Source organism: Lathyrus oleraceus, chromosome 2 (assembly GCF_024323335.1).
Source record: "Lathyrus oleraceus cultivar Zhongwan6 chromosome 2, CAAS_Psat_ZW6_1.0, whole genome shotgun sequence".
NCBI classification, from domain to species: domain Eukaryota; kingdom Viridiplantae; phylum Streptophyta; class Magnoliopsida; order Fabales; family Fabaceae; genus Lathyrus; species Lathyrus oleraceus.
The window spans coordinates 79,487,788-79,631,966 of NC_066580.1; the positions used below are offsets into that span (position 1 = coordinate 79,487,788).

The window sequence follows — 144,179 nt, forward strand, 5'->3', positions numbered from 1 at the left end:
TCTCAAGACTTGGCTATACGCCTTTCTTCCAATTCTGATAGGATGAATTTCAAACATTCGTATCCACCAATCCACTTTTCTTCGACCCTGATGTCTTGTGAACCATCACCAAAATGTTGCAAGTCCATTTCAACATCTCTCGAAGATGCCAAATTTCTCGAGGACTAACCTATTACTTATTTTTATATGATATAGATACCATTTGAAAAGCTTTATCAACAAACCGGTAGTTGGGAAAAGGTCTTTGAATTTCTTAACCCCGATGGAAATACAATTTAAATGATAATCATTTTGCTCAGTTGACGTCAAACTCATTAGCACAACGACACACCTAAAATGAAGGAGCATGAATCGTAATCAAACAAGAAAGCCAAGAAACATATTATGGCTCCGTAGAAGCCCTATCGGTCAAGTCCCTGACCCTAGAGTTAGGAATTTAAACAAAAATAAGAGGAAATCCCACAAAAGAATTCAAATCGTGGCATAACAATCTACAAGAAGCCATCACGATGCCGAGATAATCTTACATTAAAATTAATTCTCATAAGTTATTGGCTATCAGCCAGAAGTTATAAATTACTTACTAATTTTCATTTTAGTCAATAGAATCTTAACCTTAAAAATTGATGCAAATATTTTTCTTCTCATTTTATTTTTATTTTTATCATTGTGCTTTACGGTGCTGTAACTCACATGCCAAGGTGTTGGTCTTAAGTTGCTTCAACGTCCTTAAGTCTCTCAGTGTCCCATATTGTATTAATCGTCCTACACTCAATAAAAAAAATATGATGCCTGCTTAATTTCATTATCATTTTATTCCTATGAATAGACTTTGTATTAAAACATAGATATAGCTTAATGAAAATATGTATCCCACTAAAATGGACTCATATTTATACATAGAATAGATATAGCTTAATGAAAAGAAACTTTCTTATAATAAAAGAACACTCAGCATACACACTAAAGAGAAGAAAACAAGACACTCACAACCAACATTATTGTAATAGCTGAGTCCATACATGTCTCAACTACACACAATTATTATTTATATTATTTCGATAGAAGTAAACATCATCAGGTTCAAATTAGCCGGTGATCTGAATGGGCTTAGCTTCGGGCTTCTTAATCTCCTCTTTAGGAACAGTAACAGTAAGAACACCGTTTTCCATAGCAGCCTTCACCTGATCAACTTTAGCATTTTCCGGCAACCTGAAACGGCGGAGGAAACTCCCCTGACTACGTTCAACACGATGCCAGGTGTCGTTCTTGTCTTCCTTTTCAGTTTTCCTCTCTCCGCTTATCTTGAGCACACGATCTTCTTCTATTTCAACTTTCACTTCTTCCTTCTTCACTCCAGGAAGATCGGCCTTGAACACGTGAGCCTCCGGTGTTTCCTTCCAGTCAATGTGAGCGTTGGCAAAAGCTGCCGTCTCGTTGGTGGTTCCGGTGGCGGATCTTGCTAGTTGGAAGTTCTGAAATGGGTCCCATAAGTCTAGAGAAAATGGATCGAATACGTTAGTTCTTCTTCCTGTACCGAACACACTTGGAATTATCGACATACTGAAATTTCAGAAAATAGTAATGAAAAGAGTGAGAGTGTTTTTGCTTGTTGGTTGATTATTTTTCTTTCGGTGATGACAAGTATGGAATGTGTGTGAATATATATAAATGTGGAGGATGTTCGTGACGTTTCGTGAAAGATCAAGCAAGTGCCATATTTTGAAGAAAAGAATAGAAAGTTTTAGAGTGTTCTGCAGACTGTTAATCAAAGTGACATGCCAGCGAGATTGGAATTATGAAGACTTTTCTCGAACATTGGAAATTTTGGTTTTTTTTTCTTCACTTTTTTATTACTTGATTATACTAGTTGATTTTATTTAATTGTTTTCTATTTTAAAAAAATATTATAACTTTTAAAATATTTTTAATAATTATTATAAATAATTCAAAATATTCATTGTAATTTAATTTATTTTATAATTGTTTTTTAAATATAATATTTTATATGTTATTAGAATAAAAATTAAATATAAACTATGTGGAATTTATCTTTTGTTATTTTTTTTTGTTAAGTTAGTGATTGTACTCCATATTATTAAAGATGATCAAGTGAGATGTGCGTGAGGTTGAACCCGCACCTCTGTATTCGATATTCATATATAGTTATTAACTGAGTTGTCTTAGCGTGACTTCGTCATGACACATCATTAATATGGTTGTCAGTCACGTCATAAAAACAACACTCAAATGAGATAAAAGACTAAAATTCGTAAATAAATCTAAAATAATTTAATCAAAATTCTAGTTTTAAAAATAGGGAATCATAATAGACATGACGAGAGGAGGCAATGTTTATCCATCAACCATCAGATTCATCAATCATGTTGATTTTAGTTATCAGAGCAATAAATTGATTCTTGGTCTGGTTAATCCGTGCATTATAGGTCATGAATCGAGAAAATTTTCTAATCAGATGTAGCGATTGTGAAAATAAAATTGAACGAGGCTTTGGTGAGGATTGAAAGTCTGAGAGGGTTTGGTGAGGATTGAAAGTCTGAGAGGGTTTCACGAGGCTTTTCAAATTCATCTCCCTATTATAATATTAACATGTTCCAACAATACACATAATTATTATTTATATCTTTTTGTTAGAAGCAAACATCATCAGATCCAAATTAGCATGTAACCCGAATGGCTTGATGTAACAATCCTGATTTTCGTAATTTTGTTTTTAATTGAGTTAAAATTAATTTTATTTAATCATTGGTGTGCTTGGATATTTTGTGGGATTTATGGAGAGTGGTAAAAATTATATAGAATTTTAGTAAATTTTAAATGATTAAAATAATAAGAAAATAGAGAATTCGTGAGATTTGAGTGAAAACTAGGAATAATCAAAATATGGGGTAGATTGGTGAGAAATAAAGATAAGTTAAGGTCAAAGTCAAATAATTAAAAATATGGAATGAGGTACTAATACGAAAGACTAGTGGAGCCTTTGAACTATCACTACGTGAAATGGGAGGAAATTAGGAGAAAGAGTAAATTGCGAGAAGAGATAAAACAAGGATTTTAAAGAGAGGGAGAAACCATAACTAAAGATTTCTCTTGCTAGAAGTTAAGTTATGGAGGATTACTTGAATATAGGTGTCAATTGCTTGAAGGATAGAGAGGGATCTTCACCTTTCTCTAGGTTTTTAATCCCTTTTCACCTTTGATGATGTTTGTGAATTTTGCTGAAAATGTATGATTGTTATATGATAATTGTTGCAATCAATGTGTAATTTTGTGCCATGTGTATTGTTGGAAATTATGCATATTGTATTGATATGAAATTTGAATGCTATTGTTGTCATTGATATGCTTTGGTCTCATGAACATAACCTTAGATTCATGACTAATTGATAATTTTGGATGTTAATCAGTGAATATATGATGTATTAATAAGGGTATGATGTGTATATGATATTTTCTGTTCGATTCGAGTGATTGAAGGATCATAATCGGAGCTTTGATGGGGCTCCAATGGTGACATTCACGTTTCTGATTTTTGTTGTTATGGGTGTAACACCACGATTTTTAAAGTATATTATATTTAATTATTGGAGTATTTATTTGTGTTATTTTGATGTTTTGGGAAGATTTAAGGGTATTTTAGTAATTTGATAGTTACTGGAAATATTTGATTTGAGAACGGAGAAATAAAATAGGATTTATTTAAATTATTAGAGATAATTAAATAATTTTGATTTTTTAGCAATAAATGAATAAAATAGAATTATTAGAAATGATTCATATTTTTTATGATTTTTATTAAATATTTATTTAATTGAAAATTTTATTTAAATAAAATAAAGTGTGATATTTTAGGAAAATTTGAGATTCTTTAAGTTATTTTTTTATAACATGCTGGTCCTTTAAGTTTTTTTTTTGTAACAACTTGGTCCTTTAGTGTGATTTCTACATCATTTTTTTTTCACATTTTGAACATTTAAAAATGTGTGATTGTTGTATTTTGGATTGTACTTCATCATTTTTATACCACTCAAAATAATTGCATCCACAATTAACACATCCACTCTGTATAAAAAGGTAACCATGCACATGTTTGATAACTTAAACCATCAAATTGTTACAATAAAAAAATTTAAGGGACCAACCTGTTACAAAAAAATAACTTTTGCTAATAGAATTTTTGAAATAAAATATGAGCATCTCATATATTTAGGGGTGTGAGTGTGAAGGTGTAAGCTACATTGAGATTTGCAATAAAATTATGCTATTATATATTACAAAAGAGGGAGACAAACTAGGTGTTACGTAAAAAGAAAATTAAAAAGTTGGGAGCGGCTGACCTAGAAATTGAGATTTGAACAAGTATTTGGGAACCGATCCTAGTAAAAGAAAAAGCTTCAATTTCAGGGTAAGGGGGATTTCTTTACTGATGGATGATAATAAACAACCATGGTAGTGAGGGATCTTTAACCTCACATCAATGCCAGGGTTTATGCTCTGTTTTCTTTGTGTAATGTATTTGGCCAAATAAGGTTTAGGTAAAACCTTATTGGCATTGATCGATAAATAGTTTAGTTTCCTTGTGTTACTGTAGGTGACCAATTAGGACTTAGGATAAATCCCTTATGGTCACCGTACATGGTTTTGTTGATGCACAAACATATTTGTTTGATATGGATATAATTTTTGTTGAATCTGTGATGTAATAGAATTTTGCTGATGTCTGTGTATTTTTTTTAGCAACCCTATTTGGTGTAGTTTCCCAAATTCCAAATAACTCCGCAAAAAATAATGATAATTATATAAAATTTACCCAACTCCAAATAACCCCACCAAAAATAAAAAGAATATTCCAACAAATCATTCAAGCAAATAAGACTCAATAAAGGCATTAATGATGGAAATGAAAATAAAGATTATGATCTCATTGGTCATGATGAGGACCAAGGTATTATGATGTCTGCTATAAATGATAGACAATTCCTTCTAAGGATCAGTTGTACTAAATTGTAATGGATAAACCAAATGTTGAAGGAGTACAATGTGGGACAAAATGTTATGACATTATTCTATGTCTACGAGTATTTCAAAGCACATGTTCATTAGTCATCACTTTATTAGGAAATATGTGAATAACAAGATTGTCACTGACAAACAGTTGGGAAACATATTAACCAAAAGTTAGGATGCAATTAAATTAGAAAAGTCAAGGGGTAATATTGGTATATGCATCTATGAGTCCTATTAGCAATCAATGCTTGGGAGTCATGCCGAAATAGAAAATGTGCTTCTCTTCTCTAAGACCACTTTGGGACATAAAATAGGGTAACTTCTTCTCCTATCAAAGGTGCGTTATGACTGGGTTGTCATTACAAGCGAGAAAAACCTTCATTTTACTTCATCATGCTCTCAGATAATGGATCCCTCTCTGATCTTTCAAGATAATCCTCATTTCTGCAAAATGAATCAAAATTATATAGATTCATATAAGAAATCAAGTGGAAATTTCGTAGTCAAAGAAATCAATGTACCTAAGGATGTTGGAAAACTTCTTGAGGCTTTGGAAAATAAGACCAAGGAAGTTGGTTCCGCTTCGTCTGGAAATGTCAAGAGTAACATTATCATGGTTGAACTTTCTGGGGGACATCTGTCACTAAGAAGATAATGATCACCAATTTGAATCACAAGAGAATAAGAAAGATAGAAGCTGATGTTGCAGAAATAATAGAATCAAGCGACTCAAGTAATTCTGAGTCAGATGTGGACTACTTGGATTAAAGCAAAAGTTTGGAGCCTTCTACATGAAGATTGAAGATTGGTGATTTTAAGTGTTTTTGCTTCATTTTGGCCCTTGTATTTAGGCATGTTGTTGTGATTCCGTTGCAGGGATTTTGTTGACACAATTCTGGTGCATAGTGTCGTATCGATTTGGATTCGAGCTCGTTCAGATTTGGTCTCGTGTTTTGGGAATGTCGTGGACATGCAGATTTGATGAATGTTAAAATGATCATGTTACTGCTACGACTTGATTCTATTGCAACTATTGCTTTGGTTACGTAAACATCCATAACATCAACTCATTATCTGTCGGCCATTGTGAGTGTATTTCAATGGCACAACTCACAACAACAACATTTCACCGTTACCATCAAAACAACCTTACTTCACCGGAATCGTCAAACTTTTTCACGCCGTCACTTATGTTCATGCACTCCTTGGTCCACCATGAACCATTGCTCAAACTTCCGTTTTACACCCTTTTTGAAACCGCGTTCCCGCCTACACACCAATACCTTGCAAACCTCACTCGCGGACAGTTCTGGCAACTGTAGTTTCTTCATGCAGCCACTCCCAACCAGTCCCTCATTTCAACATAAACGTGGATCTGACCATGGTTTTAAATTGGGGTTGCGGATGTACAACTGCGGGTGTTGCAATTGCGATAATTGCACTTATTGCAATGCACATTACGACCATTGCGTTGTGAAATAAAATATTGGAAAACACTTAATGTTAAGTTTTTTGATTACATATGAAGTAAATTGAGTTTTACTATTCTAATATTTCAATTTTTGATGAAAATATTTGAAAAGTCATGATTGAAACTGTTTGACATGGTTTGTAATATAGTCGGAGGTGTAATTTTAAAATCACATCGCAATTGCGGAGGCAACCGCATCCGCAATATTGCGGGTGCAATTGCGGTTGCGGACCGCAATTTAAAACCATGGATCTGACCATCACCTATTATGATAACATGATACCACCTGTGTATTGGGAATCTATTCACTATTATCGCGTGAGAAACAATAGTAATTCCTGGGAAGATAAAATTTGAAATTAGTGGCATTACATCTCAGGTTCAAATTGATAGCCATTTGCGTTTTTGGTAAGAGTTTCAGTTTCAAGCTTGCTTTGTTGTATTGAATACACTAGGTTGTGGTTGTATTTGTTGTTGGGTAAAATGCGGCTACGATTCGATAGTCTTTGAGCATATTCTATTTCATTGTGTAATGTTGTCGGGATTTCGAACTTAGTTTCACTCTTCTATACGTTTTAAGCGCATACATCATCTAGTCGCGATTCATTTGAGTTTTTTTACCGACTGTGCTTGTTTGTAATGCTTGTTTGTATCATGTTCAATTCGTTTCGGTGAAGTTTTGTAACAATAAAATATATGTGTGTTGTTGTTGGACATTTGAAGTTGCATTGCATTTTTGAGAAGGAGATAAACAGTGCCTTCGGTTCATGATTGGGACACGTTTTTTTCCCTCTTGCTAAAGGTTGACTTACATTTGGGGTTCTCATGCGTGCATTCTTCCTTAAGAAAAAACCTTCTATTACTTTGCCTTTTTTACTGGTCTTATTATTCTCCATTTCAGCTAATAAACTTTCGTTATTATTGCTAGGTGAATTTTATTTATTTCTTGGGCTAAAAATCATGACATCTGAATTAGGCCCGTTTGGTCCTTGTTATTGACACCCCTCGACATTTTCCCCCTTATGATGAGAGTGATATGTGTTAGTGGTTTTTATTTCGATTATGATAAATCTTAATGATCATGTAATATTGCCACAAAATCATAGAAGTAAATGATGAATTGTTGATCTTAAATTTCATTGTTTTTTGAATCGGACTTTGGATTTTTAATACGTGGATTCAACAATTTCATGTCGCTATACTACTAAAATTTCAATACATCAATAGAACATTTTCACCGCGTTGTGATCTTGCATATGACATACCCGTGTTGTCATTACGTACAAACCGATTTTTAAGCACATTGTGACTTACTTACTTCAACCATTTTTAATTAAATTAATTAATTAATCGAGATTTATTTAAATTACTTAATTTTCATAACTAATTTTAATTATCTTGAATATTTGAATTAAATAAAATAATTTTGATAATTATGTTTGATTGTATTAAATAAGTGATTTAATCGAATTTTAATTAATGAATTTTGTTAATTAGAAATTAATCGATTTATTTCTGATTTATTTCGTCATTGTCTCGATAATCATTTTCAAACCAACCATCTCCACTATCACAATTTCATAATCATCTTCACATCATTTCCAAACTAAACTCTTTAAATCCCATTCATAAATAAAAACTCTGGTTCAAAGCCAAGTGTTATTTTCCTACTCGGTTAATTCTATAGACGTAAATTCAAATCATTTTCCAAATAATATAACTTCTAAAACCTTTCTTTTATAATTTAAACTCAGATGTAAAAGAGAATGGGAGACGTTCGCTTCACTATCTTTAGAATATTTGAATGATTGACGCTCACCATATTGCTCAACTTTTCGTCTTCTGATTAAAACACTTAAAATAAACTTGCATAAATGAATAGGTGTTGCACACCTCATTATTCCTTGAATAAGCAAATGGGAGACGCTTGTCTCACTACCGCGCATATTCGATTTCCGTAAACAACTTTCAATAATAATTTGAACGAAAAAGGAATAGGAGGCTTTCACCTTATTATTCCTCGATTAATTGAACGATTGGTGGGTGTCATATTGTTCAATTTTTTATCATTTCTACAAAGTACCAAATACACTAAACTTAATTTCTCGCCCCGTGTGGCCAACAACCTAACTTTTTTTTAGAAAGAACATTATTCAATCCTTTCTAACGCGCATAACAAACTAGTGTTTAAGCCTCCGTCGAGAGTAAACAAGTCAATGTTTAGCCTTTAGCATGCGATCTAAATAGTTGTTCATTAAAAGACATCAACAAATCGTAATTCCCCGAACTACGAATGCTCTGATTTCCTTATTGCACTATAAGGATACATAGGCACGAGATTGCGAGATCTTGACGAAAACACTAATAAAAAACTCCATTTTCCCCCTTTAAGGTTCGTATTTCATTTCTCTTCTCAATATTATATTCACTCGAAGAAAACAAATAACATTAATTGACATTCAAATCACAAGTTTAACTAAAAGGTTCTCGTTGAGTACAACGGACGTGAGGGGTGTTAATACCTTCCTCTTGCGTAATTGACTCCCGAACCCGAATATGATTGCGACGATCATCATTCTATTTTTAAAGGTTTTATCGATATTTTCCTATTCCTTCATCGGAATAAATAAAGTTCGGTGGCAACTCTGTTCGAACATTGCTAACAAGGGTTTAGTAAGGTCCACTTGAATACAAAGACGCACATACTTCCCCCTTTCTATAGATAAGGTATTCTTGTCCACTTTAATAGCCTTTTCGATTCTATTGCCAATAAAAATTAACATCCTTGGTCGTAGTACTCTATAGGAAGACCCAATATTCACACCCACACTACAAGCTGGTTAACAGAGTCTTTGGAGGACTAAAAATTTGGGCTCGACTCACGCACCGTGAGATAATAGTCATAAATCAGTCAAGATCCTCCAAGAAGTGCGAGATCGGTGTTCATAACCCCCTGTTTGGCCCACATGACTTGCAAACGATTTTCAATCGTCTTATATCCAATGCTTCTGTCGAGCATCTTTATAATGACACTTTGCTCCCAAGGCTTGGCTATGCGCCTTTCTTCCAATTCCGATAGGATGAACTTCGGACATTCGTATCCACCAATCCACTTTTTTCTACCCTAATGTCTTGCATGTCCATTTAAGCATCTCTCGAAGGTCCCAAATTTCTTAAGGACTCACCTATCACTATATTTTTATAGGATATAAATGCCATTTGAGGAGCTTTATCAACAAAAGCTTTTTTTTCACCAATAGTTGCGAAAAGGTCTTTGAATTCCTTAACCTTGATAGAAATACAATTTAAATGATCATCGTCTTGCTCAATTTTATTTGTGATAACAAATAAAGATGATGTCAAGCTCATCTGCACAATAACACACCTAAGATGAAGGAGCATAAATCAAGAAGGCTAAGAAACATGTCGTCGTAGGAGGCCTATCGATCAGCATATCTACCCTGAACCCTAACAAAAGAACAAAATTCTAAATTGAAGAAAGCGTCAAAATAATCCTTATATTATTTTATATTTATTATCAAATATTAAAATTAATTTATCAACTAACATTCCTAACTAGTTTTACTAAATAGAATCTTAACCTTTAAAATTAATGCAAATTTCATTATCATTCTATTCCTATGAATAGACTTTGTATTAAAACATAGATATAGCTTAATGAAAATATGTATCCCACTAAAATGGAATCATATTTATACATAGATATAGCTTAATGAAAAGAAACTTTCTTAGAATAAAAGAACACTCAGCATGCAGACTAAAGAGAAGAAAACAAGACACTCACAACCAACATTATTGTAATAGCTGAGTCCATACACGTCTCAACTACACACAATTAAGTAAACATCATCAGGTTCAAATTAGCCTGTAATCTGAATGGGCTTGACATCAGGCTTCTTAACTTCCTCCTTAGGAACAGTGACAGTAAGAACACCGTTCTCCATAGCAGCTTTCACATCATTAACCTTTGCATTTTCTGGTAACCTGAAACGGCGGAGGAAACTCCCCTGACTACGTTCAACACGATGCTGTTAGAAATTTCGGAAAGATTAGAGGGATCCAGGCTTGAATCGTGAACGCAACACTTTCCTTATAGTATTTCAAGCACTCTCGATTGTCTTAGAGTTCTGATGCAGAAATACCTAGGATAATTCAGCCTTATCGAGTTTGCGCAAGACCGGCGAAAACCCGAATGCAACGAAGAGTGTCTGGAATTATTTAGAGGATTTTCGGATTTTGTGTGTTATATTCTGAATCTGGATTTATGCTTTTATAGGCCATGTTGATATTGTTTCACAAGGTAGCGACCCTTGGTGAAGCAATGTCCTTTTCCAATAATCATAATGGTTGGCCTGCAGCATGTTTCACCAACAGTTGCATGGTTTCGTCTTTGCAACATCTCGTGAAGAGTTACAATCTCCGAATTCAAAATTCAAATCGTAGGCACTGACCAAAAGGGAACAACGATAATAGCCCGGCCTTCGGCCGGCCGGCCGCCGGAGCGGGCCGCCTCATTAACGCCGCGAATAGCCTAAGTTCTCAAGTGTCGTCTACAAGCCGCCACTAACGCCCTACGCCCACGGACCCGGTCCCGGTCCCGGAGTCAGATCCGGAGCCGGTGTCTCCGGTGGCGACACCGGCGAGTGGTTGTAAGGTTGGGACAAGTGGCATAATGCTTGGGACCACCATATGTGTTCATGTGGCACTTTATCCTCTTTTGTCCTTTTGTTGAGTTAATGATATTAACTCTTTATAAGGACTTACAAAGTGAGTAAATCTTCTAATGTGGGACTTTATCTCATGCATTTATTAGCATTAACTCACTTCCACCATTTGTCATTTTGGAACACAATTGTATTTAATAAATTACAACAATCCCCCACTTGTTCTAATAATGACAAATCCAATTCCAGAATATAGAAAGCAAAAAGTGTTAATATAGTTAGGTATCTTTCGATTTGAACTTAACCTTAGTAAAGACAACGCAAAGCCTAATCGGAACGTTAGGTAGCTATGCTTTGAACAATTATCCCATGTGATCAGACCGGCGTTGCTATACACACACTTTTATAGGTTCTTCGCCTACATATCTCGCCTAGCACTATTTATGGCCATGTGCTTTTCCTGTTTTCATGAATTTTTTATGAGAGAAACTCCAACTCTCACCTTAAGACGGCACCATCTTGAAGTTCATATAGGTGAAGTTCAATTCGTATCTATTTCTTGAGATACATATCCTCCTTGATATAGAACTTCATTAAGAGTTTCTTTGAAAACTCAACCCTCAGTTTGTAATCGTCAACATTATCGTGGAATGATGCATAACCTCCCGAATCAACGACTTGTTGTTACCCATTGAATCTTAGGTTAAGATGTGTTAACTTCAGATTGGGTTGCTATCATTGACGGAACCCTTATTCAAGGAGTTTTAATCCCATACCTTTTGAGGTAGTCTTTACTAAATCTCTAGCCAATGGTTTAGTAAATGGATCAGCCAAATTATAGCTTGTTTGTATATATGTTAGTGAAATGATCCCATCCTTTATCATTTTTCTCACGAGAGAGTGTCTAAGACCTATGTGTCTAGACTTTCCATTGTACATTTCACTGAACGTTCTAGCCAGGGTGGCTTGACTATCACAATGTATCAATACTTTTGAAACATTGTCTTTAGCTAACGGAACCTCCAATAAGAGGTCCCTCAACCACTCTGCTTCTTGTCCAGCAGACGCAAGAGCCACAAACTCTGATTCCATGGTTGAGGGAGTAATGCATGTTTGTTTCTTGCTTTTCCAAGAAATCGCACCTCCAGCTAATGTGAATATCCACCCAGTTGTAGATTTATAATCTCCAACACTTGATATCCAACTTGCGTCGGTATATCCTTTTAGTACGGCAGAAAACTTACCATAATGAAGGCCAAGATTTTTGGTCTTTAACAAATATCCGAAAATCCTAGTTATGGCCTTCCAATGTTCATCATTTGGATTGCTAGTAAATCTACTCATCTTACTAACTGCAAAAGCTATGTCAGGTCTGGTGCATTGCATTAAGTACATTAGACATCCAATTGCACTTGCATATTCCAGTTATGCCACGGTTCCCCCATTGTTCTTTTGAAGTTTGACACTAGGATCGAATGGAGTGTTTACTTCCTTAAAGTTTAGGTGTTTGAACTTTTCCAACATTTTCTCAATATAATGTGTTTGATTAAGTTCATAACCCCCACTATTTCGATTTACTTTGATCCCTAGTATAGTGTCAACTAGTCCAAGATCTTTCATCTTGAATGTGGAAGTCAAAAATCTCTTTGTTTCTAATATTCCATTCATTTAATTGATGATAATCAACATGTCATCAACATATAGACATAGAAATATCACAACACTTCCGCGCACCTTTGTGTACAAGCATTTGTCACAAGAGTTTAGAACAAACCCATTTGAAATTATGGCAGTGTCAAATTTTTGATGCCATTGTTTTGGTGCCTGTTTTAAAGCATATAAAGACTTAACAAGTTTGCATACCTTTTGTTCATTTCCAGGAAGCATGAAGCCTTCTGGTTGTTCCATGTAGATCTCCTCATCGAGATCTCCGTTTAGGAATGCTATTTTAACATCCATTTGATGAACAATAAGGTTATTCAAGGAAGCTAGTGCAAACATGATTCTAATTGTCGTAGCTTTTGCTACCGGTGCATATGTGTCAAAATAATCGACACCTTCCTTTTGTCTAAATCCTTTTGCTACTAGTCTAGCCTTGTAGGTGTTTAATGTACCGTTACTATGATACTTTTTTCTAAACACTCACTTGCATCCAATGGGTCTTGATCCCTTTGGAAGATCAACTAGTTCCCAAGTATGATTTGACATAATTGAATCCATTTCATCTTGGATAGCATCTTTCCAAAAAGAAGCATCCCTAGAAACCACTGCTTCCTTATATGTTTTAGGATCATCTTCTACTTGAAGAATAATAGGAATTTTATGAACATCATTCTTTCTATTTCCTTCAACTAAATAAAGAGAAATGAGTTGGGAATTGATTTCATCTGGTCCTAGATCCTTAGTTTTTCGTGCCCTTTTGCTTCTCCTTGGTTCTGATTATGTTTCAATAATTCGTGTCGAATCTTTGTCACGAGATTCTTCAATTGTGGGATTTTCAGGTCCCTTATCCTTTGTGATGAGATTTTCAAAGAATTCCACATCTCTGGATTCAACAATTACATTAGACTCTAGATTTAGAAGTCTGTATGCTTTGTTATTTGGTGCATATCCTATGAAGGCACATCTGATTCCTCGAGGACCCAATTTTGTCCTTTTGGGATCCATGTTCTTGTAATAAGCTACACACCCCTACACTCTGAAATAACCAATACTTAGTGGTCTTCCTTTCCATTTCTCATGTGGAGAAATACCAGTTGTTTTAAAGGAATCCTGTTCATTATGTGACATGCAAACAATAGTGCTTCACCCCATAAGTTAAATGGTAATTCTGAATGCATTAACATAGCATTTATCATCTCTTGATATATTCTATTTTTTCTTTCGGCCATGCCATTTTGTTGTGGTGTGCGGGGCGCAGAACATTCGTGTATGATGCCATATTCTTCACAATATGCATCAAAGGCATTAAAAGCATCATCTTTATGCTTTAAGAGATATACATGTGTGAACCTAGAGCAATCATCGATAAACGTTATAAAATAACGGTTCCCCCCACGGGTCAACGTACCATTAAATTCACACAAATCAGAGTGCACAAGATCTAGCACGTTTGTTTTTCTTTCAACACTTTTGAAAGGTTTCTTTATCATTTTTGATTTAACACATATTTCACATTTTCCGAAATCATGAATGTTGCATACCGGATTTAATTAGTCTATTCATAGTACTAATACCAATATGTGCCAATCTAGAGTGCCATAAGGAAATAGATTCAAGCATATAAGCAGAATTAGAAATTTTATTAATAATATTGTCGGTAGTACAAAGTTTGATCATTCCTTCAGCGGAATATCCTTTTCCTACAAATATACCATTGCGGGTCAATATTAATTTGCCCGATTCATATACAGATTTAATACCCGGTTTTCCCAATAAGTCCCCACTAACAAGGTTTCTATTCATATCAGGAACATGAAGCACATTAACAAGAGTGACTTTCTTTCTGGAAGTGAAGTTGAGTTAGACGGATCCTGTTCCAACGACTTTAGATCGCACTTCATTTCCCATTTGCACTTCTTGTCCATCATTGACTTCGGTATAGGTTTTGAATGTTGTTTTATCATAAGATACATGCACAGTTGCACATGTGTCATACCACCATCCTTGCACTTTGCCTTTGATTGCCATAATTTCGCTTACCGTAGTGATTATGTCGTCATCGGCATGAACAACATTGACCTCATTTTTGGACTTATTGTGCATGCAATCTCGAGCATAATGTCCGGGTTTGCCACATACATAACAACCATTTTTAGTACCTTTTGGTCCGCCAGAATTTTTGAACTTGTTGTGTTCTTTCCTTGGGCCGAGATGGTTTTTCATGGCATCATATTTTTTCTTTCCTTTAGCGGCAACAACATTTGCTTTAGCAAATCCAGTAGACTCAGTTTTTTCTCGATCCTTCGTTTCCTCCTCGATACGAAGGTGTTTCTGAAGTTTCTCCAAAGAAAAGTCCTCAGAACTATGCAGCAATTTCTTTCTGTATCCTTTCCACGAAGGTGGTAATTTTGCTATTATTGCACCGACTTGGAATGCTTTAGGAATGTCAATTTTCACGACTTTTATTTTAGTCACGAGAACCTGTAACTCGTGTACTTGTGCAAGAATCGGCTTGGAATCCAACATCTTAAAATCAAAGTATTTAGATATTAAAAACTTTTTCGTACCTTCTTCTTCAGCCTTGAATTTGAATTTGAGTGCGTTCCAGATTTCCTTTGCGGATGCAGTATTGGTGTAGAGATCATAGAGACGATCAGATAATGTGTTTAAGATATGTCCACGACAAAGCACTTCATCTTCTTTTCGGAAAGATTAAAGGGATCCGGGCATGAATCGTGAATGCAACACTTTCCTTATAGTATTTCAAGCACTCTCGATTGTCTTAGAGTTCTGATGCAGGAATACCCAGGATAATTCAGCCTTATCGAGTTTGCGCAAGACCGGCGAAAACCCGAATGCAGCGAAGAGTGTCTGGAATTATTTAGAGGATTTTTGGATTTTGTGTGTTATATTCTGAATCTGGATTTATGCTTTTATAGGCCATGTTGATATTGTTTCACAAGGTAGCGACCCTTGGTGAAGTAATGTCCTTTTCCAATAATCATAATGGTTGGCCTGCAGCATGTTTCACCAACAGTTGCATGGTTTCGCCTTTGCAACATCTCATGAAGAGTTACAATCTCCGAATTCAAAATTCAAATCGTAGGCACTAACCAAAAAGGAACAACGATAATAGCCCGGCCTTCGGCCGGTCGTCCTCCGGAGCGGCGCCGCCTCATTAACACCGCGAATAGCCCGATTGTGACGATTGCGACCTACGCCCTACGCCCACGGACCTACGCCCTACCCCCATGGACCTACGCCCAAGTGCCGTCTACAAGCCGCCACTAGCGCCCTACGCCCACGAACCCGGTCCCGGAGTCGGTGTCGTTGGTGGCGACACCGGGAGTGGTTGTAAGGTTGGGACAAGTGGCATAATGCTTGGGACCACCATATGTGTTCATGTGGCACTTTATCCACTTTTGTCCTTTTGTTGAGTTAATGATATTAACTCTTTATAAGGACTTACAAAGTGAGTAAATCTTCCAATGTGAGACTTTATCTCATGCATTTATTAACATTAACTCACTTCCACCATTTGTCATTTTGGAACACACTTGTATTTAATAAATTACAACAGATGCCAGGTGTCGTTCTTGTCTTCCTTTTCAGTTTTCCTCTCCGCTTATCTTGAGCACACGATCTTCTTCTATTTCAACTTTCACTTCTTCCTTCTTCACTTTGGGAAGATCGGCCTTGAACACGTGAGCCTCCGGTGTTTCCTTCCAGTCAATGTGAGCGTTGGCAAAAGTTGTCGTCTCGTTGGTGGTTCCGGTGGAGGATCTTGCTAGTTGGAAGTTCTGAAATGGGTCCCATAAGTCTAGAGAAAATGGATCGAATATGTTGGTTCTTCTTCCTGTAACGAAGACACTTGGAATTATCGACATAGTGAAATTTCAGAAAATAGAAATGAAAAGAGTGAGAGTGTTTTTGCTTGTTAGTTGATTATTTTTCTTTTGGGAATGACAAGTATGGAATGTGTGTGAATATATATAAATGTGGAGGATGTTCGTGACGTTTCGTGAAAGATCAATCAAGTGCCATATTTTGAAGAAAAGAATAGAAAGTTTTAGAGTGTTCTGCAAACTGTTAATCAAAGTGACATGCCAGCTAGATTGGAATTATGAAGACTTTTCTCGAACATTGGAAATTTTGGTTTTTTTTTCTTCACTTTTTTATTACTTGATTATACTAGTTGATTTTATTTAATTGTTTTCTATTTCAAAAAAATATTATAACTTTTAAAATATTTTTAATAATTATTATAAATGATTCAAAAAATTTAATGTAATTTAATTTATTTTATAATTGTTTTTTTAAATATAATATTTTATATGTTATTAGAATGTAAATTAAATATAATATTTTATAATTGTTTTTTTAAATATTTTTTGTTTGTTTGTTAAGTTTGTGATTGTACTCCATATTATTAAAGATGATCAAGTAAGATGTCGTGAGGTTGAACTCGCACCTCTGTATTCGATATTCATATATAGTTATCAACTGAGTTGTCTTAGCGGGACTTCGTCATGACACATCATTAATATGGTTGTCAGTCACATCATAAAAACGACACTCAAATGAGATAAAAGACTAAAATTCATAAATAAATCTAAAATAAATTAATCAAAATTCTAGTTTTAAAAATAGGGAATCATAATAGCCATGACGAGAGAAGGTAGTGTTTATCCATCAACCATCAGATTCATCAATCATGTTGATTTTAGTTATCAGAGCAATAAATTGATTCTTGGTCTGGTTAATCTGTGCATTATAGGTCATGAATCGAGAAAATTTTCTAATCAGATGTAGCGATTGTGAAAATAAAATCGAACGAGGCTTTGGTGAGGATTGAAAGTCTTAGAGGGTTTTGTGAGGATTGAAAGTCTGAGAGGGTTTCACGAGGCTTTTCAAATTCATCTCCCTATTGTAATATTAACATGTTCCAACAATACACATAATTATTATTTATATCTTTTTGTTAGAAACAAACATCATCAGATCCAAATTAGCCTGTAACCCGAATGGCTTGATGTAACAACCCTGATTTTCATAATTTTGTTTTTAATTGAGTTAAAATTAATTTTATTTAATCATTGGTGTGCTTGGATATTTTGTGGGATTGGAGAGTGGTAAAAATTATTTAGAATTTTAGTAAATTTTAAATGATTAAAATAATAAGAAAATAGGGAATTCGTGAGATTTGGGTGAAAACTAGGAATGATTAAAATATGGGGTAAATTGGTGAGAAATAAAGATAAGTTAGGGTCAAGGTCAAATAATTAAAAATATGGAATGAGGTACTAATAAGAAAGACTAGTGGAGCCTTTGAACTATCACTATGTGAAATGGGAGGAAATTAGGAGAAGGAGTAAATTGCGAGAAGAGATAAAAACAAAGGTTTTAAAGAGAGGGAGAAACCATAAATAAAGATTTCTCTTGGTAGAAGTTAAGTTATGGAGGATTACTTGAATATAGGTGTCAATTGCCTGAAGGATAGAGAGATATCTTCACCTTTCTCTAGGTTTTTAATCCCTTTTCACCATTGATGATGTTTGTGAGTTTTGCTGAAAATGTATGATTGTTATATGATAATTGTTGCAATCAATGTGTAATTTTGTGCCTTGTGTATTATTGGAAATTATGCATATTGTATAGATATGAAATTTGAATGCTATTGTTGTCAATGATATGTTTTGGTCTCATGAACATAACCTTAGATTTATGATTAATTGATGATTTTGGATGTTAATCAGTGAATATATGATGTATTAATAAGGGTATGTTGTGTATATGATATTTTCTGTTCGATTCGAGTGATTGAAGGATCATAATCGGAGCTTTGATGGGGCTCCAATGGTGACATTCACGTTTCTGATTTTTGTTGTTATGGGTGTAACACCACGATTTTTAAAGTATATTTTATTTATTTATTGGAGTATTTATTTGTGTTATTTGTGTTATTTTGATGTTTTGGGAAGATTTAAGGGTATTTTAGTAATTTGATAGTTACTGGAAATATTTGATTTGAGAGCGGAGAAATTAAATAGGATTTATTTAAATTATTAGAGATAATTAAATAATTTTTTTTAGCAATAAATGAATAAAATAGAATTATTAGAAATGATTCATATTTTTTATGATTTTTATTAAATATTTATTTAGTTGAAAATTTTATTTAAATAAAATAAAGTGTGATATTTTAGGGAAATTTGAGATTCTTTAAGTTGTTTGTTTTATAACATGCTGATCCTTTAAGTTTTTTTTATAACAACTTGGTCCTTTAGTGTGATTTCTATATCATTTTTTTCACATTTTAAACATTTAAAAATGTGTGATTGTTGTATTTTGGATTTTACTTCATCATTTTCATACCACTAAAAATAATTGCATCCACAAGTAACACATCCACTCTGTTAAAAAAGATAACCGTGCACATGTTTGATAACTTAAAGCATCAAATTGTTACAATAAAAAAACTTAAGGGACCAACCTGTTACAAAAAAATAACTTTTGCTAATAGAATTTTTGAAATAAAATATGAGCATCTCATATATTTAGGGGTGTGAGTGTGAAGGTGTAAGCTACATTGAGATTTGCAATAAAATTATGCTATTATATATTACAAAAGAGGGAGACAAACTAGGTGTTACGTAAAAAGAAAATTAAAAAGTTGGGAGCGGCTGACCTAGAAATTGAGATTTGAACAAGTATTTGGGAACCGGTCCTAGTAAAAGAAAAAGCTCCAATTTCAGGGTAAGGGGGATTTCTTTACTGATGGATGATAATAAACAACCATGGTAGTGAGGGATCTTCAACCTCACATCAATGTCAGGGTTTATGCTCTGTTTTCTTTGTGTAATGTATTTGGCCAAATAAGGTTTAGGTAAAACCTTATTGGCATTGATCGATAAATAGTTTAGTTTCCTTGTGTTACTGTAGGTGACCAATTAGGACTTAGGATAAATCCCTTATGGTCACCGTACATGGTTTTGTTGATGCACAAACATATTTGTTTGATATGGATATAATTTTTGTTGAATCTGTGATGTAATAGAATTTTGCTGATGTCTGTGTATTTTTTGGATCATTATTAATATTTTTCATGAATTAATTGATTTTGCATTTGTTTTTAATTGTTTAAAAATATTTTTAAATGTCCAAAAATTATGAAATTTTTTCTCCAAGGTCCTTTGACCTTGTTTGACCTATGATAAATCTCATGGTCATTTCTTTGGTGTTTTGATGAGATTTTAGGAATTGGACAAAACATATTTGATTTAAATGCACTATTTTATTATTTTTAATTGAATAAATGTCAATTAAATTTTGTTGACCACTTGTATTGACTTGTTTGAGTTTGCTTGTTTGTTGTTGGGCCTTGGTCAAGGCTGATTTGACTTTGTCAAATTAATATCATTGGATTTAGGGGATTGATGGAATGTACATTCCATCTCCCAAAATGAATGAATGATATTAATTTGGTAAAAGTCCTCCTTTGATCAATTTGTGATTTCATTCATCCCCTTCCAACTTCATCTCATTCATCTTCTTAATTCATCCATTTCCATTTGGCCTATGACATCTCAAAGTCCTAATGCTAGTTGATTGAAAAATTAACATGAGTATGGATGAGATTAGGCCACACCTTTTGCACATTCTTTTTTGTGTGTGGTATGTTTTATGAGTATAGTTCATTATACTATGTCTCTAACATGAATTAACACCAAAATTCTATTGCCCGACCTCAAATAATTGTGACTTCTACATAAGTCCAATTACGATTTCTTAACATAGCGCCAAATTTGTGACATGAAAGGCATAAGCATTCTAGTTAGTGAGATTGTAAGTCTCCCCTCTTTCACGGTATTGTGTGGAAACTTGGCATTCTTTCCTTCCTTTGGAAGATGTTTTGATTCAAGGATCCATGCTTGTGATAAGTGGGTTGAGTATTCTCCAAAGAATGTCTTGAAAAGCAAAACAATACTAACTTCTAACCAATTAACTACTAACTTTTAATTTCAAGCTTTTACTTTAATGCAATTTACTTTTAGCACTCTATTTCATTTGCCATTGTTCATATCATTCTAATTGTTTATGTTAATGCAATTTTTACTTTGTGCATTTGGACCATATTGTGTGAATTATTTTGTTTGTGTATACTTTGCTTGCTTGTTTGGTCTTTGACCATTAATGCACATAATAATAACAAAAAACCCTAAAAAAAACTTTTGAATGGACTGTTGGCTTGATCTTGGACAAATGGACTTAGAATCTAGGCAACCTCCCTTTGCTAATGGACTTGGCCAATGCCAACTTGTTGAAGAACCAAGTGCTTGCAAATTTGAAATTCATCTAATACATCTTTGAAGACCACTCTAGTTCATCTGCAACTTGATCATTGTGAAGCTGTTATTTTAAACCCGTGACTTGTGGAATTCATTTGCTACATGGGCTATTTTGGAGAAGATCATGGAGTGGATAAGCCTAGATGAGGCTATCTTTATTTGATGCCTTGCTCTTCAAGATAATATAATTATGCATTTGTGTGTTGTTTGATTCTAAAAGTCCAAGGGATTTCTGGGTTTCTATTGACATACTTGTCTATTGGATTGCTACCCATTTGGTCAGATCTTTTCAACTCTAAACTTTTAATTTTTGTACATAGGATAATCTCTTCATCTTCTCCCCATTTCTTTAATTTTAAAATCTCTCCCTCCATTTTCAAAATCTTCATTGTATGAACTACTTTTGTTCTAAACTTTGACCACTTTTGCAAAAAGATAGAAACTTTGGCCTTATGCCATTGCATTTTCAAACTTCTTTTCTTAAATCAAACTTGTAAATAAACTTAACTATACTTGACTTAAACTTTCAAAAAGCCAAAAAGAACTAACTCATTCAAACCATTTTAGGCCTTTGTGCCTTTCAAACTTAAATTTTATTAAAACCAACACACTCATTTTGAAATTTGTATCACGAACTACGAGGTTTTGATCCCTCATTTTTATGTTGGTACGTAGGCACAAGACCGAAGGTCTTGTCAAACACAAAAATATAATTAATGAATTCTTTTCTCATCCCCCCATTCTATTTGTTTGTGAACATCACTTTGTACAAAATACATATGCACACAAAAAGGGCTCCCTAGGAGTACCTAGGACACTTTGGGTTCTAACACCTTCCCTCTGTGTAACCAACCCCATTACCTGTAATCTCTGACTTTTATTAGTTTTTATTTGAAAACTTCTTACTTTTTTGGGTACTGTTCATACTTTTTCCCTTTTTCCCTTGGAAACAATAAAAGCACGGTGAAGACTCTTGTTAATTGATCTCTAGCTTGTCAATAGCTTGATGATCATGAATTTCCCGCTACAATCCTTCCAATGGATCGAAAGGATAGGGTCTTAGGGAAATGGTCCCTCAAATGGGAAGGTCATTTTCAAATTTCGCAAGTATTCTCTAACAGTGCTTATGAGATCGATGAGCTTAATAAAGATAAAAGAATCTTAAGAGTGAATGGCAAATATTTGAACAAATATAAGCCAGGACTCCAAGAGATAAAAATAATAAACGAATAATTGCATGCAAATTGGTCGAAGCCAACATGGTAATAAAAATGTTGCCAACATGGCTTAAGTTCATTACAAAGGCCCAAAGGATCAATAATTAGTACAATTGAAACCAAGAGTCATGAAGAGATAAATGGAAAAGAGACTAAAGCTAAAAGGGGAGATGAGTCTTCATATGGAGATATATTTCCTTGTGAAGCTCTAGACGTTTCTCACACAGGGATATTTTCGAACGAAGAGTTGTGAGCTCTGCCTCTAATTTTCGCGCCTTTTCGACAAATTCTAGACCAAAATCTAGCTCCTTGGCCATGGAAGTGTCATCAAACTTTAGAAGCTCATCTGTGTGCTTTTTGGCTTCTGAGGTATTGGCATGCAATTCCTTTATTTGGGCTTCCGAGAGGCAATGTCACAGTCATGGCTTTTGATCTCCGCCTTGTTTTTCTCTTTGGTTTGCTCCAGCTCCATTACTTTATTAGTAGATTCAGTAGCCGCATCCCAAGCAGTCGCTTCAGCACCAACCTTTATCTCAATTTCCTTAGTGATTTGGGGTAACAACTTATGATCAATAACAATTTGTTTGATCATAATACCCAATTCCAAGATGACGTTGGCAACCTCGGAAGAAGCTTCTAGTAAATTAACTTGGTTAAGGACAGCTTTCAAGGATAAGGGGCCAGAAGGATCAGCCAACAAGAGTAGGAATATGTCACCCATAAAGATTTTTTATTTTATTTTTGAGAGTGTCTCATCCACAGGTTTGCTCTAAGGTTGATCCTCAGATGTTGTAGAGGTGTTAAGACTTCTTTCAGACGAGCTCTCCCTTCTACTCAGCATAACTTTCAGTTACTCGAGAGGTTGACTTAGCTTCAGGGCTTCTAGTTCTTATGAAGAAATACCTATAACACCCCAAAATTTGCCCTCCTCATTCATGCATTCATTTAGCATTTCATATTGCATTTCATCATGTCAATCAGAATTAGATCAAAAAAAAAAACGAAAAAAAAACGAAAAAAAAATAAAAAATAAAAATAAATAAATAAATAAAAATAATAATAAAAAAATAGATAAAATATAATAGAAAAAACTTGGACTTGGACCTCTCTCAAAAGCCCACTAAGCTACCAATATTAGCCTATAAATACTAGAGTTTCATTGAAACAAAACAGACAGAAGAAGGAAGAGAAGCAAAATACTCTGAGGTTTCCTTGGAACAAAACCCTGGACAAAACCTGAAGGGAAACCTACGAGCTAATCTGCAACAACCTCCAGGCAACTCTGAAAGGTTCATTCTAACTCACACACTTTCAGCTCAAGCAAACCCTAAAATTGGTTTGCAAACCTCACGGGTGCAACTCAATTTCAATCAAGCTCTCCAATCAGGTTTGCCCTTATTCCCATTACCTTTGTGCTTTGAATTTGAATACTCTGAATGTTTGAGGTATTATGGGTGAATTTGATACCCTTTTGATGCATGTCCTTTTTGGGAATTTTAATGGCATGATTCATGTGGTTACATTTTGATTTGGGGGCAACCCTTGATTACCCTATTTTTTTGTCTCTAACCTGTTTGTTGAGTTTTTTTTGTGAGGGCTCACATGACTCTTGCAGAGATGGTTTGCGTGGTTTTCCCACTTTATTTGTGGGATACCCCCTGGAGGTTCATTCTGATTACCTGTACTGACTCACCTTTCTTTGATGGCATTAGCTTGGGAGATCCCTGGGTTTCTTACTCCTTTAATTGCTGTTACTTCGGATCTTTATCCGTGTGGTACTTTTACCTCTTTTCCGCATTTTATCGCTTTCTTAGCTGGAAGACCTCGATAGGAGGCATTTGTTTTCTTTTGTTTATTTACTTTTGAGCCCCTTGTTGGCACATTTACTTTATACATGTTTGTTTTGTATGTGTTCGTATCCCTGCAGGTAGCGCGGTTCCTTCGTCAAGGACTGCCTTTTTGCCCTTGAGCATCCCAAACCCTAAAACCCAAAGCAACACGTTAACTCCTTCTACTACAGGCGAGTAAGTCTCCAAAGGTCGAGCATCCGGTAGATTGCGTAGTGACGTCGTTCGTCCAAAACCCAATCCATAACCCCATAGTTAGCCGAACTATGTTTTGCTCTGATTCTCAGGCCAGATGAGATACGTAGGCATAAGACGCGATGTCTTAGCGAGCACAATTACCCTTAACCCCTAGGTAGCCGAGCTACGAAGACTCTGATTCTCATATTCAGATGAGATACGTATGCAGTGGATGCGACATTCGCGCGAGTCATTTTCATTTAACCCCATTTTTTTAGTAAATAACACATTAGATAAACCCACACCCTTTAGACAAGAACTACAAAAGTGGATCCCGTAGAGTACTACGGATGCGTAGGAGTGCTAATACCTTCCCTTCGCATAACCGACTCCCGAACCCAAGATTTGGTTACAAGACCCCGTCTTGTCCTTTCCTTTTTCAGGTTTACTTCGAGCGTTTCCTTTCCCTCCTTTGGGATGAATAAAGCACGGTGGCGACTCTTCTGTCATTTTCTTTCGCCGGTTGTTTTTTTGCGCACTGTATTTTTCAGGTTGCGACAGCTGGCGACTCTGTTGGGGATAGACTAAGAAGTTGACCTCTTGCTGGTCCATCTTCCCTAAGCGAGTCCCTCCTAGATTTTGTGAATTTCTTGTTTATTGGATGTTCATGCTTTTGTACATTTATTTGCTTACCTGCTTGCATGCATTTGTTGTATCTGTTGGATCTGTTTGTTTGTTTGTTGGGATGGGGTGTTCTATGAGAGATAAGCCCATTACCCAGGCTTGAGTGTACACACAGGTTTTAGAGTGGATAATCATGAGGCTTGCATGGCGTGTTGCTACGTTAAGTCGTTCGTGAAGAACCACACCCAGACGAGGTTTCTTTTGGATATATTATGTCTTACGGGTGTTCCGTAACGGCAGGATGTTCCTCTAGAAATCGTCGACTCTGGTGACCATTTCCCGAGAACTCAGTCGAGGCCTCTCCTCCGAGACGTGATTATGTTAGCTCTGGTGGGCGCATTCTCGATGCTCATTCCGAGGATCCCGAGACTGGGAACTTGCTATTAGGATGTCCTGTTGAGGGGAGTCAATGGAGGTCTTTTGTCCCGTAATAATACCAAACCTTCAGTGGTAAACGTATTATTCGCGGCTGAAGGGCTGAAGCTGACGAACTTCTGTTCTTAGAACCTACCAGTGAGGGGCGGGCTAAATTCAGGAAACCTTAACCTCCAACCAACCCGGTTTTCTGGAGCAGAGTTTTGGTCTTGTATTATATTCCTCAGTGAATTTCTCTCCAGGCAGTGCAACCTGACAGATGTTCAAGCGGATCCATCAATTCTGATTGACATGCCTTTGCATTGCATAACATCATTTGCATATTTGCATCCAACATCTCATGCTTACTCATTTGCAGGGTATTCCCTTTCAAAACGGGGGTGCCTTAAAACTGAACAAGCAGTGCATCGCATACCATGCATATTAACCCTTGTCTGTTTTGCAGGTGTCACCGCAGTGTCTAATGTTTGTTCCCTATATCAGGCAGTTATTGGTCCCAAGCGAGTCCACAGGTACCCGACAAAGGAAAATCGCCCACAGCTAGCGATGGACCAAGTACAGAAAGAGCTGGCTGATATGCGTGAAAGGATGGATCAGTTCATGACATTGATGACTGGTATGGCAGAAGGCCAGGAAAAGCTGAGGGAATTGGTTGAGCAACCGAGACCCGATCCGGAGGTGGAGATACCAAATGCTGAGGGAAACCCTGGTAACCCTGGGAACGCTGATAACCCTGTGAACACTGGTAACGCGAGTAACGCAAATGCTGATGGAAACCCGGGTAATGTTGGCAACACAGGGAATGTTGGAAATGGTATTGGCAGAAGGTACAATGTGAATCAAGGAATTCGGATTAGCGGGCGCCCCGTTACTGAAGATTATCAGTATGATCAACTTTCTTTGCACGACGAGGCCCTCGAGACCACTCGCCATATGGATGAGCTTGCTGAGAAGCTCAAATCTTTGGAGTCTCAAAATTCCTTAGGCTTTGATGTCACAAATCTTGGTCTGATTCAGGGAGTAAGGATTCCTCACAAGTTCAAACCCCCTACTTTTGAGAAATACAACGGGGCTTCTTGCCCACGCACTCATCTCCAATCTTATCTGGGAAGGTTGGGAGCTCACACGGAAGATGAAAAGCTGTGGATGTACTATTTTGAAGACAGCCTAACTGGAGCTTCTCGTGAATGGTATTCTCATTTGTCTCGTACTACCATCAAAAGCTGGAAAGACTTGGCAGAGGCTTTTGTCAAGCAATATCAATACAACTTGGACATGGCTCCAAATCGGACCTTGTTGCAAGGTATGTCTCAGACTGCCAAGGAAACCTTTAGAGAGTATGCTCAGCGTTGGAGACAGATTGCTGCGTCCGTCCAACCCCCTATGTCTGAAAGGGAGATGGCGGACATGTTCATGAACACTCTTCAAGGCAATTATATTGAGAGATTGGCTGCTTGCCCGTCAATCAGCTTTGCAGAAATAGTAATTGCTGGAGAAAGAATCGAGAGTCTGTTGAAGATGGGCCGAATTCAAGACAATAGTGGTTCCAACTCATCAGGTCCCAAGAGACCGTTTGCTGGTAACGGTCAGTGAAGAGAAGAAGGCGAGGCAAGCGTTGTGTATGCCAGCAGAGGCAGGGGTAGAGGACGCCCTAATTATTATCAAGATCAAGTGGCCGCAGTCACTATTCCAACACCTGTTCCTCAACCGCAATATCATCCACAACAACAACCCAGGTACAACAATCAACAACAAGGAGGTAATCCGGGTCAGCAGAGACACTATCAACAACGTCCAAGGCAGACAGACCGGGTCATCGAGCTAATCCCAATGCCTTATTCAGTATTACTTCCCAAGCTGATTGACATGAATCTGGTTACGTTGAGAACTCTGGCCCCACCAATCGATCCCAATAATTTGCCTAGAGGTTATGATGTCAACGCCAAATGTGCTTTTCAGTCCAACGCACCTGGCCATACTACAGATAATTGCAAGGCTCTCCAGTTAAAGGTACAAGATTTGAGAGATGCCCAGGCTATCAATTTTGCTCTGGTGCCTAATGTTATCCAGAACCCGATGCCGGCTCACGGCGGGCAGAGGATTAATGCTGTTGATAGTGGGGAAACTTTGAATTTGGTTTCCGATGTGACTAAGGTGAAGACTTCGCTATCGGTGGTTAAAGACCGACTTCTGAAAGGACAGATTTTCCCGGGCTGTGGGGAAGAATGCAGAAATTATCAAGCTGCCGAAAACGGATGTGACAGTTTGAGAAGGGGTATTCAGCAACTGATAAATGAAGGTTGTCTTCAGTTCGATCAGGCCCGTCCAGTGAAGAATGATGTATCGACGGTGACGTTTTATTTCACTCCTGAAGAAATATATGTTCCTGAGAGACTCGCTCCGACAACAATATATTTCCCAGAAAGTACAGAACCAGCAGCGGTGAACATCGAAAGTTCAGCACCAGTTGCAATTTACTCTGACAGCCCTCAATCGACTTTGGTTGGTCCGATCACCATCACAATACCAGGACCCGTTCCGTATGAGAAAGACAGTGCTATCCCGTGGCACTATGGGGCTGATATCTACTGCCAGGGGCAGAGAGTTAACAAAGAAGACATTGACATTGGTAGCTCCGCTGTAGACAATGTTGGAGGGCTTGGTGGCTTCACTCGCAGTGGACGCCTATTTGCACCATCAACATTACGCGCGAATACTGAAGCCGAGGCAGCTGCCAAGGCTAAAGGGAAACAGATGGCCGCCGAAGAGGTTACTACTGAGGAAGATCCTCCTAAGACCGCATTCGAGAAGGAATTGGATGAGTTTATGAGGATTATCAAGAAAAGTGACTACAAGGTAGTCGACCAGCTAAATCAGACACCCTCAAAGATCTCAATTCTCTCACTATTGCTGTGCTCTGAGGCGCACAGAGCAGCCTTGTTGAAAGTATTGAATATGGCCTATGTTCCACCGGAGATAACTGTTAACCAGCTGGAGTCGGTAGTTTCCAATGTAAACGCTAGCCGGGGGCTAGGTTTCACCGATAATGACCTGACATCTGAGGGCAGGAATCACAACAAAGCCTTGCATATCACAATGGAGTGCAAAGGGGTGATGCTTTCCCATGTTTTGGTTGATACAGGCTCTTCTCTGAATGTTCTTCCAAAGAAAGCCTTAATGAAGTTGGACTGTGATGACACCATCCTGAGGCCAAGTAACTTAGTTGTGAGGGCTTTTGATGGCTCTAAGAGAGCAGTCTTTGGTGAAGTTGAGTTGCCAGTTAAGATTGGACCGCAGGTGTTCAAGAGCACCTTTTATGTGATGGATATCCAGCCTGCCTACAGCTGTCTACTAGGTCGGCCTTGGATTCATGTTGCCGGTGCTGTTACTTCTACCCTCCACCAGAAGCTCAAATATGAACTAGAAGGTCAGGTCGTCACTGTCTGTGGTGAAGAGGATATTTTTGTTAGCCACCTGTCTACATTTAAGTATGTAGAGATGGACGACGAGATGCACGAGATGCTGTGTCAGGGCTTCGAAGCCATAAACATCAATGAGGTCGCGCCCGAAGTTGTCTTTTCACCTGAGTTTGAGAAGGTCGGGACTTCTATCTCTTCATACAAGCAAGCTGTCGAAGTGGTTAAAGCTGGTAATGCCCAAGGCTGGGGCAAATTTGTGGAGCCAGTCATCAAAGAAGACAAGTTTGGATTGGGGTATGCTCCGGGATCTCAGAAGAATGAAACCGGTACTCTCTCCAGCGGGGGTTTGGTTTCTCCCCACATCGTCAATGCTGCAGATGAAGACAAGGCTGACAACGACTGTGACTTAGATAGCTGGATTCGCCCGTGTGTCCCAGGAGAAAAGCTCAACAATTGGTAGTCCGAAAAAGTCGTCCGGTTTACTCTACTGAAGGAGTAATTTTTATTGTTTTCCTTTTATCACATGCATAATAAAGTTTTACACTTTGCCCAAGGTGTAACGGCTCAGTTGTAGGGCCATCCATTTAGTTACATTTCGCAATTATTTTTATCATCAATAAATGACGGCTTTTGCAAACAATTTTGTGTTCTCTTTCTTTCAGTTTTTTTTATTTTTACAAAAAAAAATGGCAATGTTTCTTTTTTCGTTTTTTCTTTCTTTCCAAAAAAAAAATCTCATTCTAAGGTAAAGCATGATCCTCCATCATGCAGAGCGGACCACCCGGATCTCACTACTAACGACACTGCTATGGCCAAGTATGACTTCGACAATCCTATCTATTAAGCCGAAGAAGGGGTTGAGGAAGATTGTGAATTGCCTGAAGGGTTAGCCAGATTGTTGAAACAGGAGGACCGAGCTATTACACCTTATCAGGAGGTGATTGAGACTGTCAACATCGGTACCGCAGACGACAAGAAAGAGATCAAGATCGGGGCAAGTCTACAGGCCGAGAGGAAAGACCGTTGATCATGTACTTGACTGTGTTAGAAAGGTCAATGGGTTGTGTGCTCGGTCAACATGACGAGTCAGGTCGAAAAGAGCATGCAATATACTACCTTAGCAAAAGTTTACCGACTGTGAACAAAGATACTCATTGCTCGAGAAAACTTGTCGCGCTTTGGCATGGGATGCTCGCTGACTAAGACAGTATATGTTGACTCACACGACTCTATTGATATCAAAAATGGATCCAGTCAAGTATATTTTTGAAAAGCCAGCACTTACCGGAAAGGTTACTAGGTGACAAATGATACTGACAGAGTATGACATCCAATACACTTCACAAAAAGCCATCAAGGGAAGTGTCTTGTCAGACTATCTTGCAGAGCAACCGATTGATGATTACCAACCTATGAGGTTTGACTTTCCTGATGAGGACATCATGTTTCTCAAATCGAAAGATTGAGAGGAACCACTCCCGGAGGAGGGGCCTGACCCTGAATCCAAATGGGTTATGATGTTTGATGGGGCGGTCCACGTCAATGGTCGCGGAGTTGGTGTAGTGTTGATCACACTGGAAGGGGGTTCATATGCCATTTGGTGCCAGAATAACTTTTCCCTGCACCAACAATGAAGCCGAATACGAAGCTTGTATCCTAAGACTTGAGGAAGCCGTCAATATACAGATTAAAACCCTGGATGTATACGGGGATTCAGCTTGGGTCATCAATCAAACCAACGGGAAATGGTGCTATGCTGGAACTACGTACCCAGAATTGACGTATCTCGGTCAGAGACAAATGAAGAAAGCATTTGGTCAGAAAGTGCGCCCTCGGGGGTATCAAGTCGGTGAATTGGTACTCAAAAGATTTCTTCCTCCCAACACAGATCACAGGGACAAATGGACACCGAACTATGAGGGTCCGTACGTGGTTAAAAGGATTTTCTATGGCGGAGCTTTGATGCTAACAACCATGGATGGCGAAGGATTCCTGTCCCATATTAACTCAGACACAGTTAAAAAAAAAATATACTTCGCATAAAATAGACCCGTTGGACGATAAAAAGAATAGTCGAGGCAAAAAAAAGGACATCCCGACGAACCAAAAAAAAAGAATAAAGAGGTTCGGGCAAAAATTAGGGATATAAAAAAGAGTACACCCGGTGAGTCAAAAACCCAAAAGGGCGGCTCAGGCAAAAATGGGTATCCCGGTGGATTGAAAACCCGAAAAGGGGGCGATCCAGGCAAAAGTTAGGGAATAAGCGAATGACTGTGATCTGAGTTCATCAGTGTTATATCACTGTTTCATTCAATCCGGCAATCTTCGAAGGTTAAAGATCGACTAATCATCCACTTCAGAAAGCAAGATGAGCAGAGCGTCTTGAGGACATACGAGCCATAGCAGAGTCGAAACTCGGTGGGACCCCGTATCCCCATTGCCATTAGGATAGTTCTCTTTTTATAGCGATCACCTCTTTTCAGGGATCAGCTTCCTGATACCCTCGCCTATTCCTGGCACAAATTTTCTCCCCAGTAAGAGTCGAATAATTCAGTTAAAGAGCCTCTTTATTTTTCATTTATCAGTTTGTTTGCAAAAATGTCCGAATTTTCGATAAAACATATTGCATATGAACATAATGATGGCTTTTGCAGATGATTTGCACAGGAAAACATTTAAAATTTCTTTGAATGTGCTTAATCCCGGACGGTGAATTCAAACCGAGTAATTCCCCCGAGGCATACGTGTATTTTTGGTTGCAGGTCACAGGAACCGGATGCCAAGTCATGAATCCTCATCCCTAAGCGGTTGATAAAGTCTCTCCTCAGTAGAGCATGTTCCCCAGCAGAGTTGACAGTATCCAGACTATATATCCCCAGCGGAGTTGACAGTGTCAGACTGTATCTTCCTAGCAACAGCGGAGGGGTTGCATAACCAACAGATGAGAGGGTGGTGTTCCCAATGTTCATCTCATTCCCCAACAGATTATTTTTAACAGATTTGTTAATCCCCAGCTTGAGGGCGATTAGCAAATTCATATCCCCAGCAAAGGTTGTTTCCTATGACATTTCCCCAGGAAGTGTTTTCCCCACAGACTCTCCTCACAGAGCCTCGTCGAACAAAGTTTCCATAGTTGATACTCCCCCCGCAAGGTCAACTTTTCAAGCAGCCAATTTATTTTTGGTGGCTCATTGGTCCCGGCAGACGGATCATTCCCCACGGAGCATTCAAGGATTGATACAACGATCTGTTCCCTACCGGAGTTTGCTTCCCCAAGCAGATTTCTTTTTACTCCATGCATAACATTTGCATTTGCATGCATATCATATCAAGCATACACATAAGCTGATAAACAGGTTCTTCCAAGCAGACTGAAGAATTACTTTACAACCAAGGTCATGAGATCCAGCCTGAGGATCAAGCGTGAGTGATCCAGCCTGAGGGTCGTTTTGAAGATTCAGCCTGAGAATCGTTTTCCAGTGATCCAGCCTGAGGTTCATTTCGAAGATTCAGCCTGAGAATCGTTTTCCAGTGATTCGGCCTGAGGTTCATTTTGAAGATTCAGCCTGAGAATCGTGTTCCAGTGATCCAGCCTGAGGGTCATTTTGAAGATTCCCCAGTGAAGTCGCCTACAAGCTTTATTTCCCCAGCAAGCCCAAGTCTAATTGAGGAGTCGTTACAACATGTTCTAGCCCGAAGAATATGTACGAAGCCCAAAAGTGGAATATTCTCGAAGCTGCATATCTAATATGAAGGTTGGGTGTAGATGTCAAAAGAGGGTCAACCAGCGCATGCCTCAGATGCGGGATCCTAATGATGGGAATTTATCATCAAAACAATCCAGATCTAGCCAGAAGATCAAAGTAAATTCAGCCAGAGAATCGAAACAAAGAAGATCTAGCCAAAAGATCGAAAATCGCAACAATTCAGATCTAGCCAGAAGATCGAAGTAGATTCAGCCAGAGAATCAAAGGAAATAGATTCAGCCAGAGAATCGAAACGAAGGAGATCTAGCCAGAAGATCGAAGAAGATCTAGCCAGAAGATCAAAATCGTATCCAACCCAAGGATCAAAATTAATATCCAACCAGAGGACTAAATTGAGTATAGGTTCAGCCAGAGGATCGAAACTCCAGATTAAGCCAGAAGACTGATTCAGATCCAGCCAGAGGATCGGAAGAAAAATAAACAGCACGGTGTATTTCCGCGTTTTTGAGGTGTTCTCGGAGCGCAAATTTTCGGTCTGTCTTTGGTATTCAATCACAGCTCACCCCGTTTGTCTGATAAGCTGTTCGCTTTCATCCTACTCGGGTTAGCTGATGATTGAATAGGGGCAGCTGTAACACCCCAAAATTTGCCCTCCTCATTCATGCATTCATTTAGCATTTCATATTGCATTTCATCATGTCAATCAGAATTAGATATAAAAAAAATAAAAAAAAATAAAAAATAAAAAAACGAAAAAAAAAACGAAAAATTTAAAAAATTTAAAAAAAAAACGAAAAATAAAACGAAAAAAAATATATATAAATAAATAAATATATAAATAAATAAAAATAATAATAAAAAAATAAATAAAATATAATAGAAAAAACTTGGACTTTGACCTCTCTCAAAAGCCCACTAAGCTACCAATATTAGCCTATAAATACTAGAGTTTCATTGAAACAAAACAGACAGAAGAAGGAAGAGAAGCAAAATACTCTGAGGTTTCCTTGGAACAAAACCCTGGACAAAACCTGAAGGGAAACCTACGAGCTAATCTGCAGCAACCTCCAGGCAACTCTGAAAGGTTCATTCTAACTCATACACTTTCAGCTCAAGCAAACCCTAACATTGGTTTGCAAACCTCACGGGTGCAACTCAATTTTAATCAAGCTCTCCAATCAGGTTTGCCCTTATTCCCATTACCTTTGTGCTTTGAATTTGAATACTCTGAATGTTTGAGGTATTATGGGTGAATTTGATACCCTTTTGATGCATGTCCTTTTTGTGAATTTTAATGGCATGATTCATGTGGTTACATTTTGATTTGGGGGCAACCCTTGATTACCCTATTTTTTTGTCTCTAACCTGTTTGTTGAGTTTTTTTTGTGAGGGCTCACATGACTCTTGCAGAGATGGTTTGCGTGGTTTTCCCACTTTATTTGTGGGATACCCCCTGGAGGTTCATTCCGATTACCTGTACTGACTCACCTTTCTTTGATGGCATTAGCTTGGGAGATCCCTGGGTTTCTTACTCCTTTAATTGCTGTTATTTCGGATCTTTATCCGTGTGGTACTTTTACCTCTTTTCCGCATTTTATCGCTTTCTTAGCTGGAAGACCTCGATAGGAGGCATTTGTTTTCTTTTGTTTATTTACTTCTAAGCCCCTTGTTGGCACATTTACTTTATACATGTTTGTTTTGTATGTGTTCGTATCCCTGCAGGTAGCGCGGTTCCTTCGTCAAGGACTGCCTTTTTGCCCTTGAGCATCCCAAACCCTAAAACCCAAAGCAACACGTTAACTCCTTCTACTACAGGCGAGTAAGTCTCCAAAGGTCGAGCATCCGGTAGATTGCGTAGTGACGTCGTTCGTCCAAAACCCAATCCATAACCCCATAGTTAGCCGAACTACGTTTTGCTCTGATTCTCAGGCCAGATGAGATACGTAGGCATAAGACGCGATGTCTTAGCGAGCACAATTACCCTTAACCCCTAGGTAGCCGAGCTACGAAGACTCTGATTCTCATATTCAGATGAGATACGTATGCAGTGGATGCGACATTCGCGCGAGTCATTTTCATTTAACCCCCTTTTTTTTTAGTAAATAACACATTAGATAAACCCACACCCTTTAGATAAGAACTACAAAAGTGGATCCCGTAGAGTACTACGGATGCGTAGGGGTGCTAATACCTTCCCTTCGCATAACCGACTCCCGAACCCAAGATTTGGTTGCAAGACCCCGTCTTGTCCTTTGCTTTTTCAGGTTTACTTCGAGCGTTTCCTTTCCCTCCTTTGGGATGAATAACGCACGGTGGCGACTCTTCTGTCATTTTCTTTCGTCGGTTGTTTTTTCGCGCACTGTATTTTTCAGGTTGCGACAATACCCCCAAGTTGTTCATGTCGAAGCTTTGATGCCTTCAAGAACGACATCAGCTGTTGGAGTAGCAGTAGTTAGGCCCTGAGGGTGTCCTTCGTTTCTCTCGACGATATCATCCTTGTTCCCCTCACCATTGTTATCCTCCTCTTCGAGGTCTTCATCCTCCTTCTCACCAGGTTCATCATGGAATAACGGTTGGTCTTCTTCTTCTTTCATCTTCTCATCTTGGACGTCATTGCCTCCTAGAGTAGCATTGTTTGTACCATCGACATTAGGAGAGCCACCTTTAGAGTCATTTCTAGCATGGACTCCTTCCTCCACCAGCATAGCATCTTTGCTCACTTCAACTTGGGTTTCTGTACTTGAGTCAATTTCATGATCAGAACCACTTGTATGGGAGTGTTGGGTGATGATTTTGGGTGGCGAAGTCTCATGCTCCTTAGCAATCGATTGGTTAATTTCGCTCATTGAGCTTTCCTCCTAACCCCTTGCATATGTTGGATGGTAGGTGGGTTCGCCAACACTATTAAGAAGGATTGATACTGAGGGAGATTTGGATGTTGTTTGTGTGGCAGCGTCTGCACCACCCTGAAAGCCAAAATAGAAAGATAAGTTAGTTAAAGTGATAGAAGATAATAAATCAAAAGAACAGAGGAATGTATGCTTTTACCTTGTCCCCTTTGACTCTAGGACTGGAGTTGTCAGTTTTAACCAGCGCCGCTGCTATCTTCGATAACTCTTCAGGAGTAGGCTCCATTATGGTAAGAGCAGCATGTCGTTTCACAACTTTGGAAATTTTTGCCTAAGTAAAAGATGTACCTTTATGGTCATGCTACTTCTATCAGCCTTTGCTTCGACCGACTTCTTTACCGTTGGTTTTTTGGGAGGAACTCTGGTAGCTAAAAGAAAAACAGAACAATATTACAAGTCAACAGTAAATATCCTAATAAAGAGATGTGATTCAAAAGGCCTCTCACCCCACACCTTCATATATATCTGATTCGATGCGAACACCTTTGATCCATATATGAAGATGTCCTTTGAAACTGTCTAAAGTGTGCTTAGTCGCAACCACCCACTGGGCTTTTTTCTGTGAATGTTGTCGAAGGATTTTTATAGAATCCCCACAGATAAACCAGTCTGGAAATGGAGGGACAAGAGACACTCCAAAATCAGTGTTTGGCAGTCGAGGAAATTTAAGAGGAAACATTTTGAAAGCCATTTCGTATCGTTTCTTAGGAGGAACGTACGAATGGATTTTTAAGTTCTCCATTTTCTTTGAAAAAATTTCCTTCAGCGTGACGGATGCCACGCAGATGGTTCGACTAAGATCATTGAGTCTATAGGCAGTTTCAAAGTAGTTTTGGAATGCCTAAATTTATTTGATATGTGTGTAAGTTCCTTTATTGGTCTTTTCTTGCATAGAGAGGAAAGCTTTATTAAAGTGCTGAGTGAACGAAGGAATATCATAAAATTCTTCAGCATAGTATTGTGACCACCACTTCCCAAATTCTGGAGTGCAAAGGAAGCTCAGCTCGAAGCTAACTAGGGTAAGGTGTGTTCTTCCAATGTATCAAGCTATTTGTTTGAGAGTGGTGGTTTCGTTGTGATTTGCGTTATAGATAATGAGGGTGTTCTTTCTGTCATAAAGGCATTTTGGGAGAACCTAAATCAACCCAAATTGTCGAGCCACGAGGTTGGGTTGATAAGAAATCAAGGTGACCTTACTCTTTGAAGGATTTAACCTAAGGGTTATCAGTTTTGGAGTTAGAAAGGCTTCCCAAATTAAAAAGGGACTCTGTTTCTTGGTTTTTGGTGGGAGATGGGAAAGGTCTCGTGAACCATTCTGGACCATATTTTCTAGCGGCGAAAGGGGCCATGTTCGACGTGAACTCATGACGTTTTGCAAAAATCATGATGTAGCTCATGAATGTCGGTCGAATGGCTTGACCTTCATCGTTGGGTGTTAGTTGAGCCAAGCGGATTCCTTCGACCCTTCTATTCTTTACTTCCTCAGCTTCTTCGTTGACGAGGCTCTTATTAGGAAGACTTTCCTCGAAGGTGGCGTTCAGCCAAAGTTGTAACAGCCAGAAAGGACCAGAGAGGAGGAGATTTCCTTTTTCTCCTAAATTTTTAAGTTGAGCGACGCCATCACTACAAGATTCGTAGAGGCTGGCCAAAATCATTTCGGTCAGACAAATGTTATGACTAGAATGAAGTGTTGGTGTAAGCCCTAGATGCCAATACTTTTGGTACTTGTATCGAATTATTTATTAATAATAAAAGGCTTTTTCTTTATTATGTTTGTTTAATAAAGTCCCTAGAATAGCTAGTCCGTTTAATGTATCAAGTATGACTTAATCATGAGATCACATTAAACATAAGGACACTATTCTTAAAGTATTTTAAAGCATTATTATATAGACTGATATGGATAAGGAGTTATCAAGTCTTAAACATAAGTATGAATATTAAGAGTATTGTTTATACCGGATTGACCCGCTATGAGAATACTATATAGAAAGTTATGCAAAGTGTCATAAGTTATTCTCATGGTGATAATGGTGTATACCACCCTTCGACCTGAAACCACTATGGACCCTAGATGTAGAGTCGAGTGCTTTATTGTTGATCAAACGTTGTGCGTAACTGGATAACCATAAAGACAGATGATGGGTACTCCACGAAGCATGCTGAGGGACATGAGTGACCTAGATGGAATTTGCCCATCCTGCGTAACAGGATAAATGTCTATGGGCCCAATATTAAACTGGACAAGGATGACACGGTCTATGTCTTGTGTTCAATATAGACATAAGGGAAAAAGGGTAATTATGCACATAAGTATTATCACAGAAGGATTTGTCATATCACATGACATTTTCGTGTCTTGGGTAGCAGTGATGTGTTGCTAGATATCGGTCACTGTTTATTATGTTAAATACTGATTTAATATAATTGCCAATGCCGCAAAAACCTACAGGGTCACACACAAAGGACAGATTGATGAGAGATAGAGTAACTAAGGAACACCGTAAGGTACGGTGCACTTAAGTGAATTGTAGAACATCACAAGGTACGGTGTACTTAAGTAGAATACGAAATATGGTAAGGTACCATGCGCTTAAGTGATTTTGAGCATATTATAAGATATGGGCCACATACACTTAAGTGGGCTTTTTAGCTTAAAACCCACACAAGTGGTTCTATAAATAGAACCCTTGTGCAGAAGCATTGGTTGCGGTTGCATTTTCGTTTTCTCTTTCTCTCTCTCTCTCTCTCTCTCTCTCTCTCTCTCACACACACACACACACACACACACACACACACACACGCACACACACACACACACACACTCAAAGCCTTCATTTATAGCAGCTAGCACTGAGATTGAAGGAATCCGTTCGTCTGGACTGAGTAGAGGCGTTGTCATCGTTCAACGTTCGTGATCGCTCCGTAGATCTGCATCAAAGGTTTCAATCGTCACAAGAGGTGACTATTCTATCACTGATCATGCCCACTCGTAAGGATCACTAAAGGAGAATTTTTTTATTTCCGCTGCGTTTTGGATCGCCGTTCTCCTTCATGAAGTTGGTTCGCCAGAGTGAGATACTTATTGGAAACCTGTAGTGACTTCGAACAGAAGACGCGGTGGAATAACCATAAAGCCAAGAAGGAAATGTGTTCTACGTCGGAGACGGTGTCGGTATCTTTGTCATGGTAATGTGCTATGTGGGTTGAGTAGGCAGCCCTAGAGGTGGAGAAGGCTAAGGGGTCATCAGATTCAACATCTGGATCATAGGTATTTCTAGTTGGTTTTAACCCTGTGATAGAGGCTATGTCGAAAAGAGTGGGTGTTACCATTCCGGAATGGAGGTGGAAGGTATAGTGAGTGTTGTCCCAGAAGTACAAGGAAGAAACTAATAATGTCGAACTGTAATCCAGTCCTACCTTGACAACATGATTAGGTCATAAATTCCCATGTCCTTCCAGGTTTGAGATTTGGTTTTTTCTATCTTGTTTATCCATCTTAGATAGTTAATTGGATCTTTAAATGAGGGGGTTGCTCGTAAAACTCTAAAGTCATTGTTCATAAACCTTAAGTCTATAGTTTCATCTATTAAAGGTTGGGATTCCTCATCAATGGTAGCCCTTTCAACCCTAAGCTTTTTTGCTTGGTCTATAGGTTTACATTTTTGATAGGTGGGGAAAAAGTCCCTAAGTCTGGTCGAATCGATGTTCAGGTCAGGTAAAGGACCGAATAAAGCATGTTTTTTCCCAGAGACAATGATTGGAATGAGTACCTGAGATTCATAAATTCTGCATTGTTCTTCAATTTTTGGTTCAGGAATATATTGTTGGTTAAGCATCCCCACTAGGCCAGGAAGCGTAGCAAACAGAGGAAGGTCTGAGATCTTTTTAGGGAACTTCGTTTGTTTAGTAGAAACCTTGACATCTTTGGTTGTTTCTTTGGGGACTGTGCTTGAAGTGGCCATTTTTGTTAAAGGTCTGAAGGAGGAAGAAAAATCTGGGTTTTTTGAAGTTGTTTTGAGGAAGATGAAGAGTTGAAGTACTTGAAGGTTTTAGAAAGTGTAAAAGAGTGAAATTAGTAAGTATTGCACTTTTTATAGATTTTTTAGAAGAGAAAACGGTTCAAATCAGCATTAATGATTGACAAACGAGTGGGACACGTGTCTATCTAGGATTATATAGTGGGACAGTGGTAATTAAGGCCTAATCCCACGATCTCCTAAGGTCTAGAAAACGTGATGATTAAAAAAGATTGCGCATGGGTTGAAAAGACAGGTTGGAAAAAGGTAATGCTGGTTCTGACGTCATAGGCTAGCTGGAAAAAGATGAATAGTTTTTGCAACGTTGGAGCATTAGTGGCATCAAAGCTATGCAGGAATTGTTCAAAGGCGTCGAACCATAGTCTCAAGAAATGCTTTTTTCTTCGATGTATCGAAAATGACATTTTTGGGGGATAATTTGTTAGCTCTAATTTCGACGCCTAATATGGATTAAGGGAATTAAATAAGGAAATAAAGTTTCCTATGAAGAAATCGAATGTTTTGGTAAAATTATATAGTTTGAAATTCTAGTCGAAAATACTTTGAGGCAAGAGTAGAGATACTATGTGGACTTGAAAGTATTTCTAGCAGTTTAGAGATATTTCGACAGAAGCATCATTGGTGATAGTTCAACATAGAATTTGAATTCAAATAAGGGAGGGAATTCTTTGTTCTTATCTAACTGTTGGGCATACGTGGGGCGTGGTGGGTAGATGCATACATGGAGAGTGTCACTTGTCTCAATCTGGTGAATAGGTCGTTGGAAATGGTTATTTCGATTGGTATAAATAGGAGGTCTTAGTATTAGGACCGGGGTGTTCAAATTTGTATAAATTTATCAACAGATAAATTGAAAAAATGTATGTTTGATGTTGCACTATGTTTTTTACTTAAAGTAATTTAATCAATCTTTTCTTTTCAGAGATTCATCTTCGTCGCCATTTTGCCTTCCAGCATTTTCCTTGCTTTCTTTGAGTTATTTTTTCTCTATATTTCTTTAACAAGATATTTAAGTATGAACATTGTCATCGATCATGAAAGTAACCAAAATATTTTTAATTTGGAGGATCAGCGGTTGTTTACCAATTTTCACGGTAAACATGGAGCAGTATTATTCTGGATGAATTTAAATAATTTCAACAAAATTCTCTGTTATTCTAGATGAATTTAAATGAGATTCATAAGAAAAAAAATCCAGAAGATATTATTATTAAAGGAAACTCTATTCTCATGCTTTAGTAAAGAGTTTTTTACACAAGATTAATTTCCATGTGTCTAGAGTAAATGTTATCCTAAGAATTAGTGTTGTCTAGAATAAATGTCCTCCTAAGAATTAGTGTTGAATCTACGATTATATATCACTCTATATTTCAGTAATTTGAAATAATTTTTCTTAGTGTTGTCTAGAATAAATGTCCTCCTAAGAATTAGTGTTGAATCTACGATTATATATCACTCTATATTTCAGTAATTTGAAATAATTTTTGATTTGTCTTCGTTGAATTATAAATTCAATAACCAATAGACTTATTATTAAGGTTGATCACTAGGAGTTAGGAATTAAAGAGGTATAAAATTTCACTGCATTAAACTGCAATTTTGGCAGGTGGCTGTGTTTTTTCTGGGGTAAAAATCATCCTAAAGGTATTGCTTATCCCTTAAAAAGTCTTTTAAAAAAAAAGTGGAAACATGTTTAAAATAGATTTGAAAGAGAACAAAAGAGTTAACTCATAAATACATAAATACAGCTTAATCAAAAGAAACCTTCACATACTCAAAAAAAAGTTCTTTGCATACACACTAAACATAAGGGAACATAATTCTCACAAACTACTACACTATGGTAACTACTACACTATGGTAATAGCCAAGTCCATACATGTCCCAATTTCTTAAAGCTGGAACTCGGCTATACACAATTATTATTTGTTTTATTTTAACATTTTATTAAGAGACACAAATATCAAAATATAGTAAGAGTAAGAGCTCATCCTGTAATCTGAACGGGCTTAGCTTCGGGCTTCTTAATCTCCTCTTTAGGAACAGTAACGGTAAGAACACCGTTTTCCATAGCAGCCTTCACCTGATCAACTTTAGCATTTTCCGGCAACCTGAAACGGCGGAGGAAACTCCCCTGACTACGTTCAACACGGTGCCAGGTGTCGTTCTTGTCTTCCTTTTCAGTTTTCCTCTCTCCGCTTATCTTGAGCACACGATCTTCTTCTATTTCAACCTTCACTTCTTCCTTCTTCACACCGGGAAGATCGGCCTTGAACACGTGAGCCTCTGGTGTTTCCTTCCAGTCAATGTGAGCGTTGGTGAAAGCTGCCGTCTCGTTGGTGGTTCCGGTGGCGGATCTTGCAAGTTGGAAGTTCTGGAATGGGTCCCATAAATCTAATGAGAATGGATCGAATGCGTTGGTTCTTCGTCCTGTACCGAAGACTCTTGGAATTATCGACATTATGATTACTCAGAAAATAGTAATATAATGGCAAAGGAGTGAAGGTGTTGTTTTTACTGGTCGTTGATTATTCGATGATGAAGAATTGAGGATGGTGTGGTAGCATATATATAATTGTGGAGGATGCTTCGTGAAAGATGAAGCAAGCGCCACATTTTGAAGAAAAGAGTAGAAAGTTTTAGAGTGTTCTGCATACTGTTAATCAAAGCCACATGCCAAGAAAAGGAGTATATTGGAATTACGACGACCTTTCTCGAACATTGGAAAGTTTGTTTTTCTTTCTTTTCACTTTTTTATTACTTGATTATAGTTGATATTTATTAATTGTTTTCTATTTTAAAAAAATATTATGACTTTTAAAATATTCTTAATAATAATATAAATAATTCAAAAAATTCATTGTAATTCAGTTTACTTTATAATTGTTGTTTATTTTTAAATATAAAGTATTTAATTTATTTTATAATTGTTTTTATTTTAAAATATAATAATTTATATATTATTAAAATAAAAGTTAAATATAAATGATGTGGAATTTATTTTTTGTGACTTTAATCATAAAGAAATCAATTCAATTGTTACAATATAAATACGACACTCAAATAAGACGGAAGACTAAAATTCATAAAAATTTAAATAAATGGATCAAAATTCTTGTTTTAAAAATAAAAAAATCATTAATCTCAAAAAGAAAATAGAGAATTATAACAGACACGATAAAAGAAGTCAATATCTATCCACTACTTATCGGATTTACTAATCATGTTGATTTTAGTTATCAGAGAAATAAATTGTTTATTAGTCTAATTAATATGTGCATTAGGGGCAACATTATAGTTATAATTCATTAATCATTTGTCAAAATAACGAAGACTTTTTTGATCTTATCTCGAAGATTATTGTTCAATTCAAAGGCGAATAATCAAACTCTTAATTAAATTTTTTTTTATTTTGTGACGAAATAATTAAAAAAAAAAACTTTCATATTAAGGACAATATGTGTATATCTTAGTGGGAATTAGATCCTCTCCAAGTTTTTCTCTTATGCTCTCTCTCATGTGCAAATATGTACCGCTATATTAATTCAACTATTAAAAGACAACAAAGAAAAACAAATGTTATTTAAAGAAGAGAGAGAAACATGTATCAATTTTAATTTTTTTCAATGAGTTATGCGCTTAAAAATTTTCTTTAATAAATCATTTTCAAGTAAAAGAGCGTTAAAAATTTAAAGTGTGAAATTCTTATTCATTCAAGATTTGGTTTGGAATTCATCAAATTTTGGTGAAATTATTAAGCGGGAATCAACTTTGAAGTGACAAGATAAATGCTACAAGCTTAAAAGCTGTTTCAAATAGATTTTGAAAAAAAGTCAAAAGATAGTAGGAAAAGCTACAAACTAAAAGCTAAATGACATGTACCAAACAAAGCACCTTTGTTAAGAGCTGAAAAGTTAAAAGTAAGCTCTTTTTTAGTGTTATCTAAGAGACTCTAAGTAGAGGATGATGAAGATGATTTGGGTGATAATATTTTGAAAGACGAAGAGATGAGACTAATTGTGATATGTTACAACAAATACATGAAGAATTATAGTTTAAAATATTTAAATAATAACTTGATGAAGTTTAGAAAATTCAAGAAGAAAAGTAAATAACATGCTTTGAGTATGATAAATCAGACATTTTAAAAATGAATGTTCAAGCTTAACGAAGTATAAAGGCTAGAAATCGTTCCGTAAATTTATAAGTTAAGGCAAATGACGTAATGCATATATAGCTTGAAAAGAGGATGAAGAATCTTCATCTTTTAATTCAAAATTCAGATGAAGGAATATATAATATTCGTTTGATAACACGACACGAGTAAAGAGACTCAGAAGAATGTTTTACAACTATAAATAGGATGTGGTTCCTAGATAATAGATATTTAAGGCATATGATGAAGACACGTTGTTGTTATTCATTGACTTTGTAAAAAGAACTATGTCTACGTAATGTATAGAGACAACATCAAAAGTAAGATCTTAGGTGAAAGTGTTGTAGGAGAGTTTCCACCACTAGCATAGATCTTATAAGAATAGTGTCGGCAACAGTCAAATGTCTTCGATAGTTTTGATGATAACAATACTATGATGTGAAATATTTATCTATCAAGTGACGTTCAAGATGTTATATCAAGAAGAATATGTTTTGTTTGTGAGATAAAAATGTCAAAGTCAATCTTAAGAAGGATAACACATATTGTCAAGCGACATTCAGTGGGATTCTTGATGATCTTTGATAAAGAAATATCTGATGATGGTGTCCATCAAGAAATCTTTATCAAGTCTCATTAGTTAGAAGAAGTCAAATCTAAAATGAAGTGTTGAATCAATGATGAATCATGTAAGAAATCTCAAATCATCGAAGATTGTGAAATGGAAAAAGTGTGAAAATTTGCTTGATGTATGTATGAGTGGCCAGAGTAAAGATATTATTGCAGTTCTTAACTTACTAAGGCAATACACACACTGATCTAAAATTGTTTTAAATTTTCTAAGACACCTTAAAACCCATAGAGGAACCATCAAGGTTCTTGTGGGATGACTAAGAATGTTCTTGCTCATTTAGAAATCTTGTATACATTGCCTAATCGATTAGGGACCGTAACAAATCAATTAGAGTAAGGCATACAAGCTTCTTAATCTATTACATATACTCATAATTGATTAAGACACATAATTCTCTATCAATTCAGTGTATGAACTAGATATTAAGGCTCTTCCTAAGATTGGATCCAACATATTTGTTGCAGATGGTGTTAAACCATTATGGAATGTTTCCATTTGAAAACAAATTGGAATTCCATGGTGGGGGCATTCCCTCAATTTTTTTTTGAATCTTTTCCATAAATAAAAAAGTATTTCCTCATTTCTTAGTCGACATGATGTGATTTTGTTCCATATCTTAGATTTCTTGATAGAAGGAAAACATTTACCTAAGAATTTCTCAGATAAATAATTCCATGTGGTAATTGAATTTAGTTTCAATGAGTTGAGTCAAGTTTTAGCACGATATCTTACGCAATAATGAGTCTGAAAGCATCACTTGTGATCCCATGCATTTTGAAGTTACTTGACACCTCTAAAAATTATCTTAGGTGCAAGTGTATATCTTTTGTTGAAAACAAAAAAGGATTCACACACAAGAGGGGGGTGGGGTGTAATACCCTGTATTTCCTTAAATACTCAAATTCATATTAGTTGAGATCAATTGAGTTCCTATGTGCTCTAAAAGTTATCAATTGGGATAAATAGAGTGAATAGTGAATTCAGATTAACTTAATTAATATTATTTGGGACTGACCTTTTATTATTTTGTACATTTTGGTAACACTAATAATGGGTCAAATTGCTTTAGTAGAACACATATTATAGTTAAGTGATACTTGAGATATTTGTTCTACCATCAGATTTAGTTATATCCACAAAATTCTTTCAATTAATGGTGTTCACATGTTTCTATCCAAAGTCCTAACTACCTTGTACCATTTCATTCCTCCAGGTATCAGAAAATACAATTGGAGGAAGAGGGGAAAGATAAAGAAGGAGGATAGAGAGAAAGAAGAAAACTTGAGATAAGAAGGAAGCAAGCTAGTGGAAAGAAGAAGAAGGAGAAAGACTTAGATTCCATCATCATCACTTCATCACCATCTCATCTCACCATCTTCTTCAACCTCCTCTTCCATTTCCTAAGGTGGGTTCTAGTTAGAAACCCTAAAAATTTTAGAGTTTAAAGTTGTAGAATCATAGATTAAGTAGAAGAATTCATGTTAATATGATGATTTCCATGAACAAGTGCTTTGTTATATTCTTCATGATTACTGTGGCTCAATATTTGAATATGGTTGTTGTTATGAATATAGGTTATGAATTTGAGAACCATGATATATATATATATATATATATATATATATATATATATATATATATATATATATATATATATATATATATATATATATATATATATATATATATATATATATATATATGTTGTATGATGTATTTTGTTGAGAAATTATGGGTTTTGGTGGTTAGAAAAGAGCACCATTATGCAAGTAGAAATTGGGTAGTTGCAGAGGAGAATTTCAGAAATGTTGCAGAGACCAATCGATTGGTCCTGGAACTTTTTATAGACTAATCGATTGGGTAGAGCTTCTGAGTTGTGAAGAAGTGGAAAATGTTTCGAACCAATCGATTCGCCCTCAATGAAAATCGATTGCATTGTCTTCCTGCATTGGAGAAAAGTGAAATTTTCCAGGGACCAACCGATTAACATTGGACCCCAATCGATTGCATGAGCTCACTGACTTTGAAAATTGGAATTTTGTTCAGTTGTCAATCGATTGACACTTAACATCAATCAATTGATCCTTTACATTCTTTGAAAAATAGAATTGTGAGATAGTCCAAACAATCGATTGACTCATGCTTTTTACCTCATGTCTTGTTTTCTATGTTTCTATATGCATTGTATCAACTAATAATCACTTGCTACAACTTTTATGCATTGAATCAATAACAAATGTGAGAATTACATGTTGAATCAAATGAGTTAACCTAGTGATCTATTTTAGGCTATAAGTTAGACATTTAACTTAGATAACACTAGAAAACGAAATTTATTCGTATGATACCTATATGAGGGGTCATGAATGAATGATTGCTATAGTTGAGAGTGAGACGCTTTGTATGGAATATGCGTTGTTATTGTATGATATTGGTGAATGAAGTTACATAGTGATACATGAATCTAGTCATGCTTTGTGGAATTAATCACGTATTCAGAGTGTTTTATCCTTGATGGTGTACATCCCTATTTGATATGCTTAAATGAGTAGACAATGGGATGTGACTCCAATGATGCGTGCCTCAATTGGGTTTGAGCCCCAACCATGGGGGATAGGTGGACACCAAAGTGGGTTAGAGGCCCATACAGTGAAAGATACCCAAAGTGGGTTAGAGACCCATACGGGTGACAATCACTTGGATAGAGTTTGAGACTTATAGAGGACCCGATACCCACCGCAAAAGTAGAATCATACGAGCATGCATGAACTGAGTTTGCCCTAGACGTATGTCTGCCCAAGGATTGGTGTTTCGTGAATCTGAATAGTGATTTGTTTTGAGTTGTGAGAACTCAGAAGCATGTTCCCATACATTGTGATACTTTTCCCCATCACTTAAGTCTTCCTTCCCTTGTTAGCTTAAGTTAGATATTGATTAGAAAACTCTATAGAGTCAAGTGGACACATAAGATAGGGAACCCATTGAGATTATTATCTCAATATTGATTATTTTTCAGGTAGTTCTAATTAGACAAGATAGCGTTACAGGGAGGATTAAATGTATTTCTAGACATATATTATATGTGAGTGTTACAGGGAGGATTAAATTGTGTGCAATTTTTGTCTGCATCAACATAACATAATTGTTTCATTTTTATCGTACACTATTTTAATTAAAAGTATTTATCAGGATTGAGATGAAAAGTTAGAAGTTCTGACATTTTATGTGATCTTTGATGACATTCATTCAGTCATTTGTTGATTAAGAAGTCAAAAGACTTGGTTTCTCAATCTTAATACATCATTTATTTTCATGACATAATGTTTCAGAGGTTCAGTGAATAAGAATCTAGATTGTCGTCATCTGAATCTTTACAAAATTTTGATTGTGTTAAAAAATCAGAAGTAAATAATTCAAAATTAAATGTTTAAAATATCGTTCAGAATAATTTTTTGATCTACGTACAAATCGGTTCAATCATTTTTCAAATATACGTCGAATTAACGGACAAAAAATTTAAAAATCAAACTTGCAGACGTCAAATTTTTTAATCTACGATTCACGTTGTTTAATTTGACGTGCACGTCTATTTTTTCGATCCCATTCTGATTAACTTCAGCCTTTTAATCGATTTTTATTTTAAAATTTAATATAATTTTTCGAACACCTAAATTTTTTTTCATTTTTATTCAATTTTATTTTTATTTTTAACCAATTTAATTAGTGAAATTTATTAGAATTAATTGTGTTTTAATTATAATTTTATTAAATTTTATTTTATTTTTTAAACTTGTGTTTTAATTTTTCTCTACACGTCCCTAACAGTTGATGGAGGAGAATTTTCTTTTCTAAAATCAGAACCACTACCAAGAGGATACTAGTGCATAGTGGAAAGGAGGCTTCCATTTATTTACCATTTGTTTCTCTTATCACAGTAGGAAGACAATTTTTTCAGAAAAAAAGAAAGAAACCAAGACATTTTCTCTCTTCTTTCTTCTTCTCCCTCACGACTACTTCTTTTTTTCCTCCTCCTTCACTCATTTTTTTCTGCTACACCAATATTCACCATTCATCTTTTTTCTCATGAAGTCCATCGGCCTCATTTTTCATTCAACAACACACACATCACCTTCAACCACCTTCAATCACCTTCATCACCATAACTTTATCATCTTCATGAACAACCATCTCATCATCACCACCACCACTGCAGAATCCGCGCCTCTATCTCCTTTCACTCTCTCCATCTTTCAAAACACAACCCCAGCGTGAAACTCCCACCACACGCACACTCCCAAACACAAACTAGTCTCCTCACGAAAACCAAGCTGCAAACAGCAACAACCTCCGCCGCAAATGATTCTTGGTGCAGAGAGCAATAGCTCTACTAACAAGGTTAAAAAAATCTTTTAAAAGAGATTGTGAAAACATGTTAAAAAGTTTATTTTGATACGAAATATTTCCATTACACACTGTACTTCACCATCAACTAAAAAAAGAGTTGAAAGAGAACAAAAGAGTTAACTCATAAATACAGCTTAATCAAAAGAAACTTTCACATACTCAAAAAAGTTATTTGCATACACACTAACATAAGGGAACAAAATACTCACAAACTACTACACTTAAGTAATAGCCAAGTCCATACATGTCTCAATCTCTTAAAGCTGGAACTCGACTACACACAATTATTATTTGTTTTATTTTAACATTTTATTAAGAGACACAAACATCAAAATATAGGAAGAATAAGAGCTCATCCTGTAATCTGAATGGGCTTAGCTTCAGGCTTCTTAACCTCCTCTTTAGGAACAGTAACGGTAAGAACACCGTTTTCCATAGCAGCCTTCACCTGATCAACTTTAGCATTTTCCGGCAACCTGAAACGGCGGAGGAAACTCCCCTGACTACGCTCAACACGGTGCCAGGTGTCGTTCTTGTCTTCCTTTTCAGTTTTCCTCTCTCCGCTTATCTTGAGCACACGATCTTCTTCTATTTCAACTTTCACTTCTTCCTTCTTCACTCCGGGAAGATCAGCCTTGAACACGTGAGCCTCCGGTGTTTCCTTCCAGTCAATGTGAGCGTTGGCAAAAGCTGCCGTCTCGTTGGTGGTTCCGGTGGCGGATCTTGCGAGTTGGAAGTTCTGGAATGGGTCCCATAAATCTAATGAGAATGGATCGAATGCATTGGTTCTTCGTCCTGTACCGAAGACTCTTGGAATTATCGACATAGTAATAGAATGGCAAAAGAGTGAATGTGTTTTTGGTTGTTGAGAATGTGAAGTTGATTATTCGATGATGAAGAATTGAGGATGGTGTGTGAGTATATATATAGTTGTGGAGGATGCTTCGTGAAAGATGAAGCAAGTGTCACATTTTGAAGAAAAGAATAGAAAGGTTTAGAGTGTTCTGCAAACTGTTAATCAAAGTGACATGCCATATTGCCAGCTAGATTGGAATTATGAAGACCTTTCTCGAACATTGGAAAGTTTGGTTTTCTCTTTTCACATTTTTATTACTTGATTATAGTTGATTACTATTAATTGTTTTATATTAAAAAAAAAATATTATGACTTTTAAAATATTCTTATAATTATTAAATAATTCAAAAAATTCATTGTAATTTAGTTTACTTTATAAATTTTTAAAATTTTTTAATAATAATTTATATATTATTAAAATTAAATTAAATATAAATAATGTAAAATTTATTTTTGTTACTTTAATCCGGAAGAATTCAATTCAATTGTCACTATAAAAACAACATTTAAATAAGATGCAAGACTAAATAACCGAATCAAAATTCTTGTTTTCTAAATAGAAAATCATTAATCCTGAAAAAGAAAAAGGAGCCAATGTCTATTCATTAATGATCAGATTCACTAATCATGTTGGTTTTAGTTATTAGAGCAATAAATTGTTTATTAGTCCAATTAATCTATGCATTACGGGCAACATTATAATTATAATTCGATAATCATTTGTCAAATGATTTCAAAACTACACCAAATTTTATTTTATTGTTTAAAACAATAAAGATTTTTTTGATCTTATCTCTGAGATTATTCTTCAATTTAAAAACGAATAATCAGACTCTCAATTAAAAATTCTTTTGTTTTGTAGTGAAACAATTTTTTTTAAACCTTTTAAATTATGGGCGATTTTTCAATAATAAAAGTAATTTGAAATTGTTTATCTAAAGACATACCTTCAATGATGATTTCATGAACAATCTTTTGAAATTAGTGACATTGAGAGATCTTTCATTTACCATATGATATTTTAAGTAGTGGCTAACAACATACTCCTTACGATATCATACTTGTTTTTCAGAACTTCTCAAAACCAACAAAAAATACTCCCCCACCCCCACCCCCCAAAAAAAACATATTTCTTCAATTTATTAGATAGCTAAGGGATAAATTAGTTCTGGATACAGATTTCGATTTCTATCAACTGCAGTTTATGTCTTTATTTTTTTAAAAGTGACTTCTTCCTTTTTATTTTTTATTTAATTGTTAAATAATCTATTCTTTCGATTAAACTCATAACCGAGGGGTTCACATATTTTAGAGTGTTCAACAAACCGTTAATCAAAGTGACATGCTAGCTAGATTGGAATTATGAAGAGCTTTCTTGAACCTTTGAAGTTTTGGTTTTTTCTTTTCACTTTTTTAAGACATTCTAGTTGACTTTTATCTTTTAATTAAATCTTCTAATTATACTCTTAATTTATTATTATTTTACTATGCATTGATGCTAATTTGAATACACCAATAGTTGATAAGGATAGTTTACTAAAATCACTATTCTCTATTTTTTATTTATTGCATTTTTTTAATTTATATGAAAGTGTCAATTATAACACTTATTTTGAGACAGATATTTTTAACAATTATTATAAACAATTCAAAAAATTCATTGTAATTTAATTTATTTTATAATTGTTTTTAGTTATAAATATGAAGTAATTTAATTTATTTTATAATTGTTTTTTTTAATTTTAAATATGAATTTATATATTATTAAAATAAAAATTAAATATAAATGATGTGAAATTTATTTTTGTTACTTTAGTCATGAGAATTTAATTCAGTTGTCATGTTATAAAAACGAAAGACTAAAATTCGTAAAAAAAATATAAAAAAAATGAATCAAATTTTTTATTTTTAAAATAGGGAATCATTAATCTCGAAAAAAAAGGGAATGATAACATACATGACGAGACAAGTCAATGCTTATCCACCAACCATCAGATTCGTCAATCATGTTGATTTTAGTTATCAGAATAATAAATTGCTTTTTACTCCGATAAATTTGTGCATTAGAAGCAACATTCAATTATGATGCTTTAATCATTTGTTAAATGACTTCAAAACTACATTGAATTTTTTTGTGTTGTTTAAAACAACAAAGATTTTTTTTACTCTTATATATGATATTCTTCTTCAATTTAAAGGCGAATAATCAGTTAAAAATTCTTTTATTTTATGAAGAAACAAAAATTTTAGAAACTTTTAACTAGGAGGCAATTTGTCAATAATATAAGCAATTTTAAATTGTCAATCTAAAAACGTACCTTCAATGATGATCTCATGAACAATCTTTTGAAATTTATGACATTGAGCTTCCACAAACCTTTCATCTACCATCTAATACTTTAAGTAATGACTAACAACATACTTTGTAACTTTAGCCTATTTGGTATTATACTTCTTTTTTGGAGCTTCCCAAACTTGTTTTACAATATCGTAGCTACTGTAATAATCATACAAATCATATGCGAGTCCATTCAGAATATGATTTTGTAGTGATGACAGTTTGTCATTACATGATTTTTATGAATATTTGCGATGAATTCAATGAAATTTCAAGTTAAAGACCATCTGCATATGAAGAAGTATGAAGAAAATGAAGAATTCGAAGAAATAGAGCTAAGTCAAGAAATCGGGAAGAAATTATGAAGAAACGAGTATTTTTCAGCATAATTTACATCTTGACGTCTGTCGAATAAATTGATCATATATGGAGTTCCGTAACTCGTTTTGATAACACTGAAACACACTGCGTATTTGGCTCGGATTGCACATGATTATTATAGTTTTATTGTTATTTTCTTGCGTTATGCTTGTCTTTTGTCTTATTTTCAGGTACATTGCCTAAATAAAGCCTTTCACGGAAAAAGAAAGCGAAAAGAGCAAGAATCATAGATTTTCAGTGGAAAATACACATATGGCGTTCCACGTGGCGTTGGCTGTGGGGGTAGCCATGATGTGTAAGCACTTACCCACGTTCCAACGGTCACAAGACCACGTCTTTCACCCATTGTTCACATGGCAGACGCCATGCCTAGATGGCAGACACCATCTTCCCATTTCGCGTCCAGTCAAAGGCGGTTGTAGAAAGTGGCCATGACCAGAGACATTTCCTCCAAACGAATTTTGAAGATTCTACGTAACTTCCAAGACATTGTTACACTATAAATAAGACTTAGATCTTTAGTTGTAGGCATCCAAGTCTAGTTGCAGCATAGACCATAGAATCACACTGTTAAAGCAATAATTCTTCACATCGAAGGATTATTGCATCATTGTTGTAATCGGGTTTAGAGCACCGTATAGTCGAAGTTAATCTTGTCGTCATTTTACTTTCAAGTCAGATTTATTTCAAGTTTGTACCAGATTCAAGTCTCCGATTTGGAGCAGGTTTTTAATACAATTCACATTATTATTATTTATTTCTCGCTTCACTTTTAAATTGTTTATTTCCTCGCACTGCCTTTAATTTGTTTACTTCATTGCTCTACTTTATCTTGTTTATTTTCCTTGCACGATTACTTGTCATATTTATTTTATCATCGCAAAAGATTCATTTTCAAACCATACTTTGAAGATATCATTCTCGCTGTTCACTTTGTTAGACGATTGTACCAATCTAGAAGGGGGGGGGGGGGTGAATAAATCAGTTTTTGAAATTTAGCGCTTTTTTAAAAATGTTTTCAATGGCTACGGAAGCACCCTAGATTTTAATTGTCTAAACAATTTGTTAATGGAAAGAACAGATATGCGTGAAACCGAATGGAATAACTACGATAGAGAAAATCAACCACTATCTAATTCAATCGATTAACTACCACAATCCTTGATATCGTTACCTCTAATAATGCGTTAACACAATAAGAGAACAATTAAAATATTAATAGATTTATGTGAGATTAGTTTTATCAAACACTTGGTGTGCACTTCACACCAAGTATCAATTTCACTAAAATTGAAAGTGCAGAATTTTACTCAGTTGCAATCAAGGTGATTGAACAAATTTATCGAATAGTTACTATGCACCACAATCCATCGATATTGATTTTACTATTAATTTCACACAACTTAATTTCTGCAGAATTTAAAGAGATAAGAGATAGAGAGAACAAGACCAGATTTGTTGAGGCAGTCCCCCTATCGTCCTTGCTTAGGGTACGTCTGCCCTCAATTCTAAATCTAGAATTGAGATGTTTTTACTAACTAGTTGTAAAGGTTGTACAAGATAGCCAATGATCACAACCAACAAACCCTTAGTGTTGTTGCAGCTCCTATTCGGTTCCCTCCCCTTGATTCGAGTAGAACCAAGTCCTTCAAGCGCTTCAAACAAATTTTCGGTTACAACTACCTTATTGCAAGAACGCCACGTTCTTCAAAACTTCAGCTCGGCTGATTTCGAGCGCAAGTCGCTTGAACCCTAAGCTTTCTTCACAATCCTCCAGTTACCGTTACTTGTTTGACCGAACCCTCTGTTCTTTAAACTTTTCACTCGGCTGAATCTACGAAGCAAAGGTTAGTGCAAAAACCCCCAATTCTTGGAGGACAAAACCCTAATGGTTTTATTCAAGAAAAACCCACACAAAGCCTCAACCTAAACTAATATTAACCCAATCTTATTTGGATGTTACCACAGCAGCAATGCACAATGGTCAACAAAGATTATTATGTGTGATTATTGAGAAATGCAATGAAGAATGAAGATGATGAGTGCTTTGGTGTATTTCTTTCATTTTTCTTGTTTTTATGTTGAAGAAGAGACACTTGAATATTTATATGATGCCTGGACCAAATAACAAACATAACAAAATTATTTTGCAAAGTTACACATCAGAAAATTAAGTCTAAGCAGTGGTCAGTTAACCTGTTCATACAGGTCACTCGACTTGTATGGACCCGAGGCAAAATTATTCAAGTAAAACAAGCGATGAGTCGACTCAAACAAAGTTTTTTCCAGGGTTGAGTCGACCTATGACTCAACCTGTTCAGACCCGTGATTGCATGGTTCAAATGAAAATAGGAAATGAGTCGATGCAATAAGTGGATGAGTCGACTCATTCAGGTTTCCCAAGATTGAGTCGACCCATGACTCGACCTGTTCAGACCCGAGAGTTTTGCTCTGAGTCATGAGTCGACTCACGGTTCTTAAACTCCCAAAAATGAGTTTTGAGATGTATTTTGACCAATTTAAATTGATCTCTTATGAACCTAGGATATTTACTATGATCAAGTGCATGATTCACATCTATGATATGCTCCTATATGCTTGGACACGTTGAACCTATATTTTGAACATGTTAGAGGATGAATGCATTCTATGCTATGGTGATACTGTCCAAAGTACACGTTATGGGTGATTAGAAAGGTTTGACATCATTAAAATAAGGACTAGGCATATTTGCCCTCACATACTCCCCCTTTTTTATGATGGCAAACCGTGGCACAAACACGTACATTGATAGACATCCTCCCCTTGATTTTATGTATGCCTTCAAACATTCTGCTATTATTCATCTGCTAAATCTGTTAAATCAACTATTGTTTTTGTTTCCATTTCTTCTCCCCCTTTGTCAACATAAAAAAGAAACAATAAAACAGTCAACATGAAGTAAAGATATTCAGAGTCACTTAGTCAATGACTTTGCAACATATAGACATTAACAACCATGCACATAACATGAAGTCAATGGACGTATATGCATAAATATTTCACAAAGCAAAACAAAATAAGTAAATAAGATTACAATAATTGTTCAACAGAAACTTTAAGACAAATAAGTAACTACAATAACATGCAAACATAGGAAATAGAAATGCATTGAATTAAAAAATCATCTAAGGTCGTCTTTATCGGGAAGGGTCATGTCTGCCTCTATAGCTGTAAGGTGGACTCGAAGGTCTGTCTTCTTCATAGAAGTTGGTTAAGTCAATGATGTTCGCGTTAAGCGTATTTACGGATCCTGCGAGAGCATGCTGAGTGTTATCAATCCTTTGCAGGATGGTGGAGGAAAAAGAGTTGAAGTTGTCACTGTGGGTTTGGATTTGATTCCTTAGGTCCGAATACCGTTCCTCTTGGATGGAAGCAAAAGATGCAAAGTTGTCACCTTGAATCTGAAGCTGATCCTACAAGGTCGTGAATCTCTCCTCTTGAAGTGTAGCAAACTTTTGCTATTGTATTTGCATATTTCTCAACATTTCCACCACTTTAGAATTTTCAGGTTGAGAAGAGGGTGTAGGCATATAGGATGAGCGGTTGTTGGTACATCCGGTTTGTTGCCATTCTCCCCAACCTTGGTTATCGGATGGATGTTGTCCAGGAGTAGGACCAAGCCAATCACCATGGTCAGTGACTTGTTGATCGTGCTCCATAGGTTGAGAGTTGTCTTCATTATTTTCTTCCTTGTCTTCATCATCTTCATCCTCCTCCTCCTCATCATCATCTTCCAAAGGCCGAGCATTAGTACCTGGAACTAGTTTACGGGTCTTGTATAGTCGCGTTGTACAATCCCAAGTGTAGCCCATCAAACTTAATATTTTCTGACAAAATTCTTGATTTGTAGTCATGGATTTATATGGAATTCCTTGAACTGAAACATTTGCTCTATTAAGGATACTTTGAATAAATGAGGGATAACAGAGTGCAATGCCTCTACCTGACTCTTTTAGAGAAAAGATCCTAAGTGCAACGTAGTGCGGCCAATTCACTTTCATTCTATGTTTCAGCACATAAACCATGTGTACTTCGGCCTTGTCAACTCTGGAATAACCTCCTTGTTTAGGACGCAAAATATGCGTCACAACCCAGTGTAAAATCCTGTTAAGAGGCTTCAACTGACCCGTAGTCACACTGGTAGGAAATAAATTGCTCTGAACAACATTTGGAGAAAACGATTTCCTCAACATTTGGTTTAAGGCATTCCTAAACTCATAGTCTGGAGCATACACAGTGTCGGTAATCTTGAGGTTATTTGGAGACGATAGTGGAGAGATCTCAAACAGATATTTCCAAACGTCATCATTCACTTCAATAACCTTATTACCAATATTACATGCAAACTTAAAACTCTCGAATTTTCCATCAACGCCAGTATAAAACAATTTGACTAAATCCTCATTATACTCAGTGATACAATTTAAGAACAAATCAATTTCTTGAAAACTTATCCGTTCAACAATTTCTGGAATGTGCATGCGTCCAGCCACTAATGTTGAGTAAATGTATTGCTTTAGAACTGTTCTGTTTTTGAACTTCTTTTCATAGGTTTCAGCAAGATCATCAGAGAGTAAGGATAAAGCAGTTATAGGAGTATTCAATCGAGATGGTGCAATCCCAGTGTGAGAAGAGGGTCCTCTAGTAGATCTTTTTCCAGATGCTCTTGAAGCCATTTGAGTGTTGTTAGTAAGGAGATCTTAGGGTTTTTGTGTTGAAGAGAGTGATAGAGAGAGGGAAAAGACCAAATGACCAAATGACCAAATGAGTTGATTATGCAGAAAAAAATTCTTGAAAACTGAGTCGACCTAAGTAAGACTCATATGTGTTGTTTCTAGCAACGAAGAGTTGACTCATGGGTCGACCTAGTGGGACTCAAATTTAATGTAGTCTCTGCATTGGGCAGCGAAGAGTCGACTCACGCGTTTAATGAGTCGACACACTCATGTTTGAAATCCCCAAAGACTAGATTCTGGGTAGCGATGAGTCGACGCATGGGTCGACCTGTTGGGACTCGAAGGAAATACAAGGGTTGAGTAATCGTTGATGAGTCGACGCATGGGTCAACCAGTTGGGACCCGAGGAAAATACTGAGATTGAGTTCTCAATGATCAGTCGACTCATGGGTCGACCAGTTGTGACCCGAGGGAAATACTGGGATTGATGAGTCGACTCACAGGTCGACCTGTTGGGACCCGTGTTAGTTGTTAGATGACATGAGATTCAAAAAATTTCTTAACGCTGAATGCATGTTAAATATGATACCTAAGCAAGATCAAGCTTAATTCAAGCATAGAAATGGATCATATTTAGTTCAAACCAACAACATGAATGTCAAAAATTACAAAGAACAAGTATATATACATACATAGTTGATCAATATAGGTCAAATGGATAGGAACGACATTACCTCCAATGGTGATAGATGACAAGTTCCCTCACATAGCCCATAATTATAAATCAATGAATGTACATACATGATATATATATATATATATATATATATATATATATATATATATATATATATATATATACATATATATATATATATATATATATATATATATATATATATATATATATATATATATATATATTTAAACGCGATCCGAGATATCAAGAAGACCAAGTTCCCTACGGATGTGGAAGAAAGGCTCTGTCGCAAGTGGTTTTGTGAAAATATCGGCAAGTTGATTTTTGCTATCAACATGCTCAAAGACAACATCACCTTTCTCAACATGATCCCTAAGAAAGTGATGCCAAATCTCAATATGTTTAGTGCACGAATGTAGGATATGATTTTTGGTTAAATTGATGGCGCTTGTATTGTCACAAAAATTAGGAATACGTTCGAGTTGAACATTAAAGTCGAGTAATTGTTGTTTGAGCTATAAAATTTGAGCGCAACAATTACCCGCAGCAACGTATTCCGCCTCGGCAGTTGACAAAGCAACTGAAACTTACTTTTTACTGTGCCAACTTACCAAGGATTTTGAATAAAAATGACAAGTGCCACTGGTGCTTTTCCTATCCGATTTGCAACCGGCAAAGTCGGAATTGGAGTAACCAACCAAAGAGCAATCACTTCCCTTAGAAAACCAAAGCCCATACTTTGAAGTACCACAAAGGTATCTAAGTATGCACTTGACGGCTTTTAAATGTGATTCGTTGGGACATGATTGATACCTAACACACATACATACACTAAACATAATGTCTGGTCGAGATGCGGTAAGATAGAGGAGAGATCCGATCATACCTCTATACCTTTTTATATCTACTGCCTTATCATTTTCATCCCGATCCATGTTAAAAGCAGTAGGAATTGGAGTGTCGATTACTTTGGAGTTTGCCATATCGAAGCGCTTAAGTAGCTCATTACAATACTTTGTTTGGCTCACAAAATTTCCTTCTTCAAGTTGCTTGATTTGAAGTTCGAGGAAGTAATTTAGCCCCCCCATCATGCTCATTTCAAATTCTCCCTGCATCAACTTAGAGAATACCATGACCAAATTTACGTTAGTAGATCCAAAAATAATGTCATCTACATAGACTTGAACTAAAATGAAGTGTTTTCCTTGACGCCTAATAAAAAGGGTAGTATCAACCTTCCCTCTTGAGAATCCTTGCTCTAGTAGAAATTTGCTAATACGCTCATACCATGCCCTAGGGGCTTGTTTCAGACCGTACAAAGCACACTTGAGCTTATAAACATAGTTGGGATGCTCATGGTTTTCAAAGCCGTGGGGTTGAGATACATAGACCTCTTCATTAATGTAACTGTTTAGGAAAGCGCTCTTAACATCCATTTGAAATAATTTGAAATCTTGAGAATAAACATAGGCAAGCAAAAGGCGTATAGCCTCGAGTCGGGAAACCGGAGCATAAGTTTCCTCATAGTCGATGCCTTCCTCTTGGTTATACCCTTGAGCAACAAGGCGAGATTTGTTGCGATTTATGACTCCATTTTCGTCTAACTTGTTCCTAAACACCCATTTAGTGTCAATTACTCGATGGTCTCGCGGAGGGGGAACAAGATCCCACACCTCATTTCTTTTGAATTGATTAAGTTCCTCTTGCATAGCTAAAAACCAATGTTCATCGAGTAATGCGTCTTTGGAGTTTTTAGGCTCATTTTGAGAGACAAAAGCGAAATGATAACAAAAGTTACTTATCTTTGCCCGTGTGGTAACTCCCTTTGTGACATCTCCTAGAATATTATCGATAGGATGATCCTTATAAAATTTCCATTCCAAAGGAAGATCATTGTTATTAATAGAATGGTCCTCCTCTTTCTTTTCGGGAATATGATACGGCTCCTCCTCAGATTTTTCCAGATGGGGGTTCAACACACTTTTCTTCTTTATCTTTTATTATGTCTTCCAAAGGAACACCTGCACCATCAACAATACTACCTTCTCTGACAGTTTTCGGATAAGATTCATCAAAGGAAACATGCACGTATTCTTCAATAATAAGTAACCTTTTGTTGTATACTCTATATGCTTTACTAGATTGAGAGTATCCGAGAAAGATACCTTCATCAGCTTTTGAGTCAAATTTACCAAGGTTTTCTTTACCATTGTTTAGTACAAAGCATTTACATTCAAAGATATGAAGATGTGAAACATTAGGCTTCCTCCCCTTTAGCAATTCATAAGGGGTTTTGTTTAGAATAGGACAAATGAGTATCCTATTCAATAATAACAAGCCGTATTTATAGCATCGACCCAAAAATATTTAGGAAGGACGTTTTCATTTATCATAGTCCTTCCAAGCTCTTCTAAAATTTGGTTTTTACTTTCCGCAACTCCATTTTGTTGTGGAGTTCTTGGAGCAGAGAAATTATGATCAATGTCGTTTGTCTCACAAAATTCCTCAAAGAGGTAGTTTTTAAATTCACCTACGTGATCACTTTGAATAATAACTATGCTAGTGTTCAATTTGTTTTGAGACATCTTGGCAAACTTTTCAAAAGCAAAAAAAGTGTAACTTTTACTTGCTAAGAAGATAGTCCAACAAAATCTAGAGCAGTTATCTACTATAAAAAAAACCATAGTAGTTTCCACCTAGACTTTTAATTCTAGATGGCCCAAAAAGTTCCATATGGAGAAGTTCAAGGGGTCTCGTTGTGGAAACAATATTTTTAGATTTAAACGAGATCCTTGTTTGCTTTCCCATTTGGCACACATCACATAAGTGATCTTTTAAAGTTTTGATTTTGGGAAGACCAACTACTAGATCTTTTGCGACAACTTTATTTAGCAAGTCAAAGTTGACATGCGCTAATTGCCTATGCCAAAGCCACGAGTCTTCACTCATGGAGATGAGACATTTAACGCTTGTCAAAGTTACTTCATTCAAGTTAAGCATGTATACATTATTTTCCCTCCAACCCTTACGCACATCATTCTTATTATCATTATGTTCAATCATGCAACAATCTTTTAAAAATGAAACTTTATACCCTTTGTCACATAATTGGATAATACTAATGAGATTGTGCTTAAGGCCTTTAACTAAAAGGACGTCTGAGATGGTAGTAGAGGAGGGAATACCTACACTACATTTTCCGAGTATAGCTCCATTGTTATTGTCACAGTAGGTTACGAACCCTTTCTTCTTAGCGACAAAGTCAAAGAACAAGGAAGTGTCACCCTTCATGTGTCTTGAGAATCCACTATCGAGAACCCATGTTCTCTCTGTATCCTCAAAACATTCCACCTATAAATTTAAACTAGGGAAGGAGGTACCCAATTTTCATTGGGTCCTAGTGTGTGAGTGAAACTTTGGTTGCATTTGGGAAACCATTGAAAAATGCCTTTAGGAACTAAAAATCTCCTAAATCGACATGTAGCAATAGTATGTCCCTTTTTGTAACAATATAGACAATTTAAGTTCGGATGAGAGTTGCTTTTACTAACTTGATCCTTTACCACACAAGTGTATTTTTGATAAGGATTATTCATGTTACTTCTAAAATGTGATTGATCAATAACAAAGGTAACTTTAGGTTGTAAAGCCTTGTCTAATTTAGCTTGAAGAGTTCTATCCTCTCTTTACCAAATGTGACAAGTTTCACATCCAGACCATCTAAACCAAAATCCCTTATCATCTTCAGTTTTTCCTTTAGTAGCCTCTATCATAGACTTCTTAAGAGTTTCTAATTCCTTTTCAGAGTCAGAAATCTTCTTTTATAAATGACTAAAAAATTTCTTATTTGAGGCTAAGCGTTTAAAAGGTTCATTGGCCTCATTGTGTAGAGTAATAAAGGCATTTTACAAATCAACATAAGACATTTTATCAACATGATCATCTTTGGAATGACTTACATTCTTTTTCTTCTTTTGATGAGTCGTAAGACAAAGATTGACAATTTCTTCTTCATTACTTGAGTTGCCATCGCTTGAGGGCTCACTATCGCTCTCCCATGCAATGATGCTCTTCTAGCTTTGCTAGATTTATTGTGGCGTTTGTCTTTTCCTTTATCTTTCTTCAATAAGGGACAATCCGACTTTTAGTGACTGACCTCTCTGCAATTAAAGCATGATTCTTTCGACTTAGTTGTCTTTCCTTCCTCTCGATTCGGGAATTTTGATTGTCTTCTATAGTTGACAAATTTTTTATCCGAAAGTTAGACTTCATTTTTTCTAAGGTATCGGTTATACCTCCTTACGAACATCCCCATGTCTTCATTCGAATCTTTATCATCATCACTTGATTCACTCTCACACGCATCATTGGTGGATGACTTATATCTTGAAGCCTTTAAAACGATAGACTTCCTTTCGGTGCTCTTATCTTTCTCCTTCTTCTCCTTCTTTTGACTCTTCTCATGTTTCTCAAGATTCATGAGCTCTTGAAGCTTGCCAAACAATGTTGTCATGTCCAATGTTCATAGATCATTGGCTTCCTTAATCGCGGTGACCTCTGGTAGCCAATCCCTGTTAAGATATCTTAAGATTTTATTAGTTGCAACATTATTAGAGGTAGTTCTACCAAGAGCATTTAACTGATTGATTAGATGAGAAAATCTCTTTTGCATATCGGTAATGGTTTCACCATCCTCCATATGAAAAAGGTCAAATTCTTGAGTTAAAGTGTTGATTATAGCTAATTTGACATCATTGGTTCCCTCATGGGTAATTTGCAATGAGTCCCACATAACTTTAACACTAGTACAATGGGAAACCCTATAATACTCATCAACACCTAAGGCGACAATGAGCATATTTCTGGCTTTCCAATCATAGCTATACTTTTTCTCATCTTCTTCATTCCATTGTGCTTCATGTTTAGGTATAACAAAACCATCCGCATTGGTCATGGTTATTTCCATAGGACCATCTTGGATGACTTTCCATACTTTCCTATCAATAGAGTTAATATGGATATGCATACAATCTTTCCAATAACTATAGTTTTTACCGGTAAAAATAGGTGCCCTATTGTACGCCCCTTTAGGATTGTTACTAATTTTCTAAAACGTTATATGCGAAGCACTAGATGAATCGACGCTCGTGATACCACTTGTTAGATGATAATACCGATCTAGAAGGGGGGTTGAATATATCCGTTTTTGAAATTTAGCGCTTTTTTAAAAATGTTTTCAACGGTTGTGGAAGCACCCTAGATTTTAATCGTCTAAACGACCCGTTAATGGAAAGATCATATATGCGTGAAACCGAATAGAATAACTACGATAGAGAAAATCAACCATTATCTAATTCAATTGATTAACTACCACAATCCTTGATATCATTACCTCTAATAATGCGTCAACACAATAAGAGAGAAAGTAAAATATTAATAGATTTGTGTGAGATTAGTTTTATCAAACACTTGGTGTGCACTTCACACCAAGTATCAATTTCACTCAAATTGAAAGTGCAGAATTTTACTCAGTTGCAATAAAGGTGATTGAACCAATTTATTGAATAGTTACTATGCATAACAATTTAGCGATATTTATTTTACTATTAATTTCATACAAAGCTTAATTTCTATAGAATTTAAAGAGATAAGAGATAGAGAGAACAAGACCGGATTTGTTAAGGCAGATCCCATATCGTCCTCGCTTAGAGTACAAACTTCAGCTCGACTGCTTTTGAACGCAAGTCGCTTGAACCCTAAGATTTCTTCACAATCCTCCGGTTATTATTACTTGTTTGACCGATCCCTCTGTTCTTCAAACTTTTCACTCGGCTGAATCTGCGAAGCAAAGGTTAGTGCAAAAACCCCCAATTCTTGGAGGACAAAACCCCAATGGTTTTATTCAAGAAAAACCCACATAAAGCCTAAACCCAAACTAAGATTAACCTAATCTTATTTGGACGTTATCACAGTAGCAATGCACAATGCTCAACAAAGATTATTATATGTGATTATTGAGAAATGCAATGAAGAATGAAGATGATGAGTGAGTTGGTGTATTTCTTTCACTTTTCTTGTTTTTATGTTAAAGAAGAGACACTTGAATATTTATATGATGCATGGACCAAATAACAAACATGACAGAATTATTTTGCAAAGTTACACAACAGAAAATTAAGTCTAAGTAGCGGCCAATCGACTTGTTCATATAGGTCACTCGAATTGTGTGGACCCGAAGCAAAATTATTCAAGTAAAACAGGCGATGAGTCAACTCAAACAGGGGATAAGTCGACTTAAACAGAGTTTTTTCCAGGGTTGAGTCGACCTATGACTCGACCTCTTTAGACTCGTGGCTACATGGTTTAAATGAAAATAGGTAATGAGTCGATGCAATAAGTGGTTGAGTCGACTCATTCAGGTTTCCCAGGATTGAGTTGACCTGTTCAGACCCGAAAGTTTTGCTCTAAGTCATGAGTCGACTCACAGTTCTTAAACTCTCAAAAATGAGTTTTAAGATATATTTTGACCAATTTAAACCGATCTCTTATGAATCTAGGATATTTACTATGATCAAGTGCATGATTCACATTTATGATATGCTCCTATATGCTTGGACATGTTGAACCTATATTTTGAACATGTTAGAGGATGAATGCATTCTATGCTATGATGATATTATCCAAAGTACACGTTGTGGGTGATTAGAAAGGTTTGACATCATTAAAATAAGGACTAGGTATATTTTCCCTCACACACTTTTAAAACCATTTGCACACTTAGCACTTTTTTCCCTAAATGACTTATTCCATGAATCAGTTATATGCTATGTTGTTTAACGTAACCATGTCCAGCTAAATCCTTAGTGATGGAATGTGAGGAACGTCGTTTTGCCGATACTCCGCATGTTGTATCTGTAGAAATACTTTAGAGGATGGTTTGATTTTAATACAAGCTTTCTGGGTTTAATTTGATTGATTACTACGAAAGTAGATCCGTGATTAAGTCGGGTAAGATCGAAATTCATTCGACATTTAAGATAAAACTTGATTAGTTTTTAATTTACAAGAACAACGAAAGCACTTTGTTAAATTAATTAGGAGATTTTAATATTATTAGAAAGTGATTTTAAAACTATTTTCGGAAACGTTTATAGGTTTAGGATCCGGTTGGACGAGCATATGCCGGAAACCATTTTATGTTAAAAGTTTCCAATCAAACGCACTTTTCAACTGAGCCTTAGAGGTAATTATATAAAAATGATTTTTCACTTTAATGTAATACGCGACAGGTATAGATTAGAGGTTAGGTCTGATTCCGATTACACCAACGCGAGAATTCCTTTTTAATTAACTCTTTTCAAGAAAGAAAATATTGCCCCATAAGTAATTCTATTTAGAAACAATAAGAGTACTGTTTAATCCATGTGCATTACATTCCAGTATCATTTTCTCTGAATTTATCTTCACTATTTTTAATTCCTGTGCACTTTATACACCTGTTTGATTAGCCTTAGATAAATACTGTAACGATGGTAATCGATAGATTGACATTGGTCTCTGCGAGATCGATAATCTTTTATATTACTCTGACGTATTCCGTATACTTGCGGAAAGCACACATCACGTTTTGAGACGTTTTTTTTTGCAAAATGCAACTAAAAGGTTAACTTTTAGAATAATTACGCATGCGATAGAAAGTATCGCGTGCGCGATGCAAGTATTTAAAAATCATGTGTGTGATGGAAAAATCATGTGCGTTATGAGGCTATTTTCTGGGCTTTTCTAGTGCGCTTTGACTGCTTTAAAAAGGGAAGTTTGGTACTTTTTCAAATGTTCTTAGTTTTACACGTGAAGAAAGGGTTTGCTGCATTAGAAAGCATATTTGGAGAGCATTTGAAGCTATTGGAGGCCATTTCTTCAAGGGATTTCTCATGCAACCTTCTTATTTAGATTTGGTATTCTAATTTGCATTATGAGTAGCTAACTCTCTTTAGGTTAGTTTGTGTTTGATGAACTTATTTTAATATTGTTGGGACACATGTTTGATTTGATATTGCATGAATAATTTGATCTATAATTCTATTCAATTGCACCTTATTCTTAATGCTTTTTATGTGAGATACTCTATTAATCTGATTTTGGGCACATAGGGAATACTGACCATTAGTCTATATGTTGGACCTAGGTGTCGCATCTCGAAAAATACGATTCCTCGCGAAGGTCGCGGAAAAAATTTACGTTCGAACAGAGTCGCCACCGAACTTTATTTATCCCAATGAAGGAATAGGAAAATATCGATAAAACCTTTAGGAAATAGAATAATGGTCATCGCAGCCATATTCGGGTTCGGGAGTGGATTACGTAAGGGGAAGGTATTAGCACCCCTTACGTCCGTTGTACTCAACGGGGACCTTTTAGTTCTAATGTGCGTTTCGAGTGTTAATTTATGTTTGTTTGTTACCTTTGGGTTATAAAATGTTGAAAATGGAAATGGATGAGAACCTCAGAAAGGAGAAAGGGGAGGTTTTTTATTAGTGTGCTCGCGAAGATACAACAATCTCCTGCCCACGTATCCTTATGGTATAATAAGGAAATCAGAGCATTCGTAGTTCGGGGATCTACGGTTGGTTGGTGTCTTTTAGTGAATAATTGTTTAGATCGCGTTCTAAAGGCTAAACGTTGGCTTGTCTACTCTCGGCGGAGGCTTAAGCACTAGTTTGTTGTGCGCATTAGAAAAGATTAAACAATGTTCTTTCTGAAAAGAGTTTTGGTCAGACGGGGGTGACAAGTTGGGTTAATATGTTGGATGTTTGGTTTGATCGATTTCAATCGCATGAGGGCGAGGAAAAGATAGATTTGATGTGTTAAGATATTTTGTTGGATGACTATTACTCGGATGGTCGAGTAAGACAACTCGTATCTTGACAGTCGGGAAAGGGAATAGAAGACTCTAGACCACTTTCTTTTTCATCCTTAATTATAGAAAGGATTTGATAATAATTAAGGTGTTTTGAATGGATGACGAATACTCGGATAATCGAGTAAGACAACTCGCATCCTAATAATCAGGAAAAGGCAATAGAAGACTCTAGACCACTTTCTTTTTCATCCTTAATTATAGAAAGGGTTTGATAATAATTAAGGTATTTTGAATGGATGACGAATACTCAGATAATCGAGTAAGACAACTCGTATCCTAATAGTCGGGAAAGGGAATAGAAGACTCTAGACCATTTTCTTTTTCATCTGAGTAGTTATAAAAATAAAATTGTGTATGGTTGATGTGTTTTTAGAATAAATGACAAGTACTCGAATGGCTGAGTAAGACAACTCATATCCAAGTATTTGAGAAGAGGAGTTGAAAGCTCAAAACCATCTCCTTTTTCGTATAGTTTGTTAAGAAAATGATTTAATTAAGTTGTATGTTTATGGAAAAAGGACAATTGTTCGACTAACCGAGTAAGAGAACTCGTATTCAACCAATTGAGGAGAGAAATTGAAAACTCAAAGTCAACTCCCTTTTCATTTAGCTTACTGTGAAAATAATTTGATTTTATCGGGGTTTGGAGGTTTGTAGAGTAACGACAATTATTTGACTAACCAAGAACTTGTATTCAAATAGTCGAGGAGAAAAATTGAAGACTCAAAGTCATCTCCTTTTTCATTTCTTATTGTAAAAGGATTTGATTTATTTGTGCTTAAGTGGATAGAAATGACGACTATTTAACTAACTGAGTAAGAGAACTCGTATTCAAATAATCGAGGGGAGGAGTTGAAAACTCAAAACCATCCCCCTTTTCATTTCCAAATGAAATGGTATTTAACCGTAATTAGGTGTTTTAATTTAATTTTAATAAAAATACTCGACATCGGATCGAGGTTTTAAAATTTGTGTTTGCGAATAAATTGGATTTTATTTAGTGAATCAATCATCTACCCGATTAATTAATAACCGAATAGGTCTCATTATAAGAAAGCCCAAGAGTAAGCTATGTGAGGTTGATGGCGATGCTTAAAAGCGATCGACTTACAAGGGTATGGAAATGGTCTCGATATTGAATCAAGAATTGATTGACTTTTAAATAGTTTATGATTTTTGAATCGATGAGATTGAAATGGATTTAGTTTATGAATTAATGATGAAGCTGAATAAAATCAAGTTTGAGGATGGTTTGAAATTGTGATAATGAAAAAAAAAATTGATCGATATTTAATTATTAAAATTAATTTTTTAAAATTCAGTTAAATCGATTAATTAAGTCAATTAAGATTAATTATCAAAATTATTTAACTAAATTAAATAATTAAGTTAATTAAAATTGATTAATCAAAATTAAACTAATTAAGCAAAATTTTAATCAATTAACTAATTTAATTAAAAGAGAAATAAATAAGTGACAATGTTGATTTAAAAAATGATCGGATTGAATTAGCCATAATGTGCTTAAAAACCGGTTTGCGCGTAGTGACAACACGAGTAATGTCATACGCAAAATCTAACTCGGTGAAAATATCCAATTGATATGTTGAAATTTGGGCGGCACAACGACATAAAATTGTCGAATCCGCGGATCAAAATTCCGACTTTATCGCAATGGAATCAAATTTAAATAGCAACCACTCAATATTATTTACAATATGTTACCAAAAATCAGCAACAACACGACATAATCGGATCGAAATTTACATGCACCGCAATATTCTATTAACATTATACTTACAAGTTTTATAAACAAACAACATTTTAAAACAACAGTAATACAAATGATAAATTAAAACACAAATGCATATGCACCATGTTCATGGAATAAAAACAAACCTGCGGTATTACAAACCAACTTTTTAAAAAGCCATGCAATTCAATATGAACACCATACTCATGAAATAATAACGTTATGTGTAATATCAACATGCAATATCAAAATTATAGTATAACAATTCAATAAATACTATCACTAATGGCTATGCAAAAGAAATTCCATATGTAACATCAAAAATTAATATAACATTAAACAATCATGAACCAATAACATCTAAAAAATTGAATTGAAATTAAACTTAGTAACATTAGCAACTTGGATAAAACTGAAATTTGATTCAAAAAATTACTGTAATATCGAATTGTTGACAGGAAATGAAACCAACGGTAACACACCACTTCAATATTTATCGCACCGACGCATCCGTGGAATTCATCTCGTACATGGCATGAAAGAGGAAAACAAACATTCAGCACCGAGGTTGTTGTAGAGTTTGATATATGTGCTGCAAGTTACACAACGCTTGGGCTGCTGCAAGTTACACAAAGCATATGGGTTACTGCAAGTGTTGGAATCAGAGTTGTCGGAAATGTCAAATATGTCGAAATTAAACCGAAAACGCAGTGGAGTTGGTGTTTCTACCCTTCCATTTCAAATCCTAACCGGACCAACACCTGCATAAAAGTCAAAACCAACAACAATCCAATAGAAGAACACCTTGCTAACTTGAAATCGTCCAAAACCGTTGAAGCAAGAGGCTCCTTTATTATTCGATGTTGCCGCTGTAGCGAAGGTTGGCTGCACTGTAGCAGTTTCGTTGTTCGAAAATCTTGCGAACTTGCTTCGTCAACAAAATCCTAGCGGATCACAAGTTCCAGGTCTTGGTGATATCCAGGAACTCTGTGGAGGCTGAGAGAATTTCCGATGGTCAGAAATAAGCGACATGAGGGTTTATGGTGTCGTTGTGTCTAGTTGCGGATCTGTGGCGGTAACCATTCATTTGCGCGGTGGTTGAAACAAAAGTGTCCTTGGATATTAAGTGGGTGGTTCGCGGTTCAGAGGGAGAACGGTGAGGGGGATCCAGCGGAATAGAGAGGCTTACACGGCTGAGAGGTGATTGTCGGTGGCGTTGGAAGCTTAGATGTGAACGGTTATGATGATGTTACAGGGTTAACAATGGAAGATGGAGGTTGTGTTTAGGTGATGTAGTGAGGAAGAAGAATGTGGTGGAGGGAAAAGCGGCGATAGGTGGTGGTTATGTTGTATGAGGAATCACGGCGGGTTTTCCGGCAAGGTCGTTGTGAGGAAAAGGCAAGGCGTGGAAAGTTTGCCGGCGGAGATTGGTTTTGTTGGTGGTGTTTGGCGGATTGAAGGATAGAGTAAAGGAAGAAGAATGAAAAGTTTGAGGCGTGGCTGAGAAATTAAAGGAGGTGAATCCAATTTTGATGTTATCCGTTGGATTTTTGAAAGAGACCTGTTTTCTTTTTGTTTTAGTTTCCTGTAGTAGAGAGAGTAGAGAGGGACGTGAGGGATGTGAGGTATCAAACTCCAACTGTTTTCTTTTATTTCTATTTATTTAATTCCTAAGTTTTTGATTGGATGAATAGGAAAAATCTGGATTGCTATGATTTACCGTTGATAAATCCTGATCTAGCCATCATGAATAAATCAAAGGAACACCAAGAAACACATATTTTGTCAAATAATTTAAAATGTCTAGAATGCAGTTTCTATATAATTTAATTGATAAAAAAACAATTAAAATCAATTAAACTAAATAGAATTCATAACTCCTAAAATAAAATAAAAACAGGGAAATTTTTATTTAGGTATCCTGATTATCTTGACAAAATAAAATAAAAATGACTGACGGTGAATGAAAGTCGGGCGGAAATTTGCTCGAAAAAATAAATCGGATGCATGAAAATGATCAGTGCAAAATATACTTATTGAAAAAATACAGCGTTTCTTCAAATTCTGAAATAAGTTTGCACCGGTTAAAAGGCTCATGCGAGTCAAAACGCAACTGAAACAGCGGCTAAAAAATACAACGAGCACACCAGGTTAAACTACATGAACCGTAGATTAATAATACTGGCGTCTGCAATTTTAATTTCGAATCTTTTTATTCGCTGATTTGTGCACGTTCTTGAGAAAATGATTCAACCGATTTGTCTGTATTTTTAATAAATTTATTCTGACTGATATTTTAGTTATTATTCATGATGGAATGCATGTCATGCTGTGCATATGATGCAAATTAAAAATGAAATCGATTTTACAAAAATTTAAATATGCCCGGACAAAATTGGGGTATGACACTAGGGAAATTGTTGTACTTACGCTGGTGGACCAGTGATAGGAAGCTCCGAGTAATGGCTTAGAAATTTACGTTCTATTGTATTGCCTATTCTTGCTTACGCAGGTAGACTAGAGACAGAAACATGAGTATATACTATTGAGCCATACACCAAGGAATTGGGTATAGCGATTTTGTTAATTCACTGTGAGATAATGATGATTTCATTCATGTAATACATCAAACATCGACACTAGAGAAATAGGGGATTCTATACACAACTTGACCACTTTCATATTATTGTCAGAACACTTTATTTTCTTTTCACAATCCAAACTTGAAAATCCCCCAATTTACTATTTTCTACGTATTGCACAATATTGTCTTTTTAAATAGCAGTCCCTATGGATTATATCTTTTTATTACTACGATATTATCAGTACACTTGTAGAGAAATCATCAAGTTTTTGGCGCCGTTGTCGGGGACTGTTGATAATTTTAACAAGGCGACGCTTGTGCAACGTGTAATTTTGTTTTTTATTTTTATTTTTATTTTTATTTTTATTTTTTTATTTTTATTTTTATTTTTATTTTTATTTTTGTTTTCAATTATAAATATTTTTCTTAATTAGTTATTTTTGTTTTTTCTTAAATTTTCTTCCTATTGTTTCTCTTTTTCGTTTTATTTTTGTTTATTTTTTATCTAATAGTGCTATTAAGGTATGATTCTTTTTGTTTTCTATGTGAGGCTAAGACATTCATGCAAGATGACCTCTATGCTACCATGGCAAGGTTTGAAGCTCATTCAAAGGAGCTTGCTATAAAAATGATCATTCTGGAAAATGCTCGAAATTATTTAGAGTAAGAATCTTACATTAACACTGATCATTCATGGGAAGAGGATTCACCATCTCAACTTGAAGAAACCTGACTCTGTTTGTAAAGATGACTCAACTCAATTTGAGAAACTCAACAGGCATCAAGAGACCATGCTAAGTAACATGGAAACATCCTTTAGAGAAGTTAGAGATGCAACTTGGTCAAATATCCAGCCAATTAGCATTAAAACTGAGATATAATGATTATTTCTATGAAAATATATTAGATAGTCCTAGAGATGCGGAATTTGAAAGATAACTCAAAGAAGAATGTGAGGTATGTGATGAAGGAGGAGTTGAAGAAACCTTGATTCAGTTCATAAATATTACTCAAATATAATTCTGGAAAATCAACAGGCAGTAAGAAACCTTACAAAGGGACATAGAAACATCCTTCGAGAACTTAGCTATGCAACTTGGTATATTATCTAGCCAATTAACCTTAAAACTGATCTCTAGAGGAAAGTTTGATGAGAAAATTTTAGATAGTCCTATAGACAAGGAAATTGAAAGACAATTCAAACAGGAACGTGAGGTCATCGATGAAGGAGGAATTGAAAAAGAGAAAGAAGAAGAAAAGTGCACACCATCTGATAAAGAAATAGAAGCAAGAATAAAAGAAGCAAAGGTGAAAATTATATGTGGGAAAAGAACAAAAATGCAATATGAAGATTATATAGTTTTGATGAAACTCCAAATGAAATAATTCGTTTAGATGTAGATGTCCAACTACAAGATCTTCAACAAAAGAATAGTCTGACACCTAGCAACAAGGCTGATAAAAGAGGAGAAATAGATGAAATATTTGATGAGATTTATGCCTTGTTCGATACTATCAAGCTAAAGATAATACGGAAGAAAAACCTTCAATTCCTGAAAGTAATGAATTCCTACCAAACAAAAGGAATAAGAAGGATGACGTATTTTTCGTGTCATATATGTCGCCCTAACACAAAAATCAAAAGGTCAAGCTTAGAACCTTAAAGAAGCACTTAATGGGAGGCAGCCCCTCATATAATTTTTTATTTCATTTGCAAAATTTAAATTTTATTTTATTTTAATTAATTCTTTTTGTTTTATAGCATGTCACATTTAGGAGCAGTAGGACAAAGACTTGAGAAAGGGATTGAAAGAAGAAAGAGAGACTAAAAACTCTATTTAATCCTATTATTTTTTTCTAATATCTTTGTACTTTTTAGTGTTGTTGTTGTTTCAGGCAATGGTTCCAAATCGAAGTCGCTCCCCTCGAGCATCATCATCAATAAAAAAAATGCATAGTAGACCAAACATAACCAAGACTTCAACATACCATGCAAGATGTGCAAGACTTTTTCCACTCTAATGACATGTTAATTTAGAGTTTTCTAAATTGATATTAATTTCCGCAATTACCTTTTACGTCCAACAAGTCAATCTAGAGTTTTAGCTATAATACTTGGTTCCCCTTTGTAGCAATAAATTTATGTTTATCTTTAATAAACAAGTTTGTTGCTGCTGTTTCTTTCAGATTTACAAAATTGTAATTTTAGCACTAAACAAATGAACCATAAGCATAATAAAAAATAAAGGTAATCATCAGGAAAGTTTCTTGAAAATTGAGAGTTGAGGAAGAAAGGAACAACCAACTACCTTGTACTTAATCTCCAGAGATATCAACTAATAAGGTTTGAGCCAAATATTCCATGTTTACTTTTTCTTCTTATGAGAGTATCCATACAATTGCTATTTTCTAGAATTTGCCTTATTTCTAATTTAATCTATTGGTTTGATAAATACACACTGAGGCACTTATCTATGGTAAACTTTGAGCCTTTTCAAACTAACCTGTATATCATGTTTATATCCTTTGTTAACAACTTTGATTCTAAGCCCTTTCTTTCGGGGACATAGCCACAATAATTAGCTAATTGACTTGAAAAATTAAATCTTTCCACCCTATCTTTAGAGTTAGGTAAAAAAGTTAGTTCCTTGGTTATATGCAAAAGTATAAGTTTGGGGTTGCTCTTGGAAGTGAGCAAAGTTTAAGTTGGGGTTGGTATACTAGAGATTTTGGTCAAAAATTCAAAAATAAAAATGAGAAAACTCAAGAAGTCAAAGCAAGTTCTTAAAAAAAGATAAAATCAATGTTTAGGACCATAAAATATTAGTCTATAGTACCAAAGTAAGTAAGCAACAGTTGATATGAAAAGGAATATGATAAAATAAGGAAAACGATGTACCTAACTCCAAAATTTTAATCCTATTATCCCAAATTATCCTACCTTGACATAAGCCCCATTACAACCTTGAAAGACCTCCAAAAGTGTGTGTTTAGATGACTTTGTTTGATTTTATTAATTTTTTTACAAACTTATGGTAAAATAATTTTGTACATTGATTGTGTGATTACCCTGTCTATTCGAGTGAAAAATTACTGAACCGAGAGACAAGTTGAGTACTTGCCGTGTTGGAAGAAGTTTTCCAAATTTGTTCGATTGAAGTGGAGAACTGGAATGATGATCTGGTGACACAATTTGTGATGTTCATTCGTTATTATTGCAATTCATTTTTCTGTTTGAAATGTGCAGTTGCAAACGAGTTACTTGAGGACAAGGAACAAATTAAGTTTGAGGTTGTGATGACAGTTTGTCATTACATGATTTTTATGAGTATTTATGATGAATTCGATGAAATTTAAAGTTAAAGATGATCTACATATGAAGAAGTATGAAGAAAATGAAGAAGTCAAAGAAACAGAGCAAAGCCAAAAAGTCTGGAAGAAATTATGAAGAAACGTGCATTTTTCAGAACAATTTACATCTTGATGTTTGTATAGTAAATTTATCATATATGGAGTTCCATAACTTGTTTTGCGATGCTTTTTTATTGAAAAATGCAGCTAAAAGGAATATCTAGCTTCTGGAATAATCACGCCCGAGAAGGAAAGTATCGCACGCGCGATGCAACGTGTTAAAAAATCATGTACGGGACGGAAAAATCATGCGCGCGATAAGGCTATGTTCTGGACGTTTCTGACATGTTTTTACTACTTTAAAGGGAAAGTTTGGTAATTTTTCAAGGGTTTTGAATTTTACACATGAAAAAATGGCTTGCAATACCATAAGGCATATTTGGAGAGCATTTGAAGTCATTGGAGGCCAATTCTTCAAGGGATTTCTCATGCAACATACTTATTTATACTTAGTATTATAATTTGCATTATGAGTAGCTAATTCTCTTTAGGTTAGGTTGTGTTTGATGAACCTATTTTAATATTGTTGGGACATATGTTTGATTTGATATTGCATGAATAATTTGATCTATAATTATATTCAATTGCACCTCATTCTTAATATTATTTATGTGAGATACTCTTTTAATAATATTTTGGGCACATGGAGAATACTAACCATTAGTCTATGTGTTAGACCTAGGAAAATTGTTGTGCTTATACTGGTGGACTTGGGATAGGAAACTCCGAGTAGTGAGTTAGGAATTAACGTTCTATTGCATTGTTTAATCTTGCTTACACTGGTAGACTAGGGATAGAAAACTCCAAGTATAGATTAGTGAGTTATACACCAAGGGATTGGATATATCAGTTTTGTTAGTTCGTCGTGGGATTATAGTGACGATTTCATTCATGTAATACATCAAACATCAACAATATATAAATAGGGGATTCTATACACAACCTGACCGCTTTCATATTTTGTCAGAACACTTTATTTTCTTTTCACAATCAAAACTTGAAAACCCCCTAATTTACTATTTTCTATGCATTGCACAATATTGTATTGTTAAATAGTCGTTCCTGTGGATTCGATCTTTTTGTTACTGCGACATTATCATTACATTTTCCAAAAAGATATCAAATTTGTGGCACTGTTGTCGGGGACTGTTGATAATTTCAGCAGAAATTTTTGTGGTCTGGCTTGATGGAGAATAAAAGAATGGCTTAGATAAGATGAAATACTGTGTGTAAGCTTAAGGTGAATGATAGGATTGAGATCAAACATATTGGCTTATTCAATAGGGCATTGCTTACAAAGTGGTTATGGAGGTTTACTAAGGAGAGAGACACAATCTGGGCTAGGATTTTGGTTCATAGGTTTAAAAACATTGTTAGAAGACTTTTATCCAAAGATGTGTTAAATAAAATGTCTAGAATCACTTTGGTGGGTGGACCTTATGGAGGTTAAAGAGTAACTGGATGCGAGTAGTTTTGTTAAGTTGGTAACATATAGGTTAGGAGAGGAAGCCATCATTCCGTTTTGGTTTGCAAGGTGGTTTGGATATACAACGCTGATGGAACTATTTCCTGCCCTGTTTGTTGCGTCTGTCAGGAAGCAATGGGTGGTAAGGGATATGGGAGTTTGGGAGGGGACCAGCTGGAAATGGAGGTTATGTTTCAATAATCTGGAGTTGGGCAACATGCTTACAGTGGAGTATCACGAACTAATACAACTGTTGTGTGAAGTCTCCCCTAACAAGGAGGGATCTGATATTATTATGTGACCTCATGGGCCTTCCAACTTATTTTCTGTCAAGTCCTGCTACGATAAGCTACTATAGAATATGGGCGAAAATGTGACGGATCCGGTATTAGAAACAACTTTAGCTGTATTGTGGCAAACCAAGATTTCAATTAAAGTGAAGGTATTTGATTGAAGATTGATTTTAGACAGATTAGCAACGCGAAGCAACCTTATGATGAGATGTATCATTTCCAATTCACGTGATAAGATGTGTGTCTTCTACTTTAACTTTGATGAACACATCAACCATATTTTTGTTACATGCCCTCAAATCAAATTGGTGTGGAACAAAATTCTGAATTGAGTTGGTGTCTCTTGGATTTATAAATAACTTGTTGTAATCATTTGTTGGCTTGGTTTGTTAGGCTGAGTGGGAGATGTTCAAAAAAGTCTAGTGGTGTCATTTAATTTACAGTTTGATGGTATATTTAATGGTCTAAGATTCTGATTATTTTCAACAATGATATCGGTGATCCTGACATAAATGTGCGGTAGTGGTTGTCAATTAGACCACATAATTACTACGAATGGTTTAAATGTCCTATTGATTATCCGTAGGAGTTTTTAATTTTATGATGATAATGTTAAATTTGTACATTGGATCGGAATACCCTAATAATCTTTGTTGAATGAAATTTTTTGTTTATAAAAAAAATATATTTAAAATAGTAATTATTTTGTCAAAATGTTATTTTTGATAAGAAATTTTTACATACTCAAAAAAGATCTTTGCATACACACTAAACATAAGGGAACATAATACTCACAAACTACTACACTATTGTAAAGCCAAGTCCATATATATATCTCAACATCTTAAAAGCTGGAACTCTAAGAGACTCACAAACTACTACACTATTGTAATAGCCAAGTCCATATATATATATATGGAAGATGGAACTCTAAGAGACTCACAAACTCACAAACTAATACACTATTGTAATATATATATATATATATATATATATATATATATATATATATATATATATAAATATATATATATATATCAACATCTTAAAGCTGGAACTCTAACATAATAATGCACTCATAAGTGTTAGTTTAAAGGAATAGTTTATAAACCTCAACCTAGGAGGTGTCAAACTCAGAAAAAGCTTACAAATCCCACTATAATATTAAAATTTATTGATTGAAATTATAAAATCAAATTAACATAGATAAAAAGTCAAGAAGAACTTACACACCTCTTTAGAGGGAGCTTAAACTGTTTAAGCTAAGAGAACTTACAAACTTTAAGTTATGTTATAAAGTGTATTAATCAAATCATTAAATATATCATTCTTAAATATATTTATTTGTCATATGATCAAAAAGAAGAGATTAAAGTAAATAATATTATAAAATTTATAATATTGTAAAAGTTAGTTCAATACAAATATATTTAAAATCTAAATCATAATGCAAATAAAATCTGCACTTTTGAGAGGCATGCTTCAAGAATTTTGAATTTGTTTTAGCTAAATTATGTTGTAAAATGTTTGATTGTAGCATTACCTTAGATTGTTATTTTGGCTAAACTATGTTGTAAAATGTTTGATTGAAAGAGAACAAAATGAACAACTCAAAGATATATATAGCTCAATAGAAAGAAACTTTCACAAACTAATAAAAGCTATTGACATGCACACTAAACAGAACTGAAGAGAACACTCACAAACAAACCACACACCTGATAAGTAGCATATGTCTCAATCTCCTAAAACTGGAATTACACACTACTTATTATTTCGTTATCTTATACTACATTTTGTTCAGAAGCGAGTGAGCAAATTTAGCCGGCAATCTGAATGGGCTTTGCATTGGGCTTCTTAACTTCCTCCTTAGGAACAGTGACAGTAAGCACACCATTCTCCAGAGCAGCCTTCACATCATTAACCTTTGTATTTTCCGGCAACCTGAAACGGCGGTGGAAACTTCCCTGACTACGCTCAGCACGATGCCAGGTGTCACTCTTGTCTTCCTTTTCAATTTTCCTCTCTCCGCTTATCTTGAGCACACGATCTTCTTCTATTTCAACTTTCACTTCTTCCTTCTTCACTCCGGGAAGATCGGCCTTGAACACGTGAGCCTCTGGCGTTTCCTTCCAGTCAATGTGAGCGTTGGCAAAAGCTGCCGTCTCGTTGGTGGTTCCGGTGGCTGATCTTGCTAGTTGGAAGTTCTGGAATGGATCCCATAAGTCTAGAGAAAATGGATCGAATACATTAGTTCTTCGTCCTGTTCCGAACACACTTGGAATTATCGACATAGTGATATTTCAGAAAATAGTAACGGCAAGAGTGAGAATATTTTTGCTTGTTGGTTGATGATTTCTTTTCTTGGGTTGATGATGAGTAAGGGATGGTGTGTGAGTATATATATAGTTGTGGAGGATGTTTTGGTTGGTTATTAAAGGTAAAGTTCGCGGAGATTCATGAAAGATCAAGTGTGACATTTTGAAGAAAAGGAAAGAAAAGTTTAATTAAAGTGACATGCCAGCCACATTTAGACAACGCTGGAACTATGAAGAGGTTTCTCGAACATGAGAGAGGAGCTTTTTTTTAATATATATTCTAAATATATTTTATTATTGAGTTATAGAATAAATTATTATTCATTTCTTTCTGAATTAAATAATTTATTTCACTATTTTATTCGTTGTTTCAGATTATAAAATACTTTATTTATTCAATATGATATTAATGTTTATTTTTTCATAATACTATCACTCCGACATGTTCAAATCCAGCATGTGCTGTGTGCTGCAACATAAGATCTCACAGTTTAGAATGTTTCAAAATTTAAAATTTAAATTTTTTCATAAATATTAATAAAAATAAATAAAACATTATTAAAAAAATCAATAATTAAAAAAAATATTATGATAAAAACTCAATACATACAAAAATTAAGATTTGATCAAAATTTTTAAAATAATTATAGTTAAACTTATTTTTAATTAATATATAATTATATTTTTGATATATTTTTTTTAATTATTATAATTGTATTTTTTTAAAATTAAAGCGGGGTTTCTTATATGATTGGGCCGGTCCTACTATCATTTATTACTTATTATTATTTTTATTTGCTTTAACCTTTTTAAATATTATAAATAAATAAAATTTATAAAATTTCATTTTCTCATACAAAATTATCTATTTTTTAAATGATATAACATAATAAAAACATGAATCGAAATACGTAATAAATAGTTTATAAATAAGAAATATTAAACTAGAAATTATATAAATGATATAAATAATTTAAAACAAAAATATTAAATTAAATGTGATTTAAATAGTGTTAATTAATTTGCATAATTAAAAAAATAATTAAATTTTATATTAATTTTTAAGAATTATTGTGTATGAATTATTTTTACAAACACATAATTGATCTGGTGTGCAGTTTTTTTTGTGAAAATCCGATTGTTTATCATCGTATTACAAGGATTTTTTGAGTTAGGCTTTGTGAATTGGGTCGGTCTTGTTGAAAATTTTGGCTGGCCAAAAACAATTGTTGTATAGATTAATGATGTTTGAATAACGAGAGATCTATGGTGTAACAGAAAGAAAATCCTTTGATGCAAGGGTACGAGTCTCCAATGTAGAGATAGTATTATAAATAATATATTTAAAAGAAAAGTTTTAACCTCAACAAATAAATAGTTAAGGTATAAACACTACAAAAAAAAACCTTTTTTACCTCGGTTAGAAATTGGGGTTAACCTCGGTCTCGTATGCCATGAATGATTTTGGGGGCAACGCCTTTTTTACTAACAATTGATTTGGAATGAGTCTTAAGCTTAGGTCTTGAAAAGTCAGAGTCTTTTCACTATCCTCTGAGCTTTCGACTTCAGCCGTAATCTCTATGGGTTTTGGAGTAGCCTGTTGGGAAAAGATTGTTTAGTTTTGTTTTCATCAAAACCATAAAAGGAGAAATCAAATACATACATGTGTTGTGGTAATTTTTTTGGATTTCTTTTTCTTCTTGGTTTTTGTAATTGCAGGGGAGTCAGGATCACATTTTCGATTATAAAGAGAAAGCAAAGTTAGAACATTTCTAGGATTAGCTAAATGTCAAAAAGAAAAGCTTGCCTTTTTCTGTTGAGGTTCTTCTTTCTTCTTATCTTCGCCATATTTGAAGGGACGTCGACATTTGTGTCGCCTTTTGCTGTAATTTCATCTACAATAGGAACATGTGAGAAATCGAAGGTATTAAGAAAAAGAATTTAAATGATTAAATATATATCTGTTTTCTTCTCCGAGTTCTCTTGTAGGCTAGAAAGAAAGATGGCTGGAAGTGGAAAGTAGGAAATCCGAGAACATGTTGGCGGGAAAAAGCCATGCAGTCTCTGTATTCCGTTGGAGTAAATTTCCTTTCCGACCAACAAATGTCGTTCTCCCAAGAGTAGAGTGAACTCGACAACATTTGGCTAAAACCAAATTTGTCTAGCCATTAGATTGGGCTGATAGCCAATAAAGCCAAAACCAGCAGTTCCAGTTTCAATTCGAGTGGAAACGAGCGTCAGAGTTAAAAAGGCTGCCCAAACAGAGTTCGACATTGCAACATCTGAAGGGGTGACACCAGGGAACCTGTTTCAAAACCAAGATGGACCAAAACACCTGTCCACAAAAGGAGCCATGGTCGAAACAAAAGTTTTTGAATCAAGGAAAAAGTTGATGTATTTCATAAAAGTTATTTTTGAAGGGTTGTCATAAGGAGTAACTAAGGCAAGTCTGGAGCCTTCGATACTTCTGCAATCAGTTTCTTCCAACAAAGCTTTCAAATCAATTATATGAAACTTAGGTTCAAAGGTAGCATTTAACTAGAGTTGCAAGAGCCATAAAGGGTCAGAGATGAGATATGACTTGTTGATTTCAGGAAGTTGTTTCAATTTATAGGAAGCATTCCCGAGAGATTGGTATAAGTTGGCTAAAAGCAGTTTGGCTAAAGAAATGTTTCGACCCTCAGGAAGTTGGATTGCTAGAGGACGTATTTTTAGCTATCTGTAAAGATCCTGAATATAAAACATAGTAAGAAAGCCAAAGGGTCAACAAGGTTATGTGTTCTTGATCAGAAACCTTATTAGTTTTCTTGTCATGGTGGTCGGTAATAAAGTTTTTGAAGCTGAGGCGTTCGAAAACAAATTCATGGTCTGTTTTTATGCTAGGGGTGAAAGTTTCTCCAAGAGGGTTCAATCTCGTGATGGTTTCTATGTCGAACAAAGTTGGCGTAAGCATTACATAAGGGAATTGAAAAGTGTTAGTACAACCCTCCCAAAAGAAGATTGATGCAAGAAGCAAGGGTGGGTTATACCTAGGGTCAATTCTAGAGATTTGAATCATGTCGAAGTATGCTTAGGTCTTCCCACTGTTTTTGTCTTTTGCTTTTGACTTTATTGAGACAGGCAAGGTACTCTTTGCTTTGGGTAGAAGGTGTAGATCGAAATACACACGCATGTGTTTCAATGAAGGATAAGTCGAGAGAGCGTTCTTTGAACGTTGAATGCATGGTGACGGGATAACATAGAAAAAAGTTCTATACTTTCTTAGGTTGAGACTTAGCAGTAGGGTATGGTCCTAATAATTCTAGAAATTTACCATAAAGTGTAAATGGAATGAGTACTTGTTTTTGCCAAATGGAGATTTTATCTTAGCCATTGGTGGTTCGTGAATGAAATTCCTTCCTTCCTCAGTTTTTGATGGAAAAATTGTGTAAGCCATTGGATTCTTCCCAATCTCAAATTTGTTGGTTGAAGTGTTAGTTGCCATTGTTAAAGTTTGAAGATCTTGTTGTGAAGAAAATTGATTTTTCTGTATGTGAAAAGTTGAGAGAAAAAGTGAAGAAGATGAAAAGAGAGTAATATGGAGGTATTTATAGAGTTGCTTTCCTCCTAGTAGCAGACACTTGGTGGTCGCGTGTTAATATAAGGCGTTCCATGTTTCAAGAAGTGAAAAAAAATTGATGTGAATGGAATAGTTAATGAGACGTGCAAAAACATGATCTCCTAGAAAATAGAAGCAATGATGGGATTCTGAGATGAACAATGTCGAAAATATGATAACAAATTCCACCATTTTACATTTTATTCAAAATCGAAACATGGTATTTTGAGGGAAAGTTTTTATCTTATATTTTCGACATCAATCTTAAATTACGAGAATATGATAAATATCATGTGATAATGGTTTTTTGTTTAAACAAGTCAAAATGGTTAGTGATGGCCATGAAGATTCCGACGAATTCGATTTTCTGACCAAGAGTTCTAACTGTGGTCGAAATTGTACTCAAACAAAGACCGAAAAGTTTTGGGACTTATTTAATTTTAGAGTTTCCAAGATTTATTCTCTGCAGTCGAATAAGGTGTAGAGGGATAAGATCAAATCATTATTGAAGGACACGTGGAAGCTTGTCGAAGATAAAAGTTGCCTGGAAGCGAAGACGTGGAATACTCTGCTTAGTCGACCATAAAAGGTTAATTTAGGATTAGTATATAAGTAGCATTCATTTTGAGTTTTAGGGGTCCGCAATTATATGCAAATTCTACAAAACTCAAAGTATCTATGTGATTGAGAAAAGAGTTGAGAATGTACACATGTGTTCCATTTTTTACAAATTAAAGTTTCTTATGTTCAAATCATTTTCTGTAATTAAATTACATTCAGTCATTTTATTTGAAGTTCTTTGCATTTTGATTTGTTTAAAGTTCAGTTATTATTTTCAAATTGTACATTTCGACATTGATGTCAAAATCATCTAAAGTTTATGATTCACACAAATATGTCATGGGATCTTTTCGAATTTAATCCATTAAATAAATTGAAATTTGTTTTTATTTACTAAATTTCACGGTAAACAGGGGACGATGAAAGCCAAAGAAAAATTTATTGGATGAGTTGGGATTCGATTTGCAGGAGTAGAGAGGAAGGTGGTTTAGGCATAAAACATTATGGCTATTCTAACCTGTCCCTTCTTAGCAAGTGGTTGTGGAGGATTGCAACCGATTCAAACTCTATTTAGAAGGATATTTTGAGTTTTTGTTATGGTGATTTTCTTTCTTGGATTTTTAACCAATGGATTTACTCTTAGAAGAAGAAATATTTGATTTGTTGGAGGGACTTGATGAGTAATCGGTTCATTTCTCCTTCAACTCACAAATGATTCGCGTATAACATTTATTGCAAAATGGGAAATGGAAAATCGATTAATTTTTGGAATTTTACCAGGATGAGTAGCGATTCACTGGCTTCTATTTTCCCTCTTATTTACAAAATTACAGCTAATCACATTGCTAAGATTGCGGAAGAAGGTTGTTGGATTAATGGTGCTTAATTTTGGAAAATCAACCACTACAAAAAAAATGGGAGAATTATGGCGGTTCTATATCTTCCATAATTAATAGTAGGTTAAACATTATTATGAAAAATTAAGTCGGTTTGAACCGCCATTATTTACAATGTTTTTTTTAACAAAATACTTTAGTTTATCGTGTCGCTATATCACAATTAGTTCCCCCTATTTTAATAGTATAAATGTTTTATCTCACTTTTTATAGTGTTTATTTTAAAACATAATTATATATTTAGTTATCTTATTTTATCTCACTAATAAATAGTATTTATTTTACTAAATATAATTTTTTATCTTATAATTATATTTAGTTATTTTCCCCCTATTTAAACACTATAATAGGGTAATTATACATACAAGTATTATAAAAAAAGGGATTTGTCAAATTACATGACATTTTCGTGTCTTGGGTAGCAGTGATGTGTTGCTAGATACCGCTCACTGTTTATTATGTTAAATACGTGATTTAATATAATTGTCAATGTCGCGAAAACCTACAAGGTCACACACAAAAAGAACGGATTAATGAGAGATAGAGTAAATAAGTAACACCGTAAGGTACGGTGCACTTAAGTGAATTATAGAAATCGTAAGGTACGATGCACTTAAGTAGAATACGACATGCTTAAGTGATTTTCAGTATATCATAAGATATGGGTCACATACACTTATGTTGGCTTTTTAAATTACATCTCACACAAGTGGTTCTATAAATAGAACCCTTGTGTAAAAGCATTTCATTAGATGAAATTTCATTTCTCTCTCTCTCTCTCTCTCTCTCTCTATATATATATATATATATATATATATATATATATATATATATATATATATATATATATATATATATATATATATATATATATATATATATATATATATATATATATATATATATATATATATATATATATATATATATATATATCCCACTCAAAGCTTTCATTCGTAGCAGTTAGCACTGAGACTTAAGGAATCCGTTCGTGTGGACTGAGTAGAGGCGTTGTCACCATTCAACGCTCGTGATCACTCATTAGATCTGCATCAAAGGTTTAAATCCCCACAAGAGGTAACGATTTTTATCACTGATCATGCCCATTCGTAAGGACCACTAAAGGAGAATTTTTTAATTTCCGCTGCGTTTTGGATCACAATTTTCCTTCACGCACAAGGTAAGTCTTTAATTCTCCACCTCCAAATTAACTGTAACTTCTTCTTCTTCTTATATGTGATTCTAGTCTGTAGGATACGATTGAGACTCTATGTGTAAGAGTGATGAGAGAGAGTTGAATTAGTAAGGTTGAGCTCTACTCCATTGAAGCTTCAATGTGAAGCTTTAATGGTGTATTTCGAAGGAGCTTTGTGTGAATGAGAGGTAGCGGAGAGTGACGATGAATGAGAATTCATGAATTTAGAAATTTGGTGAATGGTGAATAATCATAACTGAATCGTGATGTGAGTGAATCAGAGAGGGAAGTGTGAAACTGAGAATCTCTGAAAAATGCAGTGAGGTGATTGGAGAGGGTAATTTAGGAATTTAGTCATCAGTCTAAAACTATGTTAGGGTTAAATATGTTAATTTGTATCTGTTAGTTTGCCTTTGAAAATCAGTTAGTGATATGCAGAATGTGATATTTTGGTTAATTAGTGTAAGACCTAAATTTTGACCTTAAGATCCCTCATGCTATTTCATCATTTTAAATTAACTCTGGATCACACTTTGGTATCCTCGTCACCCCTCATTCATTGGGTTTTCATTGGAAGAGATCACCAAGCCTATTTTATTGTATCATACTTTATTTTCTTTTGTTTACTAACCAAAATACCAAAAATATGTCTATGTATAGCTTTGTCTCTTTTGTAGGTGTGTGTGTCTATCTGTGCCCCCACCAAGTTCATATCTAGGGTTTGAGACCCTTAGTGCAAAGGATCAATCAAGGAAAGGTTCACTTTGGTTCGAAGCATCATATATGAATCCCCATGTTATTTATTTGTCATGTTAATCAAGAATTCATCAAGACATTTAAAACTTGTTTGCCTTGGAAGCCCTAATTCATCTAGGTATCTTATGTGACTTCCTCAACAAGTTTCTTCAACAATTGGTCAAATATTTCAAGGCATACTTCATGATGCATCATATTATGCATATATTATCCTCCATGAACCCCAAAGATAAAAATAATTTCAAGCTTGCAAGTTGGTTCAAAGAGGTTAACCATAGAAAGTCAACTGATCAAAACTAGGGTTCACTAGACCATATCTCCAACAATTTTTGTCATATGAAAATGATTCTAAGAGAAAAGTTACTATTTATGACATCCAAACAACTTCATGTTGACATCAAGAGCTAATTTGGATTGGAAAGTCATTTTTTATGGTGAAAGATTATAGGTCATTTGGTATGTGCCCTAGTTAGGAGGTCAACTTACAAGGACCATAACTTGCTCAGTTTTTTTTATATGAAGTTCATCTAAGTTTCATAATGAAATTAAAGATGTATTATCCAACTTTTCTTCTTTGAGAAATATAAAATTAAACTAGCAAGGGCATGTACTAAGAGGAAATATTATAGGTTATTTTGGGTCATCATCATTGAACAAGCAATTTTCCTCAACTTCTAAAATCCATAACCCCATCATGAAAGATTCAAATGGTGTAAAATTTGTGACCAAATTGAAGAGGAATGAAAGACCTACAACTTTTATGAAGTAATAATTTTCATTTGAATCTCATAGCAAAAGTTATTCAAGGTGGAAGAAGTGGTCATTTGACTTTATACTTAGAAAATTTTCAACTATATTTGATTCTTCCAACTTACACCTCAAACTTCATCATTATCCAAGCTCCAAATGGAAACGTCTTCAATAACAAAGTTGTTACCCTTCATGTTACCTTTCCATAAAGTCAAAGATCATAGCATTTAGAGAATTTTTGAAGGACTTGCGCATGGGTGTAATGCATGGCCTCATTTGGTAAGTTCAATGTCCAATTTCCATTTCCCTAATGCATGATCCCATGTTATCATTTCAGGTTGATTAGCACATGAATTTGGACCTATCCACATCATCACATGGACCTTGTACACACCCATGCAAGCATGCAACCAAGGGTTTCTATTTTTGGAAAAAGTTTGGAAGGTGTGGAAAATAACTTCCAATGTTATATATACATGCGCTTGCTGATTAGAATGGGGATCCCTCTTGCCTAATCTTTGCATTGCTTCTTCCCCAACCTCCATTAAAGGATAAACCTGAAGATTTCACTTGAAATCTAGTTTCAATTCTCATTCTATTTTAGAATTGAAACTCCAAGAATCCAATCTTCTTAATCATCCATTTCACTTCCTGCAAGTTGTTAGAGGCGAGCCAAAGCAAATTGGAAGCAAGATCAAGCTCAATTGCAGCAAACCGAAGATGAATTTTCTGGATTTTCTCTTCTTCAATTCTCCCTCAATTCTCAACTATTTTGGTTGATCTTTGGTTGTGTGAAGACCTACCAATGTAGGCAACAAGATTGAGTTGCTTTGAGGCAAAATTGAAGCAACTCAGATCATGCACCTCAAATTTCAAATCCATGTATCTTTTAATATACTTGGAATTGGGAGAAATTGAGGTCAAATTCGAGCTCCTGAGCATTTTTCCTTTAAAATAGTGTGCTCACTTTTCTTTTTTGTGGAATTTGATGGTGGACCAATCCGGTGAGTACCACTAGAGAAGATGATCGGAGCCCTAGCTCCGGTGGTGAGTTGGCTTCCTCTCGTCCATATGATCTTGATCAAAGGATCTAATCTTAGCCTTTGGTTTACATTACCATAGTTCCCACGCGTTGATTGAGGAGTTTCATAGACCCCATACGCGTGGCCATCAGATCTGCCACCTTAATTAATGAGGGAGATCTGATGACCCATGTTTTTTCCATTTATTTTATTAATTCTGATTTTTCTTTTAATCCCATTAATTTGATTAATTCATAATAAATCCATTTTTAATCCAAAAAATGAGACTTTCACCAAAAATCTTTAAATAATTTCCTCTTCCATATTTTGAATTAAAATCATTTTTTGGATTAAATTTTATTTTTTTTGAATTAATTGATTTTTGACTTGTTTTTAAATATTTTAAATTCTTATGACTTTCCAAAAATTGTGAAATTTTTTGTCTAAGGTCCTTTGACCTTGTTTGACCTAGGATAAATCCATTGGCCATTTATTTGGTGAGTTGAGGTTTTGTCCTTTTAAAAATGCATTTTTATTCATTTTCTAATTGATTTTTAATTGTTTATAAATTTTGTTGAGCCATTTAATTGATCTTGTGATGTTTGACTTTCTATTTGGCCTTGGTCATGGTTGATTTGACTTTTGTTTGACCAATACTATTGGATTTATGGGGGTTGATGAAATATACATTTCATCCCCCAAAATGAATGGATAATATTAATCAGATGAAATTCTTCCTATGATCAATTTGGGTTTCTATTTCCCCTTTCCTCTTCATCTTTATCCCTATTCTTTTCCAATATATCATTTACCAATGATTTCTCTAATGTCCAAATGCTAGTTGATTCATCAATGACCTTGTGTCAGATGAATAAACATGAGATGGGTTGAGATAGGTCCTTCCCACTTTATTTTTGTGTGTGGTATGTTTTAGGAACTTGGTTCTTTGTACCAAGTCTCTAACATGCATTAACAACAATATCTTTATTGTCCCACCTTAGATAGTTGTGACTTCTACATAAGTCCAATTACGATATCTTAACATAGAGCTAAATTTGTCCCGCAAGGCATAACATTCTAGTAAGTGGGATTGTAAGTCTCCCATCTTCATGGTATTGTGTGAAGACTTAACCTTTTTTCCATTCATGAGAGATAGTGGCATACTTGTTGACTTATCCAAGTGGAGCTCTTCTCATGGATGATGTCTTGGTTCATGTCTTCTTACTTGTGAATGGATGGTTGAGTGTTCTCCAAGGAATGACTTAAACAATCAAAACACTTCACTAACATTGACTAACTTCTTATTAACATTGCTTTACTTTCAATTCATTTACTTAATGCAATTTAAATTTCAGTATCTTTACCATTCATTGCCATTTACATTTCATGCAAGATGTTTATGTTTCCGTCATCTTTACTTTGCACACTTGAGCCATATCATTTGTACTTGTATATATTGTTTGCTTGTGATTTTGTTCTGTTTGTGGTCTTAGGACCTTAAAATACCTAATAACAATAAAAATCCTAAAAAATATGTTGGTGGACAGTTAGACTTGATTTGAACTCTTGGACTTAGAGTTAGGCAACCTCCCAATGCTTTAAGGACTTGGCCAATGCCAACATGCTAAGACTGAGTTATTCTTAATTGTGCCTTCCACCTGATGCAAACCCCTGAGTGCTCTTGGTTCATCTATCAATTTATCTTTGTGCTTAATTGTTATATTGTTATTATTGTTGATTGTCTGATGATTGTTTCTGAGAATTTACCAAGGAAAATTTTCATTTGATACATTGGAAGACACTGAAGACTGCTAGCTATATGAGTGCTTGCTTGTATGTTATGGCTATATTCATTTGATGCCTTGGTCTTCATTTGGTTTGCCTGGATATTTCTTATGCTTATGGTTTGCTTAAAAGTCCAAAGGAAATGGATTTTTATCTGACATTCTTGTCTTGTGGATTGCATCCCATTGGTCAGATCTTTTGAACTCTTAACTTTTAATTTTTGTCTAGGATAGTCTCTTCATCTCCTCCCATTTCTTTAATTTCAACATATCTCCCTCTTTTCAAAAACCTTCTTTGCTTGTGATTTCAAACTTAGACATGTTTTAATGATTAGAACCTTTGGCCTTATGCCATTGAATTTTCAACATTTTTTTAATCAAACTTGTAAATAAACTTAACTATACTAGCTTTAATTTCAAAGGACAAAAATAATTAACAACCCCATTCAAATATTTGGGCATTTTTGTGCATTTCTCTGTTAAACTTTTGTTAAAATCAATTCACCAATTCCTTTGAAATTTTTACCACGAACTACGGGGTTTTGATCCTCATTTTTATGTTGGTACATAGGCATAATACTGAAGGTCTTGTCAAACACAAAATATAATAAATGAATTCTTTTCTCGTCTCCCCGTCCCATCTTTATCAAACATCTTTTTGACCAAAGCGCTTGCACACAAGAAAGGGCTCCCTAGGAGTACCTATGAAACTTTAGGTGCTAACACCTTCCCTTTGTGTAATTAATCCCCTTACCTGTAATCTCTTGCATCTTATTAGTTTTGATTTGAAAACTTCATATCTTTGGGTTTTGTTCGTACTTTTCCCTTTTACTTTAAAAATAAATAAGGCGCAGTGACGACTCTGAATTTTCAATTGACGTCGGGTTTATCGATAGCTCGATGGTCATGAATGCACCGCTAAAGAAATAAAGTGGTGACTCTGTTGGGGAGTAGTCCTCAATGGGTTTAGCCTACTTTTTTGTGTGCAATATTTTGTTGAAATTTGATGATTGCATGTTTGTATATATTGTCTGTGTGATATAGTTTGTCTGTTGTGCTTGGTGATCTCTGAGTGGTGAGATAAGTTCTAACCCTAACTTGAGCGTAATTAAGATAGGAGGATGGTATAGTCATGTTTGAATTGTGTGGAGTAGTCCTTAACGAGTTGGATTGAGACCCATCTACTCAATGGAGACCCTTTGGAACTACTGATGTCAGACGAGTAAATCGTGGATATGCATTACATTTTCCGACCTGGGAGTCCGAGAAGCTGAGGACCGTAGAACATATAACCCAACTTGTCCTATTTTAGGACGTAGTGCGGAGACTGTTCAAGTGTACACTTGATAACAGTTGTTATGCGATACTACACTCAGACGAGTTTCTCTTGAGAATACTACTGGTTGATGAGTCGGTCATCTAAATCTATAGTATCCGATAGATAGGATCACGACTCAGGGAACTTTTTAGAACATGATCTACAAGTTTTTATCTTTAGTACACTCCTTTGAGATGGTTCATAATGCGACTCCATGCTAGTGACTCACAACAAACCCTTTGATTTTTGGTTGATCCGATCAGTCTCATCAATATCAATGGAACTTGGGTGTTGATAAGGTAAAAACCATAATCCACCAAAATGTATGATTGATCTTGATGACGACTTGATCCATCCCTTGATCTTTGTTTGTGTTTGCCTTGTGTGTGATCCCTTCTGCGTAATTGTTGCATTCATGCATACATAAGCATCATAACATTCATCGCAACAATAAATTTTCAAGGAAACTAAAGTCTTATTTTCAAATAATTTTCAGACCACGGATTATGGACGAAGGAACACCAAAAAGTACAATTTCAGATGTCCCAATTTGAAAGAGTTAAGGAAGTTGTCATCCTTTGTATTAGATCCTTTGGAGTTCAAACAATGTCATGGGAAGATTTTGTCTGTATTATCTACTGATGTTGTGGAAGGACTCTTGAGTGTCTTGGTGTACTTTTATGACCCTCTCTATCGTTGCTTCACTTTTCCCGATTATCAGCCTGTGCCTATGTTATAGGAGTGTGCCAATCTCTTGGGTATTCCGGTATCTAACAAGGTACCTTTCAGTGGATTAGAGGAGATTCCCAGATCTCATGTCATAGCCAAAGCTCTTCATCTGAAGAAATTTGAGATTGATGCTAATTTGGTGAAGAAAGGAGGGATTCTAGGGTTGACTTCTGAGTTTCTCATTGGTAGGGCTACTATTTTTGCTCAAGTTGGTAGCATGGATGCTTTTGAAGCCATCTTTGTCTTATGAGAGACCTATGTCTATGATTGTGGCTGAGCCATCAACTTTCCTTAACCAAGATGTAGAGGAGTTGGAAGAAGCACTTTCCAAGATGAAGCAAGAGAAAGACTTATGGGAAGAGCGGTTCCATGCTTTGAACCACAAGCATGTGGAGTTGCAGCATAAGTCGAGAGAAAAAGATGCACTTGTTAAGGTTCTTGAAGAGCGTGCAGTGGAGATACAAAGAGATCTAGAGGATTTATTTTCCTCTAGTATGCCTTAGCCTTCCGGTGCTTGGAAGAAGATTGTTGATCGACTCATCCTCGAGAAGGCTCAGATGCAGGTAGCCTTTGAGTCAGAGATTCGGCACATCCGAAGGAAGTACACTCCCTTAGCTAGTACAACTGATTCAGTTGCTACGGATCCTTAGGCTGATAATTTCCTTTTCTCTTGTATTTACAATTTTATGAATAAAAAGAGATTTTATTGGTCAAAATTGTCATTATTGTTATTAATTAAAATATTTGCAAAAAGACCTTATATGTTCCTTGAAATTTAAAATAAAAAACATTGCATTTCATGCATCATTTTCACAATAGGTTTTCTTTAGCCAGATGTCTTATCAATTCTTCTCCTATGTATCAGTCAAGCTGACTCATCACTACTACACTCGTGCTAATCGTCTGAAGAGAATGGAGCACGTAGAACAAGAGAACAGAGAGCTTAAGGATGAGATTATAAGGCTCATTGCTCTGATGGAGTCTGTAATTGCTGCTCAGAATTAACCATCTTCGCCTCCTGCAACTCCTTATCCTTATAGGACTATTATTTCAGAGATCGCTTCAACATTTGTGCCTGTTGTTTTTGCCAGCCAATCTACGCCTTCCATGCCTGCTGGTTTCCCGTGGGGAACGCCACCCAACTTTGTGCCTGAAGGGTACGCTCCAACATTTGCTTTTATACCGGCATCTACCCCGGTCCTGTCTGTTCCTCCTCATATTGTGCATACTCTGCCTCGTGTTGAGGAAACCATCTACCATTCTGAGAATTCTGAAGGTCCCGATGTCTATGAGAAGATGGACAAGATGAAGGATCAATTTTTTAAGCTGCAAAAGGAATTGAAGACCTTAAGGGGGAAAGATTTGTTTGGTAATAGTGCTGCTGAGTTGTGTTTAGTGCCCAATGTCAAGATTTCGGGAAGTTCAAGGTCCCAGACTTTGAAAATGATAAAGGGAATACTTGAACTCTGAGTCATCTTATCATGTATGCTCGAAAGATGTCTACTTAGACTTACAATGATCAGCTACTCATCCATTACTTTCAGGACAATCTTACTGGTGTTGCACTTCGGTGGTACATGGGTTTGGATAGTTTTAGTGCCCTTACTTTTAATGACTTAGGCGAGGCCTTTGTCAAGTAATACATGTACAATGTTGATATGGCTCTCGATCGGGATCAGTTGAGATCGATGTCTTAGAAGCACAAGGAGACATTCAAAGAATACAATCAAAGGTGGAGAGAATTGACTGCTCAGATTAGTCCACCCCAAGAAGAGAAAGAGATGACCAAGATCTTGTTGAAGACGCTGAGTTCATTTTACTATGAACGTATGATTGCTAGTGCTCCTAATGATTTCACCGAAATGGTGAACATGGGGATATGGTTGGAAGAAAGCGTGTGAGAGGGACGGTTATCTAAAGATGAAGCGTCAGCGATCAAGAAATACGATGGTAGATTCTCTAGAAAGAAGGAAGGGGAAGCCAATGCAGTGTCCGCAGGAAAAGAGAGAAGACCCCTTGTGAAGAAGAATTCACAGTCCCGTCAAAATCATCATCAAGTGTCATCAATAATTCTACTTTTCACCAATAATTCAATAAATCAATCAGTTTCTATTTAACAACAACATCAACAACAACCACAATAACGTACCAAATACAACAACAACAATCATCATCAGAAGTATGAGAGGAAAAAGGTCTCTTTTAACCCTATTCCTATGACTTATATATAATTATATCCCTCTTTGGTAGTAAAAAATTTAATTCAACCCAGAAATCCTCCACAAACTCTTGAACCATTGACATGGTGGTTCAAACCAGACTTGCACCGTGCTTTTCACCAGGGAGCTCCTGGTCATGATAATGAAAACTGTTATCCTTTGAAGTATGAAGTTCAAAAGCTGATTAAGAATGGTATGGTATCCTTTGAGGACATAGTGCCAAATGTTAAATCAAATATGTTGCCTGCTCATGGCAATGCTTCAGTGAACATGGTAGATGGATGTCCTTGAAATTTTAGGGTTTTTGATGTGCGTCGTATCCAAATATCGTTGGTGGAAATTCATATGGATTTGTGCTTGGTGAGTGATTATGAACACGACCATGATGGTTGTGTCATTTGCAGCATCAACCCTCGTGGGTTTGTAATTGTTAAGAGGGATATTCAAAAGTTGATGGATGAAAATGTTATTCAAGTTCAGCAGTCCCAAGATATGGACAATGATGTAAACATTTTCGTACCGGTGTTCAAGACCCCTGAGTGGGTAGTTTTTCAGTTTGATAGTTGCAATAACAATAATGTCAATAAATCGGTATCGCAGTTGGTCATATGGTTAGCGAGCCCCGTCCCCTATTCATCCGATAAAGCTGTGTGATCGGGAAAATAGCAAGTGTACTATTTTGTCTTTTATAGTAATAATGGGGAAATTCCCCGAATATCGATCTCAAGGACTGCACGTCAATATCGAGTTTAAATTATCACTCAATTAAACAAAAAGTATTAATTTCGTTTTTAGATGTAAAAATATAAGAATAAAGGTAAAGGCAAATAAGGATGAAAATAAAGGTTTACAGGGAAAAAGGAACAATGTCAGGGAAGGTGTATGACTTATCCCTGTAACAGCTCTGAGTTACTATTGCATCAACAAATATCAATTACTACCAGTTCTCAAGGGTATTTTCTCCCAAGTACTTGGTGAGGAAACCTTTAATCAATCTACCCTAATTTCTATGTCCATAGGCAATTTAGGTTAAGTTAAGCTTTATAATATCAAGAATACTCTGGTTCATACAGGGTATCCATAGTCCTAGGTGATATCTACTGTAGAGTAACCTTATGAAAACCTTATCAATGGCGGTCCATCCTAATTGATAAACATAAATCAATCTCGATTGGTCCAAAAGAGAAAACAATAAACACATCAAAAGGTTATCGTAAAAATAATATTATAAATGCAAATGTAAACTCAAATTCATTATAATTCTAAATCAGGGACACCCCCTAGCATTGAGGGGTTTAGCTACTCTTATTGTTTAAAACAAATGCAAGATAAAAATTACACATTACAAGTAATTGGATGACTTTGATCTTCAATCGTTCCCCCTCATGAAAACCTTCAGCTCTCCAAACGCCTTGTTCTCCGTAATACTTGATTGCTTGACAATATTGTATTTTGCCTTGTTCCAAGATGCCTTTTCCTTAGGCAGAAGGTCCTCCTTTATAATGAAAATTTTCCAAGCAGCAGGTGGACATGTCCAAAAATCTCTCTACAAATCCCGACAAACAAAAGCCCGAGAAAAAGGGAATTTTTAGGCTTGGGTGTGAGCCTACTGTTATTGGTGACACGCCCATGGCCTCTTGACACGGTCGGGGATGCTGCCTGACACGGCCCGTGTCAGGTGACATGGGTGGCCATGTCAGGCTACTGTCTTCCTTTCCACACCCTCCTTTTCCTGACACGGCCTGTGTCAGGTGAAACGGGTGGCCGTGTCAGGCCTCTTGTACCGGGGTTTTCAACTCCTTTGCTTGCGGGAATCTCGCACTGTCTCGCTCTGAGTTCCCTAGTTCTTCTACCTGGACCCGTCGGACAAAAACACAACCATCCCACACATAAAATCACAAAAATATAATTAAAATATAACAATAAATGGAAATTCTTAAATATTATACCGGAAGTAAAATTCACTTGAAAAGTATCAAAAATGCTTGCACAATGTTTCAGAATCCTCGGTTTCTTGTCGGATCAGTAACGAAAACTTAATGCAAATGGTGACTGATCACAACCCCAAACTTAGCTCATTGCTTGTCCTCAAGTAATGTTTAAGATAACACTGCGTGTCACTCCCAATGATTCTTGTTTCCTAACACTGTTGAAATCATTCGCTAACATCTCCCCTCTTCCTTCCATAAGTCCTGATTTTTTCTTGTTAGTTTTCAATCGCACTTCCACTTCAAAGCACTATTTCACCTGTCAACTTATATCACACTCTCACCAATGCTCTCGGGGTTAAGTGTTTTCACTCATAATTCAGAAAATGCAATATCAACTCGCAAGTTTGAATAGTCTCTCTTTTCATATCACCTACACACAACACACACACTTTTGAGGTCTTTTAGGTTGTAACTTGGCTTAGGTTAGGGTGTGGATATTCAAACAAAAATGGGAAACAAGTGGTTTTTGGTTCAGAGTCGATGTTACCTACTGTGTTGGTTTCTTTTGTTTTTCGCTCGGTTTTCTCTTTTTTTTTTCTATTTTTCAACCGAGTGCCCTTTTTCGTGCTTCTTTTGAATCTTTGAGTTTATTTATAATATTTTTTTTCCTTTTCTCTCGATGATTTCCTATTTCACTTTTTTTTCTTTTTGTTTTCGCACTTTCTTGGGCTTTTGGAACTCTTGGGGTTTTTACCCCAAACTTAGCTTTTCAACACAGTTTAAATGTATTAACATGACTCTCAACAAGGTAAGGAAATGTTTTGGCCAAGGGGTACACTTATGGGGTTTAAACAAAAAAACGAATACAGGCTCAAATGGGGTTTACAAGGGATATGATTATTTAGGATGGCTAGAAAGGCTCGGGGTTAATTTCAAACAACGTGCCTCAGTGTGTGTAATCATACAGTGATAGTCCCAAAGAGTCTACGCAAATTTAGAATGATAAAGACAAACCTGAATATCGCTCATGATGATCAATGTGTTTGACTTTTTATGACTCACCCTGTTTGGTTAAGCTTTGACAGTATCCACATTACTCTTTAGCCTGGTGCGACTTCTTCCTTACTTTGGAATATACATGACACTTATGTTGATTAAGCTGTATACATTGCGTACGATCTTTCTTTTTCAGCAGTGTCAACTTCCTGGGGAGATCCTTCACAACAAGCCATGGTAAGTGGCGTGATCCTTTCATCCACTCCCACTCGTGATCATTACTATTTCCAAAATATCACCACAGACTTGAAACAGTCACAATATAATGTACCTTCAAATAGAAAAACTAAAATAACACCATACTGAAATAAAATAACAAAATACTAAAAATAACAATAAAAGACATAAAATCTCCCTCAAACTTGAACCAAACATTGGCCTCAATGTTTGCGAACAAGAGCGAAGGAAGGCACTCACAGTATCCTACTGAGGAGGGGGATGTGGAAAATGCAACATCAATTGTCGCATCATGCTTGCTCAATGCCTTGTCGTTGTTTTTCCGTCCTTAAGTCACCTATTTCAGCATTGTTGTCTTCCCCGAACAGTTGGTCGGTGGTCTTATCTCACCAACAGTTCGTCCCTGGTAGCATTAATAGGGTTTCTCCCCGAGCAATTCATCAAAGCTGACATGTTTTTCTCTTTGTAAACCATCATCTATCCCCAGCTGAGGATTTTTTATCTACATTTGCATTTTGTTGTTGAATGGGCCTTGGATTCTTGTAAAACCTTTATTTGGCTTTCGGATCCCCATTATCTTTATTTATTGCATAGTCGTGGAAGTTTCTCCCCTACGTGAGTCTGCAGATCCGGTAGATTTCTCTTGTACCTTGGAATTGGTTTATTTCTCAATTTCCAAGAAGAGCCTACTTGTAAGAATTAGTTGTTGATTTGAATCCTCGTGTGAACTTCGTTTTTTCCTGGAAGATATCTCGATCCCTAGCGAAGGCCCTATAAAGTTTGATTTTTGATGAAATCACCAGCACTTTGCCTGATCCCCACTTAGAGTTTTACCTCTTGTTGCGACTTGGATCCCCGACGGTGTTTCATCTTCTCATATAAGTTCTCTTTATTCAGACAATATATTGATTATAAGCAGTATTGATGTCGTCTCTTGCAGGGTTGTCTCCCATTTGATATGGTATTGACCTAAAATTCCCCGTAGTGTTGACCTGTTTTACCCGTCAGCTTGAAATGTGGATCTTCAGCGGATCTCCTTTATCCTTAGCATGTTTGGTTGTATGCATGTTCTCCATGTCTTTCCCCATCCAGAGTTGAATTTTTTCAGAGCTAGATGATTTATCCCAAGCAGATTCTCCAGTTGGTGTTTCCATCTTGATGAGATTTACCGAGTATCTAGTTGTGATGATTTTGGATCCTTATTTGTTTGTATCCTTTGTGCTCATAATCATATACATACTCATGCATATTCATGCATAAAACATAGCATCAAATATTTCATTGTGCATTTTTTTCGCATTGACTCTTCTTCTGATCTTATTCTTTGGTGATATTATTTCTCCATGCAGATTTGGTGTGTTTGTCCTCCCTCAATTATTGAGTGTCAGCCCCTTAAGTCGAAAGAGTTTATCCTTTCTTCTTCCCCACTGAGTTATTTTCTCGTGGATGATTATTACTTCAGTTTCCTCCCTAGTTCATGATTTGGATGTAACCAGTCCCCTTGAGCTATATCCTCATTGGTTTGAGTCTTGTTTGACCGTTTCTTTCTAGTTCTTACCTAGATAGCTCTTTTGGTCCCCAAGAATTTATTACCCAGTAACTGGTAATATCCTTCTTTATGATGAGTACCTTACCTATGTTAATTTTACCCAATAACAGGTAAAAGGTAACTTACTTCTTTGACTTTTCCCCATCAGATTTGTTTTCACATTTCCCTAGCAAGTCTATCCTTGATATGTTCATCCTAACCGGTGACGGATATTCTTCTTGTCTGGTATTCTACCCAATAAAAGTTAGTTGTAATTCCCACTATTTCCAGAGAGTCTATCCTTGATATGTTCACTTTAATCGGTGACGGATTTTCTCTTCTTTCCGGTATTCTACCCAGTAAAAAGGTAGTCATAATTCCTATTTGCGGTATTCTGTCCAGTAACAACAGATATAAATCCTACTCTCCCCTCTAAGTATATCCTTGATATGTTCATCTCAACCGGTGACAGATATTCTCGGGTATTCTACATAGTAACTGGTAGTTGTAATCCCTTCTTTCCCAACAAAGTTTATCCTTGATATGTTCATCCTAACCGATGACAGATATTCTTTCTCTAAGTTTATCCTTGATATGTTCATCTTAACTGATGATGGCTACTCTCTTTTCAGGTCTTCTTCCCAGTATCCGATAGTTGTAAATCCTATTTCTGTTGGTAGTTTATCCTTGATATGTTCATCTTAACCGGTGACGGATATTCTTCCTCTTTCCCCAGGTGGTTTATCCTTGGTATGTTCATCCTAACCGATGAAGGCTATTCTTTCCTTTGAGTTTATCCTTGATATGTTCACTCTAACCAGTGACAGATACTCTCTATGTGGTCTTCTACCCCAATAAAAGGTAGTTGTAGTTCCTATTTGGTTCCTTTTCTCCAGCAAGTTATTCTTACCAAGTAACCGGTGATGAATATCCCCCATTTTCCTCAGCGAGTCATCCTTGATATGTTTATCCTAGCTGGTAACGGATGTCCCTTTATTCGGGTGTATTGTCTTCCTATCCAATAACCGGTGGCAGATAATATATCTCTTTTACTCCTGTGTTGAAGTTTTTCTTTCCCAGTTGAGTCTGGGTTCGTATTTCTTTGTGAAATCGAATTTCCTTTGGCTTGAGTATTTCAGCTTCGTTCTAACCTACTCTCATCCCCTATAGATAGCTTTGTCCCTTGCAGCCGAGTCTCTTCATTGATTTATTTTCATGAAAATCCCCTCGTGTCTCCAGCGGTTTTCAAGTTGTAGCCTAGCCTACGCATGGCTTTTATCTCCAGAGTCTCTGTCTCCTCAGTGAGTTTTCCTCATCGAATGTATTGTGCTCCTGTGGACTTTCAATCTCTCCGGATTCTTTTCCTTTGTGGCAATATATTCCCCACAAAGATTATTTTTGCATTCATATCATACGCATCATGAGGTCTCTTAGGGACTAAAAGTTGTTTCTTGATGTTGTTATTTAAGTCCACTCTACCGAGTTGATACGAAGATTTTAACCTTCACATCCTCAGCTAGAATGTCCTTAAATAGAGGTAGCTGTAAGACCCCAATTTTGACCCTAAGATCCCTCATGCTATCTCATCATTTTATATTAACTTTGGGATCACACCTTGGTATCCTCCTCACCCCTCATTCATTGGGTTTGCATTGGGAGAGATCACCAAGCACATTTGATTGTATCGTACTGTTTTTTCTTGTTTACTAACCAAAATACCAAAAATATGTCTATGTATAGTTTTGTCTCTTTTGTAGGTGTGTGTGTGTGTCAATCTGTGCCCCCACCAAGTTCATATTTAGGGTTTGAGACCCTCAGTGCAAGGGATCAATAAAGGAAAGGTTCACATTGGTTCTAAGCATCATATATGGATCCCCATGTTCTTTATTTGTCATTTGATCAAGAATTCATCAAGATATCTAAAACTTGTTTGCCTTGGAAGCCCTAATTCATCTAGGTATCTTGTGTGACTTCCTCAGCAAGTTTCTTCAATAATTGGTCAAATATTTCAAGGGATACTTCATGATACATCATGTTATGCATATATGATCCTCCAAGAGCCCCAAATGGAAAAAGAACTTCAAGCTTGCAAGTTGGTTCAAAGAGGTTAACTAGAGAAAATCAACTAATCAAAACTAGGGTTCCCTAGTCCCTATCTCCTACAATTTTTGTAATATAAAAACTATTCCAAGAGAAACGTTACTCTTTATGACATTACAAACAACTTTCATGTTGACATCAAGAGCTAGTTTGGCTTGGAAAATCATTTTTTATGGTGAAAGATTGTAGGTCATTTTGTCTGTTCCCTAGTTAGGAGGTCAACTTCCAAGGACCATAACTTTCTCAATTTCTGTGATATGAAGGCCATACAAGTTTCATAATCAAATTCAATATGTCTTATCCAACTTTTCTTCTTTGATAAAGATCAAATTAAACTTCCAAGGGCATGTACCAAGAGGAAACATTATAGGTCATTTTGGGCCATCATCATTGAACAACCAATTTTCCTCAACTTCTCAAATACATAACTCCATCATGCAATATTTAAATGGTGTAAAATATGTGGACAAATTGATTAGTAAGGAAAGAGATACAACTTTTATGAAGGAAGCATTTTCATTTGAAGCCCATAGAAAACGTTCTTCAAGGTGGAAGAAGTGGTCATTTGTCATTATACTTTGAAAATTTTCAACTATGTTTGATTCTTCCAACTTCCATCTCAAACTTTATCACGATCCAAGCTCCAAATGGAAAAGTCTTCAACAGAAAAGTTGTTCCCCTTCACTTTAACTTTCCAAAAATTCCAAGATCATGGCATTTGGAGCATTTCTGAAGGACTTGCACATGGGTGTAATGCATGGCCTCATTTGGTAAGTTCAATGTACAATTTCCATTTCCCTAATCCATGATCCCATGTTTTCATTTCAGGTTGATTAGGACATGAATTTGGACCTATCCACATCATTACACGGGCCTTGTACACGGCCATGCAAGCATGCAACCAAGGGTTGCTATTTTTGGCAAAAGTTTGGAAGGTGCAGAAAACAACTTGCAATGATATATATATACACGCCCTTGCTGATCAAAATGGGGATCCCTCTTACCCAAGCTTTGCATTGCTTCTCCCCAACCTCCACTAAAGGATAAACTTGAAGATTTCACTTGAAATCGAGTTTCAATTCTCATTTTATTTTGGAATTGAAACTCCAAGAATCCAAGCTTCTTAATCATCCATTTCACTTCCTACAAGTTTTTAGAGGAGGGCCAAAGCAAATTGGAAGAAAAATCAATCTCAATTGAAGCAAACTAAAGGTGAACTTTCTGGATTTTCTCTTCTTCGATTCTCCCTCAATTGTCAACTATTTTGCTTGATCTTTGGTTGTCTGAAGACCTACCAATGTAGGGAACAAGATTGAGTTACTTTGAGGCCAAATCAAATCAACTCAGATCATGCACCTCAAATTTCAAATCCATGTCTCTTTTAATATACTTTGAATTGGGAGAAATTAAGGTCAGATTCGAGCTCCTGAGCACTTTTCCTTTAAAATAGTATGCTCACTTTTCTTTTTTATGGAAGTTCATGGTGGACCAGTCCGGTGAGGACCACCGGAGAAGATGACCAGAGCCCTAGCTTCGGTGGTGAGTTGGCTTCCTCTCATCCATCTGATCTTGGTCAAAGGATCTAATCTCAACCTTTGGTTTGCATTACCATAGTTCCCACGCGTTGATTGAGGAGTTTCATATACCCCATGCGCGTGGACATCAGATCTGTCACCTGAATTAATGAGGGAGATCTGATGGCCCATGTTTTTTTCATTTATTTTATTAATTCTGATTTTTTTAATCCCTTTATTTTGATTAATTCATAATAAATCCATTTTTAATCCAAAAAATATGGGACTTTCACCAAAAATCTTTAAATAATTTCCTCTTCCATATTTTGAATTAAAATCATTTTTTTTGGATTAATTTTGATATTTTTTGTGAATTAATTGATTTTTGACTTGTTTTTAAATATTTTAAAATACCTATGACTTTCCAAAAATTGTGAAATGTTTTGTCTAAGGTCCTTTAATCTTGTTTGACCTAGGATAAATCTCTTGACCATTTATTTGGTGATTTGAAGGGATTTGAGGTTTTATCCATTTAAAAATGCATTTTTATTCATTTTAAAATTGATTTTTAATTGATTAATTATTCTAAAATTTTGTTGAGCCATTTAATTGATCTTGTGATGTTTGACTTTCTTGGTCATGGTTGATTTGACTTTTGTGATAGTATTGATCAGATGAAATTCCTCCTATGATCAATTTGGGTTTCTATTTCCCCTTCCCTCTTCATCTTCATCCATATTCTTTCCCAATCTATCATTGGCCAATGATTTCTCTAAAGCTCAAATGGTAGTTGACTCATCAATGAACTTGTGTCAGATGAATTAACATGAGCTGGATTAAGATAGGTCCTTTTCACTTTATTTTTGTGTGTGGTATGTTTTAGGAACTTGGTTCTTTGTACCAAGTCTCTAACGTGCATTAACACCAATATCTCTATTACCCGACCTCAGATAGTTGTGACTTCTACATAAGTCCAATTACGATTGGTTAACATAGAGCTAAATTTGTCCCGTAAGGCATAACATTCTAGTAAGTGAGATTGTAAGTCTCCCATTATTCATGGTATTGTGTGAAGACTTGACCTTTTTTCCATTCATGAAAGCTAGTGACATACTTGTTGAATCATCAGAGTTAGAGCCCTTCTCATGGATGATATCTTGGTTCATGTCTTCATACTTGTGAATGGATGGTTGAGTGTTCTCCAAGGAATGAATAAAACAATCAAAACATTTCACTAACATTGACTAACTTCTTATTAACATTGCTTTACTTTCAAGTCATTTACTTAATGTAATTTAAATTCCAGTACCTTTACCATTCATTGCCATTTACATTTCATGCAAGATGTTTATGTTTTAGTCATCTTTACTTTGCTCACTTGAGCCATATCATTTGTATTTGTATATATTGTTTGCTTGTGATTTTGTTCTATTTCTAGTCTTAGGACCTTAAAATACCTAATAACAACAAAAATCCTAAAAAATATGTTAGTGGACAGTTGGACTTGATTTGAACTCTTGGACTTAGAATTGGGCAACCTCCATATGCTTTAAGGACTTGGCCAATGCCAACATGCTGAGACTGAGTTATTCTTGACTGTGCCTTCCACTTGATGCAATCCCCTGAGTGCCCTTGGTTCATATGCCATTTTGTCTCTGTGCTTAATTGTTATGTTATTATTATTTTTGATTGTCTGATGATTGTTTTTGAGAATTTGCCAAGGAATATTTTCATCTAATACATTAGAAGACACTGAAGACTTATAGCTATTGGAGTGCTTGCTTGAATGTTATGGATATCTTAATTTGATGCCTTAGTCTTCATTTGGTTTGGTTGGATATTGCTTATGCTTATTGCTTGCTTAAAAGTCCAAAGGAAATGGGTTTCTATCTGACATTCTTGTCTTGTGGATTGCATCCCATTGGTCAGATATTTTCAACTTTTAACTTTTAATTTTTGTCTAGGATAGTCTCTTCATCTCCTCCCACTTCTTTAATTTCAAAATCTCTCCCTATTTTTAAAAACCTTCTTTGCTTGTGATTTCAAACTTAGACATGTTTTAATGATTAGGAACTTTGGCCTTATGCCATTGCATTTTCAACATATTTTTTAATCAAACTTGTAAATAAACTTAACTACACTGACATTAATTTCAAAGGAAAAAAAGAATTAACAACCCCATTCAAATCTTTGGCCATTTTTGTGCCTTTATCTGTTAAAGTTTTGTTAAAATCAATTCACCAATTCCTTTAAAAAATTTACCACGAACTATGGGGTTTTGATCCCTCATTTTTATGTTGGTACGTAGGCATAATACTGAAGGTCTTGTCAAACACAAAATATAATCAATGAATTCTTTTCTTATCTCCCCATCCCATCTTTATCAAACATATTTTTGACCAAAATACTTGCACACAAAAAAAGGGCTCCCTATGAGTACCAGGACACTTTGGGTGCTAACACCTTCCCTCTGTATACTTGCAGGGTTAATTAGTTTTATTGTGTTATATGTTATGAACCTTCATTATGTTGCTTGGAAATTGATGTATCGTGTTGTTATGTTAGTTGCAATGGAGCTCCCTTTTGGGTGTTATGTTGAAAAATATGCAGGTTGAAATTGGTTTGTGAGTTTTTCTGTTATGAGTGTGAGTTGGGAATGTGTTAATCGAGCTGTTGAATCATGGCCTATATGGAACTGGGTTATGGAATGTGTATGAAATTGGGATTGTATGAATTATGTATCCTTGAACATGTTGAATTGTATGGAATGTGCATTGAATTTACTTGATTGAATTATGTATGGGTTCTATGTTAATCCTTTGAATGGTGTGGAAAATTGGACTGATGTAGAAAGTTGATTGAATGAATGCTATGTTTTTGAATACTTGTATTACTGTATTGAGCTAGTGTGTGATGCATTTGTTACATGCAAAAATTATGACTATGCTAATATTAGTGAATTGGTTATCAAATGGCCCTGTCATGTATTAGTTAAATTGAGGTGAGTAATAACAATGAATGTTAGAGTTTCAATTATTCATGTAAAAGGAAAATTAATTGTAGTGATGAAAATGACTTGCTTGGCTTGATTTTGATGTGCATTAAACAAGATTGTGATTGGTGATTTAATTGTCAAATGTGATTCTAATTGTGCCAAATGTGAATTACATGTTTTATTGGCATATGAATATGATCATGGATGTGAGCTTGAAGATCATGATGATGTGGTAGTGATTAGGACTTAGGGATAGATGGTTGACTTTGGTCAACTAGTTGACAAAAAAGTCAACAGTTGACCAAAGTCAATTGTAGGTTAGAATAAGGTTTTTTTTATTGTTTGTCTTTGTATGGACTTGTATTTGATGACTTGTAATGTAAAAGATCTTGAATGAATAAAACTTGGTTTTAAATAAAACATGACTTTCATGACTTTGCTCAAATATACCTCCCTAAGAAAAAATGAATAAAATTGATCAAATGGACTAAAATACATGGATGAATCAAGACTTAATGGCCTATAATGCCTTATGAAGCACAAATGGATCAAATGTCAAACCAAGGACCAAAATGCCAATGCACCAATGCAATCATTAACTATATGTAGCATATATATATATATATATATATATATATATATATATATATATATATATATATATATATATATATATATATATATATATATATATATATATATATATATATATATATATATATATATGAGACTTATCCGCTAAGATAATACACCCTACAAGATGTAGCATGTATACCCTAGCGGTTGCCTCATACATAAACTATTGCACCAGCTCCGCATATCTATCCTAGAGCCAAGATAGCTGAAAGTGAGCACCTCTGTTAAACCTAAACTCTTATAACACACGTACCTCGGTAATCCCTAAGTTTTGTAAAGCAGTAATACATGCTAGCTGCTGGTTAATGAAAGGAGCGGTGAAGAAAGTAACTGGCAGGGGAAGATAGGACTGAGAGGAGACATCATCCAAGGTAATCGTCATCTCACCAAATGAAAGATGGAAGAAACATGTCTCCTTATAAAATCGCTCGACAAAGGCTAATAATAGGGTGGCGTAAATCATGGTCAACGTACAGTGCACCAATGAAAGGATACCCCAATCATATACAACCTCCCTAACCTCTTGTGGCATCGAGGCATCTAAGAAATTCTTTAGCTTTGCCTCGTGGATGGGCACCTTCAGTGGCAGTAGGTCCTATACCAAACAAAGTAAAAGAGCATAAGTTAATTTCAATGCATAAATAGTAAATAAAAACAAGTTCAACATAACATATATATACCTCTCTACCATAATATGAATTCCACGTGATTGACATATCTAGTGAGCTTAAAAAGGTCACTCAATCATCAAAGAAACCCCCCATTTGCGTGTACAGACAACTCCTTTAAAGCCGGAATAATAACCTCTATATCATCCGAAGGGGTAACATCAATATCACTCATAACAGGTGCTACTATATCCAGATGATGATTAGCCTTTGTATCAGCCGAAGCCTTTGTCTCAGAATGATGGGGCACTTATGTCTCTCCCACCATTTGCTTGTCATCCTGACCCTCTACATCCTCAGTTGATTCCTATAAATCCTCAACAATCACAACAACAGGCTCATAATCAGGGTCTCTGGTCCATCTATCAGCCATAGATCATCTACTTCGGATAGTAAGGGGTGCACGAGTCTGGTCAACCATTTACCCCCCGTGAGAATTGGTCGGCGTAACACCCTAGTTTTTTAAATTAACTTATCTTATTTAGTTTTATATGCTTAAAACATGTATTGGAATGTTCTATGTATTTTTTGCGGGGTTATTTCGACTTAGGTGGATTTTATATAATTATCACTATTTTTGATTAATTAAAATAATAGAAAATTGGATAAAATGATGAAATATTGATATATGGGGTGGAAAATTGGAGAATGATATAATTGGTGTGGTAAGGAGTGAGATACCAAAAGTTGAGGGGTAAAATAGAAATAACTAAAATAAAAGAATTAGGGTTTTTATTTAAAGGAAAAATAGAGAGAAAAATAGGTTTGTACAATACGTGAGAAATTGGAGCAAATAGTTGTTTGAAAAGCAAGAGCAAAACCTAGGGTTCAAAGCAAAAGCTCCAACTTTTATGTAGATTTAACGTAAGGGGAGATTATTCATCTATGAGTGTGTTTTTATAAAGGGTAGAGAGAGATACTAACCCTTTTCCTTGTTGTTTTCCCCAATCCTCCATTGTTGAGGTTTTGAATCCTTGAGATGGTTGTGCATACCCCTATGGATTATTCTGTTTTGAATATGTTTTTATGTCGTGATTATGTGTTGAATTCGTATGCAAATTATAGATGAAATTCATATTGGTGTTGTTCTTATTGATGTGTTTTAGTGGTGATGAACATGATGATAAATTTCATGATAAATTAATGTTGAGGTGTAACTAGTGTTGATTTGGTGTGTTATGTGTCCAATATATTATTTATGATGTTTTTCAGTTTGATTTTAGTGATTTTTTAGTAATGCCACCATCTTCTAAGAACGGTTTCGTAGAAGCCATGTCTACCCGTATCGTGGATTAAGTTACCTTAACCAACTCTGATGCCAATTGCAACTGTGAAATGCAACCTAAGAGGGGAGAGAGGGTGAATTAACGTTGCCCGATTTTTATTTCTGTTTTTGCGCTATTTTCTTAATTTTCTTTCCGGTATGAAAAAAATACACTCTTAGAAATATAAAGTGTTGAAACTTAAAGTTCAAAACTATAATGAGCACAAGAGATTTATACTAGGTATCCTTATCAACCAAGGGCACATATAGTCCCTTCACACCTTGAAGGATTCCAAATATGTTAGATATTTGTACAAGGCTCACAACGAGGCCTCTCTTATAGTCTTCTAACATGTACATCAAACATATAGTGGATTTTGAATCTTCCCAAATCAAAGGACTTTTCCACAAACACCAAACACTATGGTGGACTTTGAATTGCACTAATCCAAATAACCTTTTGGAATAAAAACTTATCACCACAATCTTGGTGATTATGTTACAACACACTTTTGAACAATCATAACTATTTGAATCTTGAATGACATTCCAAGATAAAGTTTATCTTCTCTTTCAATGTAAAATTCAAATATAATAACCTTAATTTCTCATAAACATTTTGCAAAGATATTATAATTTATGCATAAAATGAATAACTAAAAACATATTTATATTGCATTTACATTTGAATAAATACATAATATGAAAACTGGTGTATTTTACCTTAAATACATAATAAGAAACCTTTACAAATAGATGCATGCATAAGTTTAAGATATTTCCATGAAGGTTTGACATAGTTTATAATGACAACAGTTCATGAATAGACACATTTCTGCATTTTGTACCCAAATTTTTAAATCAGTTAAATGACCACCTAATTTAAAAAGTGAAAATGATTTTCAAAATTTAAACAGATCCAAAAACTTGTCATTAAGCTTGTAACTCTTGTCATCAAGCTTCCTTCTTCTAGAATTAAGAACATGCTTGTAACAAATAGATCCAAACACCTTTAGATGACTCACTGATGGTCATTTACCACTCTAAAATTCTTCAGGAACCTTGTTCTTCAACTTCTTGGTAGGGCATCTATTCAGAATATAAATAACAATGGAAACAACTTTACCCCATAAGGATTTTGGCAAATTCTTCTACTTCAACATGCATCTCGCCATGTCCAATATGGTCATGTTTCTTCTTTCTGCTATTTCATTATGCTGAGGCGTGTAAGAAGCAGTTACCTCATGATTAATACCATGTTCTTCACAAAACTCTTCAAACATCTTGGATGTGTATTCGCCACCTCCATTTGTTCGCAGAACTTTTATCTTCTTCTAACTTTGGTTTTCGATAACCAACTTAAATCTTTTAAAGATTTCAATTACTTTGTCCTTTCACTTGATCACATAGATACATAGATTTCGACTAAACTCATCGACAAACAAAACAAAATACCTGTTTCCACCAATGGTATGCTCTTCAAAAGTTCCACATACATCTGAATGTACAACTTCGAGTATGCAGGAGGATCTCATTGGCATAGTCAAAATGAAAGACTTTCTGGATTGTTTTCCAACTAGACAACCTTCACAGAGTTTGTAGGGCATCTTAACACTTGGTATACCAATTACTATATCTTGAGTAATTAGTTTATTGAGTGATCGAAAGTTCAATTGTCCAAACCTCAAATGCCACATCCAACTATTCTTATGGTCGACAATGATTTTTAGACATCGTACTTCAGTCGAACTGATCATGGTCTTGAATGTCCTATTATTCGACAAAGGGTATTTCAAAACAAAATTATTCTGAGTGTCGAATAGTTCCAAGGCTCCATCTTTCATAATCACTTAGAAACCTTTTTCGACCAGTTGTCCAACACTTAGCAGATTGCGCTTTATTACAGGTACATATAGTACATATTTGATCACAACTTTTCCTCCATTTCTCCTTCGAATAACTATGCCGCCATTACCTTCTGCTTGTAATAAACTATTATCAACAAGTTTGACATTGCTCTTATTTCGATAAATCGAAATCTACTAACCACACTTTTTGACCAGTCATGTGATTTGAGCAGCCTGAGTCGAGGAACCAGATCTTGGATTCGACATGGTCATCTGCAACTGCAACCATAATCACCATATCTTCAGAATCATCTGAGTCTTGGCGTGCAAGTTTCTCTCCTTCCTCTTTTCCTTTTTTCGACCCCTTGTCTTTATCGTACCAACAATTCTTGGCCATGTCACCCCATTTTTTATAGTTATAACACTGCACACCTTTTTTCTCTCTGTCTTTTTTATGGGAGTTTCTTCCTCCTCTTTTCGAGAATTCGGAAGCCCTATCATCGACCTTGTGCTTTTCAGGGTTCGGCCAAGACTTCTTGCTCTAAGTCTTGTCTCCTTTGCCTCTGAACTTATCAAAACCACCGTGCTTCTTCCAAGCCTGAGATTCTAATGCTTGTATTGAATCTTGAACCCCTTTCCTTTTGTCAATCCTAATCTCATGCGCCTCCAACGAACCAACCAAATCTTCTAGGTTCATGGTTTCAAGATTGTTGTATTCTTAAATAACTTCGATAATGTGATCAAAGGGAGAGGTCAATATACACATTACCTTCTCAAATATCATCTTATCAGTTAGGGTTTCACCATAACCCTTTATGAGACGGACAAGATTCTACATCTTCAATAATTTCTTACAATCTTTTCATCTTCTCCCATTTGCAGCGATTTATATTGTCGTCACAAAGTTTGCAATTTGAAAACTTTGACTTTCTCACCTCCTTCATAGTACTTGACAATAATATCCCATGCCTCCTTCGTCGATTCAGCATGAAATATGTTATCAAAATTTGTTGAATTTACCGCTGATTGAATGTAATATGCGCCTTGCAGTCTTTCTTCTTCGCCTTCTTGTGCGTGACTCTCTAAGCATCGTTAGCATTCTCAGCAAGGACGATTCTCTAACTCTCTCTAAGTATTCTATTATTGAAGAATGATTATGTTACAAACTAATTTACATATGCATGTATTTATATACAAAGTTACTTGACTACTAAGTAACAAATCCTAAACCCTAATTGACTTTGGACTTGGGCCACACAACTTGGATTATATCTTATATCTTAGCAGGGCCATCCATTAGAGGCTCATATACAAATGCACCTAGTTCAATATAAGAACATGTGTTGCAAGTTTAGTATACATGTAATTGTTTTTCTGTAAGATGGCAAATGATTTCAACTTTGACCAATCTAATGAACCTTGGGTTATCTTCACAAAGTCACCGAATCTGTAGTCTACAACAAAACTAAGTACCTAGGAAAAAAGGTCTTAATCGCTTGGACATACATTGCTAATTGTAAAAAAAATACATTTAGGTATGATTTGGTTTGGAATGATAGTCTTGGTAGGAGTAGAAGTTAAATAATATTCTGGAAAGGAATTTATTTTGACACACAATGCATTCGTATTATTTTTGGGATTCACTTAATTATGTTTTTCAAAGAAAAGAAAAAGAACAAAATGCCAATCATGTTTGCATGTACAAATTAATTATGGAGTGAAACATAATATAAACTTGACCAGACCGCATCTGGTCCAAACATCTGTGATAACCTCCATGCAAAGGATAGGTAAACCAGACAAAAACCGAGAAAATCAGCCAAAATAGGGGTTTGAGCCAATTTTGTAATAACAATTATTATTATTATTCATCTTCATGATGAAGTTATTGTACTATAACTTCAAATTCAGATAAAAGTCGACCCTGGTTACAAATTTAAACCTTGAACTAGTAAGCACACTGATTTAATTCCTGGTCTGGTTTTGATTACCTTGGTGAAAAGTGAGACTATTATACTATTGGCGTGAGGCTTAATTTATCGTACTAGCAAATAAAGATAATAAGTATATAACTGTAAGGAATAGTTTCTTCCAACATAGCCTATTTTATCGAGCAAAGAGATGTTTAACATGGGTTTTAGCGTCAACCGAAAACCCTTGCCATAAGGTAAAAAATCGACACTAAAAGGTCCTAGCGTCGCACTAGCGTCCGTGTCGTGGCAGATACCTCAAAGTTGAAAGCATCGCATAGCATACAGTTGACGCTACCTTTAGTGCCATCTTGACAAAATGCTACAGCAAATACATGCTTGGATAGCTGCCGCTAATTGCTATACTAGTGTTGCGCAGCAGCCGACGCAAGTGTACGCGTCCAACTTATTCGACGTTACAGTGTTACAGGTGTTTATACCGCGTCAGTTTAATGCAACACTATGTTGTAAGATGTGATCATGTTGCGTCGGTCTTGACCAACACTATGTTGTTGTATGCATTTATGTAGCTTCTGTTGGAGCCGACGCTAATGTTGGTTTGTTTTTTAGGATGGTCATCAGACTCATCATTCATCACTATAAATTCAAATAACTCATCAAAATATGTCAAACATAAAACTTATGATCAAATCCATCACTCATCTCCGAACACCGACTACTCGTGCTTTACTTTAGATGTATTATACTATGTCAATGGGTAAGATATCAACAATATTTATCTAAGTAGCAAATTTATTAAGTGACTTTACAATGCGAATGTATATTTATTAAATTCAAAAATACAAAAACAAAAGATAAAAATGTTATTTTTACTTTTTGGATTGACTAGTAAATTATTGTAAATGATAATAGCAATTAGGAAAAATAATTTTTACTAAAGAATAAATTGTGGTTAGTTCACACCACGTAAACCGCTATCAGTGTCGAGATAACCTATACCGACAGTGGTGTAAATGATAATAGCAATTAGGAAAATGATAATAGCTAATTACTATTGTAAATGTTATTTTTACTAAAGAATAAATTGTGGTTTAAATCTCTTGTGCACTTTAAATCTCTTGTGCTCATTTACTTTTTGGATTGACTAGTAAATTATTGTAAATAATTTTTCCTAATTGCTATTATAAATGTTATTTTTACTAAAGAATAAATTGTGGTTAGTTCACACCACGTCGACCGCTATCAGTGTCGAGACAACCTATACCGACCGAAATCGTGAAAAACCTTTACGTAACCGCAACCGTTGTTTAAAAAACAGTAGAGTTATGTCAAACTCGTCTACACCACATTGTTGAAAAGAGTGACATGATTCTCTTGATTTTATTTTAAATAAAAAGGATATTTTGTAGTGGTAACCAAAATCTTTGATGGAGAGTAACTCTTTTTTGAGCAAAATCACAAAATTTGCAGTTATTTTAACACCTCCAGATTTCATTTATAACTTGTAAGCAACACATAATCCAAGTAACCAATAAGCATATGTTTAGTGTTTCCCAAACAAATCCCATAGGAAAGTATGATTCATGTGTAAATCAGAATACCTTTAAAATCCATTAGCTTCAAGTGTTCCGATTTCAGAAGTAGTGAATGGCAACAGCCCCTCCCACATGCCGCTACTGCAAACTACTGAACAAAAATGTCAAACAATTGGATTTCAAAATTTAATCAAATATCAAGTGTTCGGTTTTAGCAGTAGTGAATGACTTCATGTTGCAAATTGTAGCATTAACAGAAGCTGCCACACTTGAAGTAAGACCAGGATACTATACCAGATTGAATAAGATATGTTAAGACCATCTACTTGTAAAGATTTTGGTGATTGAGAGCAATTTTGAACCCTAGAACGATTCTGGTACACTTGTAGGATGGCACTGCAGGAATAAAATAGCAGGATTGAGAGCAATTTCGAATGAAACCCTAACATGATTGCGAGAAATTTAGAATGCTATCATGATAAAGATTGAGAGCAATCTTCAAATTAAAATCCTTATTTTTCATGTTTTTTGGTGAGATTTGGTGTTTCTGTGTGAGAAACTATTTTGTTTTAATTTTTGTAAAAAAAAACTATTTTATTTTATTTTTTTTCTAAAATAAATTAGAGGGAAACCAAAATTGGGTGGGGGGAAATGAATTTTCTTGGTGAAATAATATTAACGTCGGCGAAGGCAGACGCCAAGATGAAAGTCATTTAAAAAATTTAAAAATAATTCATCAATGTCGCCTTTGTAATGCAAAATCGACGTTATTAGCATCGGAGTCGGGGGCAGACACTATAATTTTTCTTGTAGTGGCTTCCAGAGTTCTCATTCAAAAATGGGAAGAAAAATAATGGATGAGCACATACTACAAAAGTACATCTCATGAAACTAAAATATTTGGTTTCAACAAAGGGGCCTTGCATTATATTTTCCATGACCTTGCATCCAGGCCAAGATAAGCACCATTTGTTGATATTGAGATAGTGTTAATATCCATAAATGTAATTAAAACACCTGACTAAAGAAAAAAGAACAACTATAAGTATAAGTATAAGTTTGTTGCAACTCAACCACTAATTACTTATTCAATTCATGTAAGTTATGTATTCAAAATATGTTTGCAGTAGTTAGCACTAAACTTGAATTGCAACATAACTAAGAAAACTATGATTTTATCCCTACAATACACTAAAAGGTAAATAAGATACCTATCCAAATTTTGACCAATAACCATTTGTCAATATTTAAGGGGACAAACTTTCCTTCAAGATAATGGTCCCACATTCTTTTGATTGATAGCTCCACCTTATCCTCATTTTGAACTATAACTTCATAACATGCACCTTTAATCCTAAATAATAATATCTTGAATTTACATTTGTAACAAATATTATCTTCCACCTCAAATTGAACTAATAGGATTGTCAATAGAACAGTCAAAGAAAATAAAGAGATTTTGAAAGAAAGTTTATATTTATATTCAGGTGTGATATAAAAACCACTCATTCCCGCTTTAATTGTAAACTCTAACTAACAAGACAAAATAATACCAAAAAGACTAATTGAGGTAGTAAAAAATAAAGTAACATTGGCATACACATCAAAGCGACATTTGAATCCTAGTGCACTCCAAAGAAGATCCCAATACCTACAAATTCATATGAATGATAAATTAGGCAAGTAAGAAAATATGAGACAATATGAAGTTATAAGGAAGCCAAATAAGAAAGTACTTACATAAAATTACACAACAAACAGACAAGTTCAAACCAAATCACCAATCTTAGAATTTAAAAAACCATAATTAGAGAAAAATTGCGACTTTCAGAAATTAATTTCTAGTGAGATTTAAGAGGGGTTGAAAGATTTACCAATTCAAGGAAGTATCAAGATGAATAGGTCTCGGAATTGTGTTGTTGGTTAGTTAATACTGTGTGTTGTGTGTATCAACTCTCGAAAGGTGGATTTATGGTGAAACAATGGTCTTTGGGGTTCTTGTAAAGTAGTTCAGTGGTTCTAACAAATAAGGGTTTCGTAAAGAAGGTTTTGACAATGGAAGCTATAGTCGAAACTGTAACCTTTAATTCGTAGAGAAAAATTGTGTGTGGTTCAATGAGTGTGAGGGTAAGGATTAGAGTCTATGAGTTTAATAAGGGTGAGAGACTATAGAGTTGAACGACATTGAGGTAAAGAGATACCATCACGATTGATCAACCGTTATAAGGTTGGATATGATTTTAAGTGTGTAGCTTACAACAACAGTTTATTTTTCGTTGTAGTAAATAGGATAGCGCGCTACATATAACAACAATTGTTATAAACAATTGTTGTGACATAATTTATAGGTCTTGGATTCGACACTCATCATTGACATTTTTGACGTTTATTATTCAGGATAGCGTTTTGTATATAACAATATTTTTATTAAACTACCATTGTGAAATTTTTATTTTTTTATTTTTTTTATTTTACATAATTTTCAATTTTTTAACTTGAATTTTTCTAAATCGTATCAGACTAAAAACAACAAGACACTCATTTGTGAATCATATCAAATTAAAAATTGTATTACATCAAATCCAAAATTGTATTTAGAACAAAAAATTGTATATTACATCAAAATCAAATAGGCACAAAACAACCTACAATTTACACATCATTACATCAAATAATAGTATCTTCGTGTCTTAGTGTCCTGTCTTTTGGTATCTTGACTTTAATATTAATTCATGAGTTTGTAGAATCATATTTTTCAAAATTATATATATATATATATATATATATATATATATATATATATATATATATATATATATATATATATATATATATATATATATATATATATATATTGAGATTTATCTTTAGAAGATATTTAATAAATTTTCAATTTAATTATCAACAAAATTATTTATCTATCTATATAATAAAAGTGGGAATAGGGTAGGTTGGGGACTTAGTAAACTTTAGGTTGGGGACTTAGTAAACTTAAGCTTAGACTACATAAATTTTTAAGGTTTGAGTCTGACATGTGACTTACTATAAGGTTTTTTTATATTGACTTAATATCTTCAAAAGTTTGGCATGATCTTAGAGTTTATTTAAAAGTTTGTTTCACATTAAAACTTTCAAATAGTCAATTTTACTTCTTTTTTTCTATAGACCACATGGTCTTTTATATACTATTTAACATATTTTATTATAAATATACATATATAGACAAATATATAAGACATCATATGTTTTTTTAATAGTTTAATCATAACCTATTTAACTAAATATGCTTTTAAAAAAGTCTAAATCTATTTTTTTATATTAAATATACGAGGTTTGATCAGACTTAAATAGGTCATGCTATAGACCTTTGTAAGTCTGCCTATCTGATTCTTATATATATAATTAATTAATTATAATACAAGTAGTTATCTGCAATATTTTTTGATGATATCTTATAGTTAAAATAAAAACAAATGAAACAAATTTTTTTAATTGTAATGATTTTTTTAAAATAAAGCATAAAATAAATTTGACTATATTTTAGTTTTAAAATTGATTTTCGAATTAAAAAATTCACAATAATTTTGAACAACCTAAACAATTATTCAAATAATATATCCATAACAAGAATATTATTTCAATTAATTAATTGATTATATATATATATATATATATATATATATATATATATATATATATATATATATATATATATATATATATATATATATATATATATATATATATATATATATATATATATATATATATATATATATATATATATATATATATATATATATATATATATATATATATATATATGTCTTTGGCAGAATTCTAAACAGTTATTCATATAAGACATGTTTATATGTAATTTCTAATAGCAAGAATAGTCTTTAATTAATTGAAGAATTATATTAATTTAAATAAATACAGTATAATTGTATATAAATATATTTTTAAAAAAATTTAGTGATGGCACATGTCCTCATATTACCATGCATACCTCCACCCCTGTTAGTTAGTAAATAACCTTAAAAATTATAGTTTACAATAAATTATAAATGAAGAATATAAAATACTTACTTGTTAATTTTCCCATATGCCTTCTTGATGATCCTTCCGAATAGCATGCACATCATCTCTATCAACTTCTTCGTATGGATTAGGCAATTGTGTTGGTAAGAAGAAATGGGAGGAATATAAAAAATTTCATCACTACGAGAAATGTATTTTCTTTGGAGGACAATTGACCATCCGCTCGATAAGTCCATAGGATCTGTTACATAAAAAATTTGTTTTGCTTTAGTAGTCATGACGAATAATTTGGTCATATAAGTTGCATTACTAAGATTAACTTGTGTGAATCCTAACCCATTAGTTTGTAGACCATTTTTATTGGGAATCCACTTGCATTTAAATAAAGACACTTTAAAAATAACATAATCAATCTCCAAAATATCCTCAATGACACCATAGAATGCGCTAGTTGCCTAAAATATGATTCTTATCTTTATAACTAGAGAAATACATGGATTCACCTCAACCATAACCCCACTATTTTGCATTGTACTATGATCATCTTTTGTTTTTGTATAAAAGAAAAAATTAGAAATGTTGTATGTTATCCAAGTTATCACATTAAATTTTTGCATGTACGACAACAATTTAACTATCTCGGATGCACTATTATCATTAGAAATTCTCTTATTAAACCAACTTATGAATTTCTTATTATACTCTGTCAACAACCATTTGTCATTCATTTAGGGATATTTTTTTCTTTATAATTGTATTGTGAGTAGCTATGTAAGGTTTATTGCACTAAGATTATTCAATATATACAAATTTGCTTCAAGAGCTGCATCTCGAGCCATTGACTTAACATTTAAACGTTGGATATCACTACGCCCAAATCTGTCAACATGACGAGACTTTGAAATTCCTATAGACTATGTTTCCGACAAATAATTTGAACAAAACTCAACAGCTTATTCTGTGATGTATCTTTAAACGATCGAGGCTTTCGGTCAATGATGATTCTTCGGGTATCCTTTAAAGATCTTTATGTATAACTCTATTGGATGTATCCACCTTAAATAAACAGGACTAAAAAATCTGATTTCTCTGACTAGATGAACAAGCAAGTGAACCATAATATCAAAAAAATATGAAGAAAAATACATCTCCAATTCACACAAGATTATTGCAGCCTCATAGTCTAATTCATCTTATTTTTTGAAATTAAAACCTTTATTACCTATAGCATTAAAGAATAAGCACAATATGGTTATAAGATGCTAAAAAATTCACATAGAAATAATGCAGAAAAAAAGTCACAAACATTAAATTTTTAAGTAACAAAGATACTAAAAAAATTAAATCAAGATAAGAGAAAAATGTTCAAATTATAAGATTGACAAGAGTTACTACAACAAATAAATGATGCAGTGACTAGAATGATCATATTTTAAGCACATGAATAGAATGATCATATTTATAATAAATGTTTCTATATAGCATATAAAAAATAAGTATGTTTTAATTATATAAAGAGTATTAAATATGTAATAATTTATAATTAAAAAATATTATATTTTAAATGACAATAGAATTATATTTATAAATTCAAATAAGAAAAAAAATCAATTTAAATGCATATTTATGAACAAAAATAAATGATTATGATACTAATTCATGAATAATTATGAAATCTGAAATGTTTAGGGTAATAATGCTTAAAAAATTAATTGATATAAATTAAAAAATTGAAATTTAGTATAAAATAAATATTATATACAATATAAAATGAAATGTAATATAAAAGTGAAATTATTGTAAGAATAGGATTTATAAAAATGATTTTTTTATGACATTATATTTTAAGATCCAAATAATTTTTGAAAAACAACCGTTCAAATATTTTTATAAACGAGAAAAAAAATGTATTGTTGATACAAATAATTTTATAAATGAAAAAAAATCTATTGTTGATACAAATATTTTAATAAACGGAAAAAGTTTATTATTGATACAAATATTTTTATAAACAGAAAAAAAATCTATTGTTGATATAAATATTTTTATAAACGAAAAAAAGTGTATTGTTGATATAAATATTTTTATAAACGAAAAAAATTTATTATTGATACAAATATATTTATAAACTGAAAAAATTTATTATTGATAGAATATTTTGATTATTGGTAAAAAAAATTATTTGTGATTTTGTGAATATCTTTGATATATTATACAACTTCACAACTGAAATATAAAATATGATCAATGAAAAATTGCGACATTCAGATAACTATATTTAATTAACTAAATATATTTTCTTTATATATATTAATATTACTCTTCATGCTACTTGATCAATGGAACGCACGTGTCTTTCACTATTTTTTTTAGATAAGTAGATTATAATACACTTTTATTTATACAACTTTACAATTGAAAAGTAAAATATGACCAATGAAAAATTGCGACATTCAGATAATTATATTTAATTAGCTAAATATATTTTTTTATATTTTTTTATATATTAATATTAATCTTCATACTATTTGGTCAGTGGAAACCAACATGTCTTTTATTAGTTTTTTTAGATAAGTGAATTATAATACACTTTTATAGAGAGATTCACCAAACCGATTACAGTTTCAATAATCAATTGTCTATTATTAATCTGGTACTATTTATTGTTTTCTTGTAATATAATTTTATTCCCAATCAAATTTAAGTTTTAATGTGGTAGGTTCTAGGGTGATCTTTCTAATGTATTTAGATTTACAAATTTAGGTTTATAAATTTAAATTTTCCTATTCAAATGAATAATAAGAACCCAACCATGTATGAATTATCTCTTCCCTTTGTGTGGTTATTGCTCCTACATATTCTTTATTTGTTTACCCAATCGGTTATAATTATAACAATTAATGTTTTTTTCCAATGCCAATTATTAATTTGATATTCTTTATTGTTCCTTTGTAATATAATTTTATCATCGCTAAAATTGAAGATTTTGTATGATAGGTTATAGGCAGATATTTTCCAATATATCTAGATTTGCAAATTAAGGCCAAATCCTTATGTGATACTAACATTTTACTGCTCGAAAGAAGATTAATGGCCTCATTCAATTACCGAACTGATCTAAGACCTAATTTTCCTTCGTCCTACTATTTACAAACCATTTTCAAAGACATCATATAGATCTCTCTAATCATAGTGTCCTAATCCAGATAAAAATTATGAAGCATGAGTGTAGTTAAGCTAGCTCCTTTTTTGGCCCCAAATAAATGTGAAAATAGTAGACCAACATACCATGTATGACATACTTTATTAATTAGATTCTTCTTATAATGGATAAAATTTCCATTTTCTAAGTAGCTAATTTGGTTATGATATTATGGATTATATGCCGGAAGTGTAACTTTTGATTTTCATTTGAAAAATGGATATTTAAGATAGGAAAAAGGAATTTTACCATGGTTAAAACTCAACCAAGTATGAATGCTCTCTTCGTTTTGGGTCGTTTTGGGTGGTTATTGCTCCTGCATAAAATTCTATCTTGTCTCTATTAATAGTTTGACGTAAAACTTATCCATAATATTTTAAAATCTTGAGTATTTTCTTGATGGATCTTTTGTTCTCTTTACTAGGATATTATCCGTATATAGCATATATGTGGGAATTTTTAACTCATGATTAGTTTCGTAGGTTATATTTTCCCATTTTGAAGAGTCAATGTGATAACTTGACTTTGTAAGTCTTCCGCAATGTAAAATAATATAGGAGAGAGAATGTATCTTAGTGTCACTCCTCTTTTGCAATGGAAAAAGCAAATTGCTTTTCCATTAAGAGTGCTTAACATACATTATGGCCACACAAAAACCTGAAAAAAAATGAAGTGGGATGGGGAAGAAATAACCTACGGTTTTCCCATGAAAATTTGAGCGTGAGATGAGTATGGCGATAGTTGCACCTTTAAAGTCTAAAAATTTCAAAAATTCATGTTCACGCCATTAATATGTGCCCCCTATTGGGGAAGTTTTTTAAAATGGAGCATTGAACATTGTGAGGCTTCTTCTTTTAGAGCAACACCTTTGTTATAGACACACCATATATTCACCCAAAAGCTTAAGGTGATAGGTGGATGAGTTCTTTCACTTATAAATGTTCAAGTCTCTACATTTCCAACCAATGTGGGACTATTACCCACGCTACTCACATTTGATACATTCTCAACACTCTCTTTCAAGTGTGAGTCCGCAATGCTCCCCCTCAAGTGGAAGCTCTTCTTACTTCCTATTTACCGTGAAAATTAGTAAATATCCACTAGTCTTCCAAATCAAAAATGCTTTGGTTACTCATAGGATCGACCAGATTGATCCTAGGACATGTGTTATTTTTGAAATTATATTTGGAAAGTGATTAACACTTCGATAACATTCATGTTTGAAGATTGTTCGGTTAAAAGGTTTTTAAAGAGATGAATTGTAGAATGTAAAGGAAAGTACAATAAAGGTGCTTGAAAATAACTTGCAATGGAAGATAAATTATGAAAAAGTATACATAAAGTTGAATTGAAATGTAAAAAATGGTGTTATCAAACGTACATTCTCAATGACACTCTTTTCTCAATACACTAGATGCTTTGAGTAATATTGAGTATTTGTACAACAATTGAACACACGGAAATTCTAACACTAAGACCCCTATATATACTAAGTAGAAATAACCGCTACCTACGACTTTTCTCCCAGACAGTGACACATCGCGTTCGGCATGTCTTCCATCCATCATAACGTTCCGCGCGTCTTTTCTTGAAACTGGATAAGGACAAAATACGGTTATCCTTCTTTTATTCAAAATCAAACATCTCTGTCTAACACAACCTTAATGTTGCCTCTGTCGAATTATCACTTTAAACTTAGAAATATTTCTAAGTCTCATACAACTTTTTCCTCTTACACAAGGATCACTTCGACTGGACTTTTCAAACAATGCTTTTTATGCCGAAGTCCAAAACATCTTCAAAGATATTTTCTTTTCTTTTGCTCATTATATAGAATCAGGTTCGACGTCGAAACTTCCAGCTAACAAATTTCCCCCAAAAAATGTCTTTTTCGACATAACGAAGAAAAAGACATTTTTTAAAAGTCCATTTCGACGTCACAAATTGTTCACCTGCTATGACTCCACAGTTATTATGATAACTTTTCCAAAACGTCTCTTCAAAATTTGATTTTGATGTAATGACTTAAAGCCCTTTGTGGCTTTTTATATAATGACTTAGCCATTTTGGCAATGTATCCAATGTGACATTACTATTTTGGCTTCGACTGTTATGAATGAATTATTCCTTCGTTATTTTTATCTCTTGAAGTGTAGGCTTATATTTCTTCAAATATTTCCCATTCACTCTCAAGAGCCTTCGATCCTCAGCTAATTCTTTAATTTCGTATGCGCCATTTGAAAAAACTTGGATAATTTGAAAAGGGTCTTTCCACTTAGGGGACCATTTTCCAAATGTTCCATCTTTTCGATCCATGGGTAAAATTACTTTCCACACTAGATATCCAGTAGAAAACAGTTTAACTTTAACCTTTTTGTTGTATGCTTTTTCTACTCTCTTTTTCCGTCTTTTTAACACTTCTAAGACATTTAATCTTTCTTCGTCTAAGTCAACTAATTCATCCAACATCATGTTCCAATAAGATTCAAATGGAATTTCATTATGTCTTTGAATTCTTGTTGACTGCAAGTAGATTTCGACTAACAAAACTGCATCATGACCATACGTTAGTCGAAAAGACGTAGTGTTTTTAGCCTCTTTATGGGAGGTTTGACATGCCCATAAAATTTGGCCCAATGTCTTATGCCAATTCCTTGGTTTTTTTCCCACATGCTTTTTGATTAACCCAATTACTACCTTATTTGCTGCTTCAACCTGACCATTAGCTTGAGCATAATAAGGTGTAGATGTCAATAACTTGAACCCCTTTTTTTTAGAAAACTCCTGGACCTTTCGACTAGTGAAAAATGATCCTTGATCTATTGTTATAGTTTCTGGGATTCCAAACTAGTAGATGATATGTCTTTGGATGAATTCGATTACAACTTCTTGATCCACATTCGTTAAAGGTATAGCCTCAATCCACTTAGTGAAATAATCTATACCCATTAGAATGTATCTTTGAATTTTAGATGACGCTGGTCAAATTTCTCCAACAAGGTCTAATGCCCAACCTCAAAAAGACCAAGGCTTCACAATGGAATGCAGTTCGCTTGCAGGGACATGTTGTATGCCCGCATGCACTTGGCACCCTTTAACAAATTCAATACAATCCTTAATCAAGGTAGGCCAATACATTCCTTGTCGAAACAATAACCACTTCATCTTATGACCCACCTGACGTGCCTCACATGCCCCACTATGTACACTAGAGATGGCTAAGTATGCCACAGATTCACTAAGGCATTTGAGTAGGTCTCATTAAGGTGTCTCCTTAAATAATTTGTTCCCCATAAGAATATAACTTAAAGCACGATACCTGACATTTCGTTCAGTAGATGTTGTTGGATTTTCTAAATATTCTACTATTGGCTTTCTCCAATCTTCGTATGTCAAACTGTCTATGGCTAGTATCTCAAAATTCTCTTTGGCAGCATATCATAGCTTCGTTATCTCCAAATATGATGGGGATAGTATGGTTGACACAACTCTTCCTCTGACCTGATTACATCTTGCAATTTTTCTTTTGAAATTTTATACCCATAGGCAATTTGAGCCAAATCATTGGCCTATTGATTCTGAAGTTGAGGTATGTGTCAAAGGCTTACCATTTCAAATTTACGTAAGAGGCTACTAGCTATGACAAAGTACATAATTAAATTTTATTTAACACATTTGTACTCCTTTATGATTTATTTTATCACTAACTCTGAGTCACCCATTATTTCAACTCGAGTTGCCCCCAATTCCAACAAGATCTCAAGTCCGACATTCAAAGCCTCATACTCAGTCTCGTTGTTTGAACAAAGGCCTTCGACCTTGTACTTAAATTTTGTTAGGAAAAGTAATTAATAATCACACACCCGTTCCATCCTTATGACTAGAATCGTCGAAGTATAACTTCCTAGGTTCAAGTTACAGATGGTTTAGGGAGTTTTTGACTATAGAGTGGTCGACTATAAAGTTTGCTGCCACTTGTATCTTGACAGCCTTTAAAGGCATGTAAGTTAAATAATACTCAGTTAAAGCCAATTCCCATTTTACCAATTTGACTATATAGTGGAAAATGAAATTATTACCATGAACTATGAGGTTTTGATCCCTCATTTTTATGTTGGTACGTAGGCACAAGACTGAAGGTCTTGTCAAACACAAAAATATAATTAATGAATTCTTTTCTCATCCCCACACTCTATTTTTCTCAAATATCATTTATACCAAAAACACATACACACATAAAAAAGGGCTCCCTAGGAGTACCTATGACACTTTGGGTGCTAACATCTTCCCTCTGTGTAACCAACCCCCTTACCCGTAATCTCTAGAATTTTATCAGTTTTGATTTGAAAACTTCTTATCTTTGGGTTTTGTTCGTACTTTTCCCCTTTCCTTTGGAAACAATAAAATCGCGATGGCGACTCTGGTTTATTTGACGTTAAGCTTATCCCTAACTTGATGGTCATGAATTTACCGCTACAGAAGTGCGTACCGAAGTATGGTAGCCATGTAGGGCAAAAGGTACCATTTCCTGTCAGTCTTTGTATGTATTCACCATATTCTGGACAATCTTCTTAATGTTCTTGTTTGCTGCCTCAACAACGCCATTCATCTTTGGACGGTATGGCGACGAGTTATAGTGTTTAATCTTGAAGCTTTTGGATTACTCTTTCATTATCTTGTTGTTAAGATTAGATCCATTATCAATAATGATCTTGTTGGGAATATTGTAATAGCAGATGAATTCCTTCTTTAGGAAGCGAGCAACCACTTGTTTGGTGACATTTGCATAAGAAACAATCTTCACCCATTTGGTGAAGTAATCAATGGCTACTAAGAATAATCGGTGTCCGTTTGAAGAAGTTGGTTCAATACGTCCAATCACTTCCATGCCTCAAATGACGAAAGGCCAAGGTGATGTCAAGACGTTCAAGGGAGTCGGTGGTACATATAATTTGTATGTATAGATCTGGAATTTATGGCACCTTTATATGTGGCGATAACAATCAACTTCCATTGTCCACCACTAATTACTTGCCCTCAAGATCTTCCTGGCCATCGTGTTCCTATTGGAATGAGTCCCAAAGGATCCTTCATGGATTTCTTTCACGATCAGGTCTGCTTTGTGTATATCCATGTATCTAAGCAAGACCGAGTCATAATTTCTTTTGTAGAGCACGTCCGCGTTCAAGAAGAATTTGTATGAGAGCTTCCTCAGGGTCTTCTTATCTGTAATGACACGTTCTTGGGATACTCATGTTTCTCTAGATACCTTTTGCTGTCGTAGAACCAAGGTTTATCAATATGTTATGCTTCAGTTTCTAGACAATATGCAGGTTCATCCAGATGTTCAATTGTTATAGAGGGTGCTTCGTTGGCCCCCTTGACTTTGAACATGGATTCCAAGGTAGCCAAAGCGCTTGCCAGCTGATTTTCTTCCCTGGGGATATAATGAAAAGTGATTTCATTAAAGTAGGGTATCAGCTGCAAGAAATGTTCCTTGTATGGAATCAACTTATGATCACGAGTTTCCCAATCTCCTTTGACCTGACTGATAACCAGAGTTGAATCTCCGTATTCTTCAAGAATTTTTATTCTCAAATCAATGGTTGTTTCAATTCCGAAGATGCATGCTTCATATTCTGTCATGTTGTTTGTTCAGTCAAAACACAATCTTGTAGTGAAAGGAAGATGAAAACCAGTTGGATAAGTAATAATTTCCCCAATCCCATGACCTTGCAAATTTGAAGCACCGTTGAACATGAGCGTCCATCACGTTCCTGGTTCAGGACCTTCATCAGGGCATGTAATTTCATAGTCTCTAAAAATATGATATCTTCATTTGGGAAGTAAAACTTCATTGGCTGATAATCTTTCACGGGTTGATGTGTGAGATAATCTGACAACACACTCCTCTTAATGGCCTTTTGGGTGACTTGTTGAATGTTGTATTATGTTAATACCATTTTCCAATGGGAAACTCTTTCGGCGAGAGTGGTATTTTCAAAGATGTACTTGATCGGATCTATCTTTGATATCAATAATGTTGTATGGGTCAACATGTATTGTCTCAGGCGTTTAACATCCCATGCAAGTGCACAACATGTTTTCTCAAGTAGTGAATGTCTCTTTTCTTAATTAGTGACCTTCTTGCTTAAGTAGTAAATGATGTGCTCTTTTCTACCTATCTCATCATGTTTCCCAAGTACACATCCTATAGATTCCTCGAGAACAGTAAGATACATGATGAGAGGTCTACCCGACACTTGAGGCATTAATATCGGTGACTCTTGCAGATATTGTTTTATTCTTTCGAATGCTTTCAGGAAGTTATCATTCCACTTGACAACTTGATCTTTACGGAGTATCTTGAATATAGGTTTACAAGTGCCTGTAAGGTGCGATATGAATCTAGAAATGTAGTTCAATCTCCCTGGGAAACCACGAACCTCTTTCTTTGTTATTGGTGATGACATACTCTTTATGGATTTAACCTTATCAGGATCGACCTCAATTCCACTATGGCTTACAATGAAACCAAGCAATTTTTCGGATCTTACCCCGAAGGTACACTTATTGGGATTCAACCTCAGTTTGAATTTTCTCAATCGTGTAAACAATTTTTGCAGATGTATAAGATGTTCTTCTTCAATTTGGGACTTTGAAATCATATCGTTGACCTATACTTTGATTTGTTTATGAATCAAATCATGAAAAGAGACACCATTACTTGTTGATAAGTCGCACCGACGTTCTTTAAACTGAAGGGTATAACCTTGTAACTGAAAGTTCCCCAACGGGTGATGAACGTGGTCTTTTCCATGTCTTCCTGGGCCATTTTGATGTGGTTGTAACCGGAGAAGCCATTCATGAATGAAAATACAAACAATTGATATGTATTATCCACCAACACGTTAATGTGAGGTAGTGTAAAGTCATATTAGGGCTCGCTTTGTTTAGATCCCTATAATCAACACAAATTTGTACCTTATCATCTTTCTTATGGTAAAATATTTGAAACCCATTGAGGATAATTTGCCACTGCCAAGAAACCTACACCAAGTTGTTTCTGAACATGTTCTTTGATCTTGATAGCAATGTCGGGTCAAGTTCTTCTTAATTTTTTCTTTACCGATAAACATCCTTCTTTTGAGAGGCAATCTGTTCACAATAATATATGTATCAAGTCCCGACATGTCTAGGTACGACCAGGAAAACAGATCTACATACTCGTGCAGAAGTTAAATCAATTTCTTCTTCACATCATTTTCCAGGGCGGCGCCTATTTTGATTTCTTTTTTATCGTCCTTTATTCTAAAGTTAATGATCTCCACTGATTCCTAGTGTGGTTGAATAACCTTTAATTCCTGCTATAATAATTTGGCCAACTCCTCGGGGAGTTAACAATCTTCCTCACAATCCTTATCAATATGGTAGATTGGATTATCAGAGTCATAACGGACCATAACAATATTGTTATTAATGGAATCTGAGGTGGATCTGCATGATTTGATTCATGATTTATTTTAGAATTATGGAAAAGAAAAAATGTATGAAAGAAAAATATTTCCATATTTGTAAGGGAAAAACTAAAGATAGGGAACACAATTGAATGTAAAATGTTCTTTTATTTATGATAAACTTTGTTTGAAAATGATGGGGGGGCCTACAAGCTTCCATTATGCCTTGGGCGGAGCATATGGATTTGAAACAGAACAAAAAAAATTGTCTTCAATTAAAGTGACTTCAGGGATGTCCACAGAAGTTCAGTTGGTAAGTTCTTCTCCTTGAGCATTCTGGTACACAAGACACGTTGTATTAATATTGTTGTCTTCCTCATCTCCCAAGGAAATATGGCCTTCATGGAGGCGTCTAGCACTGGTGAAAGTTTCCGGTAATGGGAGAATCTTCCCTTTGGCTGATTTTGGAATTATCCTCTTCTCTTCATCTTGATGTGATTGATACCCCAATCCGAATAAATCTTTCTTTACAGGTAGCTCAAGTAGTCTGCCCCAACCTTCAGGGTGACGAGCTTTCACTACCGTTTTTGCTTTATTCTAGGAGGACATGGAAAGTTCAGGCTTCTTGGGTTCTTTAAAAAGAGGAGCCATTATCACATTCGCTATCTCGAAGGCTTTGAAAGGGGTCTCATGAATTTCCCCATCCACCTCAACATACCCGAATAATGATAACTAGCTCACAACTATATCTTCTTCCCCATCTATAATGATCAGCTTTTCATTGACTATAAGTTGAGTTTCAGATGAAGAGTTGCGGTAACTTCCACGACTGAATGGATCTAAGGTCGGCCCAGGAGACAACTATATGCAGGGTATATATGCATGACATAAAAGGTGATGAGGAAGGTATGGGGACCAATATTAATGAGGAGGTCCACTTCTCCAATAACTAATCTTTTAGAGTGGTCAAAGGATCTCACCACTAAAGTGATAGGCTTAATCATCAGTCCCTCTATTGTTAGCTTTGTTAGGGAGTTCTTGGGTAATACATTCAAATACGACCTTGTATCAACCAAAACTCTGGATAAAATTGTGTCCACACACTCTATGTAAATGTGTAATGCCTTGTTATGATCTTTCCCTTTAGGTGGTAACTCGTTGTCATTGAACCCCATGCAACTTCCTACTACAATGTTGGCCACAACCCCTTCAAATTGATTTACCGTTATCTCCCGAGGAACATGGGTTTCCCCTAGGAATTTCATGAGAGCATGCCGATATCCTTCATGACACAATAGTAAAGACAAAATGGATATCTTTGATGGCATCTGGTTGAGTTTTTCAACCACCTTGTAGTCACTTCTTCTTATGATGCGGAGAAATTTTTTGACTTCTTCTAAAAGAGATGTATTCAAAGGAGGATTCTGCTCTTGGTCAGCATTGACAATCTGTTTGCTTTTACCTTTAGCTAAGGCTTCAACAATATTCTTCTCTGGAGGTGGTGCAAATACAAACACTCGCCCACTTCTAGTTATTCCTCTATTCCAGCAATATTAGTAACAACTGATTATTTGATCAGAAAAGGCTTATCTTCTTGCTTCTACCCATGAATGTAGACCGCAGAATCGTAATTCCAAGGAATGACCTTTGTAATCTCAAAAGGGAAAGGAAATGGTACAATGATTATCAAAAGAGTCAATGGATTTGCTGGTACCGGTATTTGAGCTTGATAGTAGGGAATTTCCAAAGTAGTCATATTTTCATCTATAAGAACTTGCTCTACCAGAATTTTCCTTTGATTCATTAGTTGTTGGACACCAAATCTCAACTTTTCACACGTTTGGGGATTCTCAAAACACTGTTCACAGTCATCTTGACATTTGGGGAACATGTCTTGTTTCAAAAGTTAATCTTTAACCACTGCAAAACAAGTCTTCATTCTATCCACCCTTGACACAAGATTTCATTCTTCAGATTCTTCTATGACACTCATAGAAGGACCAGCATGAGGAGGCATATGATTGTTATTCATATTAGGGTCATTAGGCATGATGGAGATATCTTTGGAATTAATTAAGTCTTGTACCTTATATCTGAAAACCTTACAATTCTTGATTGTATGTTCGGGTGCCCTAGAGTGGAACTCACATATGGGGTTCATATATGTAGCGGTAAATTCATGACCATCGAGCTATGGATAAGCTAGACATCAATTAAACCAGAGTCGCCACCGCACTTTTATAGTTTCCAAGGGAAAAGAGAAAAGTACGAACAAAACCCAAAAGATAAGAAGTTTTCAAATCAAAACTAATAAAATGCCAAAGATTATAGGTAAGGGGATTGGTTACACAAAGGGAAGGTGTTAGCACCCAAAGTGTCCTAGGTACTCCTAGGGAGCCCTTTCTTGTGTGCATATGTGTTTTTGTATAAAATGATGTTTGCAATAAAATATAATGGAGGGATGAGAAAAGAATTCATTAATTATATTTTTGTGTTTGACAAGACCTTCGGACTTTTGCCTACGTACCAACATAAAGTGAGAGATCAAAACCTCGTAGTTCGTGGTAACAATTTCAAAGTGAATGTATTGCTTTTAGCAAAAAATTTAAGTTTTACAAAGGCACGGAAGGCCTAAAAAGGTTTGAATGAGTGTTAGTTCTTTTTTCCTTTTGAAATTTTAAGTCAAGTATAGTTAAGTTCATTTACAAGTTTGATTAATAAAAGAGTTTTTAAGATGCAATGGCATAAGGCCAAAGTTTCTAATTTGCAATATGGTCTAAGTTTAGAAAACACAAGCAAAGAAGATTTTAAAGGGAGGGAGAGATTTGAAATTAAATAAGTGGGGAGGAGATGAAGAGACTAATCCTAAGCAAAAAATAAAAGTTAAGAGTTGAAAAGATCTGACCAATGAGCTTCAATCCAATAGACGAGAATGTCATATAGAAACCCCAAATTTCCCTTGGACTTTAGAATCAAGAAATATCAAGACACAAATAGCAAGATGAAGAGCAAGACATCAAATAAAGATATCCACATCCAAGCTTAGCAACTCCATGATCTTCTTCATAATTCTCATGTATCAGATGAAAATCAGAGATAGGCTTTAGGAACAAGTTCAAAGTAACAACTTAAATAAGACCATGTAGTAGATGAACTCAAATGGGATCTCAACACTTGCTTCAGATGAAAATTCACTTCACAAGCACTTGGTTTCATGAAAGTTGGCATTGGCCAAGTCCTTTTGCATAGGGAGTGTTGCCTTATTCTAAGTCCATTATCTCAAATCAAACCCAACAGTCCACACAAGTCTTTTTTAGGGTTTTTGTTGTTATTATGTACATTAAGGTCAAAAGACCACAAACAAAATACACAAACAAGTATACACAATCACAATATAATCACAAAATAAGGCTCAAGTGAGCAAAGTGAAAATGGCATTAAAGTAAATAAGTTAAATGGTATGAATAATTGAAAATGAATAAAGACTTAAAATTAAAGTGCATAAAAGTAAATGGCTTGAAATTAAATTTTAGTTGTTAGTTGATTAATAGTTAGTATTGCTTTTGCTTTTGTTGTTTAAGTCATTCTTTAGAGAACACTCAACCCACTATTCACAAGCATGGATCCTTGAACCAAGACATCTTCCAAAAGAAGGAAAAAAGCAAAGTTTCCACACAATACCATGAAAGAGGGGGACTTACAATCTCACTTACTAGAATGTTATGCCTTTTGTGTCACAATTTAGCGCTATGTTAAGCAAACATAATTGGACTTATGTAGAAGTCACAACTATTTGAGGTCGGGAAATATAAATTTTAGTGTTAATGCATGTTAAAGATATGGTATTATGAACCATACTCCTAAAACATACCACACTTAAAAGAAAATTGAAAAGGGGTGAACCTAATCTCATCCATATTTATGTTGATTTTGCAATCAACTAGCCTTAGGATATTGAGATATCATACGTCCATGATATGAATGAGAAGATTATGGGATTGAGATGAAGAGGGAGAGGGAATGGAATCAACACAAATTGGTCAAAGGAGGACTTTTATCAAATTAAAATCATTCATTCATTTTGGGAGATGAAATTTATATTTCATCAATCCCCTAAATCCAGTGATTTTAACTCAACAAAGTCAAATCAACCTTGACCAAGGCCCAACAACACAAGTCAAACTCAGCAAGTCAATATCAAAAGCTCAACACAATTTATTTTGCAATTAAACAATTAAAATCAATAAAAAATGCATTAAATTAAATTATGGTTGGTCAAAATCCTAAAACCTCATCAAAACACTAAATAAATGGCCATGAGATTTATCATAGGTCAAACAAGGTCAAAGGACTTTGGAGAAAAAAAATCATTTTTTTTGGAAACTTAAAACTATTTTTAAACAATTAAAAATATTCACAAAAACTATTAAATCATGAAAAATATTAATAATTATCCAAAAAATAATTCTAATTCAGAAAATGAAAGAGGGGTTTATTTAATTTTTTTTGGTGAAAGTCTCATATTTTTTTGATCAATATTAAAATTAATATGTATTAATAAAAATAAGCTAAATAAAATGAAAATCAGAAAATAGCAAAAAAACGTGGACCACTTGATCTCCCTCATTAATTGAGGTGGCAAATCAAGTGGTCCTCAACGCGCGTTCCGCAATATACACTAGTCAATGCGCCGCAGGGATGGTATTTAAAACCAATGCACGAGATTAAAACGTTTTGCAATGATCTTATGGTCTAAGACATGCCAACACACGACTGAAGCTGTAACTTCGGTCTTCTTCTCCGGTGGACCTCACCGGGCTGGTCCACCTTTAACTATCACCAAAATAAAAAAGAAGGACATTAATTTAAAGAGAAAATGCTCATGAGATCGAATTTGGCCTTAATTTCTCCTAACTCCAAGTATATTAAAAGATACAGGGAGTTGAATTTTGAGGATCACGATCTGAGTTGCTTCGATTTGACCTCAAATCAACTCAATCTTGTTGCCTACATTGGTAGGACTTCAGACAACCAAAAATCAAGAAGAACTATGGAGAACTGAGTGAGAATTGAAGAGATGAAAACTTCTGAAAATCATCTTCAATGCAGGTCTGTATGAACACGATCTTGCTTCCAATTCCACTTGGCCTTGCTCTGGACACTTGATGGAATGAGATTGGATCAACAAAAGCAACAAGACTCTTAGAGATTTGAATCTCGAAATAGTGGAGATTTGAATCTCGAAATAGTGGAGATTTAAACTCGATTTCCAATGGAAATCCTCAAGGTTATCCTTTAAATGAGAGGGTCCTCAATTCAGAGTGTAAGGGTCTCTATTTATAGGCCAAATGATTGTTATTTGCACACTTGAATCAAAGTTCCAAAAATAGCAATGTTCATTGCATGGATGTATGGGCGTGTGATAGGCCCATGTAATCATCCCTCCAGGTCCAAAAGTGAGTACAAACATTGCTGAAGTCACATTGATAAGCCATGAAATTGTGTATGAGGAATGCAAGTTCAATTATGCCAAATGGTGATCCAAGTTCAAGCCATGCGCAAGTCACTCATACTTTATCCAAATGGGTGAAATTGGACTTTTTCGAAAGGTTAGATCAAGAGGAACAACTTTCATGTTGAATACTTTTTCATTTGAAGCTTGGATCATGATGACTTTTGAGGTGGAAGTTGGGAAAATCAAACATATCAAAAAAAATTCTAAGTGTCAAGCCATATGTTCACTTATTCCACCTTGGCTAATTTTTCATATGAGCTTCAAATGAGAAACGTTCCTTCATTAAAGTTGAATATCTCTTAAAGTCCTTCAAAATGGTCACAAGTTTGACCTTACTTGGATTTAGCATGAAGGAGTTATGCATTTTTGAAGTTGAGGAAAATCACTTGTTCAATGGCATTGGTCCAAAATGACCTATAATGTCTCCTCATATCACAATCATTTAAAAGTTGGATTTTCTCTTACTCCAAACATAAAAGTTGAATTAGACATCTTTAATTTGACCATGAAACTTGAATGACTTTCATCTCATAAAAATTTAGCAAGTTATGGCCTTAGGAAGTTGACCTTCAAATTAGGGTTTAAACAAAATGACATATAATCTTTCACCATAAAAAATGACTTTACAAGAAAAACTAGCTCTTGACCTCAAAATGAAAGTTGTTTGTAATGTCATTTAGAGTAACTTTTCTGTTGGAGTAATTTTCATATGACAAACATTGTAGGATATAAGGTCTAGGGAACCCCAATTTTGATAAGATGAATTCCTCTGGTCAACCACCATGAACCAACTTGCTAGCTTGACATTCTCTTGACTTTTGGGACTCATGGAGGATCATATATGTATAAGATGATAAAATTTTAAGTATCCCTTGAAATATTTGATCAATTGTTGAAGAATCTTATTGAAGAAGTTACATAAGATACCTAGATGAACTAGGATTTCCAAGGCAAACCAATTCCAAACTCTTGATGAATTCTTGATCAAAATAACATGTGAAGACCATGGGGATCCATATATGATGCTTATAGCCATAATAGACCAATTCTTGATTGATCTCCTTGCAATGAGGGTCTTGAACCCTATATATGAGCTTGATAGATCAAAGGTGAGCATGTGCCCTACCTACAAAAGAGTTAGATTATACAAAGATATATATTTGGTATTTTGGTTAGTAAAAATAAAGATAAATGAAGTATGATACAATTAAATATGCTTGGTGATCTCTCCCAATGCAAACCCAATGGATGAGGGGTAAAGAGGATGCCAAAGTGTGATCCTCATGCTAATGCATATGATGAGATGACATGAGGGATCTTAGGGTCAAAATTAGGGTCTTACAGCTGCCCCTATTTAAGGACGTTCTAACTAAGGAGATGAAGGTTAAAATCTTCGTATCGACTTAGTAGAATGGACTTAAATATCAACATATAGAAACAAATTTTGGTCCCTAAGAGACCTCATGATGCATATGATATGAATGTTAAAATAAATCTCTGTGGGGAAAATATTGCCACAAAGGAAAAGAATCTAGAGAGACTGAAAGTCCACAGGAGTATAACGCATTCCCTAAGGAAAACTCACTTGGGAGATAGAGACTCTGGGGGGATAAAAGGGTTATGCGTAGGCCAGGCTACGACTTTAAAAAACAACTGGGGGACTCGAGGGATTCCATGAAAATAAATCAATGGAAAGACTCAGCCGGGGAATAAAAGACATCTACAATGGAAACGAGTAGGTCAGAACAAAGCTGAGATACTCGAGCCAAGCAGAAAACGACGATTTCACTGAGGAAATGCACACTCAAACTCAACTGGGGAAGAAAATATCTTCAACACAGGAGGAGCAGAAATCTATTATCCATTACCGGTTACTTGGGTAAGGGGATAACAAAAATCTGACAGGGAGGACATCCGTTACCGGTTAGGGTAAACATATCAAGGATGACTCGCTGAAGGCAACCAGGAGGTGTATTCGTTACCAGTTACTGGGTAAGAATAAACTGCTGGGAAAAGCCACAAAATAGGATTTACAACTACCGGTTACTAGGCAAAAGACCAAAGAGAGAGAATATATGTCACTGGATAAAGTGAACATATCAAGGATAGACTCAAAGGAAAGAAAATCCGTATTCGGTTAAGATGAACATATCAAGGATAGACTTGCCTAAAAAAGTAGGAATTACATCTATCAAATACTGGAAAGAGAATATTTGTCATCGGTTAGGATGAACATATCAAGGATAGATTCAGAAGGGAGAAATAGGAATTACATCTACTAGCTACTGGATAGAATACCGAAAAGAGAATATCCGTCATCGGTTAGGATGAACATATCAAGGATAAACTCTGCAAAGGGGGAAAAACAGGATTTACAACTACCGATTACTGGGCAAAAGACCGCAAAGAGAAGGAAACCTGTCACCGATCAAGATGAACATATCAAGGATTAACTCTCTCGGGAACAAAATAGGGATTACAACTACCGGTTATTGGGTAGAATACTAAAAAGAGAATATTTGTCATCAGTTAGGATGAACATATCAAGGATAGACTCAAGCAAGGGAAGAAAATATTCGTCATCGATTAGGATGAACATATCAAGGATATACTTCCTGGGGAAACGTGAAAACGAATCCACTGGGGAGAAAAAGTTACTCTTGCCGGGTATTGGACAAAAGTGAAACATGAGAAGAATATTACCAGTTACTAGGTAATATACTCTCAGGGGACGAAAAGCATATATCTAGGTAAGATCTAGAAAGAAACAGTCAATCAAGGACTCAACCCAATGAGGATATAACTCAAGGGGAATGGTTTCGTCTAGATACTCTACTGGGGAGGAAACTGAAATAACAATCATCCACGAGGAAATAACTCAGTGGGGAAAGAGAAAGGTTAGAGTCTTTCTGCTTAATGGGTTGACACTCTATAATTGAAAGAGGACAGGCAAACCAAATTTGTATGGGGGAAAAGTATACCACCATAGTAGAGGATCAAAATAAACAATGAATCACAAAGTATAATAATGCAATAATGAAATTATATGAGTGTATATGTATATATATGATGATTATGCTGACAAAACGATCACAAGGGATACAAATGTCACTGGCTTGAATCATCGATACTACCCCTAGCCAATCCCCATAGGAGGGAAACAACTGCTGGAGAGAAATCAAACATCTCGAAAGCTCAATCCTGGTTGGGGAAAGCACAAGGAAAAGATCTGCTGAGTAAACTACTATCAACTTTGCGGGGAATTTTAGGCCAACACCATATCAAATAGGAGACAACCCTGCAAGGGAGAAACCACAAAAGCTGCTCAAAATCAGGAGTGACTCTAACGACTTGCGGAGAAGCAAAAATTATGCCAAAACCGTGCAAACTGCTGAAATAACACGCCTACAACTCAAGGGAGGCCAACAAACTCGGTTGGGGAAACCAACAAAACTCGGTTACTGAAAAGCTTCGAGGGAGGAAATAGGGATTAAGCCCACTGCTTGGGAGAATCAATAATGTTCCGCATTTTGGGCCTACCGCTTTTCAAACCACTGTTGATATTCCTTTTAATAAAATCGATTACTTAAAGTAATTGCTTTATATATTTAAGAAAACACAATTTTGATTAAAATTTAATTTCAAAAATGATCATAGTAAAAACATAAATCTATTAGGCTAAATTAAACAATAGTAGAAACAATTAGATTAAAAAGCTCAACTTTATTTAATGGGATGGTAGTCTGTAAATGACAAGACTCCATAGATCTTTACAAAAGTTGGAAAATGGTAATTTACATGGAAAAGGGATACATTGAATACAATGATCACTAATCCTTCTACCAACTTTGATATCCGTTGTACTCTTGGTGTCAGTCGGGGATGGTCAATCAAAATCTGACAATCTGCTCAAGAAAGTCTTCAAGACTAAAGATCAACAGGATGCAGTTACTTTCCATAATCCCTTAATTTTGCATAAATTGCCCCAAGGTGGGATATTCAATTTATCGGGATAATTCTTTTTCTGTTTTATGTCTCTAACTTTTGCCTGGAACACCCTTTCGGGTTTTCAATCCACCGAGACGTTCATTTTTGCCTAAGCCGCCCTTTCGCCTTTTCAACTTAGAGAGTTGTTCTTTTCTTTCTAGGCGAAGTATTTCTTGACTGCATATGCGTTCACAGGACGAGTGAACTTTTCACCATCCATAGTTATAAGAATCAAAGCACCTCCCAAAAAGGCTCTCTTAACAACATATGGGCCTTCATAATTAGGAGTCCATTTTCCCCTAGAATCTGGTCTGAAAGATAGGATTTTCTTGAGCAGAAGGTCACCTTCTCTGAACACACGAGGTCTGACCTTCTTATCAAAAGCTTTCTTTATTCTCCACTGATACAACTGACCATGACACATGGCAGTTAACCTCTTCTCTCCAATCAAATTCAGCTGGTCAAATCTGGTTTGCCACCATTAAGCTTCAGTCAACTTGGCTTCCATGAGCACACACAATGATGGGATCTCAACCTCTATCGGGAGCACATCTTCCATGCCATAAACAAGCGAGAAAGGGATTTCCCCTGTTGAAGTGCGGATGGATGTACGATACCCATGCAAAGCGAATGAGAGCATCTCATGCAAATCCTTGTACGTCACAACCATCTTCTGGATGATCATCATGATGTTCTTATTAGCAGCTTCACCAGCCCCATTCATCTTAGGTCTCTAAGGAAAATAGTTATGATGTGCAATCTTGAAGTCTTTGAAAAGAGCTTCAACCATATTATTATTCAAGTTCGACCCATTATCAGTAATGATCTTGCTTGGCACACCATAACGACATATAATCTGATTCTTGATAAACCTTACAACAAATTGCTTGGTTACATTTGCATACGATGCCGCTTCAATCCACTTTGTGAAGTAGTCAATAGCCACCAAAATGAAATGATGTCCATTCAAAGCTTTGGGCTCAATCATACCAGTCATATTAATTCCCCACATGGAGAAGGGCGGTGGAGAGGAGATGACGCTCAATAGTGTCGGAGGAACATGAACCTTATCTGCATATATTTGACACTTGTGGCATTTCTTTACAAACTTGCAACAGTCAGATTCCATTGTCATCCAATAGTAACTTGCCTGTAACATCTTCTTTGCCATAGCATGTCCATTGGAGTGAGTACCAAAGGAACCTTCATGGACTTTAGTCATCCATAAGTATGCTTTGTGTATATCCACGCATCTGAGTAGAGCTATATCGAAGTTTCTCTTGTAAAGCACATCACCATTCAGGTAGAAATTGCTGGCTAATCTTCTCAAAGTCTTCTTATCTTTCAAAGATGCCCCGGGTGGGTAAGTCTGACCTTGGAGAAAAAATTTGATATCGAAATACCACGGCTTCTCATCTTCGGCTTCTTCAACTGCAAACACATGAGCTGGCCTATCAAGACGCATCACAGTCAAATTGGGAACTTCATTCCAATTCTTCACCATAATCATTGAAGCCAACATTACAAGAGCATCTGCCATCCGGTTTTCATCTCGAGGGATATGATGAAATTCAACCTTTGTAAAGAGAGTTGAAATCCTCCTCGCATAATCTCTATATGGTATCAAACTGGGTTGATTCGTCTCTCATTCACCTTTGATCTGATTCACCACCAAAGAAGAATCTCGATAGACGTCCAAATACTTGATTATGATATCAATGGCCTCTTCAAGCCCCATAATGCAAGCTTCTTACTCAGCCATATTATTTGTACACTTGAAAGTCAATCTAGCTGTAAATGGAAAATGTGTGCCTTGAGAAGTAATAACCACTGCCCTAATTCCATTACCATACTGATTAACAACTCCATCAAATACCATACCCCAAAGGGAACCAGGTTCTGGCCCTTCTTCAAGCAATGGTTCATCACAATCTTTCATTTTCAAGTACAAAATCTCTTCATCAGGAAAATCATACTGCACTAACTGGTAATCTTCAATCGGTTGGTGAGCCAAATGGTCAGCCAAGACACTACCTGTGATTGCTTTCTGAGATCGGTATTTAATATCATACTCTGATAACAACATTTTCCAACGGGCAATCCTCTCAGCTAAAGCAGGCTTCTAAAAAATATACTTGATTGGATCCATTTTGGATATCAACCAAGTGGTATGATTCAGAATATACTAGAGCATACGCTTAGTAGCCCAAGCCAATGCGCAACAAGTCTTCTCTAGCATAGAATACCGAGTCTCACAATCGATGGACTTTTTACTAAGGTAGTAAATAGCATATTCTTTCTTTCCAGTTTCATCTTGCTGACCTAGAACACAACCTATACTCTCTTCAAGCATAACCAAATACATGATCAACGGTCTTCCTTCAACAAGCGGAGACAAAATCGGAGGCTCAAGCAGATATCCTTTGATACTGTCAAAAGCTTTCTGGCAATCTTCAGTCCAATCACAAGACTGGTCTTTCCGAAGAAGCTTGAATATAGGTGCACATGTAGCAGTCATGTGTGAAATGAATCTTGAGATATAAGTCAAGCGGTCGAGGAAACCTCTGACTTGCTTCTCAATTTTGGGCACAAGCATCTCTTGTATTGCTTTGACCTTGGCGGAATCAACTTCAATACCCTCCTCGCTGACAATAAAGCCTAACAACTTACCCGAACGAACACCAACTGTACACTTATTGGGATTCAAGCGGAGTTTATACTTCCTCAAATGCTGGAATAGTTTCAACAAATGTTTAACATGTTCCTCTTCATTAATGGATTTGGCAATCATATCATCAACATAGACTTCGATCTCTTTATGCATCATATCATGAAAAAGAGTAGTCATTGCCCTATGGTAAGTTGCACCAGTATTCTTTAAACCGAAAGCCATCACTCTATAACAGAATGTTCCCCAGGGTGTAATGAATGTGGTCTTCTCCATATCTTCGGGTGCCAACTTGATCTGATTATATATGGAAAATCCGTCCATAAAATGAAAATACTTTGAATTTAGCTGTATTGTCTACCAACATATCAATGTGTGGTAGAGGAAAATAATCTTTCGGAATGACTTTATTCAAATCCTTATAATCGACACACATGCAGACTTTTCCATCCTTCTTCAAAACAGGCACAATATTGGCCACCCATTATGGATACTCATCAGTAACAAGGAAACCAGCATCGATCTGCTTTTGCACTTCTTCTTTGATCTTTACTACCATATCAGGATGAGTCCTTCTCAACTTCTGCTTGCTTGGCGGGCACTCTGGCTTCAACGACACTCTATGCTCCACAATCTCAGAATCCAACCCAGGCATGTCTTGATAGGACAAAGAAAACACATCTGAATACTCTCAAAGAAGATCAATCAATCCTTCTTGACCTCTGGACACAGTCTAGATCCAATCTTGACTTCCTTCACATCATCTTTGGAACCCAAGTTGACTAACTTTATCTGCTATTCGAATGGCTGAATGGCTTTTTCCTCGTGCTCAAGTAGACAAGACAATTCATCAGATACTTCTTCATCACTTTCTTCCTCAGCCTCAAACACAGGGAATTCAAAGTTTGGAGAAGGAGTAGGATCATTGTATTCAATGGGTTTAGAAACCAACCTGCATAATGATTTGATACTTTGATTTTAGAGAAGTGAATTGGTGACCAAATATTATGCAGATGGACAAATCATATTCATTTATTTATGTTTTTTGTGATTACCATTTTTAGAAAAAGCAAAAAGTAAAAATAAAACATGATAGATGTCGATGAATAGAATTGCATTTTATTAATGATCAAATTTGAAAATGGCAACAATGTTCACTTCTCCCTTAGGCATAGGAGAAGGATTTTCAAAAACAATAAAATCGATTACTTAGAACGATGCATAATAACATGAACATCAACAACAATCCAATTGTTGCAAGCTTTTCCATGCGTCACAAAACTGGTGCAGTCTTCATTTTCATCACCCTCGATCATGGCAGCTGAGTGTTGTTCATTACCATGAATGAACCCTCCGCTATGGAAACTGGGTTGCATATCTTTACCTCTATTCTCAGATGAACCTCGTTGGAATCCCAAACCGACTCTGCTCTTGTTCTCGGTGACCTCTACCATCCGTCCCCACTGATCAGAAATACCATCTTCAACAATCTTCTGAGCGTCTTTGAAGGAGGAAAGAAGTGCCCCAACTATCTTTTCCTCAGCAATAGATAGAGCTTGGAACAGAGTTCCAACCTCATCCCTAGCTTCTACATAAGAGAAAGACGACAGGTGGCTTACCAATAAAGCCTTCTCCCCACCGATAACAAACTTTCCATTCTTGACAAACTTCAACTTCTGATGTAGTGTTAACGTAACGGCTCCTACCTCATGTATGCATGGCCTTCCTAACAAGAAGCTATAGTCCGGGTGGATATCCATTACTTGGAAAGTAATTTGGAAATCACTCGGACCTATCTTCATAAGAAGGTCCACCTCACCAATCACAGTCTTGCAAGAACCATCAAATGCCTTGACGATCACGCCACTATATCTCATCGGAGCTCCTTGATATGACAATCTGGAAAGAGTTGATTTGGGAATTACATTCAATAAAGAACTGGTATCAACCAATACGTCCGACAGAGCATCCTCCTTACAGTTCATTGAAATGTACAGTGCCAGATTGTGATTCCTACCTTCCTCAGGAAGTTCCTTGACAGAAGCTCAAATTGTTACAAGAGGTGATGTTAGCCACAATATGATCAAACTGATCCACTATAACATCATTCTCTACATAAGCTTGCTCTAATACCTTTTACAATGCTTCTCTATGTGCTTCAGAGTTCATGAGCAGAGACAACACTGACACCTTGGAGGGAGTTTGGAGCAGCTGCTCCACCACATTAAACTTGCTCTTCTTGATCAATCGGAGTACCTCATCATCATCATTAGGCCTCAAATTGCTAGATTCACCAGACTGATACTTTGGAGCGTGTAAGACCCTAATTTTGACCCTAAGATCCCTCATGGCATCATATCATTGCTCAATGCATTGCCTCAAGGATCATAGCATGTGTGGCTCTTTAACCCTAGGGTTGGGACTTGTGTGAGTTGGTTTGAGACCACCAAGCATGATTGAATTGTATATTATTCCTTTTCTTATTTTGTTTACTAACCAAAAGCACAAAAATATGTCACTAACCTCTCTTGTTTTGAAGCTCAAGCAATCATGAGATCCTTTGCTCCTAGGAGGCTCCTATGCTCAATGAAGTGGCTAGATGAAGATGAAAACAAGCATGACAATGGTCCCCAAAGTTCCTAATCATCATATATTCCTTCGAAGTATCTCAATTTGCCAATTTTATCAAGATAAACCAAAGGGCTTGAGAATTGTTTCCCAAGGAAACCCTAATTCAACTATGCATTGATTGTGCCTTGCTCATGAAGAAACCCCAACCTACGATCAAATTCAATAAAGGTAAGTTATTTCATTCATTATTTTATGCATATATGAGCCTATGTGAGTATCCTCAATCATTCATTCATCAAGATTTGAAGTTTGGCCTTGAGAAGTTGACCAGTCAAATCATCTGACCAAACTGAGATCCACTGAGACCTAACTTTTGATGTGTTTGTCAAATGAAGATGACCCTAAGATCAAAAATGTTCTTAAGAACCATATGAACAACTCTCATGTTCATCAAAAATCCATTTGAAACTTGGAAGGTCATCATTCATTTCACAACATTATAGGTCATTTTTACTGAAACCCCAATTTTGGGTCAACTTCCCAAGGACCTAACTTCTTCATTTTTTATGATTTTGAGGTGAGACCAATTGCATTGGAAATATTAATATGTATAATTCAAATGTTATGTTGGACAAAATTTCATAATCCTAAAAGAAACACATGTGATAATACAAAATATTATAGGTCACTTTGGACCAAAACTATTGAATCTTGAAAATGTCTAACTTCAAGTGCCCATAACTTTCTTATCAAAAATCCAAATTATGCAAACTCTAACTCCAAATTTATCATCTTGAAAATATCTACAACTTTTATTTTGAATGGTTTTTCATTTGAGGCTTGCCTCATTGAAACGGAAGGGCTTGAAGTTGGTCATTTTTTGGAAAAATCTTCAAAGGGAACTTATACATGTTTTGTACCTCAAACTTCAAGGTCAGTTTTCACAAATTTACAAACTCGAAATGGATTTTTGACCAACATAGCTTTTGTTCCTTATGTCAAGACCTTTCCAACCATTACTCACATGCCTATGATTAGATTTTTTATGTGTGACTTTTGAAGAGGGGAACATTTATGCCCAATTATGCATTTCACATTGAATTTTCATGCACAAGCCATTGCAGTTCAAATTTCATGTCCAAAACCTCTTCAAATGAGCTCAGCATTCATTTCCAATCTTGTCTGGGCCTCACATGCGCCTGTACAGGCCCATGCATGGAGGACCCAAGGCTTCATGCACACGAGTTTGGCACTTGCTTGCTTGCATCTCAGCTATAAATACATGCCTTGCCTCATTCAAATTTGAACCTCAAGGCAACCTAAAACTCTACAGAAGTGAAAACCCAGCCATTACTCAAAGGAATTCTGATTTTATTTCTCACTTTTAAACTTGAATTTCAACAAAATCAGTTGATCTTCAAGTTCCAATTCCTAAGCCTATCATCATCATCATCTCCTGATCAAAGTGGAAGCAAGAATTGGAGCAGATCGTGCTGTTTAAAGTTGTTCTTCAAAGGTATATGATCCAACTGTTTTGATCTGAATCTCATCATACAATGTGAGTTGGTTGTGTTTGAATGCTTTTCTGAAGTCCTCGAGCAAGAGACAGGCCAGTGGTGGTCTTGATTTTGTGTTTTGAGAAGTTTCAGTTTACACACCTGGATATTCAAGCTCATATATCTCACTTGATAGAGATCTTGAGAACAATCCAAGATTACAGGGGTGATGTACATCACCCCAGCTTCATTTTGGTATAAGGCTCAAGCATTTTAGTTGAGGTTCAAAAACCTGCAACTGGTGGTCGGAATCAGTTGGTTCACCGGAGAAGACAGTGGTTTCCACCACTGTCCCCACGTGGATGATTCCAGGCCCTTGGATGAGGCTTCAGCGTTCTAATCCTAGCCAATGATTCTTTTGACTTTTTTTAATTCAGTTTGTAACGCGTTTGACTGTGGACCATGGTACGCGCGCACTTTTGGACCACCTGATATGTCCACGTCATTTAATGAAATGGGTCAAGTGCTCCCTGATTTTTCTCTTTTTTTAAATTTCTATTTTATTTTCTTTATTTCTCTTTTATTTCAAAAATTCATAACTATTTTATTTGGAATCACAAAAATGTGAGACCAACACTAAAAATTTTCTTGAAAAATCTGGTTTCATAATCTGATTTTTAATTATTTTTGTGATTCCATTTAATATTTTTTGTGAATTATTTTGTTTTTAAT

The 144,179-nt window shown here is 35.2% G+C and overlaps 2 protein-coding genes across 6 annotated transcripts; both read right to left on the reverse strand.

The window, feature by feature from the left end:
* Positions 1–911: 911 nt before the first annotated feature.
* On the reverse strand, positions 912–1,775 carry LOC127118222 (17.5 kDa class I heat shock protein). The gene has a single exon (XM_051048378.1). It carries the CDS (start codon positions 1,560–1,562, stop codon positions 1,089–1,091), a length of 474 nt encoding a protein of 157 aa, XP_050904335.1. The 5' UTR covers positions 1,563–1,775; the 3' UTR covers positions 912–1,088.
* An 8,588-nt stretch (positions 1,776–10,363) lies between these two features.
* On the reverse strand, positions 10,364–78,743 carry LOC127118223 (17.5 kDa class I heat shock protein). 5 transcript variants are annotated; one of them, XM_051048379.1, is made up of 3 exons: positions 78,249–78,743; positions 41,681–41,802; positions 10,364–10,504 (listed from the first exon to the last, which is right to left on the reverse strand). In XM_051048379.1, exons 1-3 carry the CDS (start codon positions 78,474–78,476, stop codon positions 10,381–10,383), a joined length of 474 nt encoding a protein of 157 aa, XP_050904336.1. In that variant the 5' UTR covers positions 78,477–78,743; the 3' UTR covers positions 10,364–10,380. The 5 variants fall into 5 exon arrangements, with proteins under 5 accessions (XP_050904336.1, XP_050904338.1, XP_050904340.1 ...); XM_051048381.1 differs by lacking the exon at positions 78,249–78,743 and adding an exon at positions 49,288–49,808 and having other exon boundaries at positions 10,364–10,485; positions 41,662–41,728; XM_051048383.1 differs by lacking the exons at positions 41,681–41,802; positions 78,249–78,743 and adding an exon at positions 49,240–49,808.
* Between the last annotated feature and the right edge of the window lie 65,436 nt (positions 78,744–144,179).

Bases quoted from the DNA above. Each gene is read 5' to 3' on its own strand.
- LOC127118223 (XM_051048379.1), bottom strand. From the start codon at position 78,476: ATGTCGATAATTCCAAGTGTGTTCGGAACAGGACGAAGAACTAATGTA. The intron at 41,803-78,248 runs GTTGAAATAGAA...GAAGAAGTGAAG, and splicing joins TGAAGAAGGAAGAAGTGAAA to GTTGAAATAGAAGAAGATCG. The intron at 10,505-41,680 runs GTTGCCGGAAAA...CCGCCGTTTCAG, and splicing joins AGTTTCCTCCGCCGTTTCAG to GTTACCAGAAAATGCAAAGG.
- LOC127118222 (XM_051048378.1), bottom strand. From the start codon at position 1,562: ATGTCGATAATTCCAAGTGTGTTCGGTACAGGAAGAAGAACTAACGTA.